Source organism: Erinaceus europaeus, chromosome 1 (genome assembly GCF_950295315.1).
Source record: "Erinaceus europaeus chromosome 1, mEriEur2.1, whole genome shotgun sequence".
NCBI lineage: Eukaryota > Metazoa > Chordata > Mammalia > Eulipotyphla > Erinaceidae > Erinaceus > Erinaceus europaeus.
Genome location: NC_080162.1, coordinates 13,091,921 through 13,236,099, shown reverse-complemented (window position 1 = coordinate 13,236,099; position 144,179 = coordinate 13,091,921). Strand labels below are relative to the sequence as shown.

Below are 144,179 nucleotides of genomic sequence, written 5' to 3'. Positions count from 1 at the left end.
CTCTGTTGTAAATCAATGGCTTTTTCCTAATGGCTCAGGCAGTTATGCATAAACATGGTCTGAAAGGTCAGTACAAAAGCTCAGCTAAATGTGTACAAGTCGCATGATTCCAGTTTTCTTTTTAATGGAATGCAATGCTATGTAATGCTTCTCTCTCTCTCTCCAAATAAGAGTGTTTTCTTTTCAAATGTATTACTTTGGGGTTAAATTTGGCATGTACAGAAGTTTCCTCTCCTCTCCTCTATGCATTACACATTTCTTACTAATTTATATCATGTCTTACTATGTTTTATAGAAAATGATTTCCTATATTTCAGACAATAGACATCGAATATTTCCATGGTTTTATCTATAAGTAGCTAAGATAAATAGCTAGAGCAATTTAATGGTGTTTAAAGTCACATTTCTTGATAGTCTCTAGATTTTCAGGGGCCATTAGAGATCCCCGTGTGAGTCTTGGGATAATGAAAAGTACATTCCAGTAAATATATGTCCTTCTGTTGTTGCACTGAGTTATAAACAAACTTCTAACTCATCTTATTTTTGCAACTTTAACTTGTCATAAAATGAGTCTGAACAAAAGTGCCCTTAAAATCTAAATGCACAGCTTTGAGAACAGCAGGCCAAATAGAAAATTAATTAACATTTTGAAGTCATAGTGTTATAGTGCTTAATCCTAAATCGTACTTCACATAGGAATTGATTTCTACACCATACCAAAATAATGTCTACTTCTTTCCATGTTCTCTTTAATAAAAATATAGCAAGCTGTATTTAGAAAATAATATTAAATAATGTTCCCATTAAATGTTTTTGATGAAGACACGGTAATATGCTATTATAAAATTCATGTTCTCTAAGTCATCTTTAAAACTTTTAGAAAACAGTTATTAGCGGATAAATAAGACAGAAAACCAATGACTAATGAACACATTAATATAATTATGTATTCATAAAACTGATAATAGACATTTATTTCTAAAAATTCTTAAAGCGCAGGTAATAATAGAGCCAGCCAGCAATTTGCCACTTGCAATTAATCATTCTTCAGATTCACAACACTCAATTCTTCTTGCTATTTGAGAGAGTAATGATTAATTGATAAAACTTTAACAAGTACACTAATCACAGGTGCTCCTAATTGCAAAGTCTTCAAACTGATTCTCCCCAAATCTACTTTATGCTAATTTGGACAGCATTAGTCATAACACTTTATGATTTTACTTTTAAAATGACTTTTCTTTTAGTCACCCTAATTTAATTAAGAATTTTAACTAGTTGCATGTATCAAGAACACCAATGAATTTTAAATTTGTGAGTTTGATTACCATAAGAGATTAACAAGAAGACTCATAAAAATGCACGGCTTGCCAATTAGAAGCATCAACACTGTGTAAATTAGAATTTGTTAATTGGTTTAGCAAATGTAAATTCAATTTTTTTTTAATTTTATGAACTGAAAAATGGATTATATTTCTGTGAGCCTCCAGAAATATCTTATTAGTGATGAGGTTTGATTCAGTAGTTCCTGAGATTATTACTTGCATTGTAGCCACAAATATTTCTACTTCATTTATTTCAAAAATATCTGAATATACCATTCATTTTTCATCCACGAGTTTGTCCCTTGCCATCCGTGCTGTTGAGTGAATACTTAAGTACACATTTTTCTTTCATCTGTCTTTCCTCTCAGCAAGACAGATAAAATATGCATTCTAGGTAAGGTTTGTTATTTTGTGCTTTCAATATTAAAGTGCATGTAATTAATTTAGTTTCCTTAAATACTATGTGTTTATAACAAAAACCTACAGATGCTTTTACAAAGATGAATATTGAAACAGCATTGGAAGTGTGCATATTAATGTCCTTTGCCTCTAGGAAATAAACCCAGTAATCTCGTGTTTTAGAATTATAAGAAGAACAGAAAGTATGTTTCAGTATGCATCGTGGAATCAGGAAATCTCTTAGCAATGTAAAAGCAAAATCTCTTCTCAGCTAAATGCCTACATAATCTAAGCACTAACCCCCCCTCATCAAATATTCTTATGATGAGTTGTACTCAAAAACCCACAGCAGAATTTAGAGGAGGCCTAAACTGTGTATGGCTAAAGCAACATACTGTCTGAGGGAGCTCAAAAAACAGGCCATTGGGTCTTTCTATGAACCTGCACTCTATTTTCCAGATGATTTGACTCTTTTTGCAAAAGGCATGAACACCTTCCTCTGCCTTAAATTCTATTGTGCACCCCCCCACAATCCCCAGAACAGTATTCAAAATTGCAGTGCTCCTGTATTTTCAAGGTAGCAGGATACTGTTTCTGCATTGCCATGTGTATGACTTGACATCTCATCACCCAATCTGGTCCCCTACGCCTACACTGAACTTCTCTGTTCCAGACTCTTGGAAACAGAGTTGGCAGTCAGCTGAGGTAAAGAACAAACACCTCATCACAGACCCCTGCAAGCTCAACCTGGCTTTGACCTAGCACGTTATGATTGGGCCCTCCTCAATCGCTATCGAACAGGCCATGGCCGATGCGCCGCTATGTTCCACCGCTGGGGAGCCAGAGACGACCCGAACTGCCCCTGCGGCTCCAGACAGACTATGACCCACATAGTCAACGACTGCCACCTCTCCAGATTCAAAGGAGGTCTCGAAACTTTACATCAGGCTCAACCTGACGCTGTTGACTGACTATGGAAGAAGGGCAAACGCTAGAAGAAGAGCCCCAGAGCAGAAAAGTACAGACCATGGGGGATCGCATTCCTTCATGTGACAACTGCCTTGTAAATCATCGCTTCCTCAATAAACTGATTAGGAAAAAAAAAAAAAAACAGTGTTTGATAATATCTCCTGAACATTCCAAATTCAGAAGATAATGATGGGACCATTCAAAAATGTCTGGAATTAATGCATTGTCCTCAATTAGTGTAATTAGATTAATCCAGCCATAATTTGCTCCCAAGGGGATAAGACAAAAAGGTAAAGGAATCTCACTCCTGTAAGAATGGCATACATCAAAAAGGACAGCAGCAACAAATGCTGGAGAGGATGTGGGGACAGAGGAACCCTTTTACATTGCTGGTGGGAATGTAAATTGGTACAGCCTCTGTGGAGAGCAGTCTGGAAAACTCTCAGAAGGCTAGACATGGACCTTCCATATGACCCAATAATTGCTCTCCTGGGGTTATACCCCAAGGACTCCATAACACCCAACCAAAAAGAGGTGTGTACTCCTATGTTCATAGCAGCACAATTCATAATAGCTAAAACCTGGAAGCAACCCAGGTGCCCAACACCAGATGAATGGCTGAGAAAGCTGTGGTATATATACACAATGGAATACTATGCAGCTATCAAGAACAATGAACTCACCTTCTCTGACCCATCTTGGACAGAGCTAGAAGGAATTATGTTAAATGAACTAAGTCAGAAAGTTAAAGATGAGTATGGGATGATCCCACTCATCAACAGAAGCTGACTTAGAAGATCTGAAAGGGAAACTAAAAGCAGGACCTGATCAAATTGTAAGTAGGGCACCAAAGTAAAAACCCAGTGGTGAGGGGTAGACATGTAGCTTCCTGGGCCAGTGGGGGGTGGGAGTGGGCAGGAGGGATGGGTCACGGTCCTTTGGTGATGGGAATGGTGTTTATGTACACTCCTAGCAAAATGTAGACATATAAATCAGTAGTTAATTAATATGAGAGGGGGAAATCAATTGTATGTCTCAAAGGTTCTCAAAAGACAAACTGAATCTTTTTAATAGATAGGCTACGTATTTGATATGCGGACTCTCTCAAAAGCCTAGACCAAGTAGATTAGAAGCTTCCAATAGCACAGCTATATACAAGATACTGGGTACTGTACAGCAAACCATAACAAAGGGACTTTTCAAAGTTAACCCAATTAACAAATAATGTGATGATAATATTAACTATCGATTGTCTTTTTGAACCCTAAGACAGCAGGAACCTCACATCTTCACTATAGAGCCCCTACTTCCCCCAGTCCTGGAACCCTTGGATGGGGCCCACTTTCCCGTATGCATCTCCCAATCCAAACCAAATAATATTGCATCCGCCGATCACAACCTAACCAATGCAACGATTGCCACCTCAACATGCTTCAGCTCAGACTGTATCCAGAGACTTCACGTGTGGAATGACAACCCTTCAGCTTCATTACTCAGGTGAGACCTTTCCTTTCATAGTACACTCTAATTTCATCTCAGGTAGTTCACTTTCTAACAAAGTCCCATAACCTAGACATACACCAGTTTCTGTGAGAGAGAGCGTATGTGCACACGTATCCATAAACTACTGCAAAATATATACCTGAAAGCAGGATTACACTAGAGTTTGCAGTGAGTACCTCCCTAACACTTCCTCTCCACTATTCCAAACTTGGGATCCATGATTGCTCAACAAATTGTTTGGCTTTGTATGTTAACTCTCTTTTCAATCACCAGGTTCCAGATGCCACCAGGATGCTGGCTAGGCTTCCCTGGACTGAAGACCCCACCAATGTGTCCTGGAGCTCAGCTTCCCCAGAGACACACCTTACTAGGGAAAGAGAGAGGCAGACTGTGAGTATGGACCGACCAGTCAACGCCCATGTTCAGCGGGGAAGCAATTACAGAAGCCAGACCCTCTACCTTCTGCAACCCTCAACGACCGTGGGTCCATGCTCCCAGAGGGCTAGAGAATGGGAAGGCTATCATGGGAGAGGGTGGGTTATGGGGATTGGGTGGTGGGAATTGTGTGGAGTTGTACCCCTCCTACCTTATGCTTTTGTTCACTAATCCTTTCTTAAATAAAAAATTTAAAAAAAAAAAAAAAGAAAGAAAGAATGACTTCCCCTTTGATCAATGGGAAATTTGTGCATAATTCTGTATCTCACCATATTTAAACAAGGAACAAGACTCAGGAACCAAGTAGCAGCAAATAGGCAGCTGACTAGTATGGGAAGCTACAGAAACGCTGAGCGAAAGGAAGTGTAGTTGATAGCAACCAGCTGTGTGGAAGACAGCCGAGTATTCTCTGACTGCCAAGAAGCAAAATGGCTGAAATTTCACCATGAGTCTCTCCCTACCTACAGGATCTTCATGTTACATTAAAAGACAAAATGTGAATGATTTCAATTTCCAAAAAACCAGAGGTTGTTTAGTAGATGAAGTTATCAGTGGACTATTACGCAGATACAAAGATAATAATGGAGACAGATAAGTGTCGACATGAAGACATGTCCCCACTATGTATTTTGATTCAGTGAACAGGAAGCCTAATGTGTACTCTAAGTGCCTCTGCAGTAAATGACAAATTAGGCAAACAGGTATATTGTTGGTATGTATGAGACCCCTTCTGTTTCATTTGGTTTAAATCCCCCCTGCTTAACACTATTCTATTTACATAACCACTTCATTCTATTTACATAACCACTGTTAACAAGTTCCACCCTCCCTCCAGGGCATTTGTGGTTCAGTGATAGGATTCTCGCCTAATCTGCCCCCTCTTTGTCACACTCTGATTTTCACCAGTCACTTTTCTCTCCACCCTCTCTATGTCACATCCTGTTTCCACCTCACTTGGCAAGTATATATAAAGACAGCATTGTGAGTTTTACAGTACTGTACTTTGAGTTTAACTTAGCTCATCTTAGATTGTGTTGCGTCCTGCATGAATAAAGAGATACTGCTTACAGCTCAACCATGAGTCCCTGGTCGTCTGTTACCCGCCCGTGAAGCCAGCCTGGCGAAAACAACATAACCCGTCGAAAACAACAGTATATAATGCAATTCCAGGAGTGATCATCACTATAGAGAAATAGAAGCTTAAGTCAGGAATGGGATGACTGTGTAGATGATATTTGAGGAGTTACAAGGAGAAGTAAAAGGAGTAAGACCATCCCCAGCAGAGGGTAAAGTCAGTGTGAAAACTTCATTGAGGTCAGACACAGAGGCAAAAAGACCAGTATTAAAAAGATGGCAAAGAATTAAGTGTTGTTTTCTCCAGACTGGCTTCACAGGTGGCTAACAGACAACCAGGGACTTGTGGCTGACCTGAGAACGCAATTTAATCTTTATTCACGAGCAGGCAAGCAGTCCAACAAACTAATCACCACACAATGTGCTCCTCCATCTTTCTCTTCTGGCCACAGTGTCAGGAGTTCAGGAAGTATGTAGGGATAGGGGTCAGGGAAAAGGAAAAAAACACAAAACTAGCAAGGGCTAAACTAAATCTCCCGGAGGCAGGAGGAGTGAGACCAAAAACAGAATGACCATGTAAATAGACCACAACATCAAGCAATGTGACAGAAGAGATCCCAGCAGCAGAACTAGAAGCATACCAACAATTAAGCAGAAGCGATGGCAGCAGAGAGAGAGAGAGAGTGAGGGGAGGGGGAGAGAGAGAGGAGTATATATTTCATGTGGACAATAAACTGGAGACCCATTCAAATCCTCATTTGACTATCCTTTTGGAGGTTGATTCTCTAGAAGGAAAGATAGTCTGCCATGAATAGATGGTGGTGTTTCTGGGTATAAGGAGGCATCTTTTCACAGTATGCTTTATACATAATCACCAGAGCATGCACAGTGCATTGTTTCCTGTCCAACAAAGAGAGTACAAGTGTGTCCATATAGTAAACACACCTACTTAAAAGTAAAATACTATATGGGCCAGTCAGATACATCTGTGAACGTTTGTTTGTTTGTTTGTTTTTAATTTCTTTTTGGGGGGATCGATGTGTTACAGTGCACAGTAAATACAATAGTTTGTACATTTCTCGGTTTTCCATACCACAATACAACCTCCAGCAGGCCCTCTGCCATGCTGTTCCAGGACCTGAACTCTCCCCCACCCCAGAATTTTTTTTTTTTTGCTTTGGTGCAATACACCGTATCTGTGAACTTTATATAGCCTTTGAACCAAAACAAATTTCACACAGATTTGGAAACCATTTAGGGATAATTTCAGCACTGATGTACTAAAGGACTTGGGAAAACATAACCCACTTCAGTCAGAGGAAGTTCGCTCATCAGGGAAATTGTGCTAAGAGCACACCTACTCTCACAGTCACTGTCTACTTTCCTCCATTTCCAGAAGGAATTTTTTTATATTTATTTATTTTTCTTTTTGTTGCCCTTGTTTTTATTGTTGTTGTTATTGGTGTCGTCCTTGTTAGATAGGGCAGAGAGAAACGGAGAGAGGAGAGGAAGACAGAGAGGGGGAGAGAAAGATAGACACCTGCAGACCTGCTTCACCGCCTGTGAAGCGACTTCCCTGAAGATGAGGAGTTGGGGGCTCGAACCTGGATCCTTATGCTGGTCCTTGCACTTTGCGCCACGTGTGTTTAACCCGCTATGCTACTGCCTGGCCCCCTATAATAGCACATTTTCTACAGAGATAGAAGCCCTCTTTCACTATTATAAGTCTCACCAGATGGAGTCTCTTCCCATGAGGCAGTGCTTGGAGTCTTTGTGATACACTTCTAACTAACAGAAGGACTCTTAATTCTCTCCTCTCTGGGTTATTTTGTGGGTTATTCAGGTTCCACTTAAAACTATAGCTGCTTAGATTATTAATTAGGAAAACAAACGTGTGTGTGTGTGTGTGTGTGTGTGTGTGTGTGTGTGTGTGTAGATTGCTGATTAATAAAAGCTTGAAGGCTAGTTTGAAGATTACAAGTGTCAGTCATTGTTGCGATTACTATTGCATGACCAGTCCAGAATTAGGAGGAGCTCTAGGCTACAGATAACTCTTCTATATCTATGTCCTCAACATTGTAGACATTAAATTTAAACCAAGTATAATTCATCAATATTTATGAGTTACATTGTCAGTCTCGGATGTTCTCAAGGCAAAGTTAGAGAAATTGTGGTGAAAAACACCATAGCAGGGCCAGGCAGTGGCACGCCTGGCTAAGTGCACACATTGTAGTGGGCAAGGACCAGGGTTCAAGCCTCTGGTCTCTACCTGTGGGGGGAGAGCTTCACAAGTGGTGAAGTAGAGCTGCAGGTGTCTCTCTGTCTCTTTCCCTCACCATCGCCCCCTCCTTTCTCAATTTCTCTCTGTTTCTATCTAATATAAATAAATAAATAAATAAAACTAAAAAAAGAAAAAAACATGTTTGTTAAAAAAAAAACACCATAGCTTTAGTTGCTATAGTCATAATACAATTTATATTACAGATCAAGTATTCTGGGTCTCATTTATATACTATGTGCAGTGTCCACTAGTCTGCTGACATTATCATAAGTATCCAATGAAATCAGTAATAAAGTTGCACTATCCTTTCTTCTTTTTTTATTTGTTTATTTTCTTTATTTTTACCAGAGAACTGCTCAGCTCTGGCTTATGGTAGTGCAGGGGATTGAACCTGGGACTTTGGAGCCTCAGGTACGAGAGTCTGTTTGCATAACCATTATGCTATCTACCCCTTGCCCAATGTTCTTTCTTCTCTTACTCTGCTAACTTTTTTTTTTAAGCACACTAGACAGAAAGGAAGATGCTCTTTCATGTTTGGCAAAAGACAATTCAAAATCTTTGCTAATGGGAATATAGAATCTTTTTTCTTGTTCTTACCAATCAGGAAACTGAAAGCTATTTATTCTAGGTTGTCTGGTTGTATCACGCTTAAATCATTTATAGTTCACTAAGTGCTTTGAATAATGGAGAAGCTAAGAGGGCCCTTGATTTAATTGTGTCTCCTGTGTTTCTTAAGTATCTTTGCTTTCTTGCATTTAGAAGAATAGCACAGGGTAGAGAGTTAAGGATGATTTTTTAAAAGAAAGCTATTAAAAGCTTTTACAAAGGACTGGAGCTTTAAGAAAACCTTTCTGTGTTCAGGAAGGTCAGATCTCTAGGGATATGAAGAGAGACAACCTTAATGTTAAACATTTTGAAGAGCAAACTAAATTCATGACTTTAACATCACTTCCTTTCCTCTTCCACACATATCCTTTTATAATAGATAGAATGTTGGTTCAGCACATTCTTCAACCCAAAGTCTCCAACAGATCCCAATATTAAATTATTATAAGAGTACATATTGCCTGACATTTTAGCTTATACATTTCCATATTACATTAGTTTTCTACTGTCATCTTAGTAAATGAATATAAGTTTAGTCATTTAAAATAACTATTTATTTTACAGTTCTTTAGACTGAAAGTGACTTCATCTAGTTATATAATTTATTTTAGCATATATGTTATTATTGTTATTATCATTACTATTATTATTTTTACCAGAGCACTGCTTAGCTTTGGCTGATGGCTCTCTAATGAGGTTGGGATCAGATTGAAAGTTGTGTCACATGCATGGCAAAGGAGGTGAACTATACAAGCGAACTATTTTGTTGGCCTAAATTTAACATTATTAAAATAGAACTATTTTTTCTTGTCTCAATTTAAAATGTTCTAATTCTGCAAGTAATCATTGGTATGGAATATAAACAAAAGCTTTTTGGGGCTATTAATACTTTAAAAGTACACAATGAATTTGAGGCAAAATTGGGCATGACAGCTTACCTTGCTTGGTCATGTGCATAATGCAGGCTTGAACCCCGTCCCCACTGAACTGGAAGAAGCTTCAGTGATATAGTCTTTCCCTCTATGCCTCTGTTTCTTGAGCTCTGTCACTCTCTTTCTAACTTTAAAGATCATATTGGAGTAGTGAAGGCCCAAGAGTGAAAAAAAAATAGAAAAGGGAACTACAGATAAGACTCATCAGAAAAATCCGAGGTTCCGAGCTTTAATCCCATTTAACTGTAAAGCATATTAGCCGAATAACATAGATCCTTACTCTTAGAATAAGTTTCTTCTACCTAAATTGGTGTAGTTAGTCTGTTGGATGTGATACTTAGAATCAAATCTATGATTTTAGGAACTTTAAGAAATAAAACAAGAGGTCAGTAGAGTACGTGTGTGTTACCATGCGCAGGTAAAGAACAAACACCTCATCACAGACCCCTGCAAGCATCAACCCGGCTTTGACCTAGCACGTTATGAGTGGGCCCTCCTCAATCGCTACCGAACAGGCCATGCCGGTGCGCCGCTATGTTCCATCGCTGGGGAGCCAGAGACGACCCGAACTTCCCCTACGGCTCCAGACAGACTATGACCCACATAGTCAACGACTGCCACCTCTCCAGATTCAAAGGAGGTCTCGAAACTTTACATCAAGCTCAACCTGACACTGTTGACTGGCTACGGAAGAAGGGCAAATGCTAGAAGAAGAACCATGCGCAAAGGACTCAGGTTCAAGCCTGCAGTCCCCACATGTGGTGGGGATGGGGTGGGGGTGGGAGGACTCCACAAGGGGTGAAACAGGTGTCTCCTGTTTTTCCTCTATATGGCCCCTCAATTTCTTGCTTCTTAATTTCTATCTCTCTATAATAAAAAGGATAGAAAACAAAACAGCTTTCATCGCAAAAAAAAATTTAGAAGATAGTCTTGAATAGACTATGGAATTCATGTTTATTTCTACTAATAAAAACGTAATTATTAAAAGAAATTTGAGATATCTAGTCTCATACATGTCTGAACTAAATGATACTTGATGGGGTTTCCTTTGGTCGTGTGTGTGTGTGTGTGTGTGTGTGTGTGTGTGTGTGTGTGGTGTCAATACACACTTAAATAGCTGTTTGGAATGAGAAGTTCTTACTTCCTAGCATTTTTCCTTGTCTTTTAATGCCACGTTAAAGATTGCATCACCAGAGTTGACTGACAGAGATATTATACCTAAGAGTATCACCTTAGAGTAAAGCAACGGAGTTCCTTATATGAATAGCTATAATTTTTTTACCTGAAAATAACTTTTGAAAATCATTTCCAACAGGAAGGATTACAGCACTTCTGTATCACGTACTTTGCTATACACTTTACAAATGTGATCATATTTAAATCTCACAACAGTTTTATAAAGGACCTGTGAACCTGTAGACTGCTGAAGGTAAGGAACTTATACTATAGGCATTTAAGGTCATATAAGTAATTCATTTAAGTTAAAGCCTTTATGAGGTAGAGGTCTGACAATCTGCCTTCGGATGGATATGTGTTCTTAAGTAAGACAGTACTTAAAGTACTTTTAATTAGTGGCAATTTTTAAAATAAACTTTCAAATGAAGTTATTTAGTTTTTGCTGCTCATAATCTTAAATGGGATTTACTTATGCTTTGGGTTCATATTCTTAGGTTTATAAGATTCCCAGGAAAAAATTCAGGAGATAGTGAAGTTCTGGAGATCAGAGGCTACTATAACTTGGAACTGGAAGAAATCTAGTGATGCTATTTAAACCCTGCCATAAAAATATCCAGAAATATATGACATAGTATGAGAGACGTATATAAACGTGGTTCTCTGTTCATGATAAAACTCTTGTTTTTGTTTTTTCATCTCTTACCTTATAAATGTTTTGTAATCTTCATAGTAGAAACAAATTTATATTGAGTAAAGTTTATCCTCCAAAAGCATCCAGTTTACCTCTATGTAGCTTGAATTGACTCTTACTGCGCTATCCTGAATATAAGTATAGAGAAGGAAAGAGCAGACAGTTCACCCATGCTTTACTATTCAACTTTTTCAGCCAGAAAGACAGAAACAGGGAGAGAGGGAAGGGGAGAGAGAGAGAGAGAGAGAGAGATGGAAAGACAATGTAGCACCCCTGTGTCCTTCAATGTGGTAGGCACAGGTTTGAAACTAGATTTTGTACGTGACAAAGCAGGTTTACCATTCAAGTGAGGTATCTAGCTGCCCCAACACTTTTCTGATCTTAGAGAAGCTTGGATTTGTAGAAGAATTTTGGAATATTACAGCATATTATTTCCTTTTTGTTTCTGCTCTTTGTGCGCAGTCACTTAACTAATTTATGCAAGTACACACTTGGTTGGAGAGCTCTAGAAAAATGATAGCAAGGGGAGCACTCGAAGGGGTGACTCTAAGTGAATCGTGCTTGACAGTCACCAATAGATCACCCTTTCATTCATGCTTTTTATTTATTTATTTTCTCTTGTGTTGCCCTGATTTTTTTTTATTGTTGTTGTGGTTATTATTGTTGTTGTTACTGATATCATCGTTGTTTGGTAGGTCAGAGAGAAATGCAGAGAGAAGAAGACAGAGAGGGGGAGAGAAAGATAGACACCTGCAGACCTGCTTCACCGCCTGTGAATCGACTTCCCTGCAGGTGGGGAGCTGGGGGCTCCAACCTGGATCTTTATGCCGGTCCTTGTGCTTCACGCCACGTGTTTAACCCGCTGCGCTACCAACCGACTCCCTCATTGATTCTTCTAACTAACACCTGTGTTTATAGAATCAAATATTTAAAGAGACTAAGAAGGTAGTGAAAATAAAGAAGCCAGACAGAAACAAGCACTATAGGAAATATATGAACTTGGACATAGACATACAGGAGGAGGCCTACTCAGTTCCATTCCATTTTATGACCTAGCAAAGTGACAAGGGGGTGGGTGAGAGGAGATCTGTGAGATTTTCCAGATACTACTAATTTTTTGATTAAAGAAATAAGCTAATTTTTTAATTATTTTCTAAGATTAAAACTTTAATTAAGCTAATTTTTTATTATTTTCTAAGATTAAAACTTTAATTTTGGTAAATAATCTTAGTTTATAAATTATGTGTCAAACCACAGCCTTTCAGATCTCTTCTCTATGTCTTTGGTTGGTGGCAAATACTTTCTGGCTGCATATGATTGAGGAGAACTGTGAGAAAAGAAAATTGGTCCTTTTACCATCTTAATTTTTTTTTTTTGTCTCCATCTACTTACAAATCCAAAGAGAAAGAAGTAAGATGAATCTTTTTAAATAAGATAAAGAATGACCCCCTTTGTGACCTGTATGGTTTGACCCTCTGAGGAACCTAACATTTATTTGTTCTCTCTTGTTGTGTGAGAGGAAACAACTAAATCCTATCATCTGAAATAAACGTTTTGTCTCTCCAAACAGTTAAGACTCTCCTTGTTCATATCTTTGTTCTCTTCATACAAAACAACCCAAATCCTTAAAATGATTCCTCAAAGATTTCCTTTCTTCTTGATTTTAATTATTTTCATTATAGTCCTCTTTGCCCTCTCCAGTTTCCCATATCATGTTTATGATACAGTTAGACTAGAACAATTTGTACTCATGAAAGTTCAACCAAAACTAAATGTAAAATGAAGATCATTTGCAGTTACTTCATATGTGCCTTTTCATTATTTCCACAAGTATCAGATTTCTGACTGACATGCTAACTTATAGTTTTCTACAATTGGCCTTCATTAGCATGATTGTAAGCGATGGCAATCCTTCCATGGTCTGACATCCTTTGTAACTTTCAGTGCCTTATAGCTGACCCTATTACCACCTCCTTCTGCTTATTTTATCTTTTTTTTTTTTCCTCCTCCAGGGTTATTGCTGGGCTCGGTGCCTGCACCATGAATCCACCGCTCCTGGAGGCCATTTTTTTTCCCCCTTTGTTGCCCTTGTTGTAGCCTCGTTGTGGTTATTATTATTATTGCCCTTGTTGACGCAATTCGTTGTTGGACAGGACAGAGAGAAAACGGAGAGAGGAGGGGAAGACAGAGAAGGGGAGAGAAAGAAACACCTGCAGACCTGCTTCACCGCCTGTGAAGCGACTCCCCTGCAGGTGGGGAGCCGGGGGCTCGAATCGGGATCCTTACGCCGGTCCCTGCGCTTTGTGCCACCTGCGCTCAACCCACTGCGCCACCTCCCTACCCCTTATTTTATCTTTATATCCAGAATGCAGAAGTGCTAGCCAACATCTAGATAGTATCCAATACACAACAGATACTTAAGGTATGCTCAGTACCCCCACACCTATAATAATTACTTTCCCACAATGGGACTCAAAACATTAAATTGAGAAAGGAGCATCTCTTCCACAAACAATGATAAATGAGGCTGGGAAAATTGGATTGAAACATGCAGAATAAAATGAAACTGAACCAGCACATATCACCTCCACACACAAAACTCAGCTCCAAATGGATTAAAGACATGGACATAACATCAGAAAACATCAAAATATATAGAAAAAAACACTGATAGGATACTTCATGATGTTTGCTTTGGAAACATCCTTGGAGATTTGTGTCTAATAGCAAGGAAAACTAAGGAAAAAAGTAAATCAGTGGAACTACATAAAACTGACAGCTTCTGCATAGCGGAAAGAATAATCACCAAAACAAAATGGTAGCGCAGTGGGTTAAGCACAAGTGGCGCAAAGCGCAAGGACCGGCATAAGGATCCCGGTTCGAGCCCCCGATTCCCCACCTGTAGGGGAGTCGCTTCACAGGGCGTGAAGCAGGTCTGCAGGTGTCTGTCTTTCTCTCCCCCCTCTCTGTCTTCCCCTCCTCTTTCCATTTCTCTCTGTCCTATCCAACAACGACGCCATCAATAACTACAGCAACAATGGAACACAAGGGCAAAAAATGGGAAAATAAATATTCAAAAAAAATGATAACCCACTGAATGGGAGATCCTTACATGCTGTGCATCAAGGCTAAAAACCAAAATATGTAAGAACTCACAAAACTCAGCAACAAAGAAACTAATAATTGTAGTAAAAATGGGGATAGGATATGGACAGAATCTTAACCAAAGAAGTTATTCACGTAGCTCAAGGTCACTAATTATCAGAGAAATGCAAATAGAGATAATTGTGAGATACCACTTTACGTCTGTGAGAATGTCATACATTAGAAAAGATAGAAGCAAATGCTGATAAAGATGGGGAGAAAAAGTAACTCTTTTAAATAAATTTTTGTTATCTTTATTTATTTGATAGCCAAAAATCGAGAGGGACAGGTAGAGAGAAAGAGAGACACCTACAGCACTGTCTTACCACTTGTGAAGATTTCCCCCTGCAGGTGGGGACCAGGGAATGGAACCTGGGTCCTTGCACATTGTAACTTGCACATTGTAACATGTGTGCTCAACCTGGTGCACTACCACCTGGCCCCTAAAAAGGAACTCTTTTCTACACTGTTACTAGGAAAGTAAATTGATTCAGTCTGGAGTTTCCTCAGAACACAAGAAACTGACCTAACAATATAAATCCATGGTCTAACAGTTCTTCTCCTAGGGATCTATCCAAACAAACAACACAGAGACATATCCAAAGAGATCTGTGTACATTTAAGTTCATAGCAGCACAGTTTGTAATAGCCCAAACTTGAAAATAACTAAGATGTCCAACTGCAGGACAATGGCTAAGAAAGCTGTGGTAAGGGAGTCCGGAGGTAGCACCGTGGGTTAAGCTCATGTGGCGCAAAGTGCAAGAACCGGCATAATGATCACGGTTCCGCCCTGGGTCTCCACCTGTAGGGGAGTCGCTTCACAGGCAGTGAAGCAGGTCTGCAGGTGTTTTATCTTTCTCTTCCCCTCTCTTGTCTTCCCCTCCTCTCTTCATTTCTCTCTGTCCTATCCAACAATGACGACATCAATAATAACTACAACAAAAAAAACAAGGACAACAAAAGGAAATAAATAAATATAAAATTTTTTTAAAAGAAAGCTGTAGTACATATAAACGATAGAATACTATTGGTCCGTTGTAAAAGTCACATCTTGGCTGGAACATGAAGGAATCATGTTATGTGAGATATGCCAGAAAATAAGAACAAATACCAGACTATCTTCTTTCATAGGTATAATTTTAGTAACAAGGACAGAAAGGGAAAACACAGGATGCATCTTGGACTGGGTGTGGTCTACTGCAGGAAAACCAGGGTATCTGGAGATAGATGGGACAGAGTACAAAGGGCATTTGGGAATTGGTGTAGTATAGTGGGCAAGAACTAAGCTGGCGCTGGGAGTGTGGATGCCTATCCAGGGTATATAAGAAATTGTAGTCATGGGGAGTCAGGCGATAGGCAAAAGGTCAAGGACCTGCGCAAGGACCAGCGAAAGGATCCGGGTTCCAGCCCCCTGCTCCTCACCTGCAGGGGAGTCAGTCACTTCACAGGTAGTGAAGCAGGTCTACAGGTGTCTATCTTTCTCTCCCCCTCTCGGTCTTCCCCTCCTCTCTCCATTTCTCTCTGTCCTAACCAACAATGATGAAATCAACAACTACAACAATAAAACAACAAGGGAACCGAAAGGGAATAAATAAATATTTTAAAAAAGAAATTGTACTCATGTGGCAACACTTTTATTTAAACCATTCTTTATTTCCCTAATAAAACTATTTTTAGAAAGTATATTTAATGAGTAAAAAAACTCAAAAGTCATTTAGAAAACACTTTTTTTTTCAGCTTCTTTTTTTTTTTTTTTTTGAGTTTTATTTTCTGGTAACATTATTTTAAGTTTGACTGCAGGTTTAAATTATACCTAGAGAGGGGATGGGTGGTGGCTCACCTGGTTAAGCGCATGTATTACAATGCGTAAGGACCCAGGTTGGAGCCCCTGGTCCCCACCTGAAGGGGGAAAGTTTTATGAGTGGTGAAGCAGGGCTGCAGGTGTCTCTATCTCTCTCCCTCAATCACCCCTTCCCTCTTGATTTCTGGCTGTCTCTATCCAATAAATAAAGATAATTAAAAATTTTTTTTAATTATACCTGGAGAAATATCTAAGTCTTATCCCTTGCTTTCTATTAGCTATATGACTGGGATAAATTATTTAAATTATCTTAGCATTTCTTCTAATCTATAAAAATATATGTTAAGATTGATATGTAAAGTTACTGTAGTATTCAAGATAATGCATGTAAAATGCTTGGAAGTATTTTAGTACTACATAATAAACCCCCTGCTCCCATAACTTAAAATTTAAATTAAGAAGAAAATACAGTATCTAAAACATGGAGTACTATATCTGAATAAGTGCAAAGTGGATATTTTTTCATTTCATGGTTTCTTTTCTTTCTTTCTTTCTTCCTTTCTTTCTTTTTTTTGCATCCAGGGTTATCATAGTGCTGATTCTGGAGGTCATTTTTTTTATTCTTATTGGATAGGAGAGAGAAACTGAGAGAGGAGAGGAAGGTGTGGGGGGTGGATAGAGAAAGACACCTGCTTCACCAGCTTGTGAAGTGACCCCTTGCAGGTGGGAAGCCAGGGGCTCAAACAAGGAATTTTACACATGTCCTTGTGTTTCAAACTATGTGTGTGTAACCTGGTGCACTACCATCTGACCCCCTTTTGTGTTTTTCTTTCTAAGAAAATTTATACTAGAAATTATTTCTGGACTCTGAAGAACTCTTACTCTTTATTTTCTTCCTTAATGTTTTGCTTTCTCATCTTTCCGTTTAAATTAAACCCAAGGCATAAATGTTCAGTCCCACAATAACATTCACTATTATCAACATTTCAAAATCAGCAGTAACATCAGTTTTGTCTTTTCCCATTATCTTTGTAATGTAAGAATATCAACAGGAGTCAGACAGACAGCTGGATAAGTCCTGTGTCATGCCATGTAAAATCACATGGGTCAAAGCCATGTCTTCACAAAAAGCAAATCATAGCCTACTGATGCAGATACGAAATACACAATTTTTTAAATATATGTTTGAAACAGAAACTGAGAAGGGTGGGGGAGATAAGAGAAGAAAAGAGGCAGAGAGACACCTGTAGCCCTGCTTCACCACTCTTGAAGCTTTCCACCTGCAGGTGGGGACCAAGGACTTGAACCTGGGTCCTTGCATACTGTAATGTGTGTGCTTAACTGAGTGCACCACTGCCTGGACTCCAGATATACAAATTTTCTAAATTCCATTAAAACAATTGAATGAAGCAGGGGACTAGGTAGCATAACGGTTATGCAAAGAGACTCTCATGCCTGAGGCTCCAAAGATTCAGGCTCAACCCCGACATCACTATAAACCAGGGCTGAGCAGTACTCTGGCAGAAAAAAGAAAAAAAAAAGGGGGGGGAGAGACATTTGAATGAAGGATAAAATATTCATTCTTTCAAGATTCAAGACAGGAATAGTTCTTTTGCAAAGAAACAAATATACCTTTGTCAGATTGTGCTCTGGAAGAGGTATTGAATAATCATGTCTTATTTCGTAATGGTGGAGGAGTGAAGGTACAGAAGGATTTTATGACACAGAACAATGATTGTAGCCACTCAGGAAACCAAGTGTTAAGTATCCTGGGGAGCATAAAATAATTAAAAAGTCTGAGGAATAACAGGGAATGTTCAAAAGAACAGGTACCATGAGATAGGGTGTACGTTTACATGTATCCATAAATTAGGGAAAAACATATACCTGAAAGCAAAAATGCACAATAGTTTACAGTGAGTCAGTATATGAAGCAAGCAAGTAGAAAGACCTAAAAAGACACCATAAAGTTCAGAATGAAATAATGTCTGCTTGGACTTAGATACCCTCCTCACCTACTTCCTATTACACTTCCTATTCCCTCACTCACTCCAAAGCTAACCTTATCAAAGTAAGGACTGCAAAAGCTGAATAAGGATAAAAGACTGGCATACTTTAATGATGACTCTATAGTCACTATCAGGCCACCCCATCAGCTGGGTCCCTAGTTGGGGTGTCCTGAGATTCCCAAACAGACAAGATGGACCTGAACCTTGAATAAATCCCTCTCTCCATTGTTACTGGTCATTTCTATCAGTAATAACACAATAGACCCCTTTGTGGGCCCCATAAGACCTTGCCCCCAACATGGATTAACAAGGGTAGAGAATGTTCCATCCTCTGAAGGGAGGCTGGACAACATACTCTATGTTCCACCTGAGGAAGATGGGTCTTGAAATTGGGGCAGCTTGGAATGTCCCTACTCATAATCACAGAATGTGTGCTCAGATCTACAAGGATGCAGAGGTCACATAGGATCCTAAGCTGAATATGGGCCCCAGATCACATCAAATAGGGTTTACAGTCAACAGTTTATACACCTTTCCCATATTTGGAAGCTACTCTCTTCCTTGATACAGCTTTCTGGTCCTTTTTCCAGCCATGACATAATTTTCCCAAACAATAACTTGGGTCCACCTGCATACCAGATGTCAGGCTCAGAAAAAATAAAATAAAATACAAAACACTAGTGTAGTCATGGGCCCTTTGGAATATAATAGGCCTACTAACTGTCTACAAAATGGAGACCTCCAAATCTTCATCTGCACTATTCTAGCCTTTAGGTTCATGATTAGTCATCAATTTACTTTCCTTTATATGTTAACTCTCTTTTTAGCCACCAAGTTCCAGATGCTACCATGATGCCAATCAGACTTCCCTGGACAGAAAACCCTACCAATATGTCCTGGAGCCCTGCTTCTCCAGAGCCCTGCCTCACCAGGGAAAGAGAGACACTGGCTGGGAATATGGATCGACCTGTCAATGCCCATGTTCAGTGGGGAAGCAATTACAGAAGCCAGACCTTCCACCTTCTGCACCCCACAATGACCCTGGGTCCATGCTCACAGAGGGATAGAGAATGGGAAAACTATCAGGGGAGGGGGTGGGATATGGAGATTGGGTGGTGGGAATTGAGTGTTGTATCCCTCTTATCCTATGGTTTTTGTCAGTGTTTCCTTTTTATAAATAAAAGTTTAAAATATAAATAAATAAAGTGATCCAGGGAGTCCGGCGGTAGCACAGCAGGTTAAGCGCACGTGGCGCAGGGTTCCAGCCGCGGGCTCCCCACCTGCAGGAGAGTCGCTTCACAAGCGGTGAAGCAGGTCTGCAGGTGTCTGTCTTTCTCTCCCCCTCTGTCTTCCCCTCCTCTCTCCATTTCTCTCTGCTCTATCCAACAACGATGACATCAGTTATAACAACAATAACCACAACAATGAAAACAAGGGCAACAAAAGGGAATAAATAAATAAATGTTAAAAAATTTAAAAAAATAAAGTGATCCACAACCACCTGAAAATGACTCACTGGAAGATTTCAAGGAAGCTAAAATTTGTCATTTACAATGTGTAGCCAGTTTAATATGCAAAATCAATCTGATGACAACAATCAAATGAAGCTGAAACCTATTGTAGGGTTTTTGAAAACAGTAAGTGCTACCCATCTGGCTAGGGAACCTTAGAAAGAGTTAACAGAATGTAGAACAAGAAGAAAATAGCCTTGCCTAAGATTACCCACAGTTGAAACGGAGTGGGTTTCTTTCTGTGAAATCCAGTTGCTGATACTGGCAGTACTAAGTCTATGTCTGGCTGTCACAGGCAGGGATCACAGAAGGGTGATACATCAAGCAGACATAAAAAGATGCTTTCACTTAAAATTATAGCTTAAACATTTTTTCCATATAAATATGAATGACTATATGGCACTCCTGGATATACTATTCAACAGTGCAGGATAGTATATTGTTTCCAATGTTATAATATGAATAATGGCTGCACAGAATACATAAAGATGTTTTCCTATTTGTGTGCATTTCATTCGCATCAAAACCCTGTGGCAAAAGTCTGAGTAAACAATTTTGAAAATTTCAATGACAAATACACAGTATTGCCAGCTTCCAGATTTAAAATGAGTTAGCTTACAGTGCTGCTGCTTGAGGTGGTCCATCTTCTTGTAGTTCCCAGGCTCTTCGACTCTTCCGTAACAGAAATTGACACCAAATGCATCTTCAGACCAGGTCTTTTATACTATACGCAAACCTAAGAGCTAACTCCAATAGTGGAAACACAGACGAACTCCCCTAGGTGCTATGATAATAAAGGACAAGGGTTTTGGGGTTATGTGACTGGGTTGGGTCTTCTAATCAGCATAGAAGTAACACATGTTATCAGAGAAGGGCCTCAGGTCAGTATGCAGGCAGTGTGTGATCAGGCAGGGTCCTCCAATCATCTATGGTTAGATAATAAGCGTCCAGGTGAGCAAATACCTTATCCTGTTGCATAGGTATTCAGAGTCATCTCTACATGTTATGCTCAAGGTGGAGGTATGCCTCATTACTGCCACCCAGGATGGTCACACAGGGGCCACCCAGACAGAGTTTATGCACTGACTCTTCACAGCAAAGGTGTGAATTGAGTTTCAGCAAATGGGCAAACAGAGATGTTCATATTTTAACCCAGAAGACAAGACAATAAGGGGGAGGAGTCGAAATCCTGTCTCTATTCAAATTCTTTTTTTGGTTTAATATTTGGTAATGTGAATGGAAGAAAACAAGGAGGTATGTTCCTTTTCTTTTTTTTTTTTTCTTTTTTGAGCAGAGCATTGCTCAGTTCTGGTTTACGGTGGTGCAGAGGATTGAACCTGGGACCTTGGAGACTCAGGCATTCCTATTTTCTTGTCATCAAATATTTCTATTTATGTTTCCTGGTTCAAGATAACATAGGGAGGTTCTTTAAGTTTCCTCTTCTCATGGACACACCAAATCTACAATTCAACACAGAGTAATTCCCTTTCAAATAAAATCAGAAATTAACTGAGTTAATTAAAAACTGAGTTAAATAAAATCAGAAATTAACCACACATGAGACTGATGAGCAGACCCATCCACGCTGAGAAGCACCAGAAAAGAAGAGACACCTTTGGCCGTAGACCCCTTGTAATGACATGCACATGGGAAGAAACACCCAGTACCCCACAGCTCCCTGAAGAATGAACGAATGAAATATATAGACCCCACGATTTACTTATTTTTTATTGTTTTATTGAGGAAATAATGATTTCTCTTTTATAAATTTATTGATTTATTTTTTCCTTTTTCTTACCCTTGTTTAACATTGTTGTGGCTATTGATGTCGTTGTTGTTGGATAGGACAGAGAGAAATGGAGAGAGGAAGGGAAGACAGGGGGAGAGAAAGACAGACACCTGCAGACCTGCTTCACTGATTGTGAAGCGACTCCCCTACAGGTGGGGAGCAGGGGGCTCGAACAGGGATCCTTCCATTGGTCCTTGCGCTTTGCGCCACGTGGGCTGAACCCACTGCCACCGCCCGACTCCGACTCCCAGAAATAATGATTTCTAAGCAGTAGACGTCAAATGGGTACAGTATCTCCACAGGTGTCTTCGCACTTCCACCACCAACTTATTTGCTTTTCCACCAATTCCAGTGGGAGAGATGGATCCTCTCCCTTCCTAACTCTAGAAGGCAATGGAGCTACCACCAGCACAAGAAACAATTTGTTATGCAAACACTTACATCGAATAGGGTGCATTTACATACATTAAAAGCTGTAGCCTGAGGGGTCAAACTTCTGTGGAGGGGATGGCTGCCATCCTCTTGGACAACTGGGGTGGGGGTGGGGGGAGTTTCCACTGCCTGGTCCCTCCAGCTTCAAATAAGGAGCCAGACAGAAGGGTGCTCTGCATGCCAGGGATCGGACTGTAGCACAGTGGGTTAAGCACAGGTGGCGCAAAGCACAAGGATCCAGATTTGAACCCCCTAGCTCCCCGGCTAGCCATCTGCAGGGGAGTGGTTTTGCAAGCACTGAAGCAGGTCTGCAGGTGTCTGTCTTTCTCTCACCCTCTCTATCTACCCCTCCTTTCTCCATTTTTCTCTGTCCTATCTAAAAGGAGGAAGAGGAGTAAATGGCTGCTCTGCATTCTTAGCAGCTACTCTAAGCTACATTATGCTATTCCACTGCAGAATACTGTGCCCCAGTATGGTTCCGTAGCCCCCATGTCCACTTGGTCGATTCCAAATTATATTCCTCCATGAGGATAATTTCTGGAACCATCCGTTCCACCCCGGTTCCATGGCTGCCAGTTCTTAGCAACATCACCCCGCCAGATATTCGTCGGGATGCAGCATCATCTAAGTTCATTTCCCACGTCTACGCTCGACCGGACCTGCCAATATACGCGGATATCTTCGCCCACCCTGTCCAACGCTTGACGTCTCGTCACCCAATCTGGTCCCCTACGCCTACACTGAACTTCTCTGTTCCAGTCTCTTGGAAACAGAGCTGGCAGTCAGCTGAGGTAAAGAACAAACACCTCATCACAGACCCCTGCAAGCGTCAACCCGGCTTTGACCTAGCACGTTATGATTGGGCCCTCCTCAATCGCTATGGAACAGGCCATGGCTGGTGCGCCGCTATGTTCCATCGCTGGGGAGCCAGAGACGACCCGAACTGCCCCTGCGGCTCCAGACAGACTATGACCCACATAGTCAACGACTGCCACCTCTCCAGATTCAAAGGAGGTCTCGAAACTTTACATCAGGCTCAACCTGATGCTGTTGACTGGCTACGGAAGAAGGGCAAACGCTAGAAGAAGAAGAAGCAGCTACTGCTAGAGGGACTGAAAACTCCCAAGACCACTTAGCTCTGATAGCCAATGGGAATTAGATTTATGTGTCCCACAGGACCAAAAGAAACAGGAATGCCCCCCTTCCCCTGATGCTATTTTAAGTACAGCTGGGCCAAGTGCAGAGGGAGCAGGCAGAAAGATCTGTCTCCCAATTTCTCTTGGGAGTGCCCAATTATTAATACATGTCTTTCTAGCTGATGGCTAAGGGTCAAGCTGCCAATCATCCTAAATCTAGATTGTTATCCTGATCTTTGAGACAACTAGGAACCACTGTTTTAACTACTGGGAGGCAACAAGAATCAGGGTGGTTTTTTGTTTGTTTGTTTTTAGTTTTGCTTTTTCTGCATAGATTATATTTTAGAACACAAAGCAAGTCTTAATAAATTTAACATGAAAATATCAAGCATTCTTCCTGACCACAGGGGAATGAAACTAGAGGCCAATTATAAGAACAAAATAGATAGTTCACAAATATATTGAAATTAAGCATAATGCTGAGCAACCAAGGGGCCAAAGAATAAATCAAAGAGAAACAAAAATAAGTGGTGAAATATAAAAATAAAACTATATATTAAAATTTATGGAATGCAGCAAAATCAGTGCTAGGAGAAAAGTTTGTGGCCATAAATGTTTGCATCCATAAGAAAGATGTGCCGGGGAGTCGGGCTGTAGCGCAGCGGGTTAAGCGCAGGTGGCGCAAAGCACAAGGACCGGCATAAGGATCCCAGTTCGAACCCCGGCTCCCCACCTGCAGGGGAGTCGCTTCACAAGCGGTGAAACAGGTCTGCAGGTGTCTATCTTTCTCTCCTCCTCTCTGTCTTCCCCTCCTCTCTCCATTTCTCTCTGTCCTATCCAACAACGACAACAACAATAATAACTATAACAATAAAACAACAAGGGCAACAAAAGGGAATAAATAAATAAAATTAAAAAAAAAAAGAAAGATGTGCCCTAAACAAACTGACCTTTTATCTAAGGAATCTAGAAGAACAAGTCCAAAAGTAGCAGAAGGGAAGAGATGTAGAAGATCAGAGCAGATATAGACTTTACAAAACAAACAACAACAACATAAACAGAAAAGTTCAATAAAACTAAAAGTACAACTATGGAAACACAAGCAAAATATGCATCTCTTAGATTAACCAAGAAAAACAAAGAAAGATTATTCAAACAAATAGAAGTATTAGTGACAGAGGATATATTACAACTGATACGCAAAATATTATGAGACTACTTTTGTAAGTCTGAGTACACCTGGTAGAGTGGGCATGGTGCAATGTGCAAGGACCCAGCTTCAAGTCTTTTGTTCCCACCTTCTGGGAGATGGAGAAGGCTACTTCACAGGCAGTGAATTAATGCTACGGTGTCATTTTTTTTCCCTTTCCTTCTCACTGTTTGTCTCTCTCCAACAAATAAAACAAAAAAGACTAATATTGCCAGCAAATTGGACAACCCAGAAGAAATAGATAATGAATTTAGAGACATACAACCTACAAAAGATAAATAAAAACCTTCTCAAAAGAAAAGTCTAGGAACAGATAGTTTCACTGACAAATTCTATAAAATATCTAAGGAATTAATACCGATGCTTCTCAAATTATTCCAGAAGAAAAAAAAAATAAAAGAGAACATGTATAAAATATTTTTTTTTATTTAGGAAAGGAGACATTAACAAAACCGTAGTATAGGAGGGGTACAACTCCACACAATTCCCACCACCCAATCTCCATATCCCATCCTATCCCCAACAGCTTTCCCATTCTCTATCCCTCTGGGAGCATGGACCCAGGGTCATTGTGGGTTGCAGAAGGTGGAAGGTCTGGCTTCTGTAATTGCTTCCCCGCTGAACATGGGCGTTGACTGGTGGGTACATACTCCCAGTCTGCCTCTCTCTTTCCCTAGTAGGGTGGGTCTCTGGGGAAGCGGAGCTCCAGGACACATTGGTGGGGTCTTCAGTCCAGGGAAGCCTGGCCGGCATCCTGATGGCATCTGGAACCTGGGGGCTGAAAAGAGAGTTAACATACAAAGCCAAACAAATTGTTGAAGAATCATGGACCCAAAGGTTGGAATAGTGCAGATGAAGTGTTAGGGGGTACTCACTGCAAACTCTAGTGTACTACTGCTTACAGGTATATATTTTGCCCTGGTTTATGGATACGTGTGAACATATGCTCTCTCTCACAGAACCTGGTCTATATCTACGTTTTGGGACTTTGTTAGGAAGTGAACCACCTGGGATGGAATTAGAGGATACTATGAAAGGAAAGGTCTCACCCGAGTGATGAAGCTGAAGGGTTGTTATTCCACACCTGAAGTCTCTGGACACAGTCTGAGCTGAAGCATGTTGAGGTGGCAATCATTGCATTGATTAGGTTGTGATCAGCAGATGCAATATTATTTGATATGAATTGGGAGAGGCATACGGGAAAGTGGGCCCCACCCTAAGGTTCCAGGTCTGGGGGAAATATAGGCTCAATAGTGGAAATGTGAGGTTCCTGCTGTCTTAGGGTTCAAAAAGACAATGGATAGTTATTGTTATCATCACATTATTTGGTAATTGGGTTAACTTTGAAAAGTCCCTTTGTTAGGGTTTGCTGTATAGTACCCAGTATCTTGTATATAGTTGTGCTATTGGATGCTTCTGATCTACTTGGTCTAGGCTTTGGAGAGAGTCTGCATATCAAAGACACCGCCTACATATTAAAAAGACTCACTCTGTGTTTAAAAACTTCAAGACATACAATCAACTTTCCCCCTCTCATATTAATTAACTAGTGATTTATATGACTACACTTTACTAGGAGTGTACATAAACACCATTCCCACCACCAAAAGACTGTGTCCCATCCCACCCCCGGCCCAGGAAGCCGCATGTCTACCCTCCCCCTCACCACAGGGTTTTTACTTTGGTGCCCTACTTTCAAGACCAGTATTATCTTAATACTAAAACCTAACAAGGCTGCCAACAGAAGATAAAATTCTTTGCCAGTGACCTTGGTGAACCGAGATGCAAACCTCAACAAACTGTCAGTTAGCCTGACAACCAAACTTGCTAAGGTTTACCAGGTGTGCTTCAGCAACCAATGTGTGGAGAAAAGGTTGTCCTCTTGCACTGTTTGGCGAGAATGTGAGTTACCATCCTCCCCTACTGCCCCCACCCCGCCCCCAGGAGGTGGAACAAGGACTTAAAACTGGGTCCTGGCACTATGCAATTTGTTCACCCTCCCAGGTTCACACCGCGCAGACATAGAGGAGTACTCTCTTATCATAATTTGTGTGGTATCAGTTGTAAGGCATCCTCTGCCATCAATACTTTTGTGTATTTGAATAGTCATTTTATTATCCTGGTTAGTCTAACTAATAATGTGTATTTTGTTTATAGTTTCAAAATTGCTGCTTTTAGTTTTATTGAACTTTTCAGTTTTTTTTTAAATAAAGTCTACATCTGCTCTGATATTTTACATCTCTTCTGCTCTGTTTGGACTTGATCTTCTAAGTCTCTTAGGTATAGTTAGTTATTGTGAATATAATATACAGGCTTCTTTTTTTTTCATTTTCTTTTATATGCTAGGACAGAGAGAAATTGAGAGTAGCAGGAGAAATTGAATGGGAGAGAGAATGAAAGACACTTGCAACATTGCTCCACTTCCTGTGAAGCTTCCCCTTGTAGATAAGGACACAGGCTTGAATCCTGGTCCTTACACAAGATAATGTGTGTGCTTAGTCAAGTACAGCACCTCCTATTCTCTGCTATTAAGGCTTCTAAGATTATATAGAGAACTACTGTATAATCCAGAAACCCAGCATTGTAGTAAACAAAGGAAATGAAATAATACAGCAGAAAGATATTTATATATCCATGTTCACTTTAATTTCACTCATTATAGCCAACAGAATTGTATGATAATTGATGAGTGGATAAAGAAGTAATATGTCCATAAACATATTCAAGAATTACAGGACTCTATGTATATATGTGTGAATACTGTACTATATGGCTATTTGTCAGTGTATTTTGGTCAAAGACAGACGGCACAAAGATAGTGATAACAGCAGACAGTAACATACAGTGTAGTAACATACAGTATATTTGTGTAACTACACTCTTATGTTCATTTGCATAATACTGAAATCATATAACTCATTTCTCAGAAACTGTTCCTATCAGAACACATAGGAATATCATTCAACCATGCAATAGAGCATCCTACCAAAATAAGTAGAGAATAAAATAAATATGTTCTGAAGATGCAATATGCAGCATAGTGATTATGACTAATGATACTATGGTGAATACTTGCAGGTTGCCAAAATAACTCTTAAATATCATGACAAAAAAGACATAGTAATTTTGATGCAGGAGTTCACTAACTTATGGCAGTAAGAATTTTGCAATACATATCAATTCATCATGCCGTGTCTCTTAAACTGACCTAGTCCTAAACATCAATTACATTTCAATAAAGCTAGGCAAATATTTATATTATTTTAAATTGCTGATTAGAATAGAAAATCCTCATATAAACCCTAATTCTCTAAACTTTGGAACAGAAATTATCTTAATCCTTACCATACTTGTCATATGGCTTTCAATTTCAGGATTTTGACTTCTAATTTAGATTATGCTCATTCATTTACAGAATAAAATGTATTTATTCATTTAGTATATATTTTAGAGAGAGAGCAAGAAAGAGACCATCGTACTAAACATTTCTCCAATGCATTTAGGCCAAGCTAGAACCTAAGTTGTACTCATGACAAAGCAACACATAAAACTTACGGGTCCTGGCTGTGGTTAGCTGGTTAAAATGTACATATTACCAGGAGTAAGGATGAGGGCTTGAGCTTCACAAGGGGTGATGCAGGTCTGCAGGCATCTTTTCCTCTCCCTCTCCATCTCCCCTTCCCCTGTCAATTTCTCTCTGTGCTGTCAAGTACAACAAATAAGGGGATAGCGGGGGGGGGGGGTTGTAATAGGGAAAAATGGCACTGAACCCAAGCACTAACCCCAGGGGCAATTAAAAAAAAAGAAAGACCAGGAAAAAATAATATATACACTACTAGAGGGCCGGACAGTGGCATACCCATTTGAGAACACACCTTACCATGTGCAAGGACCTGGGTTTGAGCCTCAGCTCTCCACCTGCAGGGGTGATGCTTCCAGAGCAGTGAAACAGGTCAGCAGGTGTCTGCCTTTCTCTCTCCCTTTCCATCTCCGTTCCCTTATTAATTTTTCTCTGCCCTATCCAATAAGTGAACCCCCCCAGTAGCCATGGATTTGTAATACCAGCACCAAGCCACAGCAATAACTTTGGTAGCAAAAAAAAAATTATACCAAACTAATGAATAAATATTCTTTTATTATTTTTCAATTTCCATTAAACAATGCAATAAATCACAGTTGTAGTGCAGGGTCACTTAAATAACTAAATTATTAATAGCCCCATTTCCACTATGAAAATTTGGAGGATACAGAATAAAAAAGTGGATATTTATCTGTTTTATCCACTCATCAAACTCAATAGTTACATGTATATCTATTGAATCTTTTTTTTTTCATGAATTTACAATTTCCTTTGCCTCACCCTTCTTATTGAATTAGTTTTCGAGCTCAGAGCAGTTTGAATTCTCTCAACCATTTTTCTGACCCAAATCATCATCCTCTCTTACAAGCAACTAATAAGTGATCTCTCTACCTCCCACCCTATCTTCTCAGAAATCCATCACCTTTGCAGTGCCCAAGGTGACTTTGTGAAGATGTACTTTCTTTTAAAATTATTGGATGATTTTCCAATAAGTCACATTAATGTATAGAACTTTACCCAGCCCATAATGCCCTTTAGTGAATGACCCTTGTCTTTCTCTAGCCTCCTACATTGCTCTTTTTCTATCTACAAATAGTGTTTTAAAATTTCTAACTCTTGGAGCTGTTTTCCAACTCATAACTCATGCTGTTCTCTCAGATAAGAAGCTCTTCTCTCAGCTAGGAGTATGGCTCAAACTGCCAACGCCCATGTTCAGTGGGGAAGCAACTACAGAAACTACAGAAACCAGACCTTCCACCTTATGTACCATAATGACCTTGGGTCCATACAAATACCAGAGGGATAAGAATAGGAAAGCTATCAGGGGAGGGGATGGGATATGGTGTTCTGGTGGTGGGAACTGTATGGAGTTGTACCCCTCTTATCCTATGGTCTGTCTTGTCAGTGTTTTCATTTTATAAATAAAATTTTAAAAAATAAATTTGAAAAAACAGTCTGTCTCTCCTCTTTGCCATGCTAATGCATACAAATTCTTTCATATAAGCCTCTATTCTGAATTATCTTCTCTAGTTCCCTAGCCTCTTTAACCTAAGTAATGGTTGTCTTTTACCCCTTTTAGATCTCCATTACAATATTGATGTCAATTGTTAATGAATATTCGTAACATTATTTACTTAATATTTGCCTCTCCCAGTAAACCAGGAAAAACTATAAACCCCATGAAGCTAGATAGCTCATTTTATTTACTTACTGGGAAAAGTGTATTATCCAGAATGGGGCACTGGGCAAATGAAAATGCAGAAAGCATTTCATATCATGGGCCGTGACTATGTGACTTGAGTCAAGTTTTATTTGTACACAGTTGTACAGAGTCGTAAAAACTCTCAGGATTTTTCAAGTTTAACATGCATATGATTTCCTTAATAGTTTTACTTTTCTTCATTTAAAATATTGAATAAATTCATTTGAATATACAGCTCTCTGATTTTTCAAAGTAAAAACCAGACCATATCTCAGATGTTTGTATATTTTCACCAGTACTTAGGTTATGAGGGTACACATTTCCCCATGGCTTCATCAATATACTTTACCAATGTGGCAAGCAAAACATAGTACCTCATTGATGTTTAAATTTGTTTCCTTGACTATTAGTGAAATGGAACTAGCATTTTTAACCTCGTATTTATTTCAATACCTAAGAATTAAATAAAAATTTCCCATTCTGTTGTGCTAGCACCACTGATTGAATAATTTTTCCCTTCCCCTTTAATTTGTTAAACCATTCATCTTCATCATATTTTTGTGATATCAGTGGCTTTGATAACATAATCAATTTTGTTTATACAGTAGAACCTATTTCTCAGATATTCATTAATCTCTCTCTTTGTTGTTGCGCCAGTGCCAAATTTATTAAATTAACACAAGTAAACATCCAAGTCATCCTCATTCGTCTTCATATGTGAAAAAATACTGATATTTTAAAAGATATCTGAACTAGTTTCGTCTAGTTAAAAATACCAATTCAGAATGGTATTTTTTGGTGGTGTCAGGGATTGAACCTGGGGCCTCTGAAAACTCAGGAATTCAAGTTCTGTGCTCTAAAGCTGAGCCATCTCCACAACCCCAACTGAATTTTGATTAATACTCCTGGAAAACAGAATATGCAATGGAGATTGTCAGGCAGGCATTTTATTTGGGAATAGTAATGAGAAAAACATCTGTGAGAAAATGAAGAATACAAAGAAGAGGTTGAGCACTGATGAATTTGCAAAAGGCTTTATCTGATCCCATAAAGCTGGGATGATTCCTTTGATTTGACCAAAATGGAAGCAAAAAATTAAAAAGGGGAATCTGTAGCGCAGCGGGTTAAGCACAGGTGGCGCAAAGCTCAAGGACCTGCAGAAAGTTTGAGCCCCGTGCTCCCACCTACAGGGGAGTGGCTTCATAGATAGTGACTCTCTTTCTCTCTTCTTCTCTGTCTTCCCCTCCTCTCTCCATTTCTCTCTGTCCTACCCAACAACGAAGACATCAATAACTACAAGAATAAAACAACAAGGGTGACAAAAGGGAATAAATAAATAAATATTTTTAAAAAGAAAAACAAACAAAAAACACTGAACAACAACAACAACTAAAGAAAGAAAGGAAGGAAGAAAGAAGGAAAGAAAGAAAGAAGAGAGAGAGAGAGAAAGAAAGAAAGAAAGAAAGAAAGAAAGAAAGAAAGAAAGAAAGAAAGAAAGAAAGAAAGAAAGAATCACTGTTGAAATACTCCAGGTCTGCTCCTGGAAAAGAATTCAGCTACAAACTATCAACAGACATCTCTCAACCTCTTGAAATGGGAACATTAATCTCAGGGAATATGGGTGACTATCATAGTATTCACTAGATAATTTGACAGTGCCACTTGCTTTTATAGGAAAATGACTCACCTTTTATTTTCTTCTGAATAGTTTACACATTAAAAGATTTCTCAGGATAAGAAAACAAAATAAAATAATGGGGAAACAGAATAATCTTTCTGTGCAATGACTGGTAGTGAAAATAACAAGCTCAGTAAACTAATGAACAGTGGACTTAATAGGAATAAATGACCAACTTTTACTCAATATCAGTTAAAAGCATAATTTTTTTTTTTAGAAAACTATTTCCTTCACTTTGCTTTTATTTTGCTAAACTCTTTTTCATCTTCTTTAAGCTCCTCGTGCATTTCAATGATCTTCTCTCGTTTTGTTTTCTGTTCAAACCTTCTCTGCTTCTTTTGACACAGCCTGACTACCAACAGATAATGGGACTAGCACAATCAAAAGTTCTGATGTCACTGAAATTAACCAACCCTTGGCTTTTCCTTTCATATGCTGATTAGAAAAACTAAAGGTGGGCGGGGGGGGGGGGGGGGGGGACGGGCGGTAGCTCAGCAGGTTAAGCACACTTGGCCCAAAGCTCAAGGACCCGCCAAGGATCCTGTTTGGAGCCCACAGCTCCCCACCTGCAGGGGAGTCCCTTCATAGGCAGTGAAGCAAGTCTGCAGGTGTCTGTCTTTCTCTCCTCCTCTCTGTCTTCCCCTCCTCTCTCCATTTCCTTCTGTCTTATCCAGCAACAACGACAACAATAATAACTACAACAATAATAACTACAACAATGAAAATCAAGGGCAACAAAAGATAAAATAAATAAATAATTATTTTTAAAAAAAGAAAACTGAAGGCATTATGCTATGTGAGGAAATACCATTGCATAGTAGATCGAATTGATTTTCATATACCAGGAGTGGTACTATAAGTAGTACCAGTATATAATCTAGTTTTTTTTATATGTGGAATAAAAATTAAAACTGTTAGTAAATGCTATAACAAAGTACTTATATTCTCACTAGGGGAAAATAAAGCAAAAGCTGAGTTTCATTAACATTAGATCCATGCTTCCACAACTGTTTTCTTTATGGAAAGAGTGAGACTTTGCAAGCTTAATCATCCCTCAAAAATAATGGCAATAATACATCAGTGTAACCCTCACATTTTCAGACTAAAAAATACTGGCAACTCTCAAAATTTCACAACTTGCATATTTAATTACATGAATCATGTATTTCAACTACAAATTTCATGTAACTGAAAATAATTTGGGGCTTAATTCTGCTTTTTTTTTTATTTTAGCTTTTACCACTTTATTGGGGGAAATAATGGCTTATAGAACTGTTGTTGAAGCATGGGGACAGTTTCATTTCTTCCTGAAACAGGGTACTTTTGTTTAAAGATTTTTTAATATTTAATTTATTTATTTTCCCTTTTTTTATTTAAGAAAGGAGACATTAACAAAACCATAGAATAAGAGGGGTACAGTTCCGCACAATTCCCATAACCCGATCTCCATATCCCATTATTTTCCCTTTTGCTGCCCTTGTTGCTTTATTGTTGTAGTTATTGTTTTTGTTGTCGTTATTGATGATGTCGTTGTTGGATAGGACAGAGAGAAATGGAGAGAGGAGGGGAAAACAGAGGGGGAGAGAAAGACAGACACCAGCAGACCTGCTTCACCACCTGTGAAGCAACTCCCCTGCAGGTGGGGAGCCAGGAGCTCCAACCAGGATCCTTATGCCTGTCCTTGCGTTTTGTACCATGTACGCTTAACCCGCTGTGCTACTGCCAGGCTTCCTTTCTTTTCTTTTCTTTTCTTTTTTTTTTTGTATCTCCTGTAGTAGGTGTCCACATCTGCCCAAGTCACTCTTGTCCGTCGTGGACTGTATGTCCAATGTTCCTCTCCACCATCTCCTTCTAGCCTAGAGGCCTTTGCTATACTCCAAATACAGCTGAGTCAGTCCAAGCTCCACCCTTTCTCCCCTGTCTTGTCCTGCTTCTCAAGTACCACCTATAAGTACCACCTATAAGCAGGATAATTCAATATTAAAACTTCTTCTGTCTTGTCTCACTCTTGTTTGTCTCCTTTCTTTTGGAAATCACATTCCCAAGAATACCCATTTGTTAGTGCTATATTTCTATGTCAACGCATGATTCTAAGGATTGTAAATACACTGTCACAAAAAAATTATCATCAACAGAGTACTACAGTTAACCTCATTCTGTAGATTTGAAAACTAAGCAACAGAATGCTTAAGTAAATTGCCCAGAGTCACACAGCTACCACAAGGGCGATTTTAACTCCAAGACACACCCTTAATTATTAGCTTTATTATTAACACAGTCCTTTGTGCTCCTGTTAAGTGTGTTCACCAATGTGGAATTTTTAAAGGACTAGTTCTACAACACAAAATAAATTAGCATCATTATTAGAGAACTTCAAAAATAAATGAAGGGGAAAAAAAGAAAGGAAAAGTCAAGGTTAATATGGGAAAACGAGACAATGAAAAAAAAACATGAAAAGAAACTAGGAAGGGGACAAATATTTACAAAGTAACTCCCACAATTTTTAATGCGTGATGAGATACATGAAATGTGAGGGGGAAAAAAACAAAGTTGAATCATCCCTACAGCTGGCTGCTAAAGTAAAAGTTGCAATATTTCTTTATTATGACCATTGACTGGCCAGATAAATTATGATTCAGTAAGTTATAGGTGTGGGAAATGGAGTGGAAACATGCAAGGGGCCTAGCAAACTGTAAAACTTGCTGCTTTTATCAGTGGACTCATGTTGAGTCTATCTACTTGATGAACATCCTTATCAGTCAGCAAATATAAATGACTTATGGGAATAATATTTCAATGCATAATGACATAGCTAGATCAAGTATTCTTCTAAGATCTGGGTTATTAAATATTAAATATCAAAGCTGTAAATTATAGTAGCAGCTTTATATAACTAAATTAAATTCAAACAAAACCTAATTTCCTTAATCATTGGCTGTAATCCTCCAGGAACATATGCTATTAACTCAACTACAAATGGTACAGAAATTCTATGAGTTCAGTCAACTTCTTTGGTATCAAATTCTAATCCAGGGCAGACTTCTCTGTAAATCTCCTACAGGAATTTCAATACTCGTACAATCATACTGGCATTTTATGAAACAACTAATCTTTTCACATTATTTCTTACTTCTTTATGTCATTTCTTCTTTTTTTTTCACTTGGAGTATATTTAGATCATTTTTAAAGATGAACATTTCTGAAAAAATGAAATTCTGAAAAATGAGTATATTTAGATCATTTTTAAAGATGAACATTTCTGAAAAAATGAAATTCTGAAAAAAAAACCAGAATTCTTATTAGATTTAGCACATCTTGAGATTCTGAACAGATAATTAATTAAACAAAATTAGGAGTATTCATAGATCCAATTAGCTGTCTATGGCCATGTATTTCTGTGAAAATGTAAAAATAGTATAAAAAATTTTTAAAAATACTGATCAGTATAATTTGGCCTATTGTCCCTTGGCCAAATGTTTTACATGGCATTTGTTCAATGATGAAGTACATTGTGCCTGCAGCAATTATGAACAAATGACTTAAGTGAATTAATTTTGTGCTTTTTTTTTGTACAAACTCTGGCCATTTTTTTTCAATACTTCATTACAAAGAGAAACAAAATACTGTGTAATTAGGGTCTTAAAATTGCTTAAAGTAGGAGTGTTAGAAAGGGTGGTGAGAATTAGTTCCTATTACGGGGTCGTCCACAGCAGGAGGGAGAATTGGAAATGAATGTCTGGGAAATATGGGCTTTGTTCGTACCTAAGATATACAGATGTGAGACATGGGGAGATTCATCTTGATAATTTTCTAGAAGAAAACAGGAAATTAGTGTATACTTAATCCTATATATGTGAATTCTTGAGTGTTTTCATAGGACTAACTTGAATTCAGCAGGATTCTCATCTTACCATTCAAGATGGTAACAGGTCAGCAAGAGATGCTTGCTTTCCTGGAGGGCAAACAGTCTTAACTATCCCTATAGAGAATATCTAAATACTGAACATTTAAAAGTCATTTTCTTCAGCCTAGTCTTTCAGATTTATTTTTGCACAGATATTATATCATTTGATGTCTTGACAGCAACAGAAACATAAAGCCAGTGTCTACCAGAAATTTGAATCTCATCATAGGATAGATGATACCATCAAAAAACTAGATACGGTGAGTTTTATGAGGAATGATTTATAAAGTTGTGGATAGATTTGAAGGAGTCGGAGTCAAAACATAAACTGCTAAATCACTTAAGAATTAGTAACACTGGGGCTGGGTGGTGGTGCACCTGGTTGAGCGCGCATGTTACAATTTTCAAGGACACTGGTTTGAGCCCCCAGTCCCTACCTGCAGGGGGAAAGCTTTGTAAGTGGTGAAGCAGTGCTGCCTGTTTCTCTCCCTCTCTATCTTTACCTTCACTCTCAATTTATGGCTGCCTCTAACCAAAAAATAAATAAAAACAAGAGAGAGAGAGAATTAGTACCATTGCAAAAGCCACGGTCTTCTTTAAGCCTATATGTAGAAAGGCAAGGACAGGAAACAGAGGAAGCTGTGAGTCCTGGAAGAGGGTCCATTCAATTGAGTGGCAATCCTAGAATATAGTCATTGGAATAGAGTGAGAAGGAATAAATTCTCTCTCTCTTTTTGTTTTTTTGCTCTCTGCTGATAAGACATCTTGTGACAGATTTACACACAAATAGATATCATACATAATCAGTACATAGAGAAATGTTATTTCTTCATATATATTATATATGTAAAAAAAGTATGTCAATCTTGGTCTACATTTAAAATACAAGTATCCCCACACCTATGGACATGTAATATTTAATAAGGGGGCCCTAAGTATTAAATGGAGGAAGAAGGCTGTCTTCAATAAATGGTGCTGGGAAAACTGGGTTGAAACATTCAGAAGAATGAAACTGAACCATCTTATCTTACAAGAAATAAAAATCAACTCCAAATGGATCAGGACCTGGATGTTAGACCAGAAACTATCAAATACTTAGAGGAAAACATTGGTAGAACACCTTCCCACCTAAATCTCAAGGACATCTTTGATGAAACAAACTCATCTGCAAGGAACACTAAAGCAGAAACAAATCAATGGGACTACATCAAATTGAAAAGCTTCTGCACAGCCAAAGAAACTATCACACAAACAAGGAGACCCCTCACAGAATGGGAGAAGATCTTCACATGCCATACATCAGACAAGAGACTAATCACCAAAATATACAAAGAGCTCAGCAAACTTAGCAACAAAAAAGCAAATGACCCCATCCAAAAATGGGCAGAGGATATGAACAAAACATTCACTACAGAGGAGATCCAAAAGGCTAACAAACACATGAAAAATTGCTCCAGGTCGCTGATTGTCAGAGAAATGCAAATAAAGAGAACATTGAGATACCACCTCACCCCTGTGAGAATGGCATACATCAAAAAGGACAGCAGCAACAAATGCTGGAGAGGCTGTGGGGACAGAGGAACCCTTCTGCACTGCTGGTGGGAATGTAAATTGGTCTAGCCTCTGTGGAGAGCAGTCTGGAGAACTCTCACAAGGCTAGACATGTACCTTCCATATGACCCAGTAATTCCTCTCCTGGGGATATACCCCAAGGACTCCATAACACCCAATCAAAAAGATATTTGTACACCTATGTTCATAGCAGCACAATTCATAATAGCTAAAACCTGGAAGCAACCCAGGTGCCCAACAAGAGATGAGTAGCTGAGAAAGCTGTGGTATATATACACAATGGAATACTATGCAGCTATTAAGAACAATGAACCCAACTTCTCTGACCCATCTTGGATGGAACTAGAAGGAATTATGTTAAGTGAGCTAAGTCAGAAAGATAAAGATGAGTATGGGATGATCCCACTCATCAACAGAAGTTGAGAAAGAAGAACAGAATGGGAAAGTAAAAGCAGGATCTGACTAAATCTACAGTAGGGCAACAAAGTAAAAACCCTGGGATGAGGGTGAGGGTGGATGTTCAGCTTCATGGGGCGGGGAGGGGGTATGGAACACAGTCTTTTGTTGGTGGGAATGGCGCTTATGTACACTCCTATTAATTTGTATTCATATACATCATTATTTAATTAATATGAGAGGGGAAATATTGATTGTATGTCTCAAACTTTTTTTTTTTTATTGTTGTAGTTATTATTGTTGTTGTCGTTGTTGGATAGGACAGAGAGAAATGGAGAGAGGAGGGGAAGACAGAGAGGAGGAGAGAAAGATAGACACCTGCAGACCTGCTTCACCGCCTGTGAAGCGACTCCCCTGCAGGTGGGGAGCTGGGGTTTGAACCAGGATCCTATGCCGGTCCTTGTGCTTTGCGCCACCTGCGCTTAACCCGCTGCGCTACAGCCCGACTCCCTGTCTCAAACTTTTTAAAGCACAGAGTAGACTTTTAAATACATAGGCTAAGTGGTTGAAATGTTGACCCTCTTAAAAGCTTAGTCCAGGGAGAACAGAAGCAACCAGTGGCATAGCTATATACAAATAATGTCAAAGGACATAAACTATGGTGATGTTGTGTATGATACAGCAAATCCTAACAAAAGGATATTTCAAAGTTAACCCAATTGCCAAAAAATGAGATTATAACAATAACTATCTGTTGCCTTCTTAAACCCTAAGACAGCAGGAACCTCCCACTTCCTCTATAGAGCCTATATTTTCCCCAGTCCTACAACCTCTGGGGTAGGGCTCACTTTCCTGTATGCTTCTTTCAATTCATACCAAATGATATTGCATCTGATGACCCCAAACTAATCAACACATTGAGTACCACCTCAACATGCTTCACTTCAGACTGTGTCCAGAGACCTCAGGCATGGAATTTCAACCCTTCACCCTCATTACTTCGGTGAGACCCTTCCTTTCATGGTATTCTATAATTCCATTCCAGGAGGTTCACTTTCTAACAAAGTACCAAAACCTAGCTATAGACCAAGCCCTGTATGGTAGAGCATATGTTCACATGTATCCATTAATTAGGGTAAAATATATACCTGAAAGCAAAAATACACAATAGTCTTTAGTGAGCCAGTATCAAGTCCATAACGAAATAGTGTCTACTTAGACTTAGATACCTTCCTCACCTACTTCCTATTACAGTTCTGTCACTCACTCCAAAGCTAAACTTATCAAAACAAGGACTTCTTCTTCTTCTAGCTTTTGCCCTTCTTCCGTAGCCAGTCAACAGTGTCAGGTTGAGCCTGATGTAAAGTTTCGAGACCTCCTTTGAATCTGGAGAGGTGGCAGTCGTTAACTATGTGGGTCATAGTCTGTCTGCAGCCACAGGGGCAGTTCGGGTCGTCTCTGGCTCCCCAGCAATGGAACGTAGCGGCGCACCGGCCATGGCCTGTTCGATAGCGATTGAGGAGGGCCCAATAATAACATGTGTTGGTATGCATGAGACCCCTTCTGATTCATTTGGTTTAAATCCCCCCTGCTTAACACTATTCTATTTACATAACCACTTCATTCTATTTACATAACCACTGTTAACAAGTTCCACCCTCCCTCCAGGGCATTTGTGGTTCAGTGATAGGATTCTCGCCTAATCTGGCCCCTCTTTGTCACACTCTGATTTTCACCAGTCACTTTTCTCTCCACCCTCTCTATGTCACATCCTGTTTCCACCTTACTTGGCAAGTATATATAAAGACAGCATTGTGAGTTTCACAGTACTGTACCTTGAGTTCAGCTTAGCTCATCTTAGATTGTGCTGTGTCCTGCATGAATAAAGAGATACTGCGTACAACCCAGCCATGAGTCCCTGGTCGTCTGTTACCCGCCCGTGAAGCCAGCCCAGCGAAAACAACATAACTCCTCGAAAACAACAAACATGCTAGGTCAAAGCCGGGTTGACGCTTGCAGGGGTCTGTGATGAGGTGTTTGTTCTTTACCTCAGTTGACTGCCAACTCTGTTTCCAAGAGTCTGGAACAGAGAAGTTCAGAACTGGAACAGAGAAGCAAGGACTAGAAAAGTTGAATAAGAGCAAGAGACTGGCATACTTTAAAGATGACTCTTTAGTCACTATCAGGCCATTCCATCAGCTGGGGCCCTAATCAGGGAGTCCTAAGATTCCCAAACAGACTTGATGGGCCTAGAACTTGAATAAATCCCTCTCTTCATTGTTACCAGTTTTTCTATTAGGAACAACAAAATAGACCCCTTTGTGGGCCCCCATAGGACTTTGTCCTCAACTTGGATCAACAATGGTAGAGAATGTTCCATCCTCGAAGGTGGATGTGGTTTCTGGGGGAACTGGGTTCAGAGTCAGGTTGCAAATGTGACCTCAAAGCACACTATCCAAGGGAGCATTTTTTGCTTAATCAATTGGCTTTCAACTACAGTTTTAGAGTCCTTTCACTGTTTAATGGTCAGAGGTCACAAAGACTGGAGCCTCAATCAACCATCTATTCTTTCTCTTTACAATCTATTCCAAGAACTTGACCATTGTCCTTATACTACTATGGTTTCTGACTTCAAGTAACAAGTCTTAATTAGCAGATAACAGTATTCAACTAAATGTGCACAATTTAAAACAAGGCCTTCTTTTGAAAGGAAATAAAAGGTTTTCTTTTAAAAAATAGAATTAAACTTTAAATAAGCTCACTTTTAATCAAGGAACTCAAATAGAAAAAAGTCAAAAAAAAGTTAAAAGGGAGCATACCATAATGATAAAGGCACAGGATGAAAAATGCATTTCTAACATTACTTAGTCTGTTTCATGATTATAAATAAGTAGTGATCTAATGTGATTTAAGACAGGTGTGACCTAAATGTTCCTAGTTCCCTTGAATTTGTGACTCTTAGAGTCACCAAACTTTCTTTAAGACTTAGAGTAGTTAGCTGATCCTTCTAGTTAATACTCTCTCTGCTCTGATCATGAGCCTATGTCCTTGCTATGACTAATCATCTCTGGAAGTGCAAATCTGGATGTCAGTTATGCCTATGCAGAAGGCAGTGTTAATCTGCCATGGGCACACCCCTCGAAGGCATTGTCATGTTCACTCCCACTTCAGAGCTCCACTGTTGCTTACTTTTGACTTTCTCATTCTCCTCTAAAAGACAGTCAGAGAATTCCTTTTAATCCTCGTACTTTTTACTTAGACAGATGATGTTCCAAGGTGGGGTAGCCTAGTTCCCTAGCAGGTGGTTTCTTTTATTTCACAGGAAACATGTGGGCAACTTGATGTTGGGGGACTTGTAGGACATCTTCACAGAATCCACAGGATTGCTCTTCCTCTTCTACTTAAGCAGTTCACTGTGTAACTTAGAGAAATAGAATCGGTTATCAGTTCACTCCTCATTAGTTTATAACCCTACTATGGTTGAAATTAAAGTTCTTTGTGGTTTATGAGCTCCAAAGAAGGCTGCGATCTAACCAGCACTACTGATTAGAAAAGTTTAGAGTACATGAGTATGTTTAGGGGTAAGAGTACTTAAGGAAGAATAAATGACCTCTTTCTCCAGAAGACAGGAGATGATTACAATAATTGCATACAAGGTGTATTAGACATGGTGTGAGGGTGGTAGAGAGATGGAGAGGAGTGTGAAGGTAGAGAAAAAGGAAATTTTATCTACCTTCAATGTCAGCATGTTTGAACCACAACTCCAATATTTCTCAATAGATGTGTTGTGGTCAACTGTATCAAGACTTCCATTTACTATAATTAATTTCTAGCTAATTTCAGTAAAAATATTTTCATCTGTGATAAAATTTTCAACCTTAATAGATTTTGAAAATGGTAAAAAATTATCTTGATTTCCCTTGACTTAAACGTGAATTGGATTGATTCACAAGGACATAATTTTGAAGTATATTGAATCTCTGTGAAAAGTTTCATTGACCATTAACTTACTCCCTACTGTTTCCATTTACCATTAACCATTACTTTTACCACCACAACTTTGAGAAGATTACATTATTGTTATAAATGCATCAACTTGAAAGAAATTAGTAACATAACAGATGCTATATTGACTTAGGATTTTACTTAAGCTCTTATGGGAAACAATAAATATTGGTGTGATTTTTGGATCTTGAGATGGTTAAAAATATTCCATTTTTCCCTAGTTTGAGGATTTTGGAAAGATGAGTCAGGAAGAATCATAGTCACTTTTATGTTCAATACAAACTATTTTGAACAGAAGAGTTTTATACCAAAAGTCATAAATATATGGATTCAAAGTCATAAATCTTGTTTTTTCTCAAGCATTTTGGTGAGTCAAAATAACTGTAACCATTGTTGTGAAATATCTACAATTTCTGAAGAAAGTTACTCTTCAAACCACAACTACTCAATAAAAAACAAAGTTGCTGTGGTCATGATATTTGTGCAGTATTTCTGCATTATCAATTTTTGATTCAGAAAGGAGGGAAAAAAACTAGTTTCCCCAGGGAAAGTTTGTACCAATCTATTAAATGAATCTCACATTGCACGTATTGGAGAGTTTAGAAATTATTTCACAGAAAAAATGTAGTGCTTATCTTTACAGCTTCATGGATCATTTCCAAAACCTATGAATACAGTGAAAACTGACACACACTGTGCTGCTACAGAGTACTCTTTGTTTGACTTTTCTTTAGTACTTAAAGTATAAAGGTGCTAAATTAACACGGAACACATTTCAAGAGCTCTCTTCAACTTCAAAATAACAAGTCTTACCCAACTCATAAAGGCACCTTCTTACAAACATAGGGACCCATGAGTTCACAGAATCCACAGGATTGAGTTGGGGTAGAAAACATAATGATTATGCAAAGAGACTTGCATGCCTGAGGCTCCAGAGTCACAGGTTCAGTCCCCTGCACCACCATAAACCAGAGCTGAGTAGTGCTCTGTTATGACAGACAGAGAAACAGAGAGAGAAAAGAAAGCAAACATAGGGACCCATGTACAGCATTACTTAAAATATAGCACACACACACACATACACACACACACACACACACACACAGACACACACATTGTCTCTCTCTCTCAGTCTAGTTTATCTTCTTGATATGCTTTGATTGCAAATGCTTTAGACTTTCATGAAGATTTCTATAACCCAACTGGTTGTACAATATCAATATATCCTGTTTTTTCTGCTAATAGCCAAAGATGAAAAGTGAAAATGCTAGAACTTTCCCCAAGCTAGAAGGAATAAATCTATATGCAAAGTTGGCTTTCTGTTAGATGTTTCAAATAAACTTTTTAATACGTTTTTTTAAAAGATTGTATTTATTTATTAGTGAGAAAGATAGGAGGGAAAAGAGAAAGAACCAGACATCACTCTGGTACTTGTGCTGCCAGGGATCGAACTTGGGACTTCCTGCTTGAGAGTCTACTGCACAAAAGAGTTGTGAAGGTTGTGAGGTCTTCTTGAAGTGTTGTGAAGCTTCCCCACTCTTTGTGTTGCTTGTTGTGCAATGTTTTCATATTGTATGCCTATCAACATGGGGACTGACCTGACTTCCACTCCACCATCGCTGCAGAGCCTGGCTGAACACACACCTGCCACAGAGTGTCAGTGCAGCATCTAATTAGGGCTTTGATCTTAAGCAAAACTGTTTACACAAACATGGTATATACAACTTCTTCAATAAAAAAAAACACTGCACAATCTTCCAGAACACTCAAATAAACTTTTTAAAATCAATATTTTTATCACGATAAACTTAGAGGAATAAAATACTCTATCTCTACCCTAGATCTCAGAATTGGAAGGTTATTCTATTTATAATTTATAATCTAAGCCTCAAAATACTAGGAAGGTATTATGATTTCTTCTAAAAAGGCACCTCATTTAAGGGCCTATGCCCAGTATGGAATGTTAAAAAGACTATGAAATTACTTAAATTGCAATTGAGCAGATAATTGTTGGACTGATATACTTGAATTTTATTTATATTTTATTTTTCTATTTATTTTCTTTTAACAAATCACTGCTTAACTGTAGCTTATGATCATGCATGGATTAGGACCTGAGTCCTAGGAGCCTCAGCCATGAAAATCTATTAGTGTAACCATTATGCTGTCTTCCCATCTGTCCTAGGACTGATATCCCTTAAATATTATCTCCCTGTTATAATAACAAATACTTCAGGCAAAGGCTTTGATCTTGCTATTAAATTAACCAGTTTCAGTTGCTATTGACAAGACACTGCAGAGCTTATATCTTAGAAATCAGTACAGGGCAGAGCCAAGATGGCGACTTTGCTGCAGCTGCTGTGAGCTCTAAGAGGCAGCAGCTTGCAACCTGGGATTTTCTGGATAGGGTAGTATACTGGGCTGTATGTAGGAGGGTGAACATGTGCTGGTCAGAGTGACCCCAAAATACAGTCCCATAACTCTCTCTTGGGCTGAGAAACAGAGGGGACAAAGGAAAATCGTTTGATTATTTCTGAGTTCACCCACCCCCACCCCAGAACCAGCCCACAGGGGCTAGACAACCACTCCTAGCAGGCAACCCATTGAGTTATTTTCTTTACCAAGATTCCTGGCTCACCAGGGGTGTCATTCAAAGCCTCTTCCTTTAATTTCTCTCCATTTTTTTAATTGGCTAGAGCTCTATTTGAGTGACAAAATACCTGACCAATCAGAGCTTCAAGCCTGCCTGGGAAAGACTACCTGGAGGTTTTTTTTTTTTTTTTTTTTTTTTGGATACTTCTTAAAATTGGCTGTCTTTGCTCAGAATGCCTGCAGCCAATCCAGTAGTGATCCAAGCTGTAGAGTGACTGTTAGGGATTTTCTACTTTATTCTATTTTATTACTACTATTATCATATACATGTGACCCTTTTCCATCCACTTTTTCAGGTTAACCAAAATTAACCATTGTTGTTTTTTCCAATGCTAGGTGACCGGGGGTCCTATCCATTGTGAGAGGAACTTGTTTCTCTCTATCTCTTCTCTCCACTCTCCTTGTTCCCACCCCCTAGCTAATTAAAAAAAAAAAAACCACTTTCCTTTCACAACTTTTCCTTTTTCTTTCTTTCTTTTTTTATTCTTTTCTTTCTTCATCCTTCTTTTGTCTTCTGAGTTCACTGATACTCTCTTGTAAATTATATTGGGGAAGAAGTCTGACTCAGAGTGGACTCTATGTGTGTGTCTTCTCTACTGCCCTATCTCCCCTTTCTATGCCTAGATTTATATTGGACTGTAGATTTTGATAATTCTCTATTCTTGCTTTCTCTTTTTTCCAGTCCCTTTCTTTTTCTTTTGTTTGGTTGCTATTTTTTCATGGACAGGAGGTGTTGTTTGGCTAATTGATATTGGTTAAACTGCATCAATCCTAGTTTCAGTTACTATTGTTGTAATTTCTGAGGTTTATTACTGAATTTTTCATAAAGGTCTTTAGTAAAGTGTGGCTTGTACTCAAAACACAACAACTGAAGAACCAAAGAACAGAAAAATAAAAATCACATGAATAAAAAAAAAAAGGTTAAATCAAGAGCAAATAAAATTACTACAACAATGAATCAGTACAGAAGCCCAGAAGAAACTCCAAATTACTCAGAAGTAACCATTGATAAGAAAAGCATGCGAGCAAAAGTAAACCTAATAATCAGAGAAATGAAGAAACTATGGAGGAAAGGGCTATCAGAATTAGGGGAACAACAGAGAAGACCCTCAAAGAAAATACAATCTACCTCAAATAAATCACATAAATGAAAGCTGAAATAGCTAAGCTAATAGGCCAACTGGCAGAAGAAGCAAGTACTATAACTGAACTGAAGAAAATAGCTGATGGAAGGAAAAGCTGGCTAACAGAAGCAGAAAACAGAAGAAGCAGACAGAGGATGAGCTAGAGAAAACTAAGAAAGAGGTAAAAGAGCTCAAAAAGAGATTGAGAGACACTGAAAACAACAACAGAGATATATGGGATAATCTCAAAAGAAATTACATTTGTATAATTGGCCTACCAGAGAAAGAGAGGAAGGGGAAGCAAATATTCTAGAGGAAATAATAAAAGAAAACTTCAAAGACCTAAACAACAAAAAGGACATTAAGAATCAAGATGCCCAGATAGTCCCAAACAGAATCAACCCAGACCTGAAGATACCAAGGAACAACATAGTTACAATGAAAATATGTAAGGATAAAAAAAGGACCCTAAAGGATGCAAGAGAAAAACGAAAAATCACATAAAGGGGAAAACCCATGAAACTATCAGCAGACTTCTTCACTCAAACTCTAAAATCCAGAAGAGAATGGAAAGCTATCTATTGAGCCCGGAATGAAAAAAGGTTTCAACCAAGGATAATATATCCTGCTAGACTTTCATTCAAACTAGAGAGAGGGATCAAAACCTTCTCAGACAGACAAGAATTAAAGGAGGCAACCAGCACCAAGCCTGCTCTGAAAGAGGTACTGAAAAACCTCTTATAAACAAGAACATCACCATAATACTTGCCATATATCAGAAAAAATAAAGAATTGTTGAATAATGGCACTAGAATACAAAATCCATACTATCAATAAATATCAAAGGATTAAATCCACCCATTAAAATGCACAGAGTAGGAGGATGGATCAGAAAACACAACCCAACCATATGCTACTTGCAATAATCCCACCTGAGCCAACAAGACAAACACAGACTTAAAGTGAAAGGATAGAAAACTATCATACAGGCTAATGGACCACAAAAATAAGCAGGAACAGCCATTCTCATCTTCGACACTATGGGCTTTAAATTAAATAAAGTAATAAAAGATAGTCAAGGCCATTACATAATGATTATAGGATAAATCAATCAAGAAAATCTAACAATTGTTAACATCTAAGCACCCAGTGAGGTACCATCTAGGTAGATCAAACACCACCTTAAAGAACCACAAAAATACATCAATAGTAATACAATAATAGTGAGAGATTTCAACACCCGACTCTCACACTTAGACAGATCAACGAAGGAGAGAATCAATAAAGAAACAAGAGAATTAAATAAAGAGATGAACAGACTAGACCTCCTGGACATTTTCAGAGTTCTTCAACCCCAAAACAAGAATACACGTTTTTCTCAAATCCACACAGCACATACTCAGGGATGGACCACATGTTATGCCACAAAGACAGTATCAACAAATTCAAGAGCACTGAAGTATATTCTCAGACCACAGTGGAGTAAAGGTGACATTCAACAACAAAAAGAAAATCACTAAAAGTCACAGAATTTGGAAACTCAACAACATACTGCTTAAGAACCACTGGGTCAGAGAGACACTCAAGTGAGAAATTCAAATGTTTGTGGAAACAAATTAAAATGGAGACAAAGTTTATCAAAATGTTTGGGACACAGCTAAAGCAGTATAGAGAGGGAAACTCATAGCCATACAATCAAATATTAGAGAACAAGAAAAAGCCCAAGTAAATGTCCTTCACACCTTAAGGACTTAGAGGAAGAGAAACGAGGGGATCCTAAAGCAACCAGAAGGATGGAAAATCACTAAAATTAGAGCAGAAATAAACAATATTGAAAATAAGAGAATCATACAAAAGATCAGTAAAGCCAAATGTGGGTTCTTTGAAACATTAAATAAGATTGATAAAATCCTAGCCAGACTCACCAAAAAAAGAAGACATAAATAAATAAAATTATAAACTATAAAGAAGATATCACACTGACACCACGAAAATCCAGAAAATCACATGAGACATGTACAAAGAACTATGTGCCACCAAGCTAGAGAATCCGGAAGAAATGGAAAAATTCCTAGAAACATATACCTTTCCAAAACTGAACCAAGAAGAACTACAAAACCTAAATGCACCAATCACAGACAAAGAAATCAAAACAGTTATTAAGAATCTTCCCAACAACAAAAGTCCTGGACCAGATGGCTTCACAAACGAATTCTACAAAGCCGTCAGGAAGCAGTTAATACCCATGCTTCTAAAGCTTTTCCACAAGATCGAAGAAACAGGAACACTCCCTTCCACCTTCTATGAAGCCAACATCACCCTGATACCAAAAGCAGACAGGGACACAACAAAAAAGGAAAACTACAGACCAATATTTCAATGAACATAGCTGCCAAAATAGTAAACAAGATCTTGGCTAACCAGATACAGCAGTATATCAAAAAGATTGTTCATCATGACCAAGTGGGATTTATCCCAGGAATGCAAGGCTGGCTCAACATACATAAGTCAATGTCTTTCACCACATCAATAAAAGCAAAACCAAACACCACATGATTATCTCAGCATAGATCAAAAAGGACAGTATCAACAAATGCTGGAGGGGCTGTGAGGACAGAGGAACCCTTCTGCACTGCTGGTGGGAATGTAAATTGGTCTAGCCTCTGTGGAGAGCAGTCTGGAGAACTCTCACAAGGCTAGACATGAACCTTCCATATGACCCAGTAATTCCTCTCCTGGGGATATACCCCAAGGACTCCATAAGATCCAACCAAAAAGATGTTTGTACACCTATGTTCATAGCAGCACAATTCATAATAGCTAAAACCTGGAAGCAACCCAGGTGCCCAACAACAGACGAGTGGTTGAGAAAGCTGTGGTATATATACACAATGGAATACTATGCAGCTATTAAGAACAATGAACCCAACTTCTCTTACCCATCTTGGATGGAGCTAGAAGGAATTATGTTAAGTGAGCTAAGTCAGAAAGATAAAGATGAGTATGGGATGATCCCACTCATCAATAGAAGTTGAGAAAGAAGAACAGAATAGGAATCTAATAGCAGGATTTGACTAAATCTGGAGTAGGGCACCAAATAAAAACCCTGTGGTGAGGATAAGGGTAGATATTTGGTTTCCCTGGGCAGTGGGGGAGAGGGTTGGAACACAGTCTTTTGGTGGTGGGAATGGTGTTTATGTACATACCTACTAATGTGTATTCATATAAATCATTAATAAATATGAAAAGGGAAAATTAATTGTATGTCTCTAACTTAAAAAAATGTATATTAGCTTTATTTATTTATTGGATAGAGACAGGCAGAAATTGAGAGGGAAGGATAAGATAGAGAGGGAGAGACACAGAGAGACACCTGCAGCCTTGCTACACCACTCATGAAGCTTTCCCCCTGCAGGTGGGGACCACAGGCTTGAACCTGGGTCCTTTTGCACTGTAACATATGTTTAACCAGGTTCACCACCACCTGGCCCTGTCTCAAACTTTTTAAAGCACAGAGTTAGTCTTTTTAATACATAGGCTGAGTCTTTGATATACTGACTCTTTCAAAAGCCTAGACCAGGGAGAACAGAAACAACAGGTGGCAGCACTATATACAGATAATGTCAAAGGACATAAATTATGATGATGTTGCATATGATATAGCAAATCCTAACAAAGGAATTTTTCAAAGTTAACCCAATTGCCAAATAGTGTGATTAAAACAATAACTATATATTGTCTTCTTGCACCCTAAGACAGCAAAAACCTCACTTTTCCACTAGAGAGCCAATATTTCCCCCACTCTAGGGTGGGGCTCATTCTCATGCATGCTTCTCTCAAGTCATACCAAATGATATTGCATCCACTGATCCTAACCTAATCAACACAATGAGTACCACCTCAGCATGCTTAACTTCATACTGTGTCCATAGACTTCAGGTGTGGAATGTCAACCCTTCACCCTCATTACTCGGATGAGACCTTTCCTTTCATAGTATTCTCTAATTCCATTCCAGGCAGTTCACTTCCTAACAAACCCTAAAACCTAGATATAGGCCAGGTCCACCAGGTCCTGTAAGATACAGCATATGTTCACATGTATCCATAAATTAGGGCAAAATATAAACCTGAAAGCTAAAGTATACAATAGTCTGCAGTGAGTCAGTATAAAGTTCCTAATGAAATAGTATCTAATTAGACTTAAATACCCTCTTCACCTACTTCCTATTACAGTTCTCTCACTCACTCCAAAGCTAACCTTATCAAAGCAAGGACTGCAAAAGCTGAATAAGGGCAAGAGACTGGCATACTTTAACGATAACTTTTTAGTCACTATCAGGCCATCAGCTGGGGCCCTATTCTGGGAGTCCTGAGATTCCCAAACAGACATCATGGGCCTAGACCTCAAATAAATCCCTCTCTCCATTGTTACTGGTCATCTATATCAGGAACAACACAACAGACTCCTTTGTGAGCCCCTATAGGACCTTGCCCTCTACTTGGATCTCCAAAGGGAGGATGGACAACATACTCTATGTTACACCTGAGGAAGATGGGACGATATTGAGGCAGCTTGGAATGTTTCTACTCATGACCACAGAATGTGAGCTCATATCTAGAGGGATGCAGAGGTCACACAGGCTCCTAAGCTAATTACAGGCCCCAGATCACATCAAATCATTGGAGTTTACTGTCAACAATATTTATACCCCTTTGCTATATTAGGGAGCTACTCTCTTCCCTGATCCAGCTTTCTGACCCTTTTCCAGCCATGACATCATTTTCCCAGATGATAACTTGGATTCATTTTCATATCAGATTTTAGGCTCAGGGAAAAAAAAACAAAGCAAACAAACAAACAAACAAAAAACTACTATAGTCACAAGCCCTTTGGAATTTAATTAAAATATGCCTACTAGCTATCTACAAAATGGAGGACCCCCCAACACTTCATCTGCGTTACTCCAACCTTTAGGTCCATGATTGTTCAACAATTTGTTTGGCTTTGTATGTTAACTCTCTTTTCAGCTACCAAGTTCCAGATGCTAGCATGATGCAGACCAGACTTCCCTGGACAGACAACCCCACCAATGTGTCCTAGAATTTGCTTCCCCAGAGCTCCACCCTACTTGGGAAAGAGAGAGGCCGGCTGGGAGTATGGATCAACCAGTCAACGCCCATGTTCAGTGGGAAAGCAATCATAGAAGCCAGACCTTCCACCTCTGCATCCCACAATAACCTTGGGTCCATACTCCCAAAAGGATAAAGAATAGGAAAGCTATCAGGGGAGGGAATGGGATACAGAGATCTGGCTGTGGGAATTGTGTGGAGTTGTACTCTCCTTATCCTATGATTTTGTTAATGTCTCCTTTTTATAAATAAAAAAAGAAATAGGTACTTATTTCTCATTGAAATTTGAACTATTGAAGGTTGAAAGGTCAACATAATGGTGGCCATAAAGATTGGTTTCTAGTTAGATTTCTCTTCTGACTTGGATTGTCCCTCTTCTCACTGTGTTGTCAGTTGGCCCTGCTCCTGTGATAGACAGATTGAAAAAAAAATCTCTAGTATTTCTTTCAATTCTTATAAGGATACTAGTGTTGTTTGATGTGAGTCCTGCTTCATAAGTCCTCATTCAGTTTATTTACTTAAAGACTGTCTGCAAAAACAGTCATATTAGAAACACTGGCATCACTATATGAATTTCAAGGCATCACAATTCTGGTTATTTATTTGAGGGTTTTTTGGATGTGATTAATGTCTAAACTGATGGTTTGAATGAATTAAATCACCCTCCATAAAACGGGTGAGCCTCATCCAATTAGTTGGTGGTCTGAATAGAATGAAAACTGATCCGTCCTGAGTAGATTAAATTCTTTTATTGATTTCTGTTGTTTCCACATCATTCTGTCAATTTTTTTTTATTCTAACTGGGACATGAACTCTGTATATCACAGACTTGCTAGCCTCCATAATTATATACACTAATTCTATATACTAAATACTTTTGCATATACATTCTGCTTCTCTGGAGACCTCTATGCCATTCATGCCCATCCAAGGCCAGCTATCTGTCACTTGTTACTTAATAATATAGAAGCATACTTTTTGTAAATTTTAACTGTGTAGTAGTGTTTGTGGTTTATGTTGCATAATTTAGGAATCATAAGATGCTAATCATAGTTCTTACAGTTGTCTGACTCCTAAATTGAGTCAGAAATTCGAATGATTACAAAATCATCAAATGACTGCAAAACATTTTCTAAATTCATGCATGACTTAGGATGAATCACGTATCTGCTCTGATACTCAACTCTTTATTTGGAAGTTGGGATGAAAATATACTCCCTTTCTATTGTGTGAACTCAGTTTGAAACCCCCTGATACACGCTAACTCCCATTTGAATAAATAAAGCTTTCTCCTGTGATTGACTTTACAGCTGTGCATTTGTTACTGTGGGTTTATATAAAGATAAAAGCTTCCAAACCTTAGAAGATAAAACTTATTATAATGAGTTTCACTTATACTATGCACATGATTCTGTAGATGAGGCAAAGAGCATGTTTACTCTTTACTGTAGTAGTAGCTACAAGTGGAGGAGAGTTATATTTCCCAATCTGCTTTTTTAAAATCATTGTCTCTAATCATTTTAAGGCTTTGTAAACAGAAATATAGACATGTCTTTTCTCTCAAATTTTCCTGACAAATTCAGTATTTTGTAGAGGTTTTTGCAGTAGGGAGTTTTTTGAAAAGGAAGAAAGCAGATAGGTTATGTGATGAGAGGGGGAAATAGCTGAATGTTTACCTTTTTCTCTCCAAATTCCCCTCCCCCATCTCACCCCATTCAAAAAAACAGTCATTTTATGAATATTTTCTCAATTATTCTTCAGAATACATAGAAGTAATCAGTTTCCGGAGTAAAGTAAGCAGAAGGTTTTCATGTTTCTTTTGTCACCAAATCATATAAAAGAAACAAAGAGAAACATTCAGCTCAGGCAAAATCTAACCAATCCCATAGTTTTATTAAACATAGTATCTACAGAAAGAAAATATGAAGTCCTTGCCCAGAAAAGCTGGATGCCAAGAACAGAGTAATTTCCTGGCTTTGTCTTTGGTATCTATAAATTTTATTCTTTGTGTAAATCTTTACATTCCTGAATAGCTGATGATATTAAACATTGAGTGAAATTTAGAAATGGACAGTAAAATGTTTTAGAGATTACCAGATGTTAGCTAGCCTCATTGCATAAGATTCGCACCCATATTTGTCTTTGACCTCTAGGACACATAAAACATTTTCTTTTCTCTTCTATTATTCAATCTCTTTACTTCTGCAGCCAAGTATATATTGGATGCAAAAACTTTTCAGACAAAACTTGGCATGTGAACTCTTGATTTGACTGCAGTTGGGTTATCACCAATTTGCAAAGCAAAGAATGAATAATAATCCAAACTGTAAGAGTGCAAAGTAAAATAAATCTTTAACATTTTACCAGGCAATATAAATCAATCAGGCACATATGTCACCGTAAATTTCTGTGTAAAAGTTCCAGATGCGGTTATGATTTTATTTTAGAAATATAACCAACATATTAGCTATAATGAGAAGTAAAAACCCAGTGGATATCATGCATGACCCTGTCCTCAGAAACACAGTGTAACCGCAGTTATGCATTCCACAGGTGCTCATGTGACAACATTACATCCACACAGATTGTTACCATCTCTTTGTTCCTACCATTTCTATTCTAGCCATCTTTTCCATGTCTACAATCATGGTCACTACATAAAAAGCACCTCTAATTTTTGGTGTGCTTTCACCCTTACTGATTTGCAAATCTGCACTCTAAGTGACTTGACTTGCCAGGATGCAAATACTTGGCACCTCATCCTGTACTCCTCTACTTGTTAGTCTCTTGAAGTGTCTTCTGGATTTAATCCCTCTCTTAACCTTCCAAACATCTTCTATTTACACAAAGCCTAGACTCAAGAATTACTATTCTTCCTTACCAATTTTAGTCTGAAGAATGGTTCACTTTCCCATATTCTTTTATTTTTATTTGTTAAATAGAGACAGAATTCTAGAAGGAAAGGGGTGACAGGGAGAGAGACAGAGAGATACCCGTAACACTGCTTCATCATGAATGAAGCTTCCCCTTGGCTCAACCTGGGTCTGGTCTTTCTTTATAGTAATGTGTACACTGAAGATGCCAGCCTCCCACTCCCAGCTCTAACCTCTTGTTCTGCTTCACTATTATGACTGAGTTCTTTAGACCTGATCTATGTTAGCTTCCTGTCGCCTTTGATCCTTCGCCTTATCTTAACCCACATCCCTCCTTTCTTCCTTGCTATCTCAGGAAACTAAAAGTCATCTTTCTTTTCAGGAATCTTACCTCTTTCTTTTCCATTTGTATAACTTCAGACTCACTTGTTTTTAGAAGCATCTCATTTTCTAAGAATTCTTCTTTTATCTTGGTACCATATTTATATCAGACTATTCTCACAGTTTTCCCAGCATGGATGCCTATATAGCCTTGAGATTATAGTATGCTATTATAAAGCATACTAGGAGTTTGATTTATAAACCAGACTGTGAAGTCTTCAAATTCATGGGCCAGACCCTGCTCACCTTTAAATGTGCAATGCCCATAGCAGGCCTAACAGGGAAAGAAGACATGGTTAAACTTATTTTTGTTAACAACTTCTTCCTCTAATTGAATCTGAATGGGTTTGCTTAAAACAAGAAAGAAAAGATTCCTATTAAAGTTACTGTTCTATGTTTTTTCATTATATTTCTATTAAAATTAATATATATGCAGTGTAAAATATAGTGCTTTATATATACTTACACATTCTTGCTCATTTACATCCATATTTTCTAGTGCTGTATGTACAGTAAAAATATCTTCTGTTTCATGCATCTGATACTACTCAAAACAGGTAAGCTATGAGTCTCCACTGGCTCATTATGAACCTCAGGGAGTTGGTTAAAGTGGTTAAACTTTGGATTTTTGAGAACAGAGAGACTGCTGTCCATGACAAATGACAATAAAGAGTCAATTCAGAGGAGACAGCAGAAAGGGAACAAATATGGGTATTTTAAAAGTATACCCAAAATAACATTAAATCTTTCATCTTACTCTTTGGGGGAGAGCTCATCTCCAGTGCTGGGCTTCTCCAGAGTTGTGACACACCTGGTTGAGCGCAAATGCTACAATGTGAAAGGACCTGAATTCAAGTCACCTGCAGGGGGAAAGCTTCACAGGTGGTGAAGCAGGGCTGTGGGTGTCTTTCTGCCTCTCCCTTTCTTTTCTCCACCTTCCTCTCAATTTCTGGCTATCTCTATCCAATAAATAAACAAAGATAACAAAGAACAATGCTTTAAAATTTTCTATAAAAGATATTAAGATAAAAATAATGAGACTGAAAGAGCTAAAGGAACCACAGGCGTAAGGTACATTTGGTGGGGACCGAGTTCAAACCTGTGTTTCACATGTGACAAAGAAGCACACTATCTAGGTAAGTTGTTTTCATTGGCCCTATATATTTCTTTTCTTTTAAAATTTTTTATTTATGTTCTACTCTCTTAAAGAAGCCTGGTGGAAACTTGATGGGTTGTATTAAATTTATATATGACTCTGTGGAGTATATTCATTTTGATGATATTTATTCTTCCAATCCATGAGCATGGGATGTCTTTCCATTTTTTGGTATCAGTTTCTATTTCCTGGAATAGTGACTCATAGTTTTCAGTATACAAGTCTTTCACTTCTTTGGTCAGCTTTATTCCTAGGTATTTTATTGATTTTGCTGCAACAGTGAATGCGAGTGATTTCTGGATGTCTTCTACAGATTTACTGTTTGCATAACGAAATGTCACTGATTTTTGTAGATTGATTTTGTAGCCTGACACCTTGCTATTGCCTAATAACTTCCAGTAGTTTTCTGCTGGATTCTTTAGGTTTTTCTATGTATGCTATCATATCATCTGCAAATAGTGAGAGCTTGACTTCTTCCCTTCCAGTCTGTATTCCTTGAATTTCTTTCTCTTGCCTGCTTGCTATGGCAAGAACTTCCAATACTATGTTGAAGAGTAATGGTGAAGAGTAATGGTCATAGTGGACATCCCTGTCTAGTCCCTTTTCTGAGGGGGAATGCTTTCAGCTTCTGTCCATTGATGATGTTGGCTATAGGTATGCTATATATGGATTCCACTATCTTGAGGAACTTCCCATCTATTTCCATTTTTGTAGTGTTTTGAGTATGAATGGGTGATGGATTTTGTAAAAGGCTTTCTCTGCATATATTGAGATAATCATGTGGTGTTTGGTTTTGCTTTTATTGATGTGGTGAAAGACATTGACTTATGTATGTTGAGCCAGCCTTGCATTCCTGGGATAAATCCCACTTGGTCATGATGAACAATCTTTTTGATATACTGCTGTATCTGGTTAGCCAAGATCTTGTTTACTATTTTGGCAGCTATGTTCATTGAAATATTGGTCTGTAGTTTTCCTTTTTTGTTGTGTCCCTGTCTGCTTTTGGTATCAGGGTGATGTTGGCTTCATAGAAGGTGGAAGGGAGTGTTCCTGTTTCTTCGATCTTGTGGAAAAGCTTTAGAAGCATGGGTATTAACTGCTTCCTGACGGCTTTGTAGAATTCGTTTGTGAAGCCATCTGGTCCAGGACTTTTGTTGTTGGGAAGATTCTTAATAACTGTTTTGATTTCTTTGTCTGTGATTGGTGCATTTAGGTTTTGTAGTTCTTCTTGGTTCAGTTTTGGAAAGGTATATGTTTCTAGGAATTCTTCCATTTCTTCCGGATTCTCTAGCTTGGTGGCACATAGTTCTTTATACAAGTCTCATGTGATTTTCTGGATTTTCGTGGTGTCAGTGTGATATCTTCTTTATAGTTTACAATTTTATTTATTTATGTCTTCTTTTTTTGGTGAGTCTGGCTAGGATTTTATCAATCTTATTTAATGTTTCAAAGAACCCACATTTGGCTTTACTGATCTTTTGTATGATTCTCTTATTTTCAATATTGTTTATTTCTGCTCTAATTTTAGTGATTTTCCATCCTTCTGGTTGCTTTAGGATCCCCTCGTTTCTCTTCCTCTAAGTCCTTAAGGTGTGAAGGACATTTACTTGGGCTTTTTCTTGTTCTCTAATATTTGATTGTATGGCTATGAGTTTCCCTCTCTATACTGCTTTAGCTGTGTCCCAAACATTTTGATAAACTTTGTCTCCATTTTAATTTGTTTCCACAAACATTTGAATTTCTCACTTGAGTGTCTCTCTGACCCAGTGGTTCTTAAGCAGTATGTTGTTGAGTTTCCAAATTCTGTGACTTTTAGTGATTTTCTTTTTGTTGTTGAATGTCACCTTTACTCCACTGTGGTCTGAGAATATACTTCAGTGCTCTTGAATTTGTTGATACTGTCTTTGTGGCATAACATGTGGTCCATCCCTGAGTATGTGCTGTGTGGATTTGAGAAAAACGTGTATTCTTGTTTTGGGGTTGAAGAACTCTGAAAATGTCCAGGAGGTCTAGTCTGTTCATCTCTTTATTTAATTCTCTTGTTTCTTTATTGATTCTCTCCTTCGTTGATCTGTCTAAGTGTGAGAGTCGGGTGTTGAAATCTCTCACTATTATTGTATTACTATTGATGTATTTTTGTGGTTCTTTAAGGAGGTGTTTGATGCACCTAGATGGTACCTCACTGGGTGCTTATATGTTAACAATTGTTAGATTTTCTTGATTGATTTATCCTATAATCGCTATATAATGGCCTTGACTGTCTTTTATTACTTTATTTAATTTAAAGCCCATGGTGTCAGAGATGAGAATGGCTGTTCCTCCTTATTTTTGTGGTTCATTAGCCTGTATTATAGTTTTCCATCCTTTCACTTTAAGTCTGTGTTTGTCTTGTTGGGTCAGGTGGGATTTTTGCAAGCAGCATATAGTTGGGTTGTGTTTTCAGATCCATTTTCCCACTCTGTGCCTTTTAATGGGTCACTTTAAGCCATTGATATTTATTGATATTATGGATTTAATGTATTGTAGTGCCATTATTCAACAATATTTTTATTTTCTCTGATATATGGCAAGTATTATGGTGATGTTCTTGTTTATAAGAGGTCTTTAGAACCTCTTTCAGGGCAGGCTTGGTGATGGTTGCCTCCTTTAACTGTTGTCTGTCTGAGAAGGTTTTGATGCCTCCATCTAGTGAGTGAAAATCTAGCAGGACATATTATCCTTGGTTGAAACTCTTTTTCATTCAGGGCTTGAAAGATATCTTGCCATTCTCTTCTGTCTTTTAGAAGTTGAGTTGAGAAGTTTTTTGATAGTCTTATGGGTTTTCCCCAGTATGTGGCTGTTTTTCTCTTGCACCCTTTAGGGTCCTTTCTTTATCGTTACATCTTTTCATTGTAACTATGTTGTTTCTTGGTATCTTTAGGTCTGGGTTGATTCTGTTTGGGACTCTCTGGGCCTTTGAATCTTAATGTCCTTTTTGTTGTTTAGGTCTGAGAAGTTTTCTTTTATTATTTCCTCTAAAATGTTTATTTCCTCTTCCTCTCTTTCTTCTTCTAGCAGGCCAATTGTATGAATGTTACCTCTTTTGTGATCATCCCATATGTCTCTTTTGTTGTTTTCAATTTCTCTCAATCTCTTCTTGAGCTCTTTTACCTCTTTCATAGTTTTCTCTAGCTCAGCCATTATATGGCTAATTCTGTTTTCTGCTTCTGTTAGCCTGCTTTCCCTTCCCTCACCTTCTTTCTTCATTTCAGTTATAGTATCAGTATAGTTATAGCTTCAGTTATAGCTTATAGCTTCTTTTCTTATAGCTTATAGTTATAGCTTTTTTCTTCAGTTCAGTATAGTTATAGCTTCTTCTGTTATTTCAGCTTTCAGTTCTGTAATTACTTTGAGGTAGCTAGTATTTTCCTTGAGGGTCTCATCTGTTGTTTCCTGAATTGTGATAGCCCTTTCCTCCATAGTTGTCTTCATTTCTGGGATTATTGGGTTTACTATTGCTTGCTTGCATACTTTCCTTATCTACGGTTACTTCTGACTGATTTGGAGTTTCTTCTGGGCTCCTTGATTCATTGTGGTAGTAGTTTTATTTGCTCTTGATTTAACCATTTTTTTTTATTGATGTGGTTTTTTTTTTTTACGTTTCTGTTCTGTCATTCTTTAGTTGTTGTGTTTTGAGTACAAGCCATGCTATACTAAAGACCTTTATGACAAGTGCAGTCACCAACCTCAGAAATTACAATAGTAACTGAAGCTAGAATCAATGCAGTTTAACCAATACCAGTTAGCCAAACACCTCCTGTCCAAGAAAAAATAGCAACCAAATTCAAATGGAAAAAAGGGAAAGCAAGAATAGACAATTATGCAAATCTACTGTCCACTGTAAATTCTAGGGATAGCAGGAGGAGAAAGGGAAATAGAGAATAGAGAAACACACAGAGTCCACTCTGAGTCAGATTTCTTCCCCAAAATAACTCACAAACGAGTATCAGTGAATTCAGAAAGCAGAAGAAGGAAGGAAGAAAATAAGACATGAACAAGAAAAAAAAAAAAAAATAGCAGTGAGAGGAGTTTTTTTTTTTTTTTAATTAGCTAGGAGGAGGGAAAAATGGAAGAGTGGAGGGAAAAGGTAGAGTGAAACAAGTTCCTCTCACAATGGATAGGACACCCAGTCACCTAGTAACGTAAAAAATAAATAAATAACAGTTAATTTTGGTCAACCTGAAGAAGGGGGGAAAAGGGACACGTGTGTTTATATAATAATAATAATAAAATAAAATACAGTAAAAAAAAACACCCTAATAGTCTGCAGCTTGGATGCCTCCAGATTGGCTCAGGCAGCCTGAGCAAAGGCAGCCAATTGTAAGCAGTATCAAAAACAAACAAACAAACAACAACAAAAAAACTTCCAGGTAGTCTTCCCCCCCCATGGTTGAGGCTCTGATTGGTCAGATATTTTGACACTCAAATAGAGCTCTAGTGACTCAGAAAAAAAAAAAGGGAAGGAATTAAAAAAGGAAAAGGATTGGAATGACACTCCTGGTGATCCAGGAATCTTGGTAAGGAAAAAAGCTCAGCTGGAAGCCTGCTAGAAGTAGGAGCAGCTATCCTAACCCTGGGGTCTGGTTCTGGGGTGGGAGGGAGGGGTGAGCTTCAAAAATAATCAAAAGATTTCCTTTCTTTTGCCCCCATTTTCTAATCCAAGAGTGAGCTATAGGACCCCTCCTTGGTGTCACACTTAGGACCCCTTATTCACCCTCTTGCTGGCAGCCCATTATCTTACCCAATCCAGCAAATCCTATGTCACAAGCCACTGCTTGTTGGAGCTCACACCACCTTGGATTTTCCCCAGCCCTATCATATTTCTGAGGTGAATTTTCTTTTTTCTTCTTTTTTTATTTGGATGTTAATGGTTTATAGTATAATTACTGACATATGAGTGCAATTTCTCATCTGACCGTATTAAGTGTTTGCAAAACACCCTCAACCACAGGCTACGTCCTTTTCCACCATCATGCACCAGGACCAGAGTTGTTTTCAGGGGGAAAAAAAGTCAAATGAAGTTTTATATTTTAAACTAATTAACCTTAATATTTTGTAATAGTTTTATGTTTACATAAAATCTGAATATAGTGCAGAGAGTTCCTGTGTAGTTCTATCCAGCTTCCTGCTAATAAGCATCCTACAAAACAATTTTGCATTTGTTGCAACCACAAAACCGATATTGTATATTGATAGCAATCAATCTCTAGACATTATTTGGATTCTAATAATATTCCCACTAATGTTCTTTATTGTATTCCAGGATCCTATCAAGAAATTACACTAGACTGGATTCACCATGTCACTTTTATTTCCTCTTGTCTCTGAGAATTTCTTAGCCTTTTCATTTCACATTGAGAAATACTAACAGAGTAAGAAAGAAACTGCCCCTCAATTCAGGTGTGCCTCTCTCAGCTAGACTGTCTTGGGGGCATCGAGACCACAGAAGCAAAGCGCCATTCATTCTCACTACATCCTACCAAATCTTACATATTATCAACAAGACATCAGTCTAATTTTAACCTTGACAGAATATTTTCATAGGAATTACTCCATGTGACTTTTTTTTTTGAGATTATGGAGTAAACAACCTTTCATCCTTAGCTCAGTTTTACAAAGGCAGACCCTAAATTTAGCTCTGGAACTAAGGTGCTATGATTATCACCCCATAAACCTCTTGATGGTAGATACCCTGGCCATGTCTTCAAAATCATACTGTAAAAAACATTTATAAAAAGCAATATCTTATCATGATTTCCAGTATAAATCGAATTTAGTGCTTCTATGTTTAAGAATGCTCATGATTTAATTATATGTGGAATCACCATATTACAGTTATAAACTTAGGCTTGTCTGAGAAAATTCCAAATGTTATCGGAATGTCCAATCAACCAAATAACTAACAACTGACAAACTACATAAACTGATATCATGACTTAAATTCACAGTTTGAATAAATTTTCTTCTTTTATATATTTATTTATTTTCCCTTTTGTTGCCCTTTTTTAAAAATTGTTGTTATTGATGTCGTTGTTGTTGTCTAGGACAGAGAGAAATGGAGAGAGGAGGGGAGAGAAAGACACCTGCAGACCTGCTTCACCACCTGTGAAGTGACTCTCCTGCAGGTGGGGAGCTCAAACCAGGATACTTACATGGCCCTTGCGCTTTGCGCCACATATATTTAATCCTCTGCACTGCTGCTGGACTCCAAATTTTCTTTTTAAAACTGGTTATTTTGTGTGTAATAGTCATATTCTATGTTTTTTTCAATATGTAGGCTTTCTTACCAGAGCCTAAAATGGGCCTAGAAGAATGTTCCTTAGTCATCAGTAACACGGGTTGTGACTACAAAAAGAAACAGAAACTGAGCATTTATGCTGCTTAAGTTTCAGATAGATGAGGGCTTTAATAAATGTCCCTCTGAAAGTTTTAGTAACAGTAATTATCATTATTATAATTATAGCAAAAATTATAATAGCCGACATAATTTAATTCTTACCATGAAACAAGTCTCTATACTAAATGATAATTTCATTTCCTTTTCCAAATAAAATTGGTCAAATCCTATTAATACCTTCAGTCTACAATGCTCAGAGTGAGAAACCCAAATTCATACAGATCTTACTTCTAAAGCATTTAACTTTGTTGGGCTATCAAGGAAAAAATTTTTAAGTTTGGATTTCTTTGTTACTTAGGTAACAGAAAACCAAAATCACGGTGTTGGCAAGATTAGGTTCTTATGAGACACGTCTTCTTGCCTGGTAGTTGCCTAGCATATTGCTATGTATTTTCAAGATTCTTCCTCTGAGTGTGTACATCACTGAGCCCCTCTACCCACCCAAATTGCTTCTTCCTATAAGAACATCAGTAAAACTAGATTCATGATTCATGTTTGTTTTAACTTAATCACCTATTTGAAGATGATACCTTGAAATCCAATTACAGTATGAGGTGCTAGGATTTAGGACATTAACATGTTGGTTCGAAGAGTCTATAATTCAACCCATAACCAGAACTGTAATTAAGGCCATAGCCATATGACTCCAAAGACAAGTTTTTGACTACTCAGCTCATCTGTGTGGTGACCATCATAGTACTTAGAGTAGTAAAATCACCAGAATTTTAAGCCTGCTTATCACCATGGAAGTTCATTCAGGAATCTCCCTCCATATGATGCAATGAGGAACTGAGAACATAGCAGTGGTACTTATTAGCTTTACTATTTATCCTATCCTATCATTTTTAAGCAGCTGGTCTTAGAAGGTTCACCTACATTTCTGCTTTAAATTGTTGCTTATTTAAGCCTCACTCATATGTTTATTCAATAAGTACTCAGTGACTGTTATATTCCATGTATTTTTTAAGAACTCTAGAAATATCAACCAATTTAATCCTTGTAATAAACATGAAGCAATATTATACTCTTTTCTTATTAACTTTATTTATTTATTGTATAGAGACAGCCAGAAATCAAGAGGAAGGGGGAGACAGAGAGGGAGAGAGACAGAGAGACACCTACAGCTCTGCTTCACCACTTGCAAAGCTTTTCCCCCACAAGTGGGGACCGGGAGCTTGAACCTGGGTCCTTGTGCACTGTAACATGTGCACTCAACCAGGTGCACCAGCACTTGGGCCCTATTATACTCATACTACAGGTATGAAATAAAAGTTCAAAGAGATTAAGTAAGTTCCCACCAATTACCTCACTTGAGATGGACCCAAAACATAAAGAAGACAATTTAGAGATGTCCCCCCCTTGCAGAAATTTCAGCTGAATTTTAGTTTTTTTCTCTATTTCTTACCCTGTATTGAAGATTGATAATTACCATAACACTATATTTTTAAAGAGATGTATTTATGGTTGTTGGTCTTTTTTTTCCCCTCCACTGTTATATATACTACTAAACAATTTCAACTAGAGCTCTTATTGAATTTATATGTTTCAAAAAAAGTAAAGAAATCTGTGAGTTTTCTCTATTGAATTTTTGAACTGGGAACATTTGTAATGACAAAATGACTTTTTTAAACAATGAAAGGGAAATGAAATCACTGTTAGAAAACATACAAGGATAGGCCAGGAAATCTAAGGAAGATAAAATACAGACAGGACTAGGTCAATGAAGAAATAGCTTAAAATAGCAACTGTGAGTACTCTTTCCGTGAGTACTCTTTGCCTAAGATCCTCAAGCAGCAGAAGTCATAATAGAAGACAAAAAGAGAAGTTGTGATTAAAGCATTTGTTCAATAGTTACAACCAGACCACCAGAAATAACTAGTGATCAATTTTCCTTAGAGTTAGCAATGATCTGAAGCTAAATCATAGAGTTGTTCTTTTAGAGATAAGACTTCTAATGAGGTTTTTTTTTTTTGCTTTTTAAAAAATATTTTATTTTTTTAATTTCTTTTATTTATCTTTAATTATTTATAGGATAGAGACAGCCAGAAATTGAGAGGGGTGGGGTAGATAGAAAGAGAGACAGAAAGACACCTGCAGCCCTGCTTCACCACTCGTGAAGCTTTTCCCCTGCAGGTGGGGTCTAGTGAGTTTTAAAAGAATTATAACATTATCGGGGAGTATATCGATAATAGTTCTTCTGAAAGGTTGAAGCTAGGGAATGAAACATAGAAGAAAAGTCAAAACAGTTCTGAATGAGATGGACCAAGCACTAACCCTCAGAGAATCTCTCCTTGCCTTGATACAACTGCCTGCCTCTCTTTCTTGCAGCCCACAGGGCAACCAGCCTAACAAAAGCATGTAGGACCATAGCCATTACTCTTGTTCAATAGACAAATAGCAACTCAGAACATTTGCAAATATGAGTGGATATCAAAGGATTACTGAATAATCCAATTAACCAAATGAAAAAACACTAAGAGTCAGCAAAATGGCTCACTTGGATATTACACTGCTTGTCCATGTGTGAGCTACTCAGTTTGAGCTTGCTACCCACTACATTAAAAGGAGCTTCAGTCTATGGTCTCTGTCACTTTCTGACTTGCTGCATCTCTGTCAAAGAAAAGCACTGGACATTAAGATGTAACTGAAACAAATAAAGAGACATCAACATAGTGAAAATAGAAGGGAAGAAAAGAATAAACATAACATAACGTTGTAAGATTCTTAAAGAAATATAAAATAATATTGATCCAACAACAACAAAAACAATCTACCACGCACAAAAAAAAAGGTATAATAAAAATGTGTTGCAAAATAAGTTGCTAAAAATAATCACTGATAAAGTTTGAGCTATCTGAAAATTCAACTAGTCATCTGTATGTCAAAATTCAGAAATTCTGGGGGTTGGGCCATAGCGGAGCTGGTTTAAGCGCATGTAGAGTGAAGCGCAATGACTAGCATAAGGATCCTGGTTGGGGCACCCAGGTCTGGCTCTCCACCTGCAGGGGAGTCACTTCACAAGCGGTGAAGCAGGTCTGCAGGTGTCTCTCTGTCTCTCCCCCGCTGTCTCCCCTCCTCTTTCCATTTCTCTCTGTCCTAACCCTCCTGCAGGTAGGGAACCAGAGGCTTGAACCGGGATCCTTACACCGGTCCTTGCGCTTTGCGCCATGTGTGCTTAATGTGTGCTAACCAGCTGTGCTACCGTCCGACCCCCATAAGTAGTTCTTATAGAGAATAAAAGTGTGCTTTTCTATAGCATATGACAGAGTAGTTTATTTTAAATTTATTTATTTTTTGTGAGATAATAAGAGAGACCAGCACACCACTCTAAACTGACATATACAAAGTCAGGGATCCAACCCAGAAACACATGTGTGCAAATTCTGTGCTATAACTGCTGAGTCACCTCTTGGCTGCACCCACGCATTGGTATACACACACACACACACACACACACACACACACACACACACACACTCCCATACTGACTAAGCTAAGGGAAGAATGGCTATTATGAGGAGACTGTAGAGTCTGAGATATTGCTCACTGGGCAAGGTGTCAGCCTTGGCAAATGGATGGCATAGGTACCACACTGGAGTGCTGTGACGCTGGAAGAAGCTAGCTATAGTCTCCTCATTTCCCTTCTCTAAAAAAAAAAAAAAAAAAAAAAAAAAAAAGTCTACCTGGAGCAATGAAATCATACCTTGGCCCCAAACACACACACACACACACACACACACACACACACACACACACACACACACACACTGCATAATTATTTGGAGGTTGTAGTTTTTGAGTCCAATCTGCAATTTGATAGCCTTTAGAAGCAAATGTAACTTTGCATCATTGTTGAGCAGTCATCAATTAATCCATGATTACAAGCATACTGTTCAGATAATATCAATTAAGAGACATCTCTGACACCGTAGGTGTAGTATGTGTGTGTCACCCTGGAAGTGGATGGTAATAGATGTGCCAGTCAGTGTGCCTGCCGTGTTTCCTTCTCCCTCTGGTTAAAGGATACTGCCCAGAAAGTCATTCAGGAGGGGGGGGCGGGTGGGCAACAGAATAAGAAAGCAACATTGTTACAGAGTTTTGCACAGGAATAGCTAATGACTGGCCTAGTGTCAATAGTTACCTTGATGGTTCTTGTGCTATCACGATTCAAGTTTCCGAATTCAGTTAAATTCCTTTTCTTAGGAATTTAAAACTCAGAATCTGAAGAGATTTAGATGAAAGCTAACAGTGTCAGAAAATTGCTGTGAAAAGGTCTATGCACCGCACTCATGAAGACCTTGGAGCTTTGAGTGCACAGTTTTTCTCCAGCTCAAGTAACCCAAGACTCTGTCATATAGTATGTTTTCTTTGCTTTTTGTGTGCTGAGGCTTTACATCTTCATGATGCCACCACTTCCTAGGGGACTCCCTTCTACATTTTTTTTTATTTCAGGCAGAGACAGAATGGGAGAGAGAGAGAGAGAGAGAGGAAGACACCATTCCACCAATGATGAAGCTACCATGTAGTGCAGTGGGGTTAGAACCAGTTCCATGCTCATAGGAAAGTGTGTGCTCTGCTAAGTGAATTGTTTCCCAGCACCTCTGTGTTTGTTAATCATTTCCAAGGAATTTCATCTCCTTCATTAGACCATGTGTATCCCTCCCAAATAATTAATTACTCCTTTGACTTAGAGAAGCTTTGTGTGCAACCAAAATCTGTCTGATGGAGAGAATAGCCTGGTACTTAATATTCAGAAGGAGGAGTTTGGTGACTGCTGTCCACTAAAATGATGGGACTAGCAGAATCTGTTTATAACAAGCCAAAGTTTTATCACAACAGTGGTTTTGAAGTGGCTTTCTCAACAATAGTGAGTTTTTAATATAAGGCATTTTTTTTTTGTTTTCTTTTGAAAGGTTATTAGACTTTGGGTTGGAAGTCTCAAGTTTTCTCAACATTTTCAGTCTTTTAAAAATGGGATTCAGATAAAATAAAAACAAGATAAAACCTTAAATTTCCCTTTAAGGAAGCTTTGTTTTTCAGCTGCAATGAAAAATAGTAAGTATAGATTTTCAAAATCTGGGGACAATAAAAATGCTTTGGAGAGATCAGGCTGACCACTCTCATTTTTTTTTTTTTCATTTAATCTTTCTCCTGGAAAATGCTTCCTAGAGCTCCCCAGAAAAAGAAGTATGCTCTTTATGGTAGGCAACTGTAAGACACCATCAGCAAGGTCTTGGAATTCTTTTTCTAGACACAACAAAAGTTCACAGAACTACATGAAGCAATATCATTAAGTATATACCAGTGGAGAAACAGAAACACTCATTCTGAAGTTATATCTGAACAAAGAATAAACAAGTAAACAAGAATTGCATCCACACCGTACACTAGCCTAACACTCCCCCATTTAAATAAACATTAAGGCACTCCATCATAGAATCATCCCACTCTCTAGTAGCATTCAATTTAGACTATATCTCCACCGTCTTAGTCTCTCTCTAGCATCATCTAACAAAACTGCCAAATATTTTTTATATTGTAACTTATTATTATTATTTTTTGCCAGCAAGGTTATCACTGCAGTTTAGTAACTACATGATGACTTCACTGTTCCTGGGTGGCCATTTTTTTTTCTTTGTTTCTGATAGAGACAGAGAAATAGAGAATGAGCGAGAGGTAGGTAGGTAGGTAGAAAGATACACACACACACACACACACACATATATATGGAGAGAGAGAGATTCCTGCTCGACAGTTAATGAAGCATCCCCTGTTGCAGCTGGGGCCTGAGGTTTGAAGCCAGGTCCTTGTACATGGTCCTGTATGTATTCTTCTAGGATTGTCACCACCTGACCCCCTGCTCTCTAATAAGTCCTCAATTAACTTTCTAACACTTTCTTTGTGAAACACCTCTGAGTTGCCCACAGTATTCATCCTCCCTCCCTGAAAGATAATAAACCCAAATTGTTCAGCAGCATGTGTATTTCTGGCAGTGCTGAGTCAGAGGATTTTGACATTAGCAATATCATGTTTTTCTGCTCCACTCCTATCATTCCTTATGGTTGACAGTTAATGAGTTGTTCCTTGTGCACTAACTTTCATGGACTTTTGGCAACTTGTGCCAAGCACTTACACATGCCAGTTGCTTTAAAAGAGTTAAATCATTTGATCCAATCCCCCAAAGAACCTTTGAGTTACAAGGTTTAGTGCCCTATTTACAGATAAGGAAACTGAGGGACAAAGGTTACAGTCCTACCAAATGGCTAAGTCCAGAATCAAAAGCAGCCAATATAGATCTCTTTATAATGTTGCCTCTCTTTCTCATTGCAGTTCTGTGCTACAGTATGTAATCACCAGTCCCTGGATCGACATTCCACTTAAAGAACAGCACACTCAGCAGCCACAGGAAATCACTGCTGGGTTTCCTGTAAGATATAAGAGAAGTCAAATCTCTAGGGGAGGGAAAAAACTCTCTAATCACCATACCAAAATTAACATTTTCTTCAATATAGCAAAAATACTAATCAGCATAATTTTAAGAAAGAGGTATGGATTGAAAATTGAATGCGCCAAACCAAGAAAAATATTATTCCTTTTGTACTAAAGTGATCAGAAAAGTATTCATACTCATTAAAACATAACTAGTACTTATCTCTCCAAAAATAAGGAGACTGAGGTATGGAGACTTGGCTGGCATAAGTAAGATTTGAACAACTTGATTTCATTTAACTTTCAATTACTTCCATTTATAGTTAACTCTACTGATTTTTCCATTTACAAGAGGTGCAACATTTCCTTTAAAAACAATTTCAGTAATATTTGAGATGTTTAAATAAAAATGTCAAGCAAAAGTAGCACAAGCTGTAGAAAGGACAAGAATCATGAAGGTCTTATGGTAATTCCAAATATTAGTTTCCTCTTTACCTTGGAGATGGAGTGACTACATTATAGTTCACTTTTCATTAACCTAAATGCAGAATCCTTTCCATGACATTCAACTTTTAATGTAACTTTTTCTTTTTCTTCTTCTTTTTTTCTTTCTTTCTCCCTTCTCTTTTCATTATCTTCTTATCTTACCATTACATTCTTTCAGGAAAACAGTGATGCAGCAGAGACAGGGAAATGACATAATAAAGACTATCTTTTTGCCTTAAAAGAGCTACATCCAAAGAATGAATGAATGAGACCTTGGCCATCCATGTGCTTAATTAACTGTAGGGAACTCTCAGGATCACAGGGCCTCGGATTCCCTAGTTGTGGGAAAGTTTTTGATTCTTCAGACTCAACAGCCCACGTGTTTTTTTCTAAAACTGCTTGGACAGCAGATCCTTATGTCCTCTTCTGTCCCAGAGTCTAGACTGTGTGTGTGTGTGTGTGTGTGTGTGTTCCCATAAAAAGTGTTAGTGCATAAAGTACTGTACTTCAGCAGAAAAGTAAGGAGGAGGTGCTAAAAAAAAAAAAAAAAAGTGTTTTCCCTTGGTCTTCAATCCAGCCTCCCTTCTCTTGAAATCTTTCTTAGTGGGGAAGTTCTGGGGCATCCATCCTAAAGGAAGTGTAAGGGTGGTGGGGAGGGGGCGAGGATGGAGACTGGCTCCCCAGATTGGCAGGGGGATGGATTACAGAAGACCGCTCAGGAGTCCACCCAGAGCACAAGTGGACTTCAGGGGAAGTCCTGCAGTTCAGAGAGGCTGCATGTGGAGTCACCCCGTTTGAAGAGTCCTCAGGAAGTTTGGGGGAGGGGCGCTCCCTCCTGGTCTGCGCGGGGGCGAGGAGCGCCAAGGGCTGCTGCAGGTCTCCCGGCTCCGCTGCAGGGTCTGCGGGGCGCGGGCCGGGGGCTTTGGGCGCGGGGACATGGCTGGCGTGGAGGGGCTGGTCCTGCTCAACGCCCTGGCCACCAGGTTGCTGTTCGTGCTGCACTCTCTGGTAGGGGTCTGGCGGGTGACCGAAGTGAAGAAGGAGCCGTGGTACTGGCTGCTGGCGCTGCTCAACCTGCTGCTCTTTCTGGAGACCGCACTCACCCTGAAGTTCAAGCGTGGCAGAGGCTACAAATGGTGAGAGCACCCCGGGGGAAAGAGGGCTCCTGGCACTCCTGGTACTGTGTGGGTCTCCCCGCCCCCAAGGCACTGATGGCAGTCTGCAGAGTTCATCTCTCAGTCAGCCAATTCTTTCTTCCGACCCCCTTTGGTCGTTGCTCTGAGCTTTGGGGAGCTCTGGATGCTAACTGTTGGGCTTCCTGGGCAGCTCAGGGTGCAGGGGGCAAGGCTGGGAAGGCATGTCTGTAATGTAGTGCTGCGGGACTCGGTCCCACATCTGTAAACTTGGAAGATGGGAGAGACTGGGGGAGGCTTGTCTTCTATACAGTAAGAACTCTAAAATGGGGGGGGGGGGTTTTCAGGAACAGGGAAGGCAGTGCACCGCTTGCTGAATTTGGGGTCTGTAGGTGCAAGGTCCAGTCTGTGCTCATGGAATCATAACAGTGGTCTTCCCTGGGCACCAGTGAATTCTGGAAGAACATCTGACAAGTGTCCCAGGAGGAGAGAATCCCCTCTTAGCATCTCAGCAGCTTCTGCCCTTCAGACCTAGGCGCCCAGTAGGCTATGGAATGGCCACAGTGCCAGGGTGAATAGCGTCAGCATTTGATTCATTCTCAGTTCATCTTGTTAAAAGTTACTGCGGTGCTGGTGGAGGGATTTGCTGGTAGTTGGTCATCCTAAACCTCCATATGCAAACTCTGTGTGATACTTTACTTTCCAGGCTTCAATAACAATAGAATTCAGAGAGAATAACTGATTATTTACATTTACAAAGAGCACCTACCTTGATCTTTTTCAACTCCCAGTAGATTTACATCCCCAAATTTATCCAAGTTCCACCTCTTCTTGTAGCTATTTTTTAAAAAAACAGACTATATATATATATATATATATATATATATATATATATATCAATGCTTTAAACAATGCTTAAAGAAGAAAGTGTTCTTTCAAGATCATTTGAATTTTGCTTCAACTTGTCACAGCTAAAAATTTTTGGAATCTCAGTGCCAATTTTTGGAAGTAGAAGCTAATTTGATATAATGAACATTTAAATGTTACTACTCCTTCCCCCAACTTAGTAGGCAGAAGAAATTTGAGTCATTTTCAGTGTCTGTTGGAAATATCAAAGTAAATGACATTAACTTCCAAATAGACTCAAGGTTAAAGGAAAAAAGGGAGAAAAGTGTTGACCTTGCAGGCCACATGATATTGATTTAGTTTTTGCTAAGTAACTTTAATATATTTTATTAAGAGAAAGATGAGATTTGAGACTGCAAAATGTTCCATGTTACTTAGTCCTTCCACGTGGGAGAAATGTCTGTCTCAGAAAGTAGACCAGTTCAGCAGGACCTGGAATATTCACCTCCCTCTTCAAAAACCTTAACTCATGTTATCAGTGTTCCAATCTAATTGTGTAAAATAACTATAGTAAATGGAACTTTGTCATTATGTCTATAACATCACTAACAGTTAACTCAGACTGATATGTAGCTGACAATAAAAAGAAAAAAAAAAGTCAAATAAAGCAAATGGGGACATCTTTGAGTTTAGAAAGTAACTTTGGGCTGGTGAAACAGAATCATTATGCAACAAACTTTCATGTCTGAGGATCTGAGGTCTCAGGTTTAATCCCCCACAATATCTTCATAAGACAAAAAGAAAGAAACAAGGAAAGGAAGAATAAAAGAAGGAGAGAGCTAGAGAAATAGAGAGAAGGGAGAAAGGAAGGGAGGGAGTTTGGGAGGGAGGGAAGGAGACTGGAAGGGAGGGAAAGAGACAGGAAGGGAGGGAGGGAGAAAGGAAAAAAAGGAAGGAAGGAAGGGAGGAAGAATGAGGCCTTAAAGCAAGACAGAATGGAATAACATCTGAGCACTTCTACCTACTTATTGTGTGGTATTGAACTCAAGCTCTCTGAACCTATTTCCTCACCTATAAATACTATATTAAAGGCTGAGAATTAAATGAAATAATGTATACTGATGATCAATGAATAAAAAAAAAATAAGGAGTGATCTTTACTAGATCCTAAGGTTTTTCTTCTTGTTTTCTTTATTTAAAACTCATGCCATGAACACATTTCCTGTCAGCACAGTCAGACTAATTTATGCATAGAACTGACCAAAAACAAACAAACAACAACAATAACAAAAAACTCACTTAAAATTCAGGTAGTAAACAAATTCTTACCTTTATTTTAGAACATGATATCTGTTGTACATTTTAATACTAATTAAAAAATCTTGCTGGCTCATTATCTAGACTTATATTTGAAAACAAAGAAAAAAGTTGATATATTTGACTTATTAGAACATTTTAGGAACAAATAAGCCTTTATAGGTGATTAAAATAGTAATGTGATTAGTAACACTTTACTGATGTTATAAAATATGACTGGTCTACTAATACAGCCACTTTCTGTGGCGGACAAAACAGACATATATTGTGTCATACATTTGAGGTGAGAATTAAAGATGGAATGCCAACAGTATAGACCATTTTGCTTGGATAACCGGATAACAAAGAGGAAGCTCGTCATCACGTATGTTTAAGTATTTTTATATTCATTTATTTATTTATTTTCTCTTTTGTTGCCCTTGTTTTTCATTGTTGTTGTAGTTATTGTTGATGTCATCATTACTGGATAGGACAGAGAGAAATGGAGAGAGGAGGGGAAGACAGAGGGGGGGAGAAAGATAGACACCTGAAGACCTGCTTCACAGCTTGCGAAGCGAATCCCCTGCAGGTGGGGAGCTGGGGGCTCGAACCAGGATCCTTATGCAGGTCCTTGCGCTTAGCAGGTCCTTGGGCTTCACACCACTTGTGCTTAACCCACTGCGCTACTGCCCCACTCCCTTCACACACACACACACACACACACACACACACACACACACACACACACACTAAATAAATAAATAAATCTCAAAAAATCCACAAATATTAATTTCCATAATATTAGTGGGAAAATAGAGCTGAGGGCAACCTAATTTTTTAAAAAATCATTGCAAAAAATTGTAGATACATATGTTTAGGTGATGTTAAAAATACTGAGTTAGAATATTGCTACTAGTCTAGAGTGCTATCTATCTACAATAGACTTCCAAAATATTAAAGTTAGAGGACTAAGCACATCATGGTTTCATTAAAAAAAAACTATTTATATGAAAATTAGCCTTTGTACATTGGATACATTATGCTCGTAAGTCAAAACAGAGTAAAGGGATAAACTCTCTTATCCTGAAAATCAATTATTTAATACTCCTAAGTCAAAACAGAGTAAAGGGATAAACTCTCTTATCCTGAAAATCAAGTATATAATTCCTCAACTCTGTATACAGATGAGTTATGAATATGTTTCCCTCAAACCTTGATCCATAAACCTTCTTTGTACTAATCTGGGTCAGCTTGAACATTGGTGGTCCCTTTCTTTCTTTCTTTCTTTCTTTCTTTCTTTCTTTCTTTCTCTTTCTCTTTCTCTTTCTCTTTCTCTTTCTCTTTCACTAACATTTATACCTGGCTCCAACTAACTCTAATCTACAGAAACTATGAAACATTAAACAAAGCTATAGAGAAAAATGTGGATAAACCCTACTGAAATGTAAAATTTGCATTATACTTCTCCATAGAATGTTTCTGTAGCTATCCTTGGAAAGGAAAGTAGTGCCAGAGGTGCTGAGCTCAGCTGTCTAGGGACAAGCAACCTTATGTCAACATGAATAGCTTGCCAGTTAGATTTTAATTTGTTGGAATCCTATAGGATAGATGGTAAATCAGTAACACATGCCTTGTTAAATCCAATATATGTGTGCCTGTGGAATTTCTCTCCCCCTCCCCCCTTCCCTCTATCTCAGTATTTAATTATTCAACCTGCATATTCACTTAGGTTTCTATTAGAGATAAATGAATATTATTCAGCTTTTTTTTTTCATTGATTTTTATCTTTTATTGTCTGAGCAACAATCCAATGGATCTGTAAATTATCACAAGCTGAAATTAAATAGAAGATAATAGTTTAGATGCTTTCTAGTCAATATTAGTAAAATATTCCTTAAGTGAAATGAAAATGGCACCGATTGTGATATGTGAGATTGGTTCACTTGAAAAGGGTATCTCAGAATAAGTATAAATCTAAATTAAACTTTATTGGCAAAAATACAGAATTTTAAGCACTGAATTCTCTGTGTCAGAATTTCAAGAATGCAAAGTTATAAATTGAATGAATGAAATATCTCACCTGTCTCACCTCCTTACGTTGTTATATCTTTTCCTTTTTCAAAAATTCAATCAAAGATCTTTTATCTAGCACATAGAAGCTATGCTAAACTGTGGTCAAACAGAACAAATAGAAAATAAACACGTTGAAAAATGTTATCATGTTATTGGAGGCTTAATAGTTTACAGTCAGTTATTGACACATAGGTAAAATTTCTTATCTCCCTGTGATAGGTGTCTGCAAAGTGCTTTCTCATCCCCAGTTTAAACTATCATCTTGAAGGTGGTGCAGTGGAGAGCAATTTAGAGGGGAAAAGACATAATGAGGACATGCTGGGAAAATAGGTGTGAGAAAAGGGGTTAAAGCATTTTAGAACCAGAAAAAAACTGGGTGGGGAGAGATAGCATAATGGTTATGCAAAGTAACTCTCATGGCCCAAGGCTTTGAAGTCCAAGGTTCAGTCTCTGCACCACCAAAAACCAGAGCTGAAAAGTGTTCTGGGAAAAGAAAAAAACAAAACCAAGAAAAACTGTAAGGCCTACATTGTAAGTATTGAGTGCCAGGGGTGTAGGGCAGTAGCGCACATGGCACAAAGCACAAAGATCAGAGTAAGGATCTGGGTTTGATCCCCCAGCTCCCCACCAGCAGGAGAGTCGCTTCATAGGCCGTGAAGCAGGTCTGCAGGTGTCTATCTTTCTTTTCCCCTCTTGGTCTTCCCCTCTTCTCTCCATTTCTCTCTGTGCTATCCATCAACAATGACATCAACAGTAAGAACACGAAATGCAACAAGGGCAACAAAATGGGGGGGGGGGAAAGGAGCAGTGGATTTGCAGTGCCAGCACCGAATCCTAGCAATAACCCTGGAGGCAAAAAATAAAATGATAATAAATTTTAAAAAAGAAGTGTTGAGTAGAAAAGCTAGAGGTGAAAGGCGAAGAAAATGAACAGGAAGCTTTGACTGAATGTCTCTGGAGAAAATGCAGAGCTTGATAATTCTTCACTCAAAAATATATGAAATGTTGGATATGCGTTAAACGTTATCTTAGTGCCAAGAATCTGGAGACAAATAAAACAATCAATAAATCCTTCACTGAAAAGGGCTCATATATTACTCAGAAATAGAAAAAGAATTAAATACTAAACAAGTGATCTAGTAAGCAATAATCAACACTTAGGTAAATGAGCCATCAGCGCTGGAAAGGTCTAAGAGGTACTTGTTACAGAAAAAGTGCCAGGGAAGAAAGAGTCCCACTGGGTGATCAGAGAAGCCTCTCTAGAAAGGTGAATTTTCTTTTTAAATTGTTTTATATTTATTTATTTATTTATTTTCCCTTTTGTTGTCCTTGTTTTATTGTTGTAATTATTATTGTTGTTGTTATTGATGTCATTGTTGGTGGATAGGACAGAGAGAAATGGAGAGAGGAGGGAAGACAGAGAGGGGGAGAGAAACATAGACCCCTGCAGACCTGCTTCACCACCTGTGAAGTGACTCCCCTGCAGGTGGGGAGCCAGGGGCTCAAGAAAGGTGGATTTTTCATTGAATCTGTTAGAGAAGAGAGGCAGGAAGATGGAAAAAGTGAGTGAAAGGAAAGAGGTAAGTAAGTGTGGCTGGAAGCATTCCTGACTTTCTCCCAGAAGATAAATACTAATTTTCTTTTTTTATTCATCTTGACTTCTTCCTTTCTCAGTTCCTCTTCCTTAGAGAGAAAAAGTCCATTTCACTTTTCTATCTTTACTATATCTCATTGGAAACATCGAGCATTAGAAACATATCAAGTGGCTCCCAACTGGAAACAGGAAAGGTACATTAGGAATCAATAGAGATTATATCTTTAATTAATTTCATATTCAAGCCAATTTTTAAAATTCTATTTAATCTGTTTTGGTTAATTGCATTAATAAGATTTCACAGTAGAAATGACAGACCTAGACTTGACAGATGCCATATGAAGTCTGATTTTTAAAGAAGTTTTGAGAAATATGGAAGAACTGTCTGATAGAATTATGTAGCATTTGATAACATGGATCTTCCATTACCAAAATTGTTTACTAGATTGTCAGAATGAAAGTTGGGAAACCAAATTATTCTTCTGATCTGTTTAGATTGATGGGGATAGACAGATATGAAAGATAAATTGTGATGTCCATAGGTTAACTTGGGAACTAGAAATTCACCCACCAGACATATTCTCTCTCTCTCTTCACAAATGCTGCCCATATTTCTTTAAATGATAATTTGGTAGAGGGTGAGATGTATAGACACTCAGCTTGGAGAAATGTGGAAATACATGATCATACAATAACTGTAAATTAGTATTCTCTCAATAAAATGACACTGAAGTTGGAAAAGATATATCTTTAGCACTTTAAAATACTTATTTTAGTAACAATTTACACTGTGCATTGGAACTATCAATTCTAGCTGCAGTGTGTACCCAGAATTTTATAATTTTGTATGTATTTTATAACTTGAGACCTGAACTCAAGGGAAATGCCATCCTTTTTGTAAACAAGCCTTGGAAATCACCAGCAAATGTCTTTGTATTTCACGATTAAAGTTATAATGTAAGATGAATCTTGTATTAACTTGAATTAATATTTGGCTCTACTTCCTAGAAGTCATGTTTTATTTTCACTCTTCCTGTGGACATGGGTTAAAATAAACAATTAAGTCTGCACTGAAAGTGGGGTTCCTTAAGACACTGAACCATTGAATTATGTCCTTTCACCAAGACATGATCAAATGAGACATTTGGAGTAAAAAATAAAGATTATTGTTGTTTATAATTTATCTTTTACCTGACTTGGAGGAAAACAGAGAGTAAATTAGCATAGGCATTTCCCTAATGTTAGTACATATGTATCCCTACCTCAAAATTTCATTAATTTTTTTCCCCTTCTTGTGGCATGACAGTAACTTTATTTTTGTCTCCAGGGTTATGACTGGGGCTCAGTGTCTGCACTATGAATCCACTGCTTCTATGGCTGTTTTTTTTTTTTTTTTTGGATAGGACATAGAGAAATTAAAAGGGGATGAGAAATTAGAGAGGGAGAAAGAAAGATAGGCACTTGCAGATGCTTCACTGCTGCTGGGCTAGCTTCACTGGAGAGAGAGGAGGAACTCATGGTAACACATGAGATACCATGGTGGGGATCTTTCAGGCAAAACAATGATTATGTAAACAGACCATAGTGTCAGCAATGGAGCAGAGGGGGGGGGGCTGGCTTTAAGGCCCAACATACTGATTTTGAAGTGACACCCACCCCCACCCCTTGCAGGTTGGGAATCAGGAGCCCAAACCAGGATCCTTGTACCAGTCCCTGTGCTTCAGACTATATGCGCTTAACCCACTGCACCACCACCCAGCCCCGACAGTGACTTTATACACACAACATCGGGAGCATTCTGAATAGTTAACCTTTTAAAAAATGAAAGTTTCACCTTTCCATCAAGCTTTTTTCTCCCATATGTGTATGTTTCTCACCACTCTGAATTACTGGTTTATCATATGAAATCTGAAAGACATAAACACAAACTTTCCTTGCAAGGCAAACTGAAGCATTGTTTATGTGATAATAGCTCCCCAGGAGGGACTCACACCTTACTGTCAGCCAGGTCTGTTTCATCTCCAGCATCACATGGGAATACCAGGGCACTTGAGAAAGTTTCACAGATTGTGAATTGTTTCTCTCTCTCTCTCTCTCTCTCTCTCTCTCTCTCTCTCTCTCTCTCTCTTTCTACCCCCCCCTCCTCTTTCTCTCTTTACCTCATATATAAATGGGAAAAAAAAAAGGCAAAGCTTCCCAGGAGCAGTGGAATTGAACATGTGTTAGGCCTTGTGGTGGAGGGGTGAGAATAGGACTACTGACAAAATTTCTGGAAAGGCGGTCTCACAGCGGGTTAAGCGCATGTGGTACAAAGTGCAAGGACCAGCGAAAGAATCCGGGTTTCAGTCCCCGGCTCCCCACCTGCAGGGCAGCTGCTTTACAGGCGATGAAGCAGGTCTATGGGTATCTATCTTTCTCTCCCCCTCTCTGTCTTCCCCTCCTCTCTCCATTTCTCTCTGTCCTATCCAGCAATGGCATCAACAACAATAATAACTATAATAACAATAAAAACAACAAGGGCAACAAAAATTAAATAAATAATAAAAAATTCTTTCTTTCTCTTTTTATTCTCATATGTTTTCTCCAGTAGAGCTAGAGAAACAGAGGGAGAGAGAGAGGCACCTGCAGCATTACTTCACCATTCATGAAGCTATTCTGGAAGCCAGGGACTTGAACCCAGGTCCTTGAGCATGGTAAAATGCCTTCTACTGCATGCATCACCTTCCAGCCCCTAAAGAAATTCTTTATACAAACTACTAGGGCAGAGGCTAATTTTTGTTATGGTTGTTGCTTGTTTTGTTTTCCTGAATATAAATCTACTACCTATAATTTTTTAGGGAAGTGAGTCTATTTTAACTTTATATTGTCTGTATAACTTCAAAGACATAGATGGGGCCTGAAAGACAGACCATTAGTGAGAGAGTCTGACTTCCATATTTGAGTCCCTGAATTCAAACCCAGCACAGTATGGAAACACCATGGATTCCAACAGAGAACTCCAAGGATGGATGGATGGTGGAGGTGGGAGGGTGCAGGGGTTTCTTTCTTCCTTGCTCCTCTCTCTATCTACCCCCATCAAACTTTCTCTTTTCAAAGAAGCAAAGAACAGCAACAACAAAATAATAATAGAGGGCCAGGTAGGCTGGCTACTTAGTCATGACATGTGTGAGGTCCTGAGTTCAGTTCTAACACTGCATGAAAAAAAAATGAGTGGGGCTGGGTGGTGGCACACCTGATTGAGCGCACAGGTTAGAGTGCACAAGGACCTGGTTTCGAGCCCCCGGTCCCCACCTACAGGGAGAAAGCTTCGCAAAGTGGTGAAGCAGGGCTGCAGGTGTCTTTCTGTCTCTCTCTCCCTCTCTCTATCTCTCCCTTCCCTCTCAGTTTCTGGCTGTCTCTATCCAATAAATAAAGATAATTTTAAAAGATTTAAAAAATGAAAAACAAAATAAGTAATAACTGTTGTGTAATTGAGTATTACATGCTTATCAGAACAGAAATTACTAATCCATCAAGAAAACAGAAAGCCTGTGTGCTAATAAATACTATCACTAGCCTCTGACAAAGAATTAGTTCTTTGCTACTTTATTTTTCCTATCAGACACACCTGTCTTAATGCACTTGTTGTAGATGCATAAGTTGGCAGTGGCATTTTCTGACAGTCTTTTAATAATAGTGATGGAGATGACTGTGACAGTGATGTGTGATAATGATAATGAACCTGGCAACTATTACCAATTATTAAGTACTGACATTGCTCCAAATCTGCTTTCCATTCATTATCTCATGGAATCTTCACAATGACCCTATGAGATAGATTCCATCATTATCCCTTTTTTTGATGTGGACACTGCTGAGCATGAATCCTCGATTGCCCATCTAAGGTCAGAATTAATAGTAACAAATCACAATACAATTCATATCATTGATAAGCACTCACTCATAGGCATTAACTTTTACATACCACTTCATTCGCTCTTCACTGATAACATTATTCTTACTTCTATGTGCAAATGGGGAACTCCACAGTCAAAGGCTAGAACCTAGGGAAGTATTATCCGTGTGTAAGCTGGAAGTCTTGACTCCTTCAGCCTATCTTGTTGTGCTCTACATAACTAAATTGGGTTTTGCTTGTGAAAAGTGAAACATATATATTTAGGGTCAAGGATTTCTTCTAAATGTAGAGACTTCCATGGTTTTATTTTTCAAAATAGGTTAAGGCCTGAGTACCCTGACAACGACTAGTGGAATGATTTTATTTATAACAGAATGTAGAAAACAGGATGGGGAGATGGCATAATGGTTATGCAAAAAGACTCTTATGTCTGAGACTCTGACGAGGTCCCAGATCCATCCGATCCCCTCACCATCATAAAACAGAGTTGAACAGTACTCTGGTAAACTAAATAATAAACAAACAAATACACAGCTAACATAGGAACTTGACATAGAGCTACTCTTATACAAGGAAGCATATTTATTTGAAAATCAAACACAAAGATGTGTAGGAAGAGGGTAGTATGGTGTGGTTAGCCTTGTTGAGTACACATGTTAAATGGGTAAGGACCTGTTCAAACCCCCTATCCCAACCTTCAGGGTGATGCTTCCTGAGTAGTGAAGTAGTGCTACAAGTCTCTCTCTCTCTCTCTCCCACCCTCCCTCCCTTTCCTTTACGCTTTCTCTCCTCTCTCTCTTTTCTACTGCCTGCATTCCCTCTCAATTTCTGTCTCTAGCCAATGATTAAATAAATAAATATCACTCATCCAACAATATATGTGTATACATGTATTCATAGCAGCACAATTTGTAATAGCCAAAATATGGATGCAACCCAGGGGACCAACAACAGATGAGTGGCCAAGAAATATGTGGTCTGTATACACGATGGAGTAATACTCAGCTGTTAAGAATAATGAATCCACCTTCTTTGACCCATCTTGGATGGAGCTTGAAGAAATTACGTTGAGATGAGCTATGAAGGGAAAGATTAGTATAGGGTGATCCCACTTATAAACAGAAGTTGAGAAAGAAGAATGGAAAGAGAAACAGTAAGCTGAACTTTGACTGGGTTTGGAGTATTGCCCAAAAGTACAAGTCCGGGGGCCGGGGGGAGAGATCTTTAAGCTCATTTGTAGGAGGGTAGGCATAGAGATATAGAACTATGATGGTGAGAGCTATATTAATCTATACTCCTATTAACCTATTAGATTGAGTAAATAAGTAAGGAGGGGGAAAATTCTAGACTGTCTTTGAGTGAAGACTAAAGAAGGTTAATATCTTCCCTAGAACAGAAGTAAATATCATTGTCTTTTCTAGAATGAAAATTAATGCATTACATGACAATCTTTCTCATTGTACTCCTGAGAGTGTATCAACATATAAGTGCTAAAGTTCATGTAGGCACTGAACAAGGATTTATTTTACTATGTACAATGATGTATAATCATAACATTAAGAAAACATACTTTTCTACAGACTAAACTCAACAGCAAGCAAAGGCTGTAAAATAAAGATATAGCGAGTAGGATATGATAATTAGACAACAATTCTCAGGTCAAGTAAGTTGGCTTTTGTAGTAGCTGGTGGTTATAGAAAAGTGGAGAAAAAGAAAGAAGGACCTTCAGGAAGAGAAATATGGGCTTCATCTCAGAAAGTTTATAAGCAAACAATATGTAGATCCTAAAATGTATGTTTTTTCCTGTAACTGGTCCTGTCACACTGAAACACACTACTAAAATCTGAATGTGAGCATCTTCAATTTTTATACTGTTTTCTCCAGATACACACATAATTTCAGAAGTTTTATATTCAGTGAAGTATTTATATCAATTGCATACCAGTATGTGGTGACACAGTGGTGACGTCAGCTTTGGCAACAGAAGGCTGACAGAGTGTGCAGTGATCTACTCAGGCGCATGGTGGACTGTAGGTGAATCCAGACTGCTGGTGTGCAAAGCATTGTGGGTAGGCTGAATAGACTTAAAAGGACAGCATCCGGAACTCTCAGGTTCTCTCATTGGCTGCAGCTTCTTCTCCTGGTCAGATGCCTCTCAGCGGAGGTGCCCCAGGTATCCATCTGCCATGTCTACTTCTCCTGGGAACTGAGCACGTGTGACTCTGCTAGCCGGTAAACTTTTAGACCCCTCTACAGCCAAAAGCAACCTTTACCAGAGCTTATTTATTTTATGGGACTAAACTTTGATAACCATATTCAGACTTTATAGACCTACAGTACACTTAACCCTTGATGATAGTTGCCTATTTTGCCTTTTACCTGTTTCACCATAATAAACCGTGTATTGATTAAACCAGTTTCCAGCTCCTGCTGTGAATTCTTCTATGCGCACCACAAGCAGCCCCAACCCCCATACCTCTTTTTAAGTTAATTTACAACACCAGTATACATCACAATTTGGAATGTGACTACTAAATAAACAATTGATATAAAAAAACCAAACATGGAACATTATAATAAAACTCATAATATTGAACATCAAAACTATCTTTCTCTACTAAGTCTCAATGTAGTAGGCCTTTCCAAGATAGTTGGAACTATACAGAATGAGTCCACTGCACTGATATTCCCAACCTGTTCGAAATTCATTTTTTTCTTTGTTATTTTGTCATGGGGGCTTCCAGCACTTGGGGAGGGAGGAACTGGGCTAGGGCTGGGCTTCAGGTCTTAGCTGAGTCAGGATTCCTTTGGCTGCAATCACGGCCTTCCCCTCTTTGTGAACTCTCTAACTTATTCCTTTGGAAATCAAACCACAGGTGTTACTTTGCACTTGTAGGATAAAATAGACAAAAGAGAGCAGGGAAAGTCCTGGATTCAGCAAACCGGAGCACTTTGGTCTGGGAGTAACAGCACTGGTTAGGATCAAGAATACCACTGGCTGACTTGGGTCCTTGCTGGAAGCCTCAGTGGCCCCAAATCTGAAGTGGAGAGGCGCTACCACAGGACAACAGATATCTAGGAATTACCATCCAGGAGTCGGAACTTGGCAGGAATCTACCACTACTTGCCGCAGTATCTTCTTCCCAAAGAGGCTGTGTCCCAGGACCAGACTGATACTGAGTTTCCCTCACCCCTCCACCCCTCCACCCCCAGATCTTGGAAAAGGGTGATAGGGCGTGAGTGAGAGAGACCACTGGGCCTGCTTCTATAGCTGAGATTGGACTTCCAGGACATGTCTTCTCACTCACACTTTGCCCATTGGAGACCAAGTGTTCTTGGCAGGCTGGAAACACACCGTGGACACCCTCATCCTTATGGGGTACACAGAAATTACTAGTCTTTTCTGCAGTTGCCTTTTACTACAGCTGAGGAGATAGCTCAGTGAGTGAGATGCCGAACTTGCTTGAGGCTCCTACTTCAATCTCTAGGACTGCATGAACTGGAGTGGTATTCTGGTTTCTCTCATAAGTCTCTCTCTCTCTCCCCTACCCCTTCTCTCTCTCTCTCTCAATATATATATATATATATATATATATATATATATATATTTGGGAGTAGAGTCTAGGAGAGCTTACCCATGAAAGCACACAGACTTCACTATGTGTGAGAACCAAGGTTTGAGGCATTGACACCACATAAGAAAACCACTCAAGACAACTGAGAGGCTTCACAAGTGAAAGAACACTGCTGTGCTGTTCTCTCCCTCACCAACCCCGCCCCCATCACCATTTGTATGTTTCTAACCAGTCATCCATCTTAAAAAAAAAAAAGAAAGAAAGAAAGAAAGCATAAAGGATAGAAAGAAAGGTAGGAAGGGAAGAAGGAAGGAAGAGAAAAGGAAAGAAGAGAAAGAAAAGAAAAGAAAAAAAATAGAAAAGAAAGGAAGACAAAAGAAAAGGAAAGAGTGTCCACTTGAAGCAGAGTTATCTGACAGGTAGGAAGCTCCAAAGAAAACTGTGGTTTAAAAAAAAAAATGGCTGTGATCCAGGAGGTGGAAGAGTGAGAAGAGCTCAGGGCTTGGAAGTGTGAGGCTGCATTTTGATCCCCAGAACCAGAGGTGTGTCAGAGTGATGCTGTGCTCCTACCACTCTCTTCTCTCTTGCAAAGAATAAACAAAATAAATGTTTATGAATTTTTCGGTATTTCAGCCTAGGAGGTGACAGACACAGTGCCCACAAGGTTAAACTTCACATTACAAGATCAAAGCCTGGGAAGACATCATAATGGTTATGGAGAAGGCTTCAAGGGGCCAGGTGGTGGCACACCTGGTTGAGCACACAGATTACAGTGTAAAAGGAGCCAGGTTCGAGTTCCTGGTCCTCACCTGCAGGGGGAAAGCTTCACGAGTGGTGAAGCAGTGCTGCAGGTGTCTCTCTCTCTCTCTCTTTATAACTATCTTTCTTCTCAATTTCTGGCTGTGTATATCCAAAAAAAGAAAGAGAGAAAGAAAGAAACAAACAAACAAACAACAAGACTTTCATGCCTGAGGCTCCCAAGTCCAGGTTCAGTCTCTGGACCTTCATAACCAGAGATGTGCCATGCTCAGAGAAAAAAATAATCATAAAGCATGAGGTCCTGTGTTCTTTCAAGATCAGACGAGATTGGGCGTGTTTAGTGTGGTATGGCCGTAGATGAGATCCTGTGTTCTGACCCTGGAATCACACGTATCAGAGTGATACTGTGACTCTCTGATCTCTTTCTCATTCTCTCTTTTTCATTCAGGAAAATAAAACACTGAGGGCAAGTGGCAGCACACATGTTACAGTGTGCAAGGACCCAGGTTAAAGCACCCAGTCCCCACCTTGCAGGGGGAAGCTTTGCAAGTGGTGAAGCAGGGCTGTTGTCTCTCTCTGTCACCTTCTTCCCTCTCGATTTCTGGCTGTCTCTATGAAATAAATAAAGATAATACAAAAATAAGTAAAAGAAATAAAATACAATACCTAACAATTTCTTAGTGTTTGTGTTTCTGTCCCTGCCTGTTTCTCTCAGTTATAGTTTGATTGAAACCATCAACTTTCTGCCACCCACTCTCTAAACTGGATGGCACCCCTGGACCCAGGCACGAACCACAGCCATACTGGGAAGGATGGGCTTAAACCTAGAATCTCAGGATTCCATGTCCAGTGATCTATCCTGTTGCCCCAGCTCTACTGATGGTGTCTTCTCTTCTCCTCCAATGATCTCTGGTAGATGAGAGAAAGCTGTGATGCTGGTGATTTCCTTTACTGACCTTGAGAGACCTTGAAATTCTGAATGAGCCTGAAAGTTTCTGTTTAAGATTTTGCTTTTGGAAGTTCAATCTAGCATTTATGCATCTGCTTAAAACATATACAATGTTAAGTGTGTCTCCCTGGACTGGGCAGTGGCACACCTCACCTGGTTGAGTGAACGCATTATCTATCACGAACCAGGATCCAGGTTTGAAAATGGTGAAGCAGGTCTGTAGGTGTCTAAATTTATTTCTGCCCTATCACATAAAATAGAAAGGGGGGGAAATGGCCACTGGCAGTGGTGGATTTGTAGTGCCAACACTGAGCCTCAGCTGTAACCCTAGTGGCAATAGAAAAACAATAATAATAATCCCTTCTCTCCAAGAAGATCAATCTTTGGAACGTCTGGTTTGCCAGGCAAATGGTCTACCATTGAGTTAATACTTTATCTTTGCTTGGGGAAGCTTGAAGGCAGAGCTTCAATTCACCACCCTTATCCAAAGTTGAGCCTATTCTCCTGTCAAGAAAATATCTCAGTCACTCTTAAAACGTATAGCACACTTCTAACACACTGATCAATGTTTGTTTGTTTTTTATCTCAATCACAATACAATTGAGAAATCTGGGGAGATATTTCCACAGTGGCTTAATTGTATCTGGACTTTTGAGAAAATGGGCTTTCACGTTTACTCTCAACTCAATGTAGAAAGTGTCTGAAAGTCTTCACACCAACTATGCAGAATCTTGGTTTCAGAGTATGCATAGTATCATGATGATTTTGTTTTTTAAAAGGTCACTATGTAGTTTATTTGATTAAAACATTCACAGTGTTGCAAGCGTCACTCCACTCTTGGGGCACTGATCCTAAGGCCTCTGGTTTGCAAGGCAAAAAAATAATCTACCATTGGACCATCACACTACTCTTCTACTGAAAGAATCTACTCTTTTCCTAATGTTCTCTGACAGAGGAGAGAAACCTGTGAAGATAGTACTTATCTAAACTACCCTTAACCAGATTAGAGGGAAAGCAGACCCGAGTCCCTGTCAAGAAAATTTGTCAACAGAAGGATTTTCTGTGCATACTATCATATCATCTGCAAATAGTGACAGTTTTGCCACTTCTCTTCTGATCTGTTTCCCTTTAATCCCTTTCTCAAGCCTAATTGTTTTGGCTAGGATTTCCAACACTATGTTAAATAATAATGATGAAAGTGGGCAGACCTGTCTAGTACCTGATCGGAGGAGAGACACTTTGTCTCAGCTTTGAGTATGATGTTGGCTGTATATAGACTAAACTAGATTAGGATTTTTTTTAAAAAATCTATTCCCTTTTTATTTTAGTATTTTTATGATAAAAGTGTAATGGGAGGATAAGCTGTCTAGGGTGTGGCTTCCTGATTCCCAGAAACTTCTTGCTAAGAAACAATGAGGGGCCGGGCAGTAACACAGCCGGTTAAGCGCACATGGCTGGAAGGATAAGGATCCTGGTTCAAGCCTCTGGCTCCCTACCTGCAGGGGGGCGGGGAGGGGGTCGCGCCACAAGCCTTGAAGCAGGTCTGTGGGTGTCTTTCTCTTCCCCCACCCCCTCTCCTCTCGATTTCTCTCTATCCTATCTAGAAACGACAACAGCATTAACAACAAAAACAGTAACAACAACGGCAACAAAGTGGGAAAAATTGCCTTCAGGAGCAGTAGATTCTATTGCAGACATCAAGGCCCAATGATAACCCTGGAGGAAAAAAAAAAAAAAGAAAAAGAAAAGAAACAATGAGAATGAAGAACTCAGGTTCAGGTTAGCAAGAGAAAGTTAATTAGAAAGATACAGATGCTGGGGGCGCGGTTGGTAGCGCAGCTGGTTAAGCGCACATGGCACAAAGTGCAAGGACGGGCATAAGGATCCGGATTCGAGCCCCCGGCTCCCCACCTGAGAGAGGTTGCCTCATGAGCGTTGAGACAGGTCTTCAGGTATCTATCTTTCTCTCCTCCTCTGTCTCCCCCTCCTCTATTTCTCTCTGTCCTATCCAAGGACTACAATAACACTAACAACAACAACGATAAGCAACAAAAGTGGGGGGGGGGTGTGAGTGGCCTCCAGGAGTAGTGGATTCACAGTGCAGGCAAGTCCAGGCTCCTTTTTGGAAAGGCAATGAAGTAGAGAGGCAGGAAGGGGCCCTGCTAGATTTGCATACTCCTATTGCTAATGATCAATGCTTATTGTAGAAGCGGTTTAGTCTTACACTGTGTATCTATTGCCTTACATGGGGAGAGGGCAAGGTGCACTGGCAGTAAGTGCTAACCACGAGTTGTTTTTTCTCTGGGGAAGATTCACCGCATATAACTGGTGTTCTTGTCTTTGGGGTCTTCTCTGCCTCCACACTTCACATTCCAGTCCTTTTCACAGATCATGGGTAAGGTCAACTTCAGGAAAGAAGCGCCTTTATACATTTAGGTTATTAGTATTTTGTCTGATGTATGGTGTGTAAACATCTCCCATTCAATAGGGTGTTTGTTTGTTTTTATTATTTGGTTACATAAATTTCCTTTTGCTGTTCAGAAGCTTTTCTGTTTTATGGAGACCCATTGATTTATTTTCACTGTTGTGCTTGCTGTTAGATCTTTGTCACACAAGATATTTCCAAAACAGACATCATGAAGTGTTCTGCCAATGTGTTCTTCTTTAGGTTTTATGGTTTCTAGTCTAACATCTTTTGTGCCTGGTGAAATATAGAGGTCCTGTTTCATTCTTCTGCGTGTCTCACCCCTATTTCTCAGAGTCATTTGTTGAACAGACTAACTTCTCCTTTCAATGTCTAGGGCCATAGCAGAAGTTAACTGTTCATCTTTCACATCACTTGTACAGTACCAGAAAATGAGACATGATTAGAAATATTCATTTAATATGACAATAGTATATATAAGTACATATGGTAGTCTAAGGGTTGAGATTACCAAATGACTCATTCTAGTTTTATCTGCTATATAGCAGGCAAAAATAAATGAATGTGGCATGCTTGTGCTGTCAAACCAATCTCTGAATTCCAAAGTACACCAATATGTGTTATTCCCCCCTTTCCCTTTGTAGTACAAGCTAGTGGCTCCAATAATACCGTAGGATGAAGAAACCAAGGCTTTTTGAAAATTAATATTCAAATGCTTCCCAAAATCCAGTTCTCACTTTAATTTAGAATAGAATTTATTTTCTATCTCTCCCTCTCTCTATTTTTTCTTTTTTTTTTCTTTCAGAGAGTTTTGCTATTTGAAATCAGTCAAGTGTATATGAACATTATACTGGAAGTTTCTGAATAATTTTTGGGAAAGATAAAAATCATTTTCTAATGACTAAGCATAGGATATTTAATCATTTCATTGTGATTTATTGAGCAAAAATAGAATATGACCATTTCTTGCAGAATTAATATAATAGTAATAAATGGATAATATAGCAAGATACAATAAGATTTCCAAATGTTAAGTCAACATTGACTGTGGAGGTGTGTGTTCGATTCAACTTACTTTCTCTTCATTTTTGAGATAGAGATATTTGTAGGCTGGGCGATAGCATAATTGGGCTGGGAAGACAGCTTAATCATTATGCAAAGACCTTTCAGATTTGAGGCCCCAAGGACCCTGGTTCTATCCCCAGCACCATCATTAGCTGGAGCTGAGCAGAGCTCTAGCCTCTCTCTCCTGCCCTCCCACTCTGTCTCCCTCCCCCCATTAAAATAAAATAAATAAAATATTCTTAATGAAAGATATGAGAGAGAAAGAAACAAGAGTGAAAGAAGAGCACTTCTCCAGCTTATGGTGGTGCTGAGCATAGAACATGGAATTCTTTTGCATAACCATTATATTGTCTCCCCAGCCCTACCACCAGTTTTTAAATTATTATTATTTTATTTATTTAAAAAAGGAGACATTAACAAAACCATAGGACAAGAGAGGTACAACTCCACACAATTCCCACCACCAGATCTCTGTATCCCATCCCCTCCCCTGACAGCTTTCCTATTCTTTATCCCTCTGGGAGTATGGACCTAAGGTCATTGTGGGATGCAGAAGGTGGAAGATCTGGCTTCTGTAATTGCTTCCTGGCTGAACATGGGCATTGACTGGGTAATTCATACTCCCAGCCTGCCTCTCTCTTTCCCTAGTAGGGTGGTGGTTCTGGAGAAGTGGAGCTTCAGGACACATTGGTGAGATCGTCTTTCCAGGGAAGTCTGGTTGGCATCAACCATTTTTTTTTGAGAAATAGAACAAAAGTTACAGAAATTTATTTGGAACCAGAAAATGCCTAGGCTTGCCTAAGAAATCTTGGGGGAAAAAAAGAACAATAATGAAGGTTTCACACTTCCTTATCTCAAACTATCAATATACTCCAGGACTATTATAGTCAAGACTGCCTGGTTTTGGAACAAAAATAGATATACAGACCAGTGGAACATAACTAAAAGCAAAGAAATAAGCTCCCACTGTGTTCTTACAGAGAACACTTTTGCTGAAGGGTCCAGAAAAATTCCAGGTGGAAATTTTTGATATTCAGTCTTAGATAAAGTGGTCTACATGTACAGAGGTGAATCCTTAAATTGTTAGGGTTTAAAGGAGCGTAAAAGGATATCATATTCTAGTTTCTTAATTTTCATGAAAATATGATTATAAATTCTAGAAATGTTATTTATTTTTAAATTTGTATTTATTCATTATTAGATACAGAGAGAAATTTAGAGGGAAGGGGGCTATAGAGAGGAAGAGAGACAGAGAGACACCTGCAGCCCCACCTCTTGTAAAGTGTCCCCCTTACAGGTGGGGCTTGAACCTGGGTCCTTGTGCATTGTAGTGTGTATGCTTAACCAGGTGTACTACTGTCTAGCCCTCATAAATTGTATTAAGGATATTCAAAGGCAGTTTATATGAGATTTTTCAAACACGAGTCTATTATACCTACAATTACACTCTGGCTCTGTACAGTGGGAAATATTGAGAAATGAATTGCAAATAAAATCACAGTTCATATAAAAAAAATTTGGAACATTGCCATTGCCCCATTTAACTATTATCTAGTTTTAAGTTAATGCATATGACTAGAGTTTTAGAATCCTTCTTGTTTTCAGAAAGCAAACCTGAAAAGAGTAGTTTTCTTCTATTTCTGAATTATTTATGCTTCTTTTTTTATTGTTATGTTTCTAAAACAAATGATAGTAACATTATCAGAAAAAACATCTGTTATTCATAGAAAGTGAAGAATTGAATCCTAATTCTAGACTTAAGGCAAATTGTAGTAAATATTATTTGTTGTAGGGCCCAATTGTTAAATGCAGTTACACAATAGTTTTGTAGAAAAGGTTATAACTTTTTATTTATTGAAGTGTTAACCATATCCATAATAAATGATATTTTGTTTGGAATAAGTAAACTGAATAAAACAGTGCATACAGGTCTTTAATATTTCAGAAAAGTCTCTATGATGTAGTCAGGACTATGAACATATTTAACTAGTAAACAAATCCGAAGAAATAAAGAGAAAAAAAATACTTTCAGACATAGTTCCTGCTGTATACTTTAGAGAAAATTTGTAGACTTTTAAGAAAACAAATTACAGGAGAGAAGATCATCGTTAGGAAGCTTATAATGTAGAAAAGTGACTACACAAAGTACTTCTGCACTGAGATATTAATGTTGGTCATTGTCTGTATTCTGATCAGATAATCAATCCGTTTCTAAAGGAAGACAGCTCTTTAGTAAGAGTGTAGGATACATTTTGTAAAAATTGTATGCTTGGACATGTTTTATTCATTTAATCAGAATTTGTGTTGGTCTATGAATAGCATATCTTATTTTTGTAAGCAAATATCCAGAAACCTGTTACGAATTATTTCTGAGTAGGCTTAGCTCTTCTATGGCCTTAGTCTTCACGCAAAATCATTGTGTTTGTCATCTGCTTACTACTGCACAATGACTGGAGTAGCTTCTTAGAAAAGACATGCAGTTTCTTCTGTAGAAAGAAAAAGATTTATACAGGATTGATTTTCAGATTTTATCTGGTTCCAAAAATGAATCAAACTAACAGTATATGACAGAATTTAAAAATAAGAACTAACCAAAATGTCACCTTGAAATATTAAATATTTTAGAGTAGTAAAAACAGTATAAGACTATTACAAGAACAGAATAATCTCCTTGAGTAAAATTTCCAGTAAGTGTTAAATTATGATGACATTTTAAGGATATTTTCCTAGTTCAAGTAACAATGGAGTGTCAAGAAACTAGGAACTCTTAGTCAGCTAAGGTATTATCAAATCACTAAGCCTTTGTAGGGAGACCTTCTCTGCCAAGCGCTGTGGTAGGTTCATATAATGTAGAGCAAACAAGAGCTATTGTGCTTGTATGACTTGGAAATGCTGGGAGATGACTGACAGCAAACGCACACACACACATGCACATAGACAATTAATACATTTTAACAGTCTATGGAATGGAAATGAAGAGCAGTGGCAATCATAACAAGGAAAACTAATCTGTATTGGGAGCACCAGGGAAGTTATTCTGGAGGAGTTTTAATATAAGTGGGAATGTATTATCAGAAGGAGGTAATCAGGTGAAAGGTGAAGGAGGGAGATTTCCTGACAGACTACAAAGACTTTAGAGTGGGCAGGGTGCAAGCTTTTCCCAAAGTTCCCTGCAAACTGTGACCATCTGATGGTAACTGTCTTAACGGTGAATGTGAAGTTAGGCATAATGATCTCAACTATATAAGCTTCTCTGATTCAAAGTCTTAAATAAGATGAGTTTTGAGAATCATAGTTCTAAGATAAGATTGTTTTTGAAGACAGCATCTTCTAAACTGGCTTTAGGTATAGGTGCTAATACACGTGCGTATTTGAAGAACTGGGTCTGGATAAGGCAGCAGCTCATGGAGAAATGACAGTATCAGGCTCATAAAGCAAACTGTCTCGTTGAGTTATGGTGACTCCATCTATCAGACTACAGAATTTTGATTTTAATTTTAATATAATTTTATTTATTTCCTTTTGTTGCCCTTGTTGTTTTATTGTTGTAGTTATTATTGTTATTATTGATGTCATTGTTGTTGAATAGGACAGAGAGAAATGGAGAGAGGAGAGGAAGACAGAGAGGGGGAGAGAAAGATAGACACCTGCAGACCTGCTTCACCGCTTGTGAAGCAACTTCCCTGAAGGTGGGGAGCCAGGGCTCAAACTGGGATCCTTAGGCTGGTCCTTGTGCTTTGTACCACCTGCCCTTAACCTGCTGCGCCACCTCCCGACTCCCAGAATTTTGATTTTAATGAAGTAGGAAACACAGATCATCTTGGCTTTTGAATTTATTTATTTTTATGTATAACCAAAATTTCACATTTAGATGAGACATATTAAAATTATATCATTTTCCAATTATAAAAATAAATCTTATGCATAATGTGGAAGGTTATTGTTTGTTATATATATATTTTATTTTTATTTTATTTTTATTTATTTATGAGAAAGATGGGAGAAATGAGAAAGAACCAGACATCACTCTGGCACATGTGCTACTGGGGATCGAACTTGGGACCTCATGCTTGAGGGTCCAAAGCTTTATCACTGCACCACCTCCCGGACCACGCTTGTTCTATTTTTTTTTATCACTTTTGGGAGACTATGATTTCCATAGAAATACTATTATTGTAACAGTATTTTAGAGAATTAATTCTAAAATTACTAGCAAGTCAATAAAATTATAATCTAGCTAACATTTGATGAACCCAAACAAATATTTACATACTCCACCTGCCTCCCCGAGTAATTGATTCCTTTGACCAATTTCACAAAGGAAATGTTTTCTTCCAAGATGTTTCCCTTGGTATGTAAGGTCATCATATTAATTTTTCTTTTTTTATGTTTTATGTTTATTTTCCCTTTTGTTGCCTTTTTTATTGATGTTGTAATTGTTGTTATTGATGTCGTCATTGTTAGATAGGACAGAGAGAAATGGAGAGAGGAGGGGAAGACAGAGAGGGGGAGAGAAAGACACCTGCAGACCTGCTTCACCGCCTGTGAAGCGACTCCCCTGCAGGTGGGGAGCCGGGGCTCGAACCGGGATCTTTATGCCAGTCCTTGCGCTTTGCGCCACCTGTGCTTAAGCCGCTGCGCTACCGCCGGACTCCCCATATTAATTTTTCTAAGAGCCTTTTCAACATGGACTTTGAAATCTCTCTCCAGCCTAGTCAACTTTCAAGTAAAAGTTTAGTGCTATCATAACCCATGAAGTTTTACTTCAAGTTGGATTTTTCAGGTCATCAATGATTGCATTTTTCTTTTCCTTTTTATAGACGCATTGCTCAGCTCTGATGTATGCTGATGTCAGGGATGGATTGGACATGGGACTTCTGGTATCTCAGTCATGAAAGTTTGTTGTGTAAATCTCTGTGCAATTTCCATGACACCTTTATATTTATTTTAAAGACCCCTCTCATGCCCTTTCTAATTTCCTTTCCATAGAAGTTAAAGGACTATTAATAAAATGTCCATTCTAAGTGTTCTACTTATATTTGTCACTTTTTGTTACCTAATTAAGAATAATTAAGCTTTAGTATTATTTCATCTTACGTCTGTTTGCTTAACAGTTATTGCTTATTTTTCTGATTATTTTGAACTATCACATGCATGTGCTGAAAATATATTTTAATAGAACTGTATAGTTTAATTTTCTTATTTTGAGAGGGTATTATTAAGGTTTGTTTTAAAATACACACAATTTGAATAGTTTAATTTAGAAAATATGTTACTTTTACCTCATTTCAAATAACTAAGGAAAATAGTATTTTCATTGTACTATGCCCCAACTGATCCAGGAACTATGTGAGATAAATATTACCCCCCCACACCCCAAATTGAACTCCTTTAATTAACTCCATAGTCATTTCAGCAGTTATACTGATTCTTTTGTTTTCCCCCTTTATGGGGGTGGTTAATGGTTTATAATTCACTGTAAAATACAGTAGCTTGTACTTGCATAACATTTCTCAGTTTTCCACATAACATTCTAACCTTCCACCTAAGTAAGTCCTCTTCTGCCATCAAGACTAGGATCTAAGCACTCCCCTTTCCCCCAACCCCAGACCCCTTTACCTTGGTGTAATACACTAAATCCAGTAAGGTCTGCTTAGTGTTTTCCCTTCCAACATTGTTTTTCAACTTCTGTCTCTGAATGAGATCACCCCTTATTCATCCTTCTCTTTCTGGCTTATCTCACTGAACATGAGTCCGTCCAGCTCCATCCAAGTTGAGCTGAAGAAAGTGGATTCACCAAAATGTGATATATATCGACTGAATTGCGCTACTCCTCTCTCTCACTCAAGTCATAATTTGAATATGACAGCATTTGGAAATATGATTTTTAGGAGGTAATTTAAGGTGAACAGAAATCACAAAGGTGGGATTCTGATTCAATAAGATGTCAAATTATGAGAGAAGCAATAGAGAAAACTATCTGTCTCTGTATTAATGTGCATACTATGGAAAGAACATGCAAGGGAACAGCCAGAAGACATTCATGTGCAAGACAGGACATAGTTATTGGGGAGTAGGCAGTGGTGCACCGGTTAAGTGCAAATATCAGGAGCAAAACTCTTACCAGACCCTGGCCATTCCAGCACTTTAATCTTCAGAGTAACAGCTTCTAGACACGTGAGAAAGTGTATCTCTGGTTGTTTAAGTCATCCAGTCTATGTTAAGGGTGACTCCAGTGACTTCACTGAGAGAAGTGAGAAGCATACCAAACTAGAAGGAACTTGCTATCGAGTGGCAAAAATCCTGATTGGTTTGTGATTGGTTTGTGAACTACTGTTTTGTAGATGATGGAAACTTGCAAGTTATGAAACTGCATATTTAGTCGAGGAACTTTAAAAAAAAAAAAGGTATTGCAGATAAAAACTTGGCTCCTTCTAATGTCTTACAGTAAAATTCAAAAGGGAAGAGATGAATTGAAGAAGGAATTATGAAGCAAACTGAATTTAGGAGGTGGGGTGGGCAGATGGCACACCCAGTTAAGTGTAGATAGTGCAAGGTGTAAGGACCAGCACAAGTATCCTGGTTTGAGTCCTTGGCTCCCCACCTGCAGGGGAGTCATTTTGCAAGTGGTGAAGTAGGTATTCAGATGTCTATCTTGCTCTCTCTGTCTCTGTATTCATCTTACTTCTCAATTTCTCTCTGTCTTATCCAACAACAACAGCAGCAGCAACAATAACAACAACAACAACAAAAAGATGGCTGCCAGGAGCAGTGGATTCATTGTGCAGGCACCGGGCCCTGTGATAACCCCGGAGGCAAAAGACAAACAAACAAAAAAGAGTTTGAGGATTTGAACAGTTCTCTGATGATCTATATTGAAAAAAGAAAGAAAAAAAAGAGAGAAAGGAGAGGAGAGGAGAGGAGAGGAGAGGAGAGGAGAGGAGAGGAGAGGAGAGGAGAGGAGAGGAGAGGAGAAGAGAGGAGAGGAGAGGAAAAGAGAGAAGAGAGGAGAGAAAGACAACCAAGCCTGTGGCTAAACTATTATAGCTCAATAGAATTAACGAGATTATGTAATCAGAGATACTACCGCTTAGAACTGGAAAAGATGGAGACTGAAAGAAGTTAGTGAAAGTTAGAATTTTTGAACTTGATACTGTAGGGCACAACAAACTTTGAACATATACTATTATTCAACAAGAGGGTAAAACTATCTGAAGGTGATTAGATGATCATTAAGGTCAACTTGGTTTGAGTATACTTGTGCAATTTACACAGTGATGGTGGCAGAATTGGCTGGCTGAATTTGGACAGCATGATTTCAGCCTGGCAGAGTTTTAAAGGTAAGAACTCCAAATAATTCTTCCTTTCCAGGGAGAATGGAATATTGAATTGATTCAGTATTATGGAATGCTAAATTATGGAATGCTAAATTATGGAATGTTGGACTTTAAAGATTTACTGGAATCTTGTCTACTCAGACTTTTGACTTGCTTGCACCCATCAACCTTTTCTTCCTAATTCCTCACTTTTGGAATGAGAATATCTATCTGATTTATGTTCTACCTGTGTGTTCTGGGACTTCACCATTTCTTGATTTTTCAGATTAGCAGTTGCAGTAAATTTTAAATGAATCCTACCAAGAGTAGGGCTTTAGATATTAAAGCTGAAGCTGAAATGAGTCAACACTGTCGGCTCTATTAGAATGGAATATAAGAAGCTCACATTCAAGAAGTACATGCATGCTGAATGCCAGGGACTATATTCTATAGACTAAATTGTATCCCCCCCAAATTCATATGTTGAAACCCCAGCTGCTAATGTGAATGTAATTTGGCAATAGAGCTTTTCAGATGTTGTGAAATGACATTTAGAGTGTTTGACCACAATTCAATGAGGTTGGTGGCCTCTTAAGAAAAAGATCTACCTGTCTTCCATCAGTGATTCATATGCCCCAAAGAAAAGCCACATGAGGTCACAGAAAGAGAGCTGTCTACAAATCAGGGAGAGATTCCTTACCAAACCTTAACCTTACTGAAATACTGAGTTTAGACTTGCAACCTCCAGAACTGTAAGACAAATTAATATTCTGTTGGTTAAGGTACCAAGTCAATGGTATTTTGTTGTGGTAATTCAAGTTAACTGTTCCCATTTTGTACATTAGGAAGCAAACAGAAGTTAGTGGCAATGTGGCACTAAGAGGCTGGGAAACAAGTCCAGTGGGTAGAGTGTGGTTGAGGTTCCTGGTGCTACCAGTATCAGATGGTACTCTGGCTTCTCTTTCACACACACATAAAAGCATGACTCTCTCTCTCTCCACCTCATAAGGAATAAGTACAATAAATACTTTTAAGAGTTGGCATTATTTGAATCTATGTGTGACTACAAAATCCTGCTCTTTAGTTTTCCCTGTAAATTTTGATTCAGAAAATAAGGAATAGAAATAGCAGTGAAAATTAGAAACCTCAAACTCTTCATCTGTTATTTGTTTCTGAATAACTTTATTATTGTTACTATTATTTATTTATAAAAAGGTAACACTGACAAAGCCATAGGGTAAGAGGGGTACAACTCCACACAATTCCCACCAACAGAACTCCATATCCTATCCCCTCCCTTGATAGCTTTCCCACTCTTTAATCCTCTGGGAGTATGGACCCAAGGTCATTGTGGGATGCTGAAGGTGGAAGGTCTGGCTTCTGTAATTGCTTCCCGGCTGAACATGGGCTTTGACAGGTCAATCCATACTCGCAGCCTGCCTCTTTCTTTCCCTAGTGGGGTGGGATTCTGGGGAATCAGAGCTCCAGAAAACATTGGTGGGGTTCATCTGAAGTCTGGTTGGCATCATGCTAAGCATCTGGGACCTGGTGGCTGAAAAGAGAGTTAACATATAAAGCCAAACAAGTAGTTGACTAATTATGAATCTAAAGGCTGGAGTAGTGCAGATGAAGAGTTGGGGGGGAAGGTCTCCATTCTGTAGATAGCTAGCAGGCATATTTTAGTTATATTCCAAAGGGCCTGTGGCTATACTAGTATATATATATATGCTTAGAAGTTACATACAAAGCCAGTGGAATGTGCCCATTCCCTTTCATTATCATTAGTTTGTTGTATCGCAGAGCAATATTATTATTTGAGCTCTTAGAATTCTGAGGTAGTGCAGAAAATATATCCAATGTCCTATTGAAAAATTCAAGTTTACTGTTACTGTATTTGCATTTGCGAAGCATATTAAATACAAACACCCCATTTTGTGCCTGAAACTAATTGGCAATGTCCCATTAAGCTATACTGAAATTAAAATCTATTAATTGGATTATAAATTCAGTGAGAATGACAGCTGCTAGTGTCTTTTACAGTTGCTTTGTTTCTCTATAATCCATATGGCCAAAATCACATAGTTCTCCCTGCTTCACCACTGAAATAAATACTTGAGGGAAAAAAAATGCTTGACTCAGTGTGGTTAGGGTATGTTTCTTTTTACAAAGTTTTATAAAACTTAACATGTCTCTTCATCCTCCACCTCCACAGGTTTTCACCAGCCATATTTTTTTATCTGATTAGCATCGTTCCATCATTATGGCTTCTTGAAATGCACCATGAGACCCAGGTAATTCCTTTTGAAAAACAGTAAAGTGGAATATTTGTCAATCTATACCATCATAGTATAATACGACTTATGTTAGAGATGCATGTTGTAAGGAGTTGGGGTTATGAATAATTGAATAAATGAGAGAACATCAGCAAAAAAAAAAAATGATCCCAAGATCTGTCAGAACCAATTAAAATATTATACTTGTTTAAGACTTAAGTTTACAGAATTAATTATTAGAGCCAGAGATCTTCTTCCTAAGAGTCCCTAATGCCACCCTGTGCTAATTTAAAAAGTTATAGCTTCCATGAGTTTCTGTATTGTGCTAAGAAAGGATAAGATCCAATGATTTAGCGTCCTATAAAATGATATGTTTCTGAGCAACAACAACAAAAAAAAACTTGCCACATCATCTGTAGTCTGCTATGTAAATACCACTACATTTAGAGGGACTGTTTAAAATAAACAATAAATTCATTTATGAAGTTCTCATGAACTAAATCAGTCAACAAAAATTCTGTTCCAAAGACATGAATAAAAGTAAAAGTATTAGGGGACTGGCAATAGTGCAGCGGGTTAAGCTCACATGGTGTGAAGCACAAGGACCAGCTTAAAGATCCGGGTTGGAGCCTTGGGCTCACCTGCAAAGGGATCACTTGAAGCAGGTCTGCAGGTGCCTGTCTTCCCCTTCTCTCTCAATTTCTCTCTGTCCTATCCAACAACAACAATAACAATAAAACAAGGTAACAAAAAAAATGAGGGCCTCCAGGAGCAGTGGAGTCATAGTGCTGGCACCGAGCCCCAGCAATAACCCTGGAGGCAAAATAAAATAAAGTAAGATAAAATAAAATAAAATAAAGTATTAGATCCACATAACTTAGAAAATAGTGACGAGATAATAACCCTCAATATAACAATATATAAGCATAGATGTATATATTAGAGAGATTCTACAGACAAGGTAGAGAGACAAATAAAGAGACATAGGAGAGAGAGATACCAAAGCTCTGAAGCTCAAACCTTCCTTCAGTGTAGTGGGCTGTGCACATGGCAAAGCAATACACTAATCAAGTGAGCTGTTTTGCTAGTCTGAAAGGTACTTATTGTATGAATTGCTTCTCTCATGGGCAATCCAAGGCAGCAGGCTGTAAATGGGATAGAGCCATTTATCGTTAATAAAAGGTATGGCAAGGTCAATTGGTAAAGATCACTATTCGCCTGCCTAGACTTCACGTCTGTAGGCTTTATGTTATAGGACTGTATTACTGCTGAACTATAGTTATGATATAATTTTAGTGCCTTTGATGATTGAAGTGCTGTAGGCAAGACTTCAAAGAATTTTCCATTTACAGATTTATTTCTTACAGTTGGTCATTTCATAGCAACGTTAAACGCCTATGGATTCCTGATTTATTATCTGGAAAATGTCTGCTCTAAAATTTAGGCACACAGGCAGAAAGTTAGTCTCTGGAGTATTTTTGAAGCATTCTAGAGCACAGACCTATAGTATAGACAAGAAAAATATATTTGTCCTTCTTAACTCTCCTGCTTAAAAATATTAAAATTGGAGGTTAGCTCTATGTCTGTCACAGACATATTTCTGTAACAATACATTGGTTGTTTCTGATTCTTGTGGCTTTTAGAAGCTATGTGATGAGAAATCAAAATAATTTTATTTGAATTTCCTTGCTAATTTCAGAGGTAAGATAATAAGTTGGTGGCAAAGCACTTTTTCCCTTCTCACCGATTCTTTGTCTTGGCTATCATCTGCAATAGCAATTTATCTCCCTAAATGCCTTTATAATATAAACACCACTGCACAGTTAATTGACATGGAGGTCAAATCCTATTACAACACATATGTAACAAGAAGCTCCCATTTTAATAAAAAAAAAAAATTGAGCCCCAGGTAGTACCTCTCTAATTTTCATACTACAAAAGCAATTGGCTATTTAGTAGTCATGGGTTTAACTCGTTCTGATACTGAGAATGAAAATGAATGCCCTGAGATGAATAGGAAAGAAGGATCAGATACTGAAATAGAAATAGAAATGCTATCAGGGGAGGGGGTGGGATACAGAATTCTGGTGGTGGGAATTGTATGGAGTTGTACCCCTCTTATCCTATGGTTTTGTCAATGTTTCTTTTCTAGAAATAAAAAAAAAAAGAAATAAAAAAGTAATAGAAATGAGAGAGAGCCAAAAAAATAAAATCTTGGACTTGTCCTTAAAGAAATAAAAATAGCATACTAATAGCATACTAAACTAGTTGGTACAGCAGCTATCTTAGGTCATTCATTCAGGAAATTTTGGTTGTGATAATAATATCTCCTCTTCATATATTCTTTATTTCAGAAAACTTTTCAGATGCATTTTCTCATGGATCAGGCAACCTCATAAGTTAGGCAGACACTTTCACTTTGTAGAAGGGGTATCTGAGATTCAGAAATGCTAAGTAGTCTTTCCAAGGCCACAGGGCTAATCAACAGCAGTTCTAGAGTTTAGAACTAGGGTCATGGCCTCTGCTCCATTAAGCACACTGCCTTTCTCAGTTAGGTTACTGTATTGTTAGAAGAGTTTGCACCAAAATCAGGTGAGTTTTTCTTGACAGGAAAGAGTAGTTTAATTTTGTGTTTACATTTTCCAATAATCTTACATCTAACTCTTCTAACCTATGGCATAGCATAAGGAAAACATTTTGATCTAATAACAGAAAGATTTATCAATTTTGTACCCTAGTTCCTGAACCTCTGGTAAGGTCTACATGAATGTAAAAAATATATATATGGCAAAATTTCTTAATTCCATTTAGGAAGTAGTATAATTAGATCAGTGAAAACACTGCAGTATTGATGGTATCACAGGGATATTTTGATGTTAATAAGAGTTTCTGAGATATACCCCCATGAAATGTAAATAATCGTAATTCATTTATCTGTGTCACTTTCAAACTTTGCTTCTTTAAGTTCTTAATACACACATTATACATCTTCTATAGTTACATAAATACATAATTTCCCTCTATAATTAAAATAAATTTGCATAAAGTAAAAATCTTACTGTTCTGTGGTGTTCAAACATGTCACATCTTATCTATTCTACTCATTAAACTCAAACTGGAATTGAGTGAAGATTAAAACTTAAATATCCCAAATAAATACATTGGTTTCATTTATTATTTAGTATTTCATTAACACAGAAACAGAGCTATTCTTTTTGATATTTTAAAGAACAATCTATTTAAAAAACGTATTTCCTTGTTTTGAATACAGACAGAAATTTGGAGAGGGAGAGAGAGAGAAAGACAGAGAGAGAGAGAGAGAGAGAGAGAGGGAGGGAGAGAGAGAGAGACTCCTACAGTACTGTTTCACCACTTGTGAAGCTTCCTGCTTGCAAGTGGAGACCAAGGTCTTGAACCAAGTCCTTGTGCCTTGTTAATAATTTAAAAAACACTAATGTACACTCAAATGTAAACGCAAAAGTAAAATATAAAAGGATATAGTGACGCGAAATCAGTTACTCATTACTGTTCTATTCTTGCTGCCACTTAAGAAAAGTTTCATTAATTCAGAGCAAATGGAGTTATAATCATGGAGAGGGACAAGGGTGATCTGGGAGGTAGTGCAGTGGATAAAAGTATTGGACTCTCAAGCATGAGGTCCTGAGTTCAGTCCCCGGCAGCACATGTACAAGAGGGATATCTGGTTCTTTCTCTCTCTCTCTCTCTCCTCATTAATTATTTCTCACTAATAAGTAAAAAAAATCTTAAAAAATAAACAAAAAAGAGAGAAGGACTCAGTTAATTCTTAATATCATATTAGTTACAAAGCTATTTTCTACCAAGTTATGCACCCTAAAATGCTTACCTTTAGGTAAAGGATGTGTATGGATATTTGGTGATCTAAAAATATATTGTGGTTGTCGTTATTATTTATTTATTATTTATTTGTCTTTAACCAGTGCACTGATGAACTCTGGCTTATATTGGTACAGGGGACTGAATTTGGGACCTGAGAGCCTCAGGCCTGAGAGTCTGTTTGCATAGCTATTAGGCTATCTCCCCATCCTCATGGTCATTATTTTTAATTTGTAGTGATCTTTCATGTCTACAAAGGGGTCAAAGTCTACTTCTTTTTTGCCAGTGGGTTTTTAAATCGAATCACAAAACTACTTTGCAAGGAGAACTGTTGTCTTAATACAATGATAGTTTTTTTTTAATTTTTACAGTGTTTTCTTTATTAGAGGATTAATGTTTTATAGTTGACAGTAAATATAATAGTGCGTACATGCATAACATTTCCAAGTTTTTCAAATAACAATACAACAACAAAGATAGGCTTTTATTGTCATTATATTTCTTAGAGCCTTAAATATGATCACACACACACACACACACACACACACACACACACAGCTGTATTTTTATTCTTAGAATTGTGGCACATGGCCATTTTTCTTAATTATTCATTATCCATAACACTAGCTGTTTTGATTGAGAATAGGAAAAAAATAATAGATTCTTGACAGAATTTCAGATCCATGAAATGCTCAAAATAATTAAAAGGGATATGCTTCTTACAGAACTATCTTTAAAAACATAATTTTTCTCTAAATTCAAATGTGTGATGTTGTATGTGTGATGGTGCTAGTGCCTAGTGATGGTGGTGTGTGCAAGTCAAGTGTGTTTGAAAAGCATGTTAACACCACAGACGTTAAAACACATCTTCAAATTTATCTATTTATGTTTACTCACTTGTGAAATAGTCATTGGCCACAGTCAAATTTCAAATGTTACCTTCCCTCTCATATAATTTTTTCTTCTTTCTCCTTATTAGATTCCTAGCATCTGACTGGATAAAAATCATGCATATTTTTACTATAGAAAAATGCAAAAATGAAGAATCACTAATGGAAAATATCAGTTTTGTTGTATAATTTTCTGTAAATTTTAATTACCACAGAATTGAAACACTGAGACTAAAATGTTGTTGCCCTAGTGGATAAAAAAAAAAAAGTTTTGGTTTTTGCTGTTGTTGGTTCTCTCTCTCTCTCTGCTCTCTCTCTCTCTGTGTTTACAGTGCATAAAAGCAAGAATAAAAGTAATTAAGCAAAATGGTATTTTATATAAAAATGCATTAATACACAGTCTCTTCAAATGAATACTTTGGGGCCAGGCAGTGGTACACCCATTTGAGTGCGCATATTACTATGCTCAAGAACCCCAGTTCAAGCCGCCAGTCCCTGTATTCACAGGTTGAGGTTGGAGGTCACTTCAGGAGCTTTGAAGTATGGCTCCAGGTGTTTCTCCTTCTCTGTCTTTCTCCTCTCAATGTCTCCTTGTCCTATCAAGTAAAAAGGAAAGGAAAAAAGAAAGGCAAGAAAAGGAAAGGAGAGGAGAGGAGGGGAGGGGAGGGGAGGGGAGGGGAGGGGAGGGGGGAGGAGAGGAGAGGAGAGGAGAGGGGAGAGGGGAGGGGAGGAGAGGGGGGAGGGGAGGGGGAGGGGAGGGGGAGGGGAGGGGAGGAGAGGAGAGAGGGGAGGGGAGGAGAGGGGGGAGGGGAGGGGAGGAGAGGAGAGGAGAGGAGAGGGGAGGGGAGGGGAGGGGAAGGGAAGGGAAGGGAAGGGAAGAATGTCACTGGTAGTAGTGGATTTGTTGTACAGATGCCTAGTTCCAATAATAACTCTGTTCATTATATATATACTATCTATATATATGTATATATGTGTGTTGTATAATATGTATATATACATATATATAATATATGTATATATACATAATATATGTATATATTAAAGAAAAAGAAAATGAATGCTTTTACTAGAATCATAAAATTTTTAAAGTTATTATTGATTGTTGGTTTGTCTTATAATTGTTCCAGAGTTGAGGAAAGGAATCCTAATTATCAGTTCTTATCTTCTTTATTTAGCCTTCTTACAATGAACTCAGAGTTCCTACATCCTCATAGACTTGTGGGAAAATAAGACATATATAGTTAACTATGTTCCCATATCAGTTGGAAATGTTTTTCTGTCAAATGTCCGTAGTGTAACTTTTGGAAATGTTTATGAAAAATGTAGAAACCCCACATCTGCTCATAATCTCTAAGGTACACTGAAGCCATTTAAAATCCTGCACAATGTGATGTCTTTTGCTACATTCACTTTTAAACTATTCTTAGTATTGCAGTAGTCAATCTGATGGAAAGTCACAGAACAGCAGCAGCAAAGAAGACTTTAATCAAACTCTGGTGCCAAGTGAACCAACCTATGCATCGGAGGACCTCATTGAAACGGTGAGAACTTTGTCCACCATATATCAAAAGATAGAGCAAGCCACTTTTTCACTTTGTCCTTACTAGTATAGAGCATATACCTTTTAGAATTAGTTTCTTTTTTTTTAGTTTTCTTTTTTTTTCTTTTTTGTTCATGAGAAAGATAAGAGAGAGAGAAAGAACCAGATATCACCCTGGTACATGTGCTGCCAGGAATTGAACTTGGGACCTCATGGTTGACAGTCCAATGCTTTATCCACTGTGCCACCTACTGGACTACATCATTAGTTTCTTAAGGAAATTTCCTAGTTGTTTGATTCAGAAATTCACAAAATAATAAAGTGTTGATATCTATTAAGCACATTTGAAATGAGTAATAAGCAGATACCATATATGTTAATAGGTATAACTTGCAAAAGTAAGGAACCTAACACAAGTCAAATAATAAAAGCACAAGAGATTTATGTGTTCATAGGGGCATAATATCATTAAAAGATTAATATCTGTCCTGCACATTTCAGGTTTATTAAAAACAGAAGGAAGGCTATCAGACAAAATCACTTCTCACATGCCTGGTCATTGACAAACTAACCATACTCTATTTGAAAATGATACTGTGCTGTATGGACTCAAAGCTAAGGTCCCTGACAGTGAACCATATCATTTTCAGCAGTGTAAGAGGCCTCTGATTTTATGAGATTTACTAAAACTCTCTCAGGTTTCTAACACAAGCATCAGTGTGCTGATATATCATGAAATGAGTCAACCTCTCTGTGTCTCAATTTTTCATTTGACAATGAAAAAAGGTCAGGAGCTATTCTGTCAGTGTACTTCCTGTAAGAATTAGATAAAAGACAAGAGATGCTGCAGAGAAGAAATATGAAGTCATGAGTATGAAAGATTCTTCATGAAAAATTTTAAGCAGGTTAGCATACTACCTCACTGTTTTACTTTAATCACTTCATTGGGAAAATTATGCTGCCTATTTTTTAAAATCTTTCTTTTAACTTTTCATGATGCATTCTCAACTAGTAAGAGAGACAAATAATAGATTTTGCAACATACAATAAGTCACTTGTATAAATCAATCTGAATCACTATGCAATCTACCTGAAACCTCCAGCATGATAACCATTTTTTAAAAAAATAATGTAATTATAAGGCCAATGATATGCTTTAAATCTGATTTTTAAGTAGCCAAGATATATCATCTAGAATACAGGAATGACATGCTATTTTTCCTTGGCCCAAGAATATGAGTAGAATAAAATGCATTTGCAAGCTTATGGATTTTTGAACAATATGCCATTTAAAATGAAAACAATAATTTTGTCATTAGTTTCCTAGGTTGAGATACTGAGGTTAGCCAATGAGTAAACATTTTTATGATTTAATGTAGTGTCATTTTAAAGCATTAAAAATAGTTTCTAATCAAGCTAGATATATATTCTCAGATTAATAAATTCCTATCTAAAATCAATAAAAATATTAGGGAATTTTTGTGATTATAATATGAATTATTAAAATTGCTACATGCTATGCTTTGTTATAGATTATAATACAATGAGAAATGATCTATTATTACTAAAATAATATTATTAGAAAATGTTATTTTAAATATTGTACAGTGTAGTGCAACTATCAAGTAGAAGGTTTAATTTTTTCTAGTTATAATAGTTTGATATAAGTATTAAAATAATCTTAGTTTTATCAAGAACATGTACTTGAAAGAAATTTTGATTTCTTTAGGTAAGTGAAGAATGATTTTCTGTAAATAGTATTCTTTTCTTTTTTTCTTTTTTTGTCTCCAGGGTCATTGCAGGGCTCAGTACATGCACTACAAATCCACTGCTTGTGGAGGCTATTTTTCCCTTTTGTTGCCCTTGTTGTTTATCATTGTTGTCACTGTTATTGCCATATAGGAACAAAAGAAATCGAAAGAGGAGGAGAAGATAGAGAGGAGAGAAAGACAGATACCTGCAGACCTGCTTTACCGCTTGTGAAGCGACACCTCCCCACCCCCACAGTTGGGGAGTCGGGGGGCTCGAACCAGTATCCTTACACTGATCTCTGCGCTCTGAGCCATGTTCTCTTAACCCATGAGCTACCGCCCGACCCCCTGCAAATAGTTTTCTGTGGAATTTAACAGTTAATTTGAAACCCATGGTTAAGAAGGCATGTCTCTCCTAGGTGATAACCCATAATCCTTCTTTCTGTATGATATTTCTGTTACACAGGCCAAAGTGTTTGTAAACAATTTATCTACAGTATGCGAGAAAGTTTGGACTCTGGGGCTCCATCAGACATTTCTGCTAATGCTCATCATCGGAAGATGGCTTTTACCCATTGGAGGTGGAATCACACGTGACCAACTCTCACAGCTTCTTCTTATGTTCGTGGGAACAGCTGCTGACATATTAGAATTCACAAGTGAAACCCTAGAAGAACAAAATGTGAGGTAAGCTGACCCTGAAATACGAAGAAGTCCTTTCCAATGTTAGACTCACGCACCTGTCTCTTTGTCCTATTATTTATAAGGGCTTTCTGTATATCTGTATGTTCAGATGGTAGAATCTTGTAGAGTGATAACATTTTCTGCTGTTCACATTCGTATTAGTTCTATCTGTATGTTCACACATATATTTTATATATGTCTGCAGAAGCTAATATATCATACACAGAGAGAGAGAACTAAGGCTAGAGAAAAAGAAAAACATGATATTTTATGGGCAAGAAAGAGAAAGTTGTCTGCATACTTCTATGACTATCGGTTAGATGAGACCATAGTTATATGAAAATCTTTTAGAGGTGAAATGAAAAATCCTCTCAAACACTCTGAAGTATCTAGGAAAGTAGCTGATAGGGTTCTTTTCTAGAGGAGGACATTTCAAGAAAGCACCCCCTCTAGTTGGGGATTTATATTTCCTGGTGTGAGTGGAAAGTGGGATCTATGAGGTTTTATTTTACTAAATTTTATTTTTCGTCAGTTTTATTCAGTGCACCCAGAGGCTTTCTGGTGTAGATGCCTATAAATTAAAACTTATTGAGTTGTTACTTTTATTTTTGCCACAAGCAAATAAACTCAGAAACCATGATCACATCTGTTTATGGAACTACTTTCTTACCATTAGGGATTTAAGTCTCAGTGCCTGAATGTACTTTCAGCTTGGGTTGCTTTGCACTGTGCTATAAAAATAAATTGCAATGAGGCTGGCTTTTAATGCTACAGTTTACTTTATGCTGTGTTTCTCAAACAATGAAACATAAAGCTGAGCAAAATACACTGATTTAATGTGCAAATTTAATATCAAATTATCTCACATAGTACATCTGTAACAATAAATTCTATTTACATAATTCATACTACTTTAATATCTTAAGTAGACTTACATTAAAAAGAATTCAATCTATATTGATCCAGTATAAATTTGCAAGGACTTGTGAGAGACTATAAATGTTTCATAACTATTTTACTTTATATATCATATAGCTCAACTATTTAATACTATGGTTCAATGAAATTTTATAAATTTCTGTAACCATTACTAGAACTTAGATTCTAATGGCTATTTATAGTCCACTCTTACTCCTTCTGCTAACTCTAAGGAACTCTGTGTTTTCATCTACACATTTTTATTTTCTAGGAATTTCATGAGAATGAAATCATAAAATATATAGCATTTTGTATCTGTCTTGGGTCTCATGTGTTGTGATGCGGGTCTCAGTAGTTACTTCCTAATTGTTGAATAGTATTCTCTGTATAGATCTCATTTTATCCATCCAGTAATCAACATAAATGTATATTGATATTAGAATAATTGTGCTGTGATTTCAACGTTCAACTAAAAGGATTGTGTGGTTGTTTTAATTTCTCTTGAACATAGGCATAAGAGAGAATTTTATTTTGAATATAGGCTTAACTTTTTTTTGAAACTGTCAAATTGTTTTCCAATGTGCCTATATGTTTTTGTTTTTTTTTATATTTCCACCAGCAGTATATGAGAATTCCATTTTCTTCACATCCTTAGTAATGTCCTTTTCAATATTTTATGGAAATAACTCTAGTGATATTATATTGGGATTTTATTTTAATTTGACTTTATATTTGCTTAATAACTAATAATGTCAAGCATCTTCCCATATAATGATTATCTATATTATCTTCCCTGTGAAATATTTAGGAATATTATACATTTTTCATTGGACTGATTTTCTGATATTAAGTTATAAAACTTAAAAAATGTAAATTATTATTTTTTTTTGTCCTCCAGGGTTATTTCTGGGGCACAACAAATCTATCACTCCCAGTGGCCATTTTCCCCTTTTATTATTTTCTCTTCTTTCTCTTTTTTCTTCCTTCCTTTCTTTTCACTTTTATTTATTCATTTATTAATTCATTCTGTTTTTTTCCTTTTACTTTCTTTTTATTTGGTAAGGCAGAGAGAAATTGAGAAGGGAATGGGAGATGGATAGAAAGACAGAGCCAGCTGCTGCATTGATTCAACCCCAGTAAAGCTCTCTCTCTAAACCCATATTCCTTGCTTCCTATTCTTTATGTTATGCACTATTCTGTTGTCAGAATCTAAGAATTCATTTTTGTTTGCTTTGATTTCTTATCTTTTACATATAAGAAAAAAAATAATAAATCATATGACGTTTGTCTTTCTCTAGCTGATATTTTTACATGGCATAATCTCCACAAAGTCTATTCATGTTGTCACAAGTAGCAGTATCTTATCTTGTCTTACAGCAGAAGTATATTTCATTGTGTATGTCATATCTTCTTGATCCACTCACCTGTTGATGGCATGTAGGTGTTTCCACACCTTAGTTATTGTGAGTAATGCCGCAGTGAACATAATTCTGCATCATTCTGTTCAAATTAATGTTTTTGTATTCTTTGACTAAATAGGAGTAGCTAAAAATTGTGGCATTTATATATTTAAACACTTAAGATATTTTCATAGTGTTTTCCATAGGGCTGTGCAAAATTCAAAAAGTCTAGATATCCGTATCATGATTATCAGAATTACACCAGTTATCTGTGCCTTTATAGATTACTCTTCGTAGTTTTTTTTTCTTGAAAATACATAATTTATCAAAATGGGGGGGGGAAGTATGCTTCCGTACCATTACTATTACTTCATTGTATTTAGCCATACAAATTAAAATTTCCTAAAGTTTACATTGTTTTTATTTAGTTCTTTTTAAAGTGAGGTCCTTTTATTTTTCACCAGATATAAATATATTATTTAATTTATGCCTCTCCTTTAATTTTCCTTCTTTCAAAGAGAACCACTTGATGACTTTTACAGATTTATTTTATTATATACGATATAGATTTTTTGCATGGGGAGGAGAGGTCAAAACACCACTCCAGTATATGTGGTACTGAGGGGGAGCAAACCAGGACCTCAGCCATGCAAGTCCTGAGATTTACAAGCTTAGATATATCTTTAGACATTTTGGATGCTTTTTGTTAAAAAGTAAACATATTGGACCAGCAAGCAAGCTCACTGGGGAGGGTGTGACACACATGAACCAGTTTCAAGCATGGCCTACACTGCATTGAGGGGACATTGTGGTGTCCTCTTTCTTCTATGTCTTCCTATCTGAAATAGTGCAGAGCAGTGAAGTCTTGTTGATCACAAATAAAATAAAAAGCAAGAATAATTTTACTCACTGCATATCTCTTACCTACAGAAATATTTATATTTTCAAAAGAAAATAATAAATTTAGTTAAAATATATAATTTTATCAAATACTGTTTTATTTATTTACACTCAGAGCTTTGGCAGTATAAATTCAAAGCTTAATATGTAAACACACATATAAATATATATCGCACTGTATCCACGTATAAATCTTGTATGCCATTCACACTATCAAACTGACACCCTCTCTAGCCTCTCCAAAGACCTCTTCCCTTTCCTTTCTGAAAGTCACCGTATTTTCACAGATTCTAAGAGTTATTCTGGTTGGGTTTTATTAGCTCAGTTTTCATATTCCACATATAAGATGAATAGCACTTTATTTTTACTTCTCAAACAACTCAGATGGAGTACTGCTCTGCTAAACTGTGACTTCTCTTTTCCCATTTTTCCAAGTAGAAAAGTGATGCTCACATTTCTAATTTAACTTCTCAAAACCTTTTGTATATTTATATAGAGAGAGCATCGTCTTGTTTATATACTTTCCAGTATCATGCAAACTTTCCACTCAGTTCATAGAGATGTATAGTCTATAGTCTGTAGTACAGTACAGTACAATAGCTAAAAGGTTAGCTAATGAAGTCAGCTATCTGATTTTGATTTCTGCTCCTAAATGTTACACTTCTATTACTCTGTACAAGTTTGTTCAATACTCTGTGCCTCTGTTACCAGGCTGGGCAAACAGAGATAATAAGTGTACTTACTCTGTAGAGTTGATCTGAGGATTAAGTGTGTTCTCAGAGTTAAATACTTAAAAACAGCCTGACACATAAAAGAACTGAGAAACTGTCTACCTGTAACATTATTTTTTAAAATCATTCCCTCAAGGTCTATTATATATAGATCTTGCTGTTATATAGAGAAAGAGATTATAGGACAGCCTCTTAAGACATTTCTATAAAACTGTTGTTTTTTTATGGTTCCTGTAAAACTACCTAAGATTCCATTTGGTTTTTAAAAATCACAGATCATGTCATAATGTGGGTTAATGAGATATAGTAATATGAAAAATCCTTGAGCCTTTTGTATGACTGATGTGAAATGTCATGCCTTTTATACCACTCTAGGTCTTCCATTACATTCTTCCAAGGTCTTCTGGGGTTTTGGTTTTGTCTTTCATAATACCGTTTTTTTCATCCAAGCTCCATGTCATATGTGCAGATGAGAATCCTTCCACTGCTGTTGGCAGCCAAGTCTGAAGAGTAAAACAGAACCAAAACAGAGAATGAAGCTCCCCATTAGAGAGCTCCCTTCTGGTAGTCATTTTTGCAGCTAGAAATTCGCATAATAGAACTTACATCCCCAGTTTTTTTTTTGCCCCCAGGGTTATCACTGGGGCTCAATGCCTGTACTGTGTATGAATCCACTGCTCCTGGTGGCCATCCCCCCTCCCATTTTGTTGTTGTTATTACTGTTGTTGTTGGATAGGACAGAGAGAAATGGAGAGAGGAGGAGAAGACAGGGAGGGGGAGAGAAAGACAAACACCTGCAGACCTGCTTCACCACTTGTAAAGCGACTCCCCTGCAGGTGGAGAGTCGGGGGCTAGAACCGGGATCCTTGTGCTGGTTCAAGGGCTTTGAACTATAATCCCGTGGGCTACCGCCCAAACCAGCACCCAATTTTTGTAACTCCTGTTAATGGAAAGAGTCTTGAAGCCTTTTTGTAAATCCAAATATATGTGATTAATTTATATATTACTTGTTTGGTAATCCTCACTTTTTTTTTTAATAGAGGAAATTATCTTAGTTGACTGTTCTTTAGGAAACTCTTGATTCTAGTAATCATTGACTTCTTTAATAAAGGTTCTCAAAAAATCTTTTAAATAATCATTTTTACAATTACTAGGGATTCCTCCATAATCTTGTAAAGCATTATTAAATAACTAATAAAAATGTTTAAGAAGTGTAAAAGCAGCCAGGAGTGATATCCTAGAAACTCTGACACCAAATTAATAAAAATAAAAAAAATTTTTTGATAGTCGGGCGGTAGCACAATGGGCTAAGCACAGGTGGCGCAAAGCGCAAGGACCAGTGTAAGGATCCCAGTTTGAGCCCCGGCTCCCCACCTGCAGGGCAGTCGCTTCACAGGTGGTGAAGCAGGTCTGCAGGTGTCTGTATTCCTCTCCCCTCTCTGTCTTCCCCTCCTCTCTCCATTTCTCTGTGTAACAATGACCAAAACAATAATATCTACAACAATAAAACAACAAGGGCAACTAAAGGGAAAAAGTAATATATATAAATATTTTTTTAAAATTCATAACTTTGAGGGCTAATTTTTCAGGGACTCAATACTTGCAGTATTTAAAGATATTACTTACAAACACCCCATCTGGTTTGGTTTCAATTACTCTTCCTTGATGCTTTCCTATTCCCCTCCAATATGAAATATGAAATATGATCAGACTTGACCATGCAGTGGCCAAGTCTATTACATTTTTAATTTCAAATTGATGATGTAATCTCTTTTCTTCCTGATTTTAGTCTTCAATAGTAATATTCTAATTTAATAACATTTGTATCCTTGTCAGTTACAGACTATTCTTTTGTACATTCCACAGTTCCTCCCACATATATATTTTGAATGCCTATTATTTTGCCAGACACTCAGGCACTGGAGATTCAGTGGTATATAAAAGATAAATACACTTTGTCTGACATCTAGTATTTACTATGAACATTTTTATTGAATTTGTGTCTCCATTGTTTCTGCAATAGATTATAGCTTTCTTGATTGTTCCAAACTATTAATTTTTGAATATCGCCCTTTTCAAAATATCTTTTAAAATTAGATGCTGGAGAATTTAACTGTTTTCATTTTTTATCCTTGAATTTTTTTTCAAAAATATTTTAATTTACTTATTATTGGATAGAGACAGAGCGAAATTGAGAGGGACAAGGGAGATAGAGAGGGAGAGAGACAGAGAGACACCAGCAGCCCTGCTTTGTGAAGCTTTCCCCTTGCAGGTAGATAGTCCCTTGCAGGCACTTGAACCTGGGTCCTTGTGCATTGTAATATGTGCACTTAACCAAGTGCTCCATTGCCTGGTCCTTTCATTGAATTATCTAACAGTAGGGTCTAACTTTTCTAGTATCTCTTTTTTATAATGTTCCCATGATTTTGATAAAAAAAATGGAATAAAATAATATGGAACCAAGTGTTTTTCCCATAATTCACACAGATACGTGCATATGTGGAAGATGGATCATTTCAATGTGCTTAAAATCTGTCTTATTAGCACAAATAGAGCAAAAAAGAAAAAAAGCAAATATAGCTACTGGTTTACTTGAAGGCTAGTAGTCTTGAAGTCACCATCCAGGTCACGAAATAAAACTACCAAGAATACCAGAAGTACTTCTACATGCAACACAGATTCTATAGTTTAGTGTTGTCACCGATGTTTTTTTTTATTAAGACAGATATGTATATATATCAAAAAATTGTCCTTTTTATGATATTTAAGTGAAAGTTCAGTTTTCCCTTTTTAAACCTAGTTGCTTTTTATCATTGTGTTTGGGAGAATAATGGTTTCTAGAACAGTTGTTAAAACATGGCTAGAGTCCCATAAAGATCTTTAGTTCATCCTCCCAGAGGGATAGAGAATAGGGAAACTTCCAATAGAGGGGATGGGAAAATGAACTCTAGTAATGGGAATTGTATGAACTGTACCTCTCTTATTCCACAATCTTGTTGATTATTTTTGAGTTTGGTGTATTGCAGCGAAGTAAAAAACTCTGGGGTGGGGGGAGGGTTCAGGTCCTGGAACAGGATGGCAGAGGAGGACCTAGAGGGGGTTGGATTGTTCTGTGGAAAACTGAGACATGTTACACATGTATTTCACTGTTGGCTGTAAACCACTAATCCCCCCCAAAAAGAAAAAAATTAAAATTAAATAAACAAGACAAAAACGTGGCTAAACTTTCTTATCTCTCAAACCCCCAGCTTAAGTCCCATCATTCTGTACCAGATGCCCATTATCCCTCCCAACAATGCCCCCCTAGACTAGACTCCTTTGTCTTGCAGCAATACACCAAACCCAATTCAAAATTTAGCCCGTGTTTCACTTTTCTACAAATTGGATTTTAAGACTCAGATTTTTTTTTCCACAAGAATTATCACTAGGACTTGGTCCCGTTATGACTCCACAGTTCTTGGTAATTACTACTACATTTTTTTTTATACATAGAGGGTGATATACAGAGGGATAAAGTGATAGAGAGAAGGGACAGGTAGACAAGTGTCTACCTGTCAGACTTCTCCACTTCTCATCAGACTTCTTCCACACAGGTGGTGACTGGGGGCTTAGACTCAAGTACTTGTGTATGGTAGCAGGTATGACTCTGCTTAGCTACCTAGATTCTTGTTTTGCTTTTGCTATGATCTTTTTATTCCTCTATAATCATGCATGGATGTTTCATGGATTTCCAGCAATTATTTCAAGATAATTTGACAAGTCTCAAGTGGTTTATTAGAGAATACTCAGATATTAAAAGAAAATAACAAATTTCTTTCTGAATATGGTCATATTTTTATATTAAATAAAAAATGTTATCTAATTATAGGAACAGCCCTGCACTAGTCTACGCTATTCTGGTTATATGGACATGGAGCATGCTACAATTTCCACTTGACTTGGCAGGTGTGTTGATTTCTTTTTCCAAGAGATAGAAGATTCTAATTCTTGATTGTAAATGTACTAAAGCGAAGATCTTTGAGAGGAATTGTATGATTGTCATGTTGACTTCTCAGTGTTGGCTCCAGTTCAGCACAGAAGAAAAGTAGAGTCAAAGTTTAAGAAAACTAGTTCACTTCCACTCTGGCATGTGATGTACCTAAGATAGGTGGCTAGATAAGAACACAGCACTGCCTTCACTTCCAGTGCTAGTCCTGTCACTCAGGATTTCTAAAATCTCCTGTAAACTAGGAAACATGCCTGCACCTCAGCTCTTTCATTCACAACTTGCGTCTAGTATTCGTAGTAGCTAGGTAGAGTGTTCTCGTGATGACTAAATAAGGCATAGTTTGTAATGTACTTAGCGCAACCTTGCAAGTATATAAGTATTGATTATATTTTGATATTCTTAAGAGGTAATTTACATTCCTTTGCCAGACCAATGAATTAGAACATCATAGATCATAAGAACAATTTGAGGACCAGATGGTAATTGAAAGTTTTACTCAGCAGTTGCTGAAATATATAGACACCAAGATGTAAGAGTGAGGAGATACCTGAGCAGGTAGAGTGCCTTTCTTATGGTGGGTGGGTAAGACCCTGAGTTCAATCCACAGAATGATGTGGGAATATCATTGGCAGCACAAAAAGGAACTCCATAGCAGATGTAGTGTACTTCTCTCTCTCCATCTCTCTCTCTCTCTCTCTCACACACACACACACACACACACACACACACACACACCTATATGTGTATGTACATATATAATATTCACTGAGACCACTCAGCAGGAGTGGACATATGCAAGGTCCTTGATTCTTTCTCTAGTCATACATTTTAAGAGTACCCTGAAAGTTTGCAAAGAATAAAGTATTTCCCAGACATTTTATGTTGATCATATACAGCAACATTGTTCAGTAAGTATCCTCTAAATTCAATTTTAATTAAAACTAAACAAAAGTGAAAGTTCAATCCATCAGTCACACCAGCCACACTTCAACTACACCATCTCGTCTCTGCATCTTGTTTGTCTGCTATATTAGCATAGTAAATAACATTTTGTCAACACACAAAGATGTATTTGTCAGCATCGATCTGGACTCATTCTATGATTTCTAGAAGCTATGTAATTTTTATTTGGAAACTTTCCCAGATACTATTTTATTCTGAAGAAATTTTTTAATTTTAATAATTTTTCATGGCCTAACTTTGAGCGTCAAAATTAGAATTAACCTTATTATATTTTAAATCACTTTGGGTCACATTGAGAAGCTTCAGAAGCTATTTCTTCTTAGAATTCACTTTCTCCCGGCTCCCCACCTACAGGGGCATCACTTCACAGGTGGTGAAGCAGGTCTGCAGGTGTCCGTCTTTCTCTCCCCCTCTCTATCTTCCCCTCCTCTTTCCATTTCTCTCTGTCTTATCCAACAATGATGGCATCAATAACAACAATAATAACTACTACAACAACAAAAAGACAACAAGGGCAAAAAAAAGGCAAATAAATAAATATAAAAAAGTAAAAAAAAAGAATTCACTTTCTAAAATAAAACTGTCATCATAACATAAGGTAACACACACACACACACACACACACATATTTTTTGCCATATTGTGTCTTGTACAGATTCCTTACTCTCTGATAAGCTTGTCTTCTCAAGATATTAGTCACGATCTTTAGATGTCAGAATATAATATTCTTATAGGGTAAGTCTTAGAGCAATTCTTCATACTAACTTCTTAAAAGCTATTACTGAGATTATGTTGCTTTTTCTTTTGTCATTCACATTGTTAATACTCTCCCATCATCTTGTGGTTTATAGTCTTCCTAAGAAAATTTTTATTTAAATAAAAATTTTGTAAACTTTCTAGGGTGATAATGTTATGCAGCTGTTTGAAAAACAAAGACCAAATGTTACTTCTGACTAAATCACTGTTGTATTTTCCAACAAACAGTGCATTATGCTCACTCATATCAAAGAGGCTTCATAATATTTTCAGGCTCCAGTAGATGAAGGCATTCTTTGTTTGAAAACTCGTAATGGAAGGCTTCATTATTATAAAAGGATTATTTTCTGCCCTTGACCTTGAATTAAATTTACATTTTAGAAATTAAAACAAAAAGGTTCATCTGTTGATTGGACTGCCTTTTGTTCAAGTGGAAAGTCAGTAATTACATCCAGTCTTTATTGTAAACTGTGAAACAAAACCATAGGGAATTGGACAAAATAAAGTAACAATGGCATTCATTTGGGCTTTTCTCCCTATCATTGGGAAAATGTGTTTAACATGAATTAAATTTGAGTCTGAATGTAAGCACAAGGATTGTTCACGGCATCATTTATGTACATGACCAGAAAATAGGTAGATAATGAAGAAAGAGTTCAGAAAGAGCCAAGTTACATGCACTATGTTGCAACTCTCAAACTTGGCAGTCAGGTAAGTCAGTCATCGTCCTAATAGCAAGACTGAGTGAGATAGTAGAGAGGAGCCAGCGAATCAACTAAAAGGGCCCCCTTCTCCTCACAGATAGCATTACAAAACCATTTCTCAGAGGAGGAAACTGAGGCCCACATAGTTGACATAACTTGGCCAGCATCTTCCCTCAAGAAAACACGGAGCCAATAAGAGTCAGCCAGGCTAACTAGAGACTTTCTGTGTTTTCTCTTCACACTGAAGACTTCAGGCACAGAGATGATCATTTCCTTTATTCTTTATTCTCTCTAGACTAATTAATTTGCTTTCCCTATATGTGACAACTATAAAGTGATCTGAAATTTTTTAATGTGAATGGAAAATAAAGGATGAGCTCTCTTTGTTGTATCTGAGTTATATTACATATTGCATTTTTAATATAAAATAGCCATGCATGTTCATTGTCAAGGTGCTTTCACTTATGAGACCCAGAATTCAATTACAGAGTCATTTTCAATTGTTAATGAATGATACCATGACTTGACCCCATTACGTTCTGTCTTGCTCTGCTGTTTTGAAAAGTAGTGTAACTGGTCTATCTTGTGTTTTCAGTCCAGCATGTTGTGTGCCCCTTATCTGTGACATCAAGAGGCTTCCCCAGCTTGTTCTTTTGCCAATATAGTGCAGATCTGTGGAACATTGGAATCAGTGTCTTCATACAAGATGGCCCCTTCCTTGTTGTGCGCCTCCTACTGATGACCTACTTTAAAGTGATAAACCAGATGCTGGTGTTCTTTGCTGCAAAGAATTTTCTTGTGGTGGTGTTACAGCTCTACCGCTTGGTGGTGCTGGCGTTGGATGTCCATGCCTCCTTGAAAAATCAACCAAAAGTCCTGAAAAGAGAACATCGCTCCTTGAGTGAACCAGCTGAGAGCGGGATTTCACCAGGTGGCTGGGGAACTGGTTCTAAGGAAGGCTTGGCTATTCCTTTGAGAGATTCACCTGTCACCAGTGAAGACTGATTGATGACTATTGAATCATGGCCCCGTACAACTGGAACCTATGACTTTTTTATTCTTAAAGAGAGTTTCCCTCCATTTTTTTTAATCTTTGGAATATAATAATTTTCAAAAGAAGATCACACAAAGTGATCTGAATCAAAGATGAAGATTTTTTTTTTTCAACTACATGGAAGGAACTTTGACAAGTAGCCAGTGCTACAATTTCTTTGTGACGGTGCCAACTATTATAGTTGTTCAATGAATAAGTGATTTGTTTGTCTCCAAGTATTTGAAAAACTATGGGCAGGGTTACAGCAGCATGCCCTAAAAGAAAAAAATATTATAGACAAACTTGCTGCTGGTACCTGAAAATAGAGAAGCTTTGAACTCTGGCTCCATTGTCAGACTATCTCATTTGATCCTTTCTTCAGTGTCCCTTTGACATAAAAAAAAAAAAATGTACATTCAATGAATGCAGAACAAGTGAAGGGAATAGTGCCTTTAAAATTACCTCACTGTGGGCTGGGAGCAGTGAAACTCTCTGTCCAGTTTTCATATCATTGAGAGCGCTCTTCATCGCTGAACAGGCCTTCCCAGGAAAATCGTTTTTCTGAGCTGGTGTGGTATTCAGTCATGGTACATACGTTCTTACAGAAATTCTATTGCTTTTGGCTGGGACACTGTAAAATTCACCACAAACCATTTTGGTTTCATCTCTACTGGTTGTGAGGCAGGAACTGCTGACGAAATACTAAGTCACCGTTTTTAGTCTGAACATGATTTATAGTATCTGTCATTATTTTCCTTCACTTTAGCCTCTCCTGAATTGCCAAACTGAGTTACGTGGATTGAGGGAGGAAAATGCTGGGGGAGTGAATAAAGTTATTTCCAGGCTTTTGGGTGCTAACCATGGTTTCTGGTGTCTGACAGGAGTCATTATAGCCCCTCTAAACTATGACTTGTGGAAAAGGTGTTGCTCTCAGTAAGATGTTGATGACGGAGGCGTACATCAGTCCTACCTATAGCCATAGCCCTCTACCAATGACAAGGAGATAAAATGATGTAAGGTTTTCCCCAATATTGACTAAAATAGACAGACTTTCCCTTTATACATTTTGATACTTTGCAGAAGGAAGTGATCCAATAAAGGTAGAAATGATTTTACAGTAACTATATGAGACAGTTTCAAAACTGTTCTTTTTAAAAAAATTTATAAAATGTAATATTGACAAGACTATAAGATAAGATGGGTACAATTCCACACAGTTCCCACAACCAGAGTTCCATATCCCATCCCCTCCATTGGAAGCTTTCCTATTCTTTATCCCTCTGGGAGTATGGATCCAGGATCATTATGGGGTGTGGAAAGAGGAACGTTTGGCTTCTGTAACTGCTTCTCCACTGAACCTGGGCACTGGCAGGTCGATCCATACTCCCAGTCTGTTTCTATCTTTCCCTAGGGGGACAGGGCTCTGCAGAGGTGGGGTTCCAAGACACATTAATGAGGTCGTCTTCCCAGGGAAGTCAGGATGCATCATGGTAGCAACTGCAATTTGGTGGCTGAAAAAGCATCAAAATATAAAGCAGAACAAATTGCTAGATGATCAGGAACCTAAAGGGCAGATTAAAGCAGATGAGATTTGGGGTCTCCATTTTGGAAAAATTTACTTAGGTCTATTTTAGGTCTCTTCCAAGTGGCCCATGACTTTACTAATTTTTGCCCAACCGCTAACATGAAGGTGGATCAAAGGTATTGTCAGGGGAGATGTTGTCAGAGGTGGAAATAGGACTAGAAAGCTGGATCAGGGAAGACAGAAGCTCCCAAATATGGGGAAAGTATATAAATATTGTTAGTGGTAAACCCCACTGATTTGATCTGGGGTCCATATTCATCATAGGAGCCTGTGTAACCTCTGTATCCCTGTAGGTCTGAGCTCTCATTCTGTGGTTATGGCTAGGAATATTCTAGGCTGCACTAATTTCAAGACCCATCTTCCTTGAGTGGTAGAGTATGTTGGCATAAACTCTTTTCAGAGAATGGGGCTGTCCCTACCATTGATGATCCACACAGGGGGCAAGGTCCTATAGGGGTCCATAAAGGTGTTCATTATGTTGTTCCTGATGGAGATGACCAGTGACAGTGGAGAGAGGGATCTGTTAGAGGTCTAGGCCCATCATATTTGTGTGGAAATCCCAGGATTCCCTGAAAAACTGTTCTTACGAGGTTCAAAGTAAAATTTCTTTTTGTCTTTATGCTCAGGAATTAGCAGGAGCATTAAAAATAAGGGAGAGTATGACCTTAAACTATATGTGATTTATGACAACCCACTGGGAAATTTTTATCTATAAACCTTTGTGACATATTTGCTCAAAACATTTTATAGGAAGTTTTATAGGCCAACTTTGTTTTATACAGAAAGTCCATATTTTCTTATTTATAACTTCTCGGTGCCTATTGTTATATATTACTTTTTTACTTCCTTGTGACCCCAATTTTAATAATAAAATTAGATTATGAAAGTTTATTAATGGAATAGACTTCCAGTGTTCCATAATGATGTTATAGAAGTTAAGATTAGGGAATTATATTTATAAAGAACTTGAAAACTTTTCAGGGCATATGCTATTTAAAATACTTAGCAATTGAAAGCAAGATAATAACTGCTATTTATAAAAATGCCTGAGCAGAATCTGTTTTTCTGTTGACTATTTTATGCTGAATGTTTTTCTCCACAACATGTATGTGCTGCTTGTTATTGCAGATTTGCTCATGGCATACTTTCCATGTTTTAATTTTTTTCTTCCAGCAAAATAAACATTGGGCCTCTAAAAATAGATCATATATAAAGCAGTACGGATGTTGCAAGATATTTTTATATGCTTTTAAATCTGCAACTTGGCTCAGCTTTCTGAATGATCTGCAAGTATTTGAGAAAAGTATTTTGTAATTAGCTCTTCTCCAAAGGCCTGGGAAATATAGTCTGCATAGAGCCTAGTTGACATACAGTGCCAGGAAGTCAAAGAGTATCTATGATCATCTCAGCCACTAGTGTAGTTAAAATATGACACAGCTAAGCAACGTTTTCCAGGAAAATCTGCAAAGGGCAGCAGTTATGAATTTAACCTACAGTGTTCTTACTCTCTTGGACTGCATAGTTTCATAGCAGAAATAATAATATGTATTCTTTTGGTTTATTTAAAAATAAAATCTAAGTTCAGGTTGTTTTCCTGGGACCCCAGGTGAGAAGCTTAAAGCTTGACTAACTTTTATTTAGATTATTAGATGTTGTAGTGTTTGAAGGCATCAAAATATTTTCTAGCCAAAGAAAACTGGATAGATAACTACTTCCTTCCCATATGCTTACACACAAGTACTCATTTCCTTTTTATTTGTAGTAACATAACTGACTCAACATTTAAATAATGTGATGCATACCATACTGCCGGGATAGCCTGAGGGTGCTTCTTCCCGAGCAAGTGCTCTCTGGGTTGGAGAGAACTCAACTGGAGCCAACCTAGGCTGCTGCGTGGGAGAGGGATCAGGAACTCTTGCTGGACTAGCATTGCAGGAGAGAGGCTTTGGGACTCTCCCAGAAGGCAATCCCCAATGTGTTCAAACAGAAGAGCAGCTATATATATACTCGCCAAGTAGGGTGGAAACAGGATGTAATGTAGGGAGGGTGGAGTGAAAAGAGAGTGGTGGAAATCAGGGTGTGTCTAGGAGGGGGGGGAGCAAAAAGGGAGTATGAACCAGTGAGAATTAAAGCAGTGCCCTGCAGGCAGGGTGGTTCTAGTGGTTATGTAAATAGACTGCAGGGTTAAGTAGGGTGAAGCTTGGTGTACTGCCCAACACCATACCTCTCTACCCACCCCTGCCCCAGACAACAAGCAATCCAATGTCAATCTACAACCATTGATGATGGTAGCTTATTTGAGATCTTGTGTAGCTATTGTTGTGATTGAAATATATGATTAAAAATCAAATGCCCTTCCCTGCATAGTACTATGTGCACCACTGCTCTGCTCCCTCAAATACCCTTCCTGAAAGTATATCATTCTGTGCATGGAAAAGTACAGTGTGCATGTGTGAATGTAGCTGTGTAGAAACACCTCTTAACCATCTTGTGGGTTTCTCCACGTCTACTGGATCAGTCTTGTTGGCCATGACTGACTGTGAAATATCAGTAAACTGTACTTGATGACAGTGTCAGTGCTGATATTGTTGTGTCTACAGTTTCACCACTCTGGGCAAGTTCTTTTCAGATGAGAGAGAGAGAGAGGGAGGGAGGGAGAGAGAGAGAGAGAGAGAAGCAGAGACAGAAGTGGAAAGGAGAAGACATCATGGTGCTAAAATGATGGCCAGTGTCATGAGTGCTGGGTTTGGAGTTGGCTCAAAGGCATGGCAATGTAGATACCACCCTGGAGGAGTCAGCCTGTTGGTACTACAGTGTCAGCTTTTAAGCTGAAACTGACAATGTGAGAAGGTGAAATTTTGTTTTGGCCAATAACATTCTTTGTCTTTCAAAATGAAGATTCTTCCACACATTTATGATTAACTCTTGCAATTCCCACTAGCATCTAGCAGCATTTCATGCTGCGTAAAAGCAGAAAGTTAAGAGAGCCAAATAACATAAATATCAGGATTCAGTAGAGTAATTTGAATTGCTAATTTGTTCTGTAATGGGAAAAATGGGAAGGTATGCATTGTAATACCTATGTTTTAAGTTGTCTAACCAGATTGCAGAGCTGAACATTGTTTCTTATATTTGGTATGTAATTTCACTGACTCAACAGACACTCCTCTCAAAAGAGAGAAAAGGCTATAAAAGATCCAACTTCTGTTCTCTTTCACTCTACTTGTGTCAGTCAAGTGATATTCAACATCTGCCTGGCTTTAGACTTACAAGTAAGAAAACCAAAGACTTTTTGAAACATATATTTATACATATGACTGTTCTTACTTTCATTTCTGACTCTATTTTCTGGGTAGTGGACATTCTGCTCCAGTCTTATGAACATCTGATCTGGAGTAATCGTAGGCAGCTGCAGAATGTTTCTAATTTTGCTGTTTCAAATAATTTCCCCTGTGTGGTGGGACTAAATCTTACCAGTGTTTTCATAATCAGCTGTTGCAGCTCTATATGTAACGGGGTCCATTCTCTAAATATCACTTACTAGGAGATTTGATGAGAAGATTTCTTTTCTTAGAATTATTTATATTTATACTATTGTAATAATGATCTTTGTATGTTACTGTATTCATTAAATAGTTTGTATACAAATTTATTTAAGTATATATTTGTTATGACTGGATTTCTTTTCTCTCTAGTATAATTCATTCCATTTAGAATTGAAGCTCTGGTTTTATACAAACCCAATCTATTGAGAATATGACTAAAGTGGCATTTCAAACTATTTAGGGAAGACTGACCAATTTTGTAAATGATGTTGGAAATTTTGCAAACCATCTGGAAAAAATAAAGTCAGATTTTTATCTCATGCAATATAGAGAAATAAATTCCAGATGGATTAAAGATCTCAATGTAAAAGTAAAAAACTATATAATACTAGGGAAAAATGTAGAATGTAACTCTGACAACTTAGGAGTGGGGAAAACATTCCAAAATATGAATTGAAATCCAGAAATTAAAGAAATATTGACAGAAATTTCTATTTCTAAAATTGAAAATGAAGGCAACATGAATTCATCACTATTGTTTTCTCTTCTGGTAAAAGATCCGTTTACTTTCTCAAGACAAATAAAAGGCTCTACTTGAATAACCAGCTATGTCATGGGCTAAGCACAGGACTTTATGTGCGAGGTCTTGGGTGCTATGCCATGTACTACATGTGCCAGAGAAGCTTTGATCTCTCTCTCTCTCCATCAGAATAATATGAAATCACTCAAGAATCTTGACTGGTTTTTTTCCTACAACAGCAAGTATCATGGACTGGAAGATAACTTGCCCACTTTTATGGTCACTACCTTGTGGGAAGACCAGGAGTCAGGTTCACAACCACCACATGGAATCACCATGCAAAGAGGAAAGTGTGTGAACAGTGAAGCAGCACTGTGGTGGGTCTCTCTCTCTCCCTCTCTCCCTCTCTCCCTCTCTCCCTCTCTCTCTCTCTGTCTCATCCTCCTTTTTTCTCCTTTTCTGTCATAGTCTAGCTAGAAGAAAAAAAAAAATAGTCTACTGGAAATAGTAAAAATGCGGGAGTCGGGCGGTGGCGCAGTGGGTTAAGCGCACGTGGCGCAAATTGCCAGGACCTGCGTAAGGATCCCAGTTTGAGCCCCCAGCTCCCCACCTGCAGGGGAGTCGCTTCACAAGCGGTGAAGCACGTCTGCAGGTGTCAATCTTTCTCTCCCCCTCTCTGTCTTCCCCTCCTCTCTCCATTTCTTGCTGTCCTATCCAACAACAATGACATTAATAACCACAACAATGTTAAACAAGGGCAACAAAAAGGAAAATAAATAAATAACTTAATAAAAAAAAAGCACAGGTGTGACACCCCAGAGACAAAAAAAGAAAAATTATGTAGATTTTGTATTTGTAATTATTATAAATTAGAATAACAAAATATAAAGGAATGGGACTGGGTGGTAGCGAAGCACAAGGACCAGCATAAGGATCCTGGTTGGAGACCCCAGCTCCCCACATGCAGGAGGGTCGCTTCATAAGTGGTAAAGCAGGTCTGCAGGTGTCTTTCTCTCCCTCTCTCTGTCTTGCCCTCCTCTCTCAATTCCTCTCTGTCCCATCCAACAACAACAGTAATAACAACAACAATGAAAACAAGTGCGACAAAATGGAAAAAAAATACATTTAATTATAAATATACACGATGCTTATAAACAAAAAGTTAAGTGACTTTGAGGACCATAAATGAATAATTTCACAGGCAAACAAATTCTACTGGAGAGTAGTGAGGAGAAGTTATATTTTTAAAGTATCAGTTCCTCTTAGATTTATGTATGAACTTAATGCAGTATCCATAATGATAGTAGTAGAGTTTAAATTTCCCATGCCTACACAAACTGACTCCAAAGTCTTTATCTTAAAATAAGCATGAAATAATCTTTGGAAAATACTAACAGGAAGAAAAATGACGGAGGCTTTCAGACTTTAAATATATTATGGATGTGCAACAAACAAGAGGTTTTGATTCTGCCAGATAGAAAAGTGGCACACTGCCAAGAAATAGACAGAAATAAATAGCAGTTTTAAAATATGATAAGCCATGGGAAGGAGGAAATCATATGATTTAGAGTTTAGAAATCATCTACTTGGATTCCTTCCTCAATCCTAATTTCTGAACCATTTTCAAATTTTAAAGCATTAAAATTTTTAAAATCACACAGAAAACTTTGTTTTTTCATTTCAATGGTGAGAGGTTTTTGTTTAGTTTCGTTGAGTCTTATGTTTAGTTTCTGCAGTTTGTTTGTTCTAGAACTCCTGTATTCGTGATGTTACTGCTTGGTGGCCTTCCCTGAGTCAACTTGTTTATTCTGTTTAGAAGAAGTAGGAAGAGAGAGATGAGAGAGGAAGAGACGGATGGGGAAATGAAGAGAGACATCACGCATTGCTTCACCGTCCAGGGAGCCAGTTCTGTGCATGGTGCTCCAATGGGATTACAGTGATTGAACCCAGGTCCTCACACAAGGTAAGAAGCATATTTACTGGGGTGGGGAGATAGCCTAAAGGTTATGCAAAAGCCTTTCAAGCCTGAGGCTCTGAGGTCTGAGGTTCAATCCCCAGCACCACCATAAGCCAGAACTGAACAGTGTTCTGGTAAAATAAATAAATTAATTAATAAATTAATAATAATAATAATAAAAGAAGCATGTTTACTAGGTGAGCAATATGTGAACTCCAAGAATATATTTAAAACAACAAATGAGAGAGGCCTCATAAATTTCAACTTAAAAAATAGAAAGTATCAACACAGTAAAATTAACATATTTAACAACTAAACAACAAACTGGGCAAGACTATTTTTTATACAAGTGTCACAAAGCATCATTTTTTATTTTTTTAATTTATTTTTTATTTAAGAAAGGATAAATTAACAAAACCATAGGGTAGAAGGGGTACAACTCCACACAATTCCCACCACCCAATCTCCATATCCCACCCCCTCCCCTGATAGCTTTCCCATTCTCTATCCCTCTGGGAGCATGCACCCAGGAAACACTGACAAAAACCATCGGATATGAGGGATACTACTCTACACAATTCCTACCACCAGAACTCTGCATCCCATCCCCTCCCCTGATAGTTTTTCTATTCTTTATTTCTCTAGGATTATGGAGCCAGAGTCATTGTGGGATGCAGAAGGTGGAAGGTCTGGCTTCTGTAATTGCCTCCCCACTGAACATGGGCATTGGAAGGTTGATCCATACTCCCAGCCTGCCTCTCTCTTTCCCTAGTGGGCTGGGATTCCGGGGAAGTGTAGCTCCAGGACACATTGGTGGGGTTGTCTGTCCAGGAAGTGTGGTTGGCATCATGTTAACATCTGAAACCTGGTGGCTGAAAGAAGAGTTAACATATAAAACCAAACAAATTGTTGATTAATCATAAGCCTAAATGCTGGAACAGTTCTGTTGAAGAGTTGAGGGGTCTCCGTTTTGTAGATAGTAGTCCTCAATTTTAATAGTGGTCTAACAGTTGCGATTGAATAAAGGAAAACAAACAGTCATTGTAAAAATGAGTCAGATATCTGTGTGGTTCAGAGCAAAGAAAGAGTTAAAGACATTCAAATGACATTATAATATAATTTCTCAAATGCAGACTAAGCCACATGATACTATTTTTCAATTGGGGGTTGGCAAAGAGTCAAAGAATTTTAGAATACTGTATTAGAAAGGTTAAAAAGGAGACATTCTTGTTGCTAGTGAGGATATAAATTGTATAATTCCTTTGAAAGACATTTTGCCAGTATCAATCAGAATTAAAACACACCCATAATCTGACTCAGTAACTCAACTTCTAAGAGCATATTCTGTACATATGCATATGCAAATATGTTTGCATAAAGATGTTCAGAGCAGCATTTTCTATAGTAGTGCATCAGTCAGGTTATTATTAAACTGTAGAACTACAAAGACTTAACAAAGGAGTAAGGGTTGACTGTTGTATTTAACAGATTTTTATGCCTGAGGTACCAGAGATCCCAGGCTCAGTAATGCCCAGCACCTTCATAAACAGAGTTGAGCAGTGCTCTGGTAAAGAAGGAAAGAATGGAGGAGAGGCAAAATATGGAAAAGGAAGAGAGGGGAAGAGTGAGGGGAGGGGAAGAAAAGGGAAGGGAGGGACAAATAATGGTTAAAAAAAAAGTTAACCCACTACTATAGATAAGGACCAATCACTCAGACATTTTGTAAAGTAAATTTGAGAGCAAACCATGCCAATGGTTTCTTTGTCAGTATTATTCATGACTATATGTGCTTAGTAAAAATGAGGCTTTGCTAGCTTTTTCAATGACCAGAAACATTTCTCCATTTTCTTTTCTTCTTTTAATATTTTATTTTATTTATTAATGAGAGGGATAGGAGGAGAGAAAGAAAGAACCAGACATCACTCCGGTACATGTGCTGCGGGGGACTGAACTCAGGACCTCATGCTTGAGAGTCCAACGTTTTATCCACTGAGCCACCTCCTGGACCACCATTTCTCCATTTTCTTTTGCATACTATATTGAAAGCTTAATTATGCACCGCTTTTGTAATTTTAGACATAATCACTAGGAATAGTCACATCAATTTACAATGCCCCCTGTCATTTATAGGTACTCTGATATTATTGACAAATCAACCAAAAGCATCAGTTATTTATGTTTTTAAGGTTTTTTTTTTGCAGCTATTTTTTATTCCCTTTTATCGCCCTTGTTGTTTTATTGTAGTTATTATTGTTGTTATTGATGTCATCATTGTTAGATAGGAGAGAAAGATAGACACCTGCAGACCTGCTTCACCGCCTGTGAAGCGACTCCCCTGCAGGTGGGGAGCCGGGGTCTCGAACTAGGATCCTTACTCCAATCCTTGCGCTTTGTGCCAACTGTGCTTAACCTGCTGCGTTACTGCCCGACTCCAGCATCACTTATTTTTACCAATAATATAAAATAAAAACTTTCCATTAATAACCAAAGATGACTTTAGAAGTTTTAGATAAATTACAGGATTAAACAATCTCAAATACTGCTTGATTTACAAAGTATCAAGTCTGTGGAACTAAAATAATGAATAAGATCAAAGACAAATAAAAGTGTCCAAAAATCATTCCATTGGGCCTTATGAGTATCACAGAGACTACATTGCAACTGCCAGCTTGACACTTTTTATACTTCCTAACATTTATGGAGACATCAAAATAAGACACAGAGGAATTTCAAAGCCAAACTGATTTCCCCAGGAGAAGGAAATTTAAAGAAACCGAAAGGTAACACTTCAGAATCTGTACTCCTGTTTTCAGGTTCATAAACTAGCCCATCTAACTGGTGTGTGTAAGTTTCTGCGACATTTGTCAAGTATTTACCACATTTGCAATTGATTTCAGTTCTTGATTGAAGGGATTATATGAAAATCTGATCAAGTTATTGAGGGAAACAAAAATTCTAAAACCAGTAATATACCAGTTATGTAGTAGTTGCAGCCAAACTAAAATTGGGGGGCAGTGAAAATTTTGAGTCGATGAGATAAAATGTGTTTTCTCTGTGGATGTTTTTGTTCAGCTTCTGCCAGGTGTATAGCTAATTAATACAGATGGTTGTGGTTCTGAGATCTTGGGGGCTGTTTCTTCTACCTTCTGGCAAAGAATATACTTCCTTATTATTTAAGAGTTCCCATATGACCTGAGTGACGGCTAGCAACTAGGTCAAAAGCTGATAATTATTTCATCAGTTCTCTCGATTTCAAATAATTCCTGTGGTCTTTATAGGTATTCAGTCTTACCCTCTTTTCCTGAACTTTGTGCCTGGATTTGCATTCTTACCTCCCCCCACCACCATGTATTCTAAAACGATCACATATTCCATATAAACACATTATGTATTATACAACAAAACCCCAATGCTATTCATCTGCTTTCTATATAATGGTAGTAATAACCCCTGCCTCCCAGAAATCCATGATAAAATTAGAAATTCAGTCTTCTTTGCCTCCACTTCCTTCTTCTTCTCCTCCTTCTTTTGGTTATATTTAAAAATTATGTTTATGTTGCAAGTAAGCTGCTTGTAAGACTTGGAAGAACTCTGGTGGTATCTCTGAGAGGTTGGAAGCTGGGGATACAGAACTTTGCTGGTGGGTGTGTTATGGAACTATACACTGCAATCTGATAATCTCCTAACAAGTTATTAACAACAGTTAATTACTTAAAATAACTAATAAGGGAGTCGGGCAGTAGCACAGCAAGTTAAGTGCACATGGTGCAAAGCACAAGGACCGGCATAAGGATCCTGGTTCGAGCTCTGTAAGGATCCTGGTTCGAGATCCCGGCTTCCCACCTGCAAAGGAGTCACTTCACAGGCGGTGAAGCAGTTCTACAGGTGTCTTCCCCTCTCCATCTTCCCCTCCTCTTTCCATTTCTCTCTGTCCTATCCAACAACGACTACAACAATAAAACAACAGGGGCAACAAAATGGAATAAGTAAATAAATAAATATTAAAAAACTAATAAAATGATTTTTATTGATGTAATGTTGGGTTAGAACATTACTACGCATGTTTTTTTTTTATTTAAGAAAGTATTAATTAACAAAACCATAGGGTAGGAGGGGTACAACTCCACACAATTCCCACCGCCCAATCTCCATATCCCACCCCCTCCCCCGATAGCTTTCCCATTCTCTATCCCTCTGGGAGCATGGACCCAGGGTCATTGTGGGTTGCAGAAGGTAGAAGGTCTGGCTTCTGTAATTGCTTCCCCGCTGAACATGGGCGTTGACTGGTCGGTCCATACTCCCAGTCTGCCTCTCTCTTTCCCTAGTAGGGTGGGTCTCTGGGGAAGTACTATGCATGTTTTAGGGGTGCAAGTTTACTTCTTCAATTGTACATTACACCATGTCTGACACTAATGTCCCAATATTTTCCCACTACAGTCTATAGTCTGTTGAACTGTCACCTTTCCTCTCTCTCCCACCTCTTTTAATCTCAGTTCAGTAAATCACAATCCAAAGTAGTTTTTAGGTTTGTTTTTTTTTTCTGTTACCTTACTTGGGTTCTTTACACTCCATCTGTGTAAAATTATTCAACAAGTTGTCTTTTTCTTACTGAACTTATTTCTCAAAGCACCACCTTCACCAGTTGTAACTAAGTTGTTACAATGGCAAGGTTTTGTGCTATAACTGAGTGTTACTGCATTCCATTATATACTATGTTTTCTTTATCCACTCTTCCATCTTGGGGGACTTGGGTTGTTTCATATCTTGGCAACTGTAAATAGAGCCACAGTGAATACAGTATACACATATTTTGAATGAGTGCTTTTATACTTTGATAGATATCCAGGAGTGGAATTACTCCATTATATGGTAAACTTAATTTTAATATTTTGAGAATCCTCTATACTGTTTTTTGTTCATCACTAACAGCGTATTAATATTCTTTTTGCTCCATATGTTTGCTAGCACTTGCTGGGTCTGGTCATTTTCACATTAACTATTCATACAGGTGTGAGGTGATAGGTCCTTAGAGGTTTTATATGCATTTCTCTAACAGGTGATAATGAACAATTTCTCACATGCCAGCTGGCCATCTGCATATTCTTTTTTTTTACAATTTATTTATTGTGTGTGTGTGTGAGAGGGAGAGAGAGAGAGAGAGAGAGAGAGAGAAGGAGGAGGAGGAGGAAGACAGGGAGAAAGAGGGGCAGGGGGAGAAGGAGGAGGAGGAAGGGGTGGAGGAGGGAGATTGAACCAGAGAGCATTAATCTTGCACATTCGATGCCAGGAATTGAACTGAAGACCTCATTCTTGAGAATTTACCAACTTCTGGGCTAGCTGCTGTCTGTCTGTCTGCTTATTTCTTTATTTCTTTCCTTATTACCAGAGTGCTGGGGATAGAACCTGAGAGCTTTGTTGTCCTTTGTATAACTGTTATGCTATCTCTTCAGTCCATTGTGTGACTTCTTTTGAGAGGTATTTATTCAACTTTCCAACTCATTTTTGATAAGATTATTTGCTTTATGTTGTTGTTGAGTCTATGCTTCTTTATGTCTTGGATATAAACCACTGCAGAATGTATGAGGTTTTACCCAGTGTGTTTTCTCCCTTTCGGTAGAATGACTTTTATTTTAATAAGTATTGCTTTTTCCTTTTACTTCATTTTCTTGTGTGTATGTGTTTATGTGTTGGTTTACAAGTATACTGTTCAACTCTGTCTTATGATGGTGCTGCAAGATGTCCTTGGAACTTCAGGCACGAGTCTTTTTATTATTACTGACTTAATAATGGTCAACAAGACCGTAGGAGAAGAGGGGTACAATTTCCACCACCAGGGTCCCATATTCCGTCCCCTCCATTGGAAGCTTTCAAAGGCTCAGATTCACATGTTATAAGGTTGATCATGAAATGGTTGATCAGAAGGCAGCAGGGATCATAAACCAGCCTGAAAATGTAAATAGATTTGCATTTACCATTGGCCTGAAATATTCACAATTTATTTCTAGTTAGTAAAGCTGCCCTTTTCCTTGGAAATGGGCCCAAAGGACAAATAAATAATGGAATCTATCTTGAATAAAATTCTTTCTCTGGGGTCTGAACGTTTATGGATTTGCATGATGGACTCACTCCTTGTAGTAATTTCTCTGCTATTAGAAATCCAAAGAAAACAAAAGCAATCAAAAACTTGTAGGAACTCTGGTGGGTATCTTTGGGAGGGGGCAGTGTGGGGATACAGAACTTTGGTGGTGTGTTGGGCAGTAGCCAGTTTCCCCCTACTTAACCCTGAGGTCTATTTACATAACCTGTTACCTAAGAACCGCCCTGCCTGCAGAGCATTGGTTTAATCCCACTGGTTTGAACTGTCTTTTTCCTCCGCCCCCTCTCCTTGTCACACCCTGATTTCCACCAATCTCTTTTTGTTCCACCCTCTGTACATCACATCCTGTTTCCACCCTACTTGGCGAGTATATATACAGCTGCTCTTCTGGTTGAATACACTTGGGATTGACTTCCGGCTCCGAGAGTCCCAGAGTCTCCCTCTCCTACGCAGCAGCCTAGGTTGGCTCTAGTTGAGTTCTCTCCAACCCAGAGAGCACGTGCTTGGGAAGAAACACCTTCAGGCTATCCTGGCAGTGGTGGGTGTGGTGTGGAACTATACATTGTAATCTTATAGTCTTGTAACAAACTATTAATAACAAATAATTTTTTTTTTAAAAAGGGAGGGATATCTAGCAGTCACTTCCCAGTGTCTGCATATTTAGTTTGGTTTCTGTTGGTAAATGCTATGTCGATAGTGCTGGGTTTGTTTCAGAGTTGCTTCTGGGGAGAAGGGTGTTGAAGGAGTGAAATTCCAGCATAAAAATATCTGGTATGCCTGAAAGAGTACTTGAATTAAGAGGAACTCAGTTGGCCAGTGACAAACCTTTGTGTGTAATTTAGTGGATGAGTTCCTCTGGGGAGTTTCCTGAGACTAGACTAAGAACTTACAGTCTTCTTTCCCTAATCCTACTGCATGCTATTTGCCAAGAATGCTCTGGTGGCTGCCAAGCTTATCTCCATGTGAAATTTCCTTCCTTCACCTTCTGTCTGCTCATCAACCATTCAAGTAACCCCCCTCCAAATAATGGCAGTTCTTCTCCAGAAAGCCTATCTGTGTTTGGAGGAAGTGTGTTACTTTACTTTGTTTTTATATTGGTTGTGTTAGAGAAACACTGTTGGCTGGTGACTACTCTATCATAGCTTAACTCCATTCCTGATTTTTTTTTTTGAAACCAATATTTGTAATGCTATAATGTACCAGATAGCTAAGAGGAATACAAAAACAAACCAGTCATTACTTTACTTTTGAGGAATCTTATGACCACGATCTTCAAAGAAATGCTGCTGTGCCCTCCTTAAACTTTATTCCCATCCACCTCTTTAAAGACCTCAATTTGGATCTCTTGGTATTTTAGTAGAACCAGAAATCGTAGGCTTACTCCCAACAAGCACTTTGAAATATGAGAGAGAATGCAAAAACTAGAAGAATCTGAGAAGGCCAATTGTGAAGAAATATGAAAGTGGTTGGCTTTTTCAAAACATGTTTTATAAGTTGATGGTACTTGATCACTGTGGGATGGTCACTGTAGGATTCTTCAAACATGGCAAGAGCCCTCCTAGACCTATAATGAATTGTACTATAATCTGTTTCCTTCTTTTCAAAGGATGCAACAATTCTGCAGGCATTTCTTTCTGAACTCAGTCATATTTTTATGCTCAAAGTTGGGAGAGATCATTCATGTGAAAGTACCATGGAAGATTCAAAGGCTTATATGGGCATTCCAAATATTCCAAATAATCTAAAGTGTATTCTTAGTAGATGTCCAGGGCAAACGATGCCTGCTTGTCGCAGTTGAGGGAGCAGTAAGATTTCTTTTTACCAAATCACGGGAATTAAAAGAATAATACTTCAGACACGCCATTCCAGCAATCCCAATTATAACTAAAGAGTTGTAAGAATATACCGTTGGACTATATTCGAAGATAGAACTCTCTTTTATGAACTCCTTCCAGGTATTTCAGAAGGTTTAAAATTAGGGTACACATGCATAAATGTCTTAGAAAAGATGTTAGCTTGGGAAATATGTCGGTCATTTTTAAAAAGTAGCTATCCATCACCCACTTCTCTTTTTAGGGAATCAGCCCATTAAGCAGCATGATGCTGTGTCAAGTGTGAGGAGAAAGCTCATTCAGTCTGGTTTATTTTGGCTGGGAAGTCAGCAGAATGAGTAGCAATGGCTGGTATTTTTGGATCTTCTACTTGTACATTAGAGATAGTTGAGTCAGCTCTGCCTACACGCACCCACAAACATCTCTGGTTTGACTGCACGCACATGCCTCTTTAAAGCTGGATGCCAGATAGCTTCAGTGTACTGTTAATTTGCACTTTACAATTGCACAACTAGTAGTAAATACATAAACCACCAGCAAACAAAATGAGTCTACCCTTGAATCAGTACATATGCTCCTCTATAAAAGGCCAAAAATTTCACTACTGAACCATCCTATTATTCCACGCGTGGTGTCTCAAGGAGTGACAGTCACATTTATCAAAGCTCAGATTCCTCAAAAGGAATAATGTTCGGAAAATACTGAAGCAGCGATCACAGATTTCATGCTTGCCTTTATGAAGCTGAGTAAACATTTTCTCTTCAGTCAGAATCTTACACAGAATGCAGACCTCATGTCTCCAGCCTACTGGAGAAGGGAAAGTGAATACCATCAATTAATGTCTATGTTTCAGCTTCATGTGAATCAAAAGTACTCTTTCACTTAGTTTATTTTATGCTGCTGACTTCTTCTCAGATGATTCCCTACACAAGAATTTTAATCAAGATAGATACTATTATTTCTTTGTCTTTTGATCACAGTCTCTTAGTTTTTGAGGTTGAAAGAGTATTAGATTTCTTTACATCTTTGCAAATGAAGAAATGAAAGCTGAATAAAGTTTTTAAAAATAGAGCGGGGCGATGGCATAACCAGTAGAATGCACACAATTCTTTGCCCTGTGAGGACCTGGATTCAAGTCCTTACTTCCTACCTACAAAGAGGATTTCATAAGTACTGGTATGATACTGTTAAGTGTCTCTCTCTTTCTTTGTCATACTCTATCAAATAAAAGGGTGGGGCGGGATTGATTGATGGGAGAGGAGGAGCTACCCTGTAGGCGTTAAGGCCCAGTGATAACACTGTAGGGAAAAACAAACAAATAAACAAATATACAAAAAAAAAAAAACCTAGGATCTTCGTTGAAAGACAAGAAATGATAATTAGTGAAAATGACAAATTCAAGACTAAAATGACCTGTACACAAGCAAAATACAAGTAAAAATAGAACACAACCAAAAACGAAAGGCTTAGTTTCCTGTTACCAATATATAATAACTTTCATATAGTTGAACATTCTAACTTGCCTGATGCTTTCACATCTGTTATTTCAATCTTCATGAAAGTTCTAGAAGTCAGTTTTTTTTTTCTTTCCTTAGATGAATGAGCAAATGAGTACTCAGAGATATTACCAAGATCATGTACTTGGGTATAAATAGGGCATCACGTTCAGAGGTGTGCATTCTCAGATTGTAAGGTTGATCACGAAGGGATCACAAGCCAGGCTAAAAATGTAAACAGGTTTGCATTTACCGTTGACCTGAAATATTCTCAATTTATCTCTCGTTAGTAAAATTGCCCTTTTCCTTAGAAATGGGCCCAAGTCATATTCTACATACGTCACCATAACCAAAGTAAAATTAAATTGCCCCATAGATCTTTTAACTCCCAAACTGGTTTGTGTCCAACAATTTCCATCTTCAGGAGTATTAACATAATTTGACTGATTCTTCTCAAAGTAAGGTTTGTAACGTGCATATTTATTCAAAGGACACTGCTGACATTGATTCTGTGGCACTGGGACTAATTATGTCAGAATATTTTCTTTTGATTTATTCTTTTCTATATTTAATGGATCTGGGAAAAATAAAATTCATTTGTTCCTTGTACACATATAGCATTTCTAATAACATTAAGATAATAAAAGAAACACAAAATGGCAGAGAAATATGGGATCCTTTTACAGAAGCCTTTTTTTTTTAGTTTCCCTAATACAGACTTCTCCCCCACTTCCTCCCCCCTTTCCTGTTCTTTCTCGTTTATTCAAGCATTTTATGTCATTGGGACAAGAGCTTCCAAAAGGTAAAAGTGAAATAAATCAAAAAGTATTCCTTTTTTTTTCTTTTTCTTACTTCTTTATATGTGTACATTAGAATTCAAACTAAACTATCCTTTTATTTTCTTTTAATAATAAAATAAATTCTTTAGCTGCTCATTAAATGTCCATCAGCTCAACCCAGCTTCCTTAACTTTTTATCCCCCACCACCTCATGGATAGCTCTTGTGAAACTGTTACTTTTTTTTTTTCTTTCTATAAATCCTGAATTACTAACCTTGGAAAGTCTGAATTCCATCCAGAAGAAATTCATTATTGAGTGGGGGTGACTTTGACTTTCATAAAAACGAATGCTCTGAAGCCATCAGCTTTGGAAAATAATTCATTAGACGTGTGTGTGTGTGTGCTGGGAAATAGGGTAGGGTGGGTGAAAAAATACCTTTCATTAAAGCAGTTCCTATATGAGTATCCTGTGTGTCCTATGTCTTATGAAAGAATATGTCAGGACAGCCAGCTCTTTCGAAACATTGTGTGTGGAAGCTTTTATGCTGACTTTCAGTGAGAACATGATGAATCATGAATACTTAATTTCCCCCTCCTATGGTTTAAATCCTGATTTAATTGTTGCAGAGTGTGTAATGGGAGACATTGTCTGCAATATGAACTTGAAAATTGGGTCTTCTTGGAATTGTCCACCTTAGTGGCCATAAGAAATGTAGCACCCTGTTTTTTATTTTAATTGAGAGTTAATGCTTTATAGTGCAGTCATTGACATAGGCATGCAATTGCATTATGAACCAGGCCCAGAAAGTTTTCTTCCTCTCCTTCTTCTCCCTCCTTCCCTAGAGTCTTCTACTTCGGTGCCATACACCATATCCAGTCCATGTTTCACTTTCCTGTCCCTACTTTGTGGGGTCCTCTTAATAAGTGAGATCATTTGATATTAATCTCTCTCTCTCTCAAATAGTGATTTAATAAAGATTGACAAGCTTGTGGGATAAGAGAGGTACAACTCCATACAATTCCAACCACTAGAGTTCTGTATCCCATTCTCCATTGGAAATTTTCCTATACTTTATCTCTCTGAGAGTATGGGCCAAAGATCTTTATGGGGTGCAGAACGTGGGAGTTCTGGCTTCTGTAATTGCTTCTCCACTGGACATGGGTGTTGGCAGGTCAATCCATACTCCCAACCTGTTTCTATCTTTCCCCAGTGGGGCAGGGCTCTAGGAAGGTGGGGTTCCAGGGCACATCGGTAAGGTCATCGTTAAGTGAAGTCTGGTTGGTGTTATGGTAGCATCTGCAACTTGGTGGCTGAAAAAGCATTAAGATATAAAGCAGAACAAATCAGTTAATAATCAGCAATCTAAAGACTACAGAGGATGAGATTTGGGGTCTCCATTTTGTAAAAGCTAGTAGGTCCATTTTAGATATATTCCAAGGGGCCCATGACTTTACTAATTTTTGCCTAAGCCCGGCAGCTAACATGCAGGTGCCTGGCCCCATTTACTAATGGGATTATTTTTATTTATTTTTTTGGTGCTTAGTTTACTGAGCTCATTATGTATTTTTATTATTAGTCCTTTGTTTGATGTTTCTTGTGGAATGATAATCTTTTCCTACGCTATATCATAGGGTGTCTTTCTTTTAGGATGATGGTAACTACTTTGCTGTGCAGAAGCTTTTCAATTTTATTTTCATCTTTTTTTTTTTTTTTTTGGATTTGAATCTGTGAAAGCTCTTTTAAAGCATAGGTCATGAAGTGATTTTCCAGTGTTAACTTCTATGTTTTCCATACTTTCTGGCTTTGTCAAAGACTTTCTCTGTGTCTACTGAAATGCACGTGTTATTTTTAGTTTTACATTTGTTGATGTGGTGAATCACATGTATTCATTTACGCATATTGAATCATCCTTGCATCTCTGGAGTAAAACCTACTTGATCTTCTTGATGTATTATTGTATATCCTTGGCTAGATTTTCTCAAATATCTTATTATCCATTTTCATCAGGGATATTGATTTGTAGTTTTCTTTTTTTGTTAAGGAGAATGCCTGTGTCTTTGATAGTTTTGAAGAGCTAGAGAAGCATTGGTAGTAGTTCCTCTTTAAAGGTTTTGTAGAATTCATAGGGAGTCAGGTGGTAGTGCAGCGGGTTAAGCGCAGGTGGTGCAAAATGCAAGGACTGGCATAAGGATCCCGGTTTGAGCCCCCGGCTCCCCACTTGCAAGGGAGTTGCTTCACAGGCAGTGAAGCAGGTCTGCAGGTGTCTATCTTTCTCTCCCTCTCTCCATCTTCCCCTCCTCTCTTCATTTCTCTCTGTCCTATCTAACAATGATGACACGGGCAACAACAACAAATAAATAAATAAATATATATATATATATATATATATTTTAATTCATTTGTAAAACCACCTGGGTCTGGACTCACTGTTGGGCAGGTTTTTGATTATTGTATTGATTTCTTTGGCTGTAACTGGTCTATTCATGTTCTGCATTTTTTCTTGGCTTAATCTGGGGGTGTGTGTGAATATGTCTAAATATGTATCCACCTCCTCCAGATTTTCCAGCGTTGTGGCATATAATTGTTTATAGAAGTTTATTATGATGCTGTGGATTTCTGTGCACCCTGTTTTTATATCAATCCACTCTTGTCTCTTTACTTGGGCAAAGTTTAAGTTTCTTTTTATCTTAAAGCAAATATACATTCACCACTTGGCACAGTAATGTGAGGGTTAACAAAAATTTTAAAATTTCTTCTTAATTTCAAAAAATGATAGAATGTGAATTGTATGGATATAACAATCAGATAGTAATCTTTAATATTTTGTCATAACTTCCTCAGTATCCAATACTAAGTCCATGAAAACTGGGGAGATAGTGCAATGGTAGCACACACTGCTTGCATGTGAGAAGTCCCAGATTTGACAACTGCACCACCAACAGTCAGAGCTAAGGAGTGCTCAGGTCAAAATAACAATCAACCACATGGGGAGATAGTATAGTGGTTATTCATAACCTTTGTGTCAGGCTTAATCTCCAGTACCACCAAGACAGAACTGACCAATGCTCTGGTGAAATGGTGAATGGGAAGGAGGAGGAGAAGGAGAAGAAGGAGGAGGAGGAGGAGGAAGAGTAGGAAGAGGAGGAGGTGGAGGAGGTGAAGAAGAAAGACAAGGAGGAAGAGGAAGAAGGGGAGGGAGAGGGGAAGGCGGGTGGAAGAAGTTGGGCAGTGGAAAATGGCAATCTTCCAAACTGCTTAAACTATTTCATATTTTTTACATCTGAGTTAATAAAGATCTTGGTTTCTAACAGCTCCATCTATACCTACTGGGCCATGAAATTCAACATTATGATTTCCAACCCCGGAACTATTCACATTTGGAGTTGCTGGGCTAGCTTGGGGGTGCCTCTTCCTGTACTCTCTAAGTTGGAGAGAACACGACTGGAGCCAGCCTGGGCTGCTACTCACTCAGTGACACTGGGGAAATGACTCAGGAACCAAACACCTGGTGGCGAGGCAATGCAATTCTCTTTATTGATCAGAGAGCCAAGGCTTTTAAAGGGAAGACCCAGAAGTGACAAGTAGGAAACAGAAATGGCTAGGAAAGGGGTGGAGAAAGGCAAAGGGGACTGGGAAGGTAGAAACTTCCTTAGCAACTGTTGCGAGGGTTTTAACTGGTAGGATTAATATTACCCTGCAGGCAGGGAGGGTCTTGAGGGCAGAAAGAAGATAGATCAAAGGAATGGAATGGGTGGGGATTTTTCAGGCAAAACAATGATTATGTAGATAGGCCATAGTATAAGGAATGCAGAGTGGAGCAAGGGGAGCTGGCTTAATGCTTTGTGAGGCTCCTCACAATTTTCCGACATGGAGTCAGAACATTCTTTGTAGTGTGGACTTCCTGTGGTAGAGGTTTCGTAGGCTCTCGTGTTTTGCAGCATTTTTAATGGCCTCTTGGACCTCTACCTGTGTTATGATGTTATTAACATGACCCTCCTTTGTTTTGTCAACCAAATGCCCACTGGGGAGCAAAGGGACTCCTGCTTGAGAGCCATTGCTTTGCAGTAGCTAATTCTGTGATAGTGAGGATGATATAAACAGAGAATTTCATGAAGGCAATAGCAGATCAGATTGAACTATTTTCAAATGTCTATATTAGACACACTTAAGAAGGCTCTGCTAATATCCACTTCAAGTAAATATAATTTCCCAACCCCTATATTGGGTAAATTACTTGAGAATGTTTACAAGACATTTATAAAGTAAAATATACAGAATAATAATATTTCTTATTAGTTTATATAATAATAGTACACAATACCACAATCACTACTTTTATTATGGTAATAATAATTGCATTTATCATCTGTTGGGTATTTTCTTGAATATGTTCTGTATGTTTAGCCTTCGCAAACTACTTGTTTGAAATTGCTGCCATATGTCTACTAGGCACTTTACAGATGAGAAAACTGGAGTTCAATAAGGTTAATGCTTCTTCCTTCTTTCAAGTAGATTCTCTTTAATTCTCAAAATAAGCCATGCAGTTCATTTATAACTGAATAAGTGGAGATAGAGTTTAGGAAATCTAGCAACGATTCCCACAGAATTAAATTCTAAGATAATATTCAATGTGGAATAATCTGGTTATACTCAGGAACATAATATAAATTAGACCTGATAACTATTTTCAAATTTATTAAGCATTCGAGATTTAAATCTCTTATGAAGTATTCAGTTTTCCCTTTTGAAAATGCAGAAAAAAATGTAAATTGAAATTCACTGTAATATTGATACCTAAGGTAAAGATGCCAATTTGGGGATGACCAAAAGGTGATTTACCTAGCTGAGGGCTTTTGTCACCATGTGCAAGGACCAGTTCCAAACCCAAGGCCCACACATAGGAGGGCCTGCAGGGGCAGGGGAAGCTTCACAAATTATGGTGTAGTTCTGTGATGTCTCCCTTTCTCTTGGTCTCAGTCTCTATCTATCTCTGTCTCTCACCTTCTATCTAAGGAACAGAAAAAAATGGCTGTCAGAAGTAGTGGAGTCAAGTAGGCATTAAACCCCAGCAATAATCTCAATGGAAAAAAAAGAAGAAAGTCCACTTATTTTCTCTCTCCAGTTAAAATTTAGGCAACCCAGCTAATTATATCTTTAAAGATAAACTAAACATAATAAAATGTGGAATAAGAGCAGAGAGTAGATTCAGCAGTGATGAGAAGACACTAAATATACATGGCTGTGAAATGGACCTATACACTGCTAATTAGAAACTTGTTTTTCTTGTAGTTGGTATAAAAAAAAGAAAGAAAGAAAACAGTTCTTTAGGCCCTTTTAAAAACAAACCCCTTATAAGGGAAAAACAAAAAAAAAACCCTCTATTCTTGCTAGTAAGGTCAGACAGGAAATTTGCTCATTGTGCTTGACAAGGTTACACAGCATTCTCAATAGCTCTCAAACCATACATTCAGTGATGAATTTCATAAGACTAAATAATACTCAGCTGTAAAAAATGATGAGATTGTCTCAATGGATGATAGGCGAGGACATCATGTTGAGTGAGATAAGCCGAAAAGAGAAGAACGAATACCGAATTGTCTCACTTATTAGCAGGACTTTAAAAAGTAGGAACATCGATGAGGTTTACACTCAACAATATTTATACATCTTTCCCATATTTTGGAGCTACTCTCTTCCCTTATCCAACTTTCTAGCCCTTTTTCATCCATGACATCATCTCCCCAGATAATAATTTGGGTCCACCTGCAAATCAGATGTCAGGCTCAGGAAAAAAACTAGTATAGTCATGGGCCCTATGAGGCCTACTAGTGTTTTCTAAAACGGAGTCCCCAAATCTTCATATGCAATATTCCAGTCTTTAGGTTCATGATTAGTCAACAGTTTCTTTGGCTTTATATGTTAACTCTTTTTTCAGCCACCAGGTTCCAGATGCTACCATGATGCCAACTGAACTTCCCTGGACAGATGACGCTACCAATGTGTCCTGGAGCCCCACTTCCCCAGACCCCTGCCCCACTAGAGAAAGAGAGAAACTAGCTGGGAGTATGGATCGACCTGCCAATGCCCATGTTCAGTGGGGAAGCAATTACAGAAGCCAGACCTTTCACCTTCTGCACCCCATAATGACCCTGGGCCCATACTCCCAGAGGGATAAAGAATATGGATGCTATTCCATATTCCATAGGGGATGGGATGTGGAGTTCTGGTGGTGGGAATTTTATGGAGCTGTACCCCTCTTATCTTACGGTTTTTGTCAGTGTTTCTTTTTTATAATTTTTTTTTAAGTAGGGACAGGAAGTGAGAGCACAAAGTAAAACATAGACTGATGGACTGGACATGGTGTATTGCAGCAAAGCAAAGGACTCTGGGGGGCAGGAGGAGCATATGAAGAAAACTTTGGGGGCCTATTGCAAAATGAAACTGTATACATACAACAATGATTGAAGGGTAAAGCATTAGCCCCCTCAAAAACAAGCAAACAAACAAAAAGGCTGAATGGGCCATACATCTTCTTCATGGTGATCATGATCATTGACTATTTTTTAATCGTCATTGTAATTTGATTGTTTTAAAAAATATTTGTTTATTAATTTACTTAATAGAGACAGAAATAGAGAGAGAAGGTGGATATAGAGGAGAGAGAAGAAAGACACCTGCAATTTTGCTTCACTGATCCTGAAACTTCTGCCCTTTCAGGTAGAGATCTGAGATTTCAACCCAGTTTCTCCAACACTGAATACATGTGTTCTCCTAGGTCCACTACCACCAGGCCCCTATAGCTCAAGTCTCGTCATCAAGACATGTAAGGGTTTCTTACATCGCCATGGCTTTTCTGATCATTTAGCTTTTCTATTCATCTATACCTGACACTACCTTTATACATTTTTAGTCAGATTTCCTTATTTTTAATGTACTTTCTCTCCTAAGGTTTTGGAATTTTGAAATGGTGCCTATTTTCCAAAAACAACTGTATTGAGTCATCTCAGGGCTACTGCGACTTGTGCTACTAACTTAATAATGATTTATATAACTTTATTTTCCCCATTATGCTCAGTTGCTTATATTCTATAAGGCTCAGGGCACTCTATAAATTAATAATTTTTAAAAAGCCTGCAATAATAGTTGTGAAACCAGCAAAACCCACGATGGGCAGATTTCATTTTCTGTTTCAAATTGCTCGCACAGTTCTATTAACAATCAGAACAATGGTAAGGACTACAATAGTTTTCCCTGAATTACAGCCTGTATGTTCAGGTAAAAACAGCTGGAACTTTAGATTCCTACTGCAATTCATAAAGTACTGATATTGTTCTTATTATTAATATTACTAATATTATTATCATTAGAAATAGTGAAATTAAGTATGCATAAATAAAGTCTGCCCCGAGGGCAGCCTGAAGCTATATTCCAACAAGTTACTGTGCTGTAGTATTATGAGAATTTTTATCCATCATCAATAAAAAATGAGCCAAGCAGTTATTATGTTCTTATGGCAGTTTCCACAGTGAGGACTGTTTCTGCTATTACGTCTCTTAGTAAGTGGGTGATACATTCTCCATTATACGATGCCAACTCATCTACCTTTCAGCATTAAAGTACAAACGTACAATCTTTCCATGAATCCTTCATTGGTGGTGTGACATTTCAATGAATGTGGGGCAGGGAAACAGTGGAACTAAATTAAATGGGCAAAAAGCAAATTGCCACTTTAAAAATAAACCCATAACAGTGCTGAGAGATCTCCATTTCCTCCTTCCTTCCTGTTTCTTCCTTCCTTCCTTCCTTCCTTCCTTCCTTCCTTCCTTCCTTCCTTCCTTCCTTTCTTTCTTTCTCTCTTTCTTTCTTTTTTAAGAAAGCAGTGGAATTGAAATAAACTTGATTAGACAAATATTTTACAGAGCGGGCTTATGCTTATTAGTGATAGAATGAAACCAAGGCTGTGTCTTTGATGCTTGGCTAGGCACTCGGGAACCACGCAAAGAGTACAAACTCTTCTACCCTCAGTTCATTTATGCCACTGCCATGAATAAGTAGTCAGAGGAAATTCTCTGGCTAGGGCACTCATATTTGCAGCACTATGCTGCATAGGTAGGCTCAGGATCTCAGAATAGCAAAGTTCTATCATTAATTGCTGATTTTTTTTTCTCCAACTAAGCCCTCTATATTTTTTACATTTTTTAAGCTAACTATTCTTTTTTAATTATCGTTGTTGTTGCCAGGACTTCAGTGCTCTGGGATGATAATTTTCAGATAAAAAGAGATAACAGAGACACAGCACTGAAGTTTTCTCTAATATGCTGGGGTTGGCCTTGAACCTAGGTTGCTCACATAGGCAAGCAAACACATTATCCAGGTGAACTATTTTGCTATCCCTAAGCTAAGTCCTTTAATTTATATACAACAGAGGGTTAATATAATGGGCAACTCATTAAAGAGTATATGCATTTTGGAGATTTGATAAACCCACCATTTAAAACGGTGGACTTCATGTTCAGTCTCCGTACTTCAGATGTGTTATCCTTTTTTTTAGTAGTTATTGTGAAAGGTATGTGGCCAGTTCAAAATGCTCCTTATCTGTGAAGTCCTCTCTGTCTACCCTACAGATTCCTTACCCCCGGCTATTTAGAGTTTACTATTTGTGTTTTCTCCCCAAGCAGGCTGAAAGAAGGTAGCTGTAGAAATGTTCACTCAGCCATGTAGAACAAAGAAAGGGAGAATGAGGCTTAACACAGTGTGTGTGTGTGTGTGTGTGTGTGTGTGTGTGTGTGTGTGTGAGAGAGAGAGAGAGAGAGAGAGAGAGAGAGAGAGAGACAGAAAGAGAGAGAGACTTAGTTTTTTATTTTCATTTTTATTTATAAAAAGGAAACACAAGGGAGTCGGGCTATATAGTGCAGCAGGTTAAGTGCAAGGACCAGCCCAAGAATCCCTGTTCAAGCCCCTGGCTCCCCACCTACAGGGGAGTCGCTCCACAGGCAGTGAAGCAGGGTTGCAGGTGTCTATCTTTATCTCCCCCTCTCTGTCTTCCCCTCCTCTCTCCATTTCTCTCTGTCCTATCCAACAACGACAACATCAATAACCACAACAATAATAAATATAACAACAAT

At 38.1% G+C, this 144,179-nt stretch overlaps 1 protein-coding gene across 2 annotated transcripts; it reads left to right on the top strand.

Moving 5' to 3' along the window:
• The first annotated feature begins 68,539 nt into the window (after positions 1 to 68,539).
• TMEM26 (transmembrane protein 26) lies at positions 68,540 to 118,105 on the top strand. Of its 2 annotated transcripts, XM_060192073.1 has the most exons (6): positions 68,728 to 69,063; positions 97,066 to 97,144; positions 103,302 to 103,415; positions 105,632 to 105,852; positions 113,667 to 113,743; positions 116,805 to 118,105. In XM_060192073.1, the coding sequence occupies exons 1-6, from the start codon at positions 68,864 to 68,866 to the stop codon at positions 117,212 to 117,214; spliced, it is 1,101 nt and encodes a 366-aa protein (XP_060048056.1). In that variant the 5' UTR covers positions 68,728 to 68,863; the 3' UTR covers positions 117,215 to 118,105. The 2 variants fall into 2 exon arrangements, with proteins under 2 accessions (XP_060047993.1, XP_060048056.1); XM_060192010.1 differs by lacking the exon at positions 97,066 to 97,144 and having other exon boundaries at positions 68,540 to 69,063.
• Positions 118,106 to 144,179: the final 26,074 nt, after the last annotated feature.

Coding starts and splice junctions, on each gene's coding strand:
- TMEM26 (XM_060192010.1), top strand. CDS start 68,593: ATGGAGACTGGCTCCCCAGATTGGCAGGGGGATGGATTACAGAAGACC. Junction 105,853..113,666: donor CTAGAAGAACAAAATGTGAG/GTAAGCTGACCC, acceptor ATCTAATTATAG/GAACAGCCCTGCACTAGTCT. Junction 113,744..116,804: donor ATTTCCACTTGACTTGGCAG/GTGTGTTGATTT, acceptor TTGTGTTTTCAG/TCCAGCATGTTGTGTGCCCC.